The sequence below is a fragment of the Xiphophorus hellerii genome, chromosome 22, assembly GCF_003331165.1.
Source record: "Xiphophorus hellerii strain 12219 chromosome 22, Xiphophorus_hellerii-4.1, whole genome shotgun sequence".
In the NCBI taxonomy this organism is placed as follows: Eukaryota; Metazoa; Chordata; class Actinopteri; order Cyprinodontiformes; family Poeciliidae; genus Xiphophorus; species Xiphophorus hellerii.
In genome coordinates, this window is record NC_045693.1 from 27,250,760 (window position 1) to 27,354,569 (window position 103,810).

Genomic DNA, 103,810 nt, shown 5'->3' on the forward strand with positions numbered 1-103,810 from the left:
CCGGACTTAAAGTAACACGGTTAAAACAATGACAAAGATTGTCAGTCAGGTAGGGAACAATACAAATAAACAAAAAAAGACATTTTGTGTAATAACAAAAGAGAATTACAACCAGGTTACACTGGCTGGAGCAACCGTTTTCTCTAGGTGGACTTGGTGCGAGGTTACCATCAGGTTCCAGTGCGTCCCTTAGATGTACCCAAAACCGCAGTTATCACTCCTTTTGGTCTTTTTGAGTTTTACAGATGCCTTTCGATCTTAAAGGCGCAGCGCAGACTTTCCAGTGGCTTATGCAGTGTTGTAGAGACCATTTTTAGATGGTCTCAGACTCGACCGCATTTGGTCTCGGTCTTGTCTCAGTCTCGGGTGCTGAGGACTCGGGATTTTATTTCAAGACCAGTCAAGACCGCAACTGTGAAAATATCACTAAACTTACAGCATACTGTCCAGTTTATTTAACATGTTTGTTTTCACTGGATGCAAAACGCACCGATTAAAATCCAAGCAATAACGTGACTTACCAATTATGTGTTTCTGTTACCAGTTATGGCATAGTTACTTTGAAAAAGTAACTTTAATCAGATTACTGATTACTGCTTGAAAAAGTAACTCAGTTAGATTACTGACTACTTGATTTGGAAAGTAACTAAGTTACATTAAAAGTAACTTTTTTAGTTACTTTCAGCAGCTGCTAACAACAACGCTGTGCAAATTACATTGATCTTTGCCAATACTTAATTGTAAGTTGTTTTATAATGGTAACAATCAACAATGTGTCTCCACTTATAAGGTTGAACTGAAGGGGAGATTTTTTTAATGGTTACAGTACAAAAAAAAAAAAAACGTTAGTAATTTGTGCATGTTTTTGTGTGGTCCACTATTGTCTGGAAAACTCTAAGAAGGATTTTAACCCCCCCTTTTACCCTCCCCGCCTCCCCAGCCTCCAGGTTGTGCGTTACGGCCCTGCGTTTGGTGTCAGAGCGCAGCGCTCCTCCTGCGGCTCCACAATTCAGATGGCTGCTGCACAGATTTGTGATACTTATCTTAATATTAATGATTATAATGGCGTTTAGTTGCACAACTTTACTGACTCGTTCATTCGTGGCTATTTTCACATTTATTGCGCTGTTCATATTAGTCTCAATGTTTCCAATGTTCTGGATAGCTCGACGTAATGCACAGGTAATATATTAACTTGACATTAACAAAGACACAGCGGGACGAATCATCCGGGAAATGATGGACAGGGAGAGCCTGAGTAAAACTAATTGGAGGTCAGACACATTCTGGGGTTTATGTCTGCTTATTTCCAAGCCCAAATGAGCAACTTCACATTCAAAAACGAGTCCAAAAAGCGCAACCAGCGACGCATTAAATTTGCTAGCGACTTAGAAAAACAGGAAGTACTTTGAGTTTCTGTCGCCAAGTCCGATTATTATAAGCGGCTGTGGGCTTTTTTTTTACCAACAAAATGCGCATCTCCCTCTTCCCTCCATTGTTTACATTTCTGATACTGTCGCATAAAAACGGCGATCACTCGACAAGACACGTAGAGGAAATAAAATTAAATTCCGAAAGAAAATAGTAACGCACAGTAACACAAAATGATTTTGATAAGTAACTGTAGTCTGACTACTATATATGAAATAACGCGTTAGATTACTGAAAAAAGTGGTCTGACGTCAGTAACGCGTTACTAAGTAACGCTAAATACTGACATCACTGTCTGTTACCCCCCCACACCTCACACGGAGCTCCAAGACATGCGTAATGGTTTTCTTTGAGCGGCACAAGATGTCTATCTAATAGTCAGTAATAGAATTGCGCTGCATAAATCATAAGAAATCCGATGGCGACAGTTAATTCAGCAGCGCTTCGCTTTCACAGACGGTGGGGACTACGTCTAACTATTTTAGTCCGCTATCACAAACAACTTAAGGCTTGTGCTGGATCTATTAGACTATTCAGAACTAATAAGTGATAACAGCTTTATAGACATACATTCTTCTGTTTTTGAATCTGCTGTGGGTAAAATTTGTTTCTCCTCTAAACCCTCCACTAGAAACAAGAATATAAGATCCTTATTTCAGAAGAACATTGCTACGACACCTTATGTGACCCACTACTGGAGACAGTTTGCTTCTGATATTAAATGGAAAACGGTTTGGACCCCATCTTTCAAATACTTCATTACGAACAAACCTCGTGATGTGTTCTTCAAACTTCTCCACCGGTGCTACCCTGTAAAACAAAACCTGCACCAGGAATATAGACCGCAGCTGCTCTTTATGTAATTTGGACAATGAGACAACAGTCCACTTGTTCTGGAGGTGTCCCTTCACTGTCTCTTTCTGGAAAGATTTTGTTTGTTATATTCAGTCTCATATCCTCAATAGTTTTTCACTTTTATACACAGATATACTTTTTGGTTTCTGCGTCTGTCCTGCTAATAAGAATACATTTTATGTAATTAATCTATTGTTAATTCTAGTTAAATTTCATATTCATACATGCAAATTTTCTGCCAAGAAGCCTCTGTTTAATCTGTTTTTATCTGAATTACAACACTATGCAATAACTATACAGACCTCTGCCAATCCCAAAGCTGTAAAGACTCTTGAAGCCCTAAAAGTCTTTAACTGTATTCCCTGAAACATTCTTATCTCTGTTTGTGCTCCTTGTAATCCATTTTCTGTTGTTTTTACTCCTTGTAACCCCTGGCATTTTTTCATTTTCCCCCAATTTATACATTGTATTGACATTGTGATGCAGTAAAAAAAAAACAAAAGAGAGAGAGAAGGGCTTTGGCGGGGGTGAGACGTCCTGCGCCGTGCTCTCAGTTTTCAATTTTCTGTGTGTATAAGCACGCAGTTAAGAACTTTTCTACTTTGTAAGATTATCTTACTCTCAGGAAGATGCCTTAACCTGCCCAAAAAAGAACCAGTGACCAAAACAAGTTAGAAAAACCTTGTGTTGCTGCTGCTGAAAAGGACCACGACTATGTCAGTGCTGCTCTTGGCGCTCTTCATCCGGAGGCTGAAGAAGACTATTTCCCGCCACTCCCAGTTACCCCAAGTAAGACTCCTGTTGCCAAGAAGCATTTTCCAAATGTTTCGCGAACAACTAGCAACTCAAACCCTGATGATGCTATTGCTATGCTTGCTAACCTGATCAACAAAAGAAGTGATGCTTTAGAAACAAAGCTGGGAAATATGCCAGAAGAAATTAAAGATATCAAAAAGAAAATTAACTCAGTTGAAAAATGTGTGGAGCTCAATGAAAAAGATACAATGTCCTGCTTAATCTGTGTTACTGAGATGGAGAGCTATGGCCGTCGCTGAGACCGAGAGGGAGAACGTGTTGGAGGAGGTGTTGAGGGTGTGCCAGGACGTTCTTCCAACAGAAAAAGAAATGCTTCAGATCGTAATTGAGATCGCTCATCGAGTTGGAAGAAAGCTCGCAGGCAGCTCTCACCCCGTTATATCATCATTCGATTTATTGCGAGGAGATATCGTGATTACATATGGAAAGCAGCTAAGGGAAATGACTTCCTGAAAAAATGGATTTCGTTTTACTATAGACTTTTGCAAAGAAGATCATGAATCCCGGCAGAAGCTGTGGCCATACATCCAGAAGGCTCCTGAAGAGGGAAAATCAACCTACTTCGTAGGGAGTCCTGGTTTCATCTAGGGCTGTTGTAAACAAATATTTTAGTAATCGAGTAATCTATAGATTATTCTTACTATTAATCGAATAATCGGATAAAAAAAAGATAAAGTAAAACATTGGTAAATCTAACATTATTTTTCACAGTTGAGCTTCCCTGACAATAACTTTTCTGTAGTTTAGAAAATTAACTCGCAACAATAATAGCTCACTTTCCAAGGTAATCTGAAGAAAAGTTATAGAAGAAAAATCTGAAATTATATTCAATTCAATAATAAAGAGGCAGGCTCTCAAATACGGTTATAAAAAGTGTCTATACTCCAGATTTTCGTTTATGCATTCATCTTCAGTCAATTTAATAGATGAACTCTCACCTTGCCCAGACATTTATAGCTTTTGTGTTTATGTTAGCGACGGATTTAACACCTTCAATCGTCACACACAGAAACACATCTACCAGCTACATGCTGCCACGATGAGCTCCGCCACCCATTTGTTGAGACCAGGATGATATGAAATAATTTCCGGTTGTTCGTAAATAAGCCACTTACATAATGCGCAGCCGCCCGCAGTGTACAGTCTATCCTCTCACCTATATAAATACACCTGCAGCGTTCTTCCCCTCTGTTCGCTCTGAACCGCCACCAGGCAGCAGCTCCAGGAGGAGAAAAGACTGCCGTACTCCAGGCATCGCACCAGTCATTTTAAGGATGCTTATTGTTCCTCCTCAGGACTCTCAGGAAATAGTCTCTGCTGAGCTTTCTTTGTCAGTTCTGCTGTGTTTACATCCCAGGCCAGGTTATCCATGATCCGAACTCCCAGGAAACGGAGGTTTGACATCCTCTAAACCAGCTGTCTGCAGATGTTTAGTGGTTGAATGTCTCTTTTCCTTCTCCTAAAATCCACTATTTCCTCCTGGGTCTTGGCTGTGTTTAGGATCAGGTTGTTGTCTGTGCACCATGCTGTCAGTTGCTTCACCTCGTTCCTGTAGGCACACTCTTCCGCCCCTGAGATGAGGCCCACTACAGTTGTGTCATCTGCAAATTTAACGAGAGTGGTACTTTGATGGACTGAAACACCATTGTGTGCACACAGCCCTGAGGAGAGCCAGTACTGATGTTGATGTCTGAAGAGGTATGGGGGCCCATTCTGACTCTTTGCTTGCAATCTGTCAGGAAGTCCTTAATCCAGCAACAGGTGGAAGAGGGGATTCCTAGGTCTGCCAGTTTACACACTAATCTGTCAGGGAGGAAGTATGTGTGTGTATTTGCATGACCAATATAGGATGGTTGGGGGTTATACAGAAGACTATTTTGTGTGTGTGTCTGTGTGTGTGTTGCTGGTAAACAGGATAATTATCAATCTGGATGTTTGGTTTATAAATGTTCTCAAAACGTCCACCAGGGGGAGTGACGGAAGGATAAGAAGGACACCAATGAAATATTATTTGCATCCCAAAATGGCTCCGTTTCGTTTTGTCAGACCACCAAATAATTATTGTGTCCCGTCCCAATAAAGACAAAATTGAGTGAATTGTATTTTATTGCATTTTCCATAGAAAACGGGCTGAAAAATGCAAAAGGCAAAACATCAAAACAAGAATTTTAAATCAGTATAATCAGAAGAAGACAGAAGATTAAGACTGGTAAAAGAATCTCCAAACAAAGTGCCTTGTGTTGTATGAAGCATTCTGAAACCATTAAAATTTGAAATGTGGCATTTTCATATTTCCCTTTAAAAGTCATAATCCCAAACCTATCTGAAAAACTGAATAGAAAGTTCTCCATGATGTGATTTTGCAACCAGTGAGTTTAATTTATGTGGCAAAACAAGGTCAGAAGGATGTTAATATGGGAAAAGATCAGAAGTTTCTGCAGCCATATTCATGTCTGCACAGTGAAGTCTCACCTCATGATGGGAGTTCAAAATGTCCAGGTGCTTCTCACCTGCTACTGTTAATGATACTTATTAAAATAGAATACAAAATAAAATGGAACAGATTTAGATGAAATCAAACCTAAGGTAGCTCAGTCACAACCATCTATTTAATCTTTATCATTCCTTCACAGGAGTTTCAGCTACATTAAGACGTGTTTAAGTGCTTTAGGAAAAAAACAGTAACTTGACTACAACACTGTAAATATGTAAACAAACCAAAACGGGATTGCCGCTATGAAGTTTAGACAGCTGCAATGAACACAATCAGTAAAAACATGTAAAAACAGAAACATTGTTAGTTTCAAAATCAGAACAGAAGGAAACATCTGGAGCCAGATACATAAATCCCAGAGGAGTTTTACATCTAATGTGTTTGAGCACATTTTTCATAATATAAAAATATATAGTATATTTTTAAACACACTTTTCATTGTACTTTTGCTTGCAGCAATAATCAGTCCATGACATGATTATTTATTCATGTTTTAAATAATGCTGCACAAAATAAAATTCTAACTCCAAAGTTTTTGTTTTTTATATACGGTAATTACATCTCATTCAACGCCTGATTTACACAGTCAGCCCTTAAAGCTGCAGTAAATAATTATTCTAAGTATTTTTTACATTATATGTGTCATGGCAGGCTAAAATGAAACAGATAATCTGTGAAAAAAAAAAATCACATTTGTAGAAATCTGCCTCTTGATCAGAAACAACCAATTCAGAAGAAGACTGAATATAGATGTTACTTTATAACATCTAAAATCTACTGGCTTATGTCTAAGTGTTAGTAAAATATGTACACCCAGGACAGGTTGTCAGGCAACACAGAAACAGACAGGACACACAACCATGCACACACACACCTAGGGAGAATTTAGAGAAACCAATTAACCGGACAGTCATGTTTTTGGACTGTGGGAGGAAGCCGGAGTACCCGGAGAGAACCCACCATGCACAGGGAGAACATGCAAACTCCATGCAGAAAGACCCCAGCCAGGAATCAAACCCAGGACCTTCTTGCTGCAAGGCAACAGCTCTACCAACTGCACCATTGTGCAGCCCGAGTTAGTAAAATATGTATGATAAATGCAAAATAATAATTAGAAGACTTTACAACAGTTTGTTTTTGAACATGTAGCCAAATAATTGATAACCATTTAACAATACTCTTAAGAAGCGATTTAAGAAAAAAAAAAAAGACTATATATATATATATATATAAAGTAGTGCTCCCCTGGCAGATTTCTCCACTTTTAACAAGAAATAATCTGCCAGTGGAATTAATCCATTGTTTTTATTAATATTGATGAATTATCAGAACTTACTTGTGAGTCTGTATGTCTGATTTTAAATTTATTAAGTTACTAGACAAAAATACTTTGTAATATTTAGTGTTTTTGCGGTGCATGCATCAGATCTTTAACAGGAACAGAAAGATTTGTTAATCTCGAAGGCGACACTTAATCAACTCTGTGCAAAATAATTACAATTTCTTGCCAAATGTGACATTCCATCCATTCAAGAGGAGGATTTTCACCACAGTAACTTCTAAGGTGTTTTAAGACAATAAGTTCATGTTAATAAAGACTAAGCACAACCTGATGAAAATAGAAGTTCAAAACAAGCACCGCCCTGAATGTCTGGAGTCTCCAGAGTGACCTTGCAGAGGTCTAGAGGTCACAAGTGTTCATCTCTACCAGAGCAGCGTTAACATTCAGTGTCATCTGCTCTTCCTGTCCCGGCCGGTTCCATTGCTGGTGACGCCATCCAGCTTGAGGTGAGCGGCGCCAAAGCGTTTGATGAGCGCTCCGGGCAGCAGAGCCATGAGCGCAATGGCCAGCAGCTGAGTCAGCGTCCCCCACGAGAAGATGTCGTCCAAAGAGGACAATTGTGAGAGGACGGAGCCCGTACGCACACAGATGAAGTTGTACGGGATTAAACCTTGGAGGAGGAAGATAAGACGGAAACAGCAGCTGTGTCATTGGATCTGCGACACATCTGTTTGTCTATTCATTTTTATGCTTTTAGCTCACCTATTAATACAGAGAAGAAGAAAATGGATAGAGGGATGTTGAGGACAGGACAGGTGATGTTAAGGAACCAGTTAGGAGTCATGGGGAAAAAACGAAGGAAGAGGAGGAAGAAGAATAAGCTGCTACGATTCTCCTCCACCTGACAGGAAGACGACAACAAGAAAGTCCAGGAAAGAAAATATAACAAAGAAAAGGTTTTGCAGGGATTCAATGAAAAAGAAAAACAAGACGTGGTTAGGAAAGAAGTTGAGGAAAATGTTCAGTTTCAATCCACCGATTCTAAGCAAAAACGCTTTATTAGTGCAAAACTTCAGTCCAACAACTTTATTATTAGTTTAGTTTAGATTGAAAGAGATTTTCATTAAACCAAAATGTTTCTGATGGGGAATAAAGAAAATGTCAATATGCAAGCATCAGAACATATAGATTAATGTGACACTTTAAGATTTCTTTTGCATTTTATTGAGTTATTTGTAGACCGAAAAGATGAACAGAAAACTCAGAGGCATTTTGTTTCACTTTCATGTTTTCCCTTAGACCGGCTTTATCTGCCCTGCCAGGTTCATTTTTCAGTCATATTTGCACCATGTTATTCTTTCATAAGTGCCACAACTATAAACTAAACATTTATTAGCAAGCTAAAAAGTTAGCTTCAAACTAAATATTTAGCTCTGAGCAAATTATTTAGTCTGAAGCTACATATTTAGCCTCAAATTCAATATTTAGTTTGCAAACTAAATATTCTGTTTGCAAGCTAAATAATTAATATTTAGTTATTTATATTGAGTTATTTAGTTAGCAAGCCAATTATTTGGCTTGCTAACTAAATGTTTAGTTTTGAACTACATATTTAGTTTGTAATTTGAATATTTAGCTTGCTAACTAAATGTTTAGTTTTGGACTAAATATTTAGTTTGGAAACAAACTACCTGGCTTGCTAAAGAAATATTTAGCTAAGAAAATATTTAGTTTGAAGCTAAATATTTAATTGATATATGAAATATGCATCTTCCTAATGAAATATTTAGTTTGAAACTATGACATTTATAAATTCATAAGTAACATTCATTTATGACTTTAAAAAATGAGCTTCCATTTCTTTTTGCAGGTTCATCTTAGATATGAGCTGCATATATTGTACCAGATGTTAGAATGTCTGTCTTAACCTCCATGTTGGATTCATGTTTTCCAGCTTCATTTCCAGTTGGGTCAACATTTCTGACACTCGGAAAACATCCAGAATATCACCGAAAACAAGTTAAATCCTACAAAAAAATTAGCCAATTCTTGTTTACCACACAAATAAAGGATAAATGACCAATCTGGTGAAGATTGACCCGCCTACCTTCATCTGCAGCAGAGCCACTTTCTCTGGGAAGAAGTGAACCACATACTGCTTCCCAAACGCCGAGGACAACAGGAAGCAGAACGTGGAGCCGAAAGTGGCGAGCAAGCAGGTCAGCATCAGACCCACCCAGGGTCCGAAAATCGCCCCCCCCAACATGTTCTGAAACAGGGCAGATTACATGGAGGGAAGTGTTTTAGTTTCCCTGCTTTCTGTTTAGTTTCTCTCAGTGTGTGGCTCACCAGGAAGGAGGACCCAGGTATGGCGAAGGACTGCTTATAGAGGTAGGCGCTACAGAACAGTAGCAGAACGTAGCTGTAGTTCTCTGTTTTGTAAAACTTGAGCGTGTTGGCCAGTTCCTGTAGTGACTCCAGGTCTGATGGAAACGTCAGCCTGGATGGAAAATCAGAGGAACACACCATAGTACACTAATGTGAGTTTTTTAATTTGCTACTAAAATCAAGTTGTGATATGACTGATGAAACACAATAAGAATGAACCTAAAGCACAGCAAAGAAAATTTACAACAGGTTGACTGAAAAAGAGAGCAAAATGGCCCATTTAAAGGCCCAATCTTAACCTGATTCAAATGGAAAATCATATTGACTGTGCGGTAATTTCAACAACCTTTGCATTTATTTCACAAAATTTTGGGTTGGTTTGAAAATCTTCCTGCATGTTTTAGCTTAAACGTGTTATGCTAAACGTTTATGGTCAAATGTTTAGCATAATATTTTTTATTTGTTACTGAAAATCTAAATGTATTGTCACCAATTTACAGCAGGGAGACGCTGCTACAAAGCAAAGTATTGGTTTATCTTAATATACCTGATGGTCAATCTGGAAACTTTACCCGTCTCTAAATTAGTCACTTCGCTATAGTGCATTTGTAACTTGGTTGTATTTCTCTTTTGTTATAATTACACAAAATGTCTTTTTTTTGATTATTCGTATTGTTCCTTACCTGACTGAAACACCTCTAAAAACTCTGTCGTTGTTTTAAGTGTGTTACTTTAAGATTGGAAGCACCTCCTTTTTGTTTCTTCTTCTGTGGTATTGTCTTTAAATTGTCTGCACCCCTTACAGACAATTTAGGGGTCTGTAAGGACATGTTTACATGTCCTTACAGTAAACATAGACATGTTTACATAGACATGTAAACATAGACATGAATACGCCGATGCCTCATTGAGCGGGTCGGTCTGTTTGCTGTGATAGGTCACAGCGTCCGCCATATTTAATGTGACGTATCTGCCAGTAAGCTAATACAAGTGAATGAACCGAACTTCATAAAGTGCCATTCTACAATACCTGTCACTGACACATTCTCTCACACACACTAATATACAGTATGTACTAGTCAAAGAAAGCACTAAAGACAGTGTTTCTAACTTTTGATGTGATTATTTAATTGTTATGGGAAATTTAGACCCTCCCCTTTTGTCATGTTGATGGTAGAGGTGTGTGCTGTTTATTTTTCATCTAAATACATCCAGTTTATTTATAGATCTACTAAGTTAGTTTCTGTTATCACTATTGTAATATACACTGCCTGGCCAAAACAAAAGTCGCCACCAAAAAATGGTCACACTCTAATATTTTGTTGGACCGCCTTTAGCTTTGATTACAGCCCGCATTCGCTGTGGCATTGTTTCAATAAGCTTCTGCAGTGTCACAAGATTTATTTCCATCCAGTGTTGCATTAATCTTTCACCAAGATCTTGTATTCTTGTAATCTGAGATCCTTCAATGTGTGCAGCAAGATGTTGGAGACCTTCTATCACAGTGTTGTTGCCGGTGCCATCTTCTTTGCTGCTGTGTGTTGGGGAAGCAGCATCAGAGCCAGCGACTCTAATAGACTAGACAAAATCATCAGGAAAGCTGGCTCTGTACTGGGACTAAGGCTGGAGTCCCTGGAAACTGTGGTGGAGAGGAGGACACTGAAGAAGGTTCTGTCTATTATGGACAATAAACAGCACCCTCTCCACAACATAGTGGACAGACAGCGGAGCACCTTCTCACATAGACTGCTCCAGCTCCGCTGTCGTAGGGACAGATACAGGAAATCCTTCCTGCCACATGCCATCTCACTGTACAATAAAAGCTAAATCACTGTTCTGCACAAATCAGTCCAATTTCACACAACTGCACTGTGGCACACTAGCTGTACATATATTTACATATACATACTGTTTCTGCATTTTTGAATCTTGCAAGGACTGCTCTAAGCTGCTTTTTATATTGACAGAATGTTATATTTTATTTTTATTTTATCTTGTCTACAATTGCTACTCAGTGGTGGTTGTTGTGTGTCTTGTCTCTATGCTGCTGTAACTGCGAAATAATTTCCCTGCTGGGATGAATAAAGTAATTCTATTCTATTCTATTGATGATGGGAGAGTCTGACCACTGCGCAAAGCCTTCTCCAGCACATCCCAAAGATTCTCAATGGGGTTAAGGTCTGGACTCTGTGGTGGCCAATCCATGTGTGAAAAAGATGTCTCATGCTCCCTGAACCACTCTTTCACAATGTGAGCCCGATGAATCCTGGCATTGTCATCTTGGAATATGCCCGTTCCATTTGGGAAGACAAAATCCATTGATGGAATAACCTGGTCATTCAGTATATTCAGGTAGTCAGCTGACCTCATTCTTTGGGCACACAATGTTGCTGAACCTAGACCTGACCAACTGCAGCAACCCCAGATCATAGCACTGCCCCCACAGGCTTGTACAGTAGGCACTAGGCATGATGGGTGCATCACTTCACCTGCCTCTCTTCTTACCCTGATGCGCCCATCACTCTGGAACAGGGTAAATCTGGACTCATCAGACCACATGACCCTCTTCCATTCCTCCAGAGTCCAATCTCTATGCTCCCTAGCAAACTGAAGCCTTTTTTTCTGGTTAGCCTTACTGATTAGATCTTTTCTTATGGCTACACAGCTGTTCAATCCCAACCCCTTGAGTTCCCTTCACATTGTGCGTGTGGAAATGCTTTTGCGTTCACAATTAAACATACTCCTGAGTTCTGCTGTTGCTTTTCTTCGATTTGATTTGACCAAACGTTTAAGTAATCGTCGATCACAATCATTCAGGATTTGTTTCCGACCACATTTCTTCCTGGAAGACGATGGTTCCCCACCATCCTTCCGGTTTTTAATGATGCGTTGGACAGTTCTTAACCCAATTCTAGTAGTTTCTGCAATCTCCTTAGATGTTTTCTCTGCTTGATGCATGCCAATGATTTGACCCTTCTTAAACAGACTAACGTCTTTTCCACGACCACAGGATGTGTCTTTTGCCATGGTTGTTTAAGAAATGAGGAGTTACTCATTGCATCAGCTGGGGTTAAATAACTTGTTGCCAGCTGAAAGATAATTGCCTTTGCAGTACTTATCCAATAGGAGGCTTGTACCTATTTGCTTAGTTAAATCCAGGTGGCGACTTTTTTTTTGGCCAGGCAGTGTATTAATCCATTCTGTAATGTAAATATTTAAGTGAAGCTATGATCGCAAATTAGCAGGAATTAACTTTAGTTCTGTTATGTACTTTTGTGTAGGACTTGGAGTGGGATGCCATAAAACGGTTGTTTTTGTTTGTTGTCATTTTTACCTGAACCAGATCTGAGGAATCTGAGCCAGTATCAAGTGGAAGACTGCAACCAATATCTGTGGATCTCAGAGGAAGCGAGTTGTTATAATGTTACTCCGGCAAGAGCTCGTTTATTCTAACATTTTCAATTAAAGAAAAAATAAACAAAATACAATTACAGTATAATTCACATTCATTCAACATCCAGAGTCTTTACAAGGAAATTAAATAAAACAGGCATAAATAAAATAACATAACAAAAAATGAAGAAAATCTGATTCTAAGTTAATATAACCAACCTGAACACAGTAGCTCATCTACAACACACTGTAAATACCAACGTTTGGCAGTTACAGCGGTTATAAAGGAGCTTAAGCTTACCACAAAAAAATACACCTTTATGAGAAAAAAATATATACTACGCTAAGCAGTTCCTAAATACCAATATGGCAATAGTGCCCAAATACAAATATAGCAATCACTAATTAAGTAATTTAAATAAGTCCAAAATCTCAATGGCTTCAACAACAAAAGTCAAGGTATCTACTGACACAGGTCAAAGCTTAATATAAAACGGTCCAAAATTACACATGTAAGTGATACGAAACACTACAAAACTACTCTCAGTATATTTACAGAAGATTTTAAAGAAGCTATGTTTATGGGTTTATAGGAGTTGCCTTTTATCCCACCTGTGGATCACAGACGAAGCGAGTTGTTATAAAGTTATTCCGGCAAGAGCTCGTTCATTCTGAGCTGCGCATGCCCAGAGCCAGAAAACCCGTTCTCCCTGTTAGACCCACAGCCACACGAGAGCGCCCCCATTGGCAAGAAGCTGCATGCACACAACACATATATCTACTGTATATATATGGGAAATCAAAGAAGAAAAAAACGAAGACAGAAGCCAGGACTAATTCTAATTCAAAAATAGGGGGTGTATTAATTAATTTAGTTTCTCAACTCACTACATTCTCATCAGGTATGTTGTGTAAAAAATATTTATTTTGATTACTTAAAAATTGTCATGTTGTACTGCGGGAGAGGACTTGGAGCTGGCAGTAATAACACGCTTGTTTTCTGTTTGTTCTCGTCAGAAATAAATTGAGAAACCATCAATTTCAAAGAAATCCCATGTCACTGCCCTGATCATTCAATAAAACCAGCACAACGCAGAAAGGATTCGTCATAGCAGTTACTGCTGAGGATAACATTCAGTTACCTGCTAAGTAACATTAATATTGACTATCGATATTGGCCCAAATTTTGAAATCTGTGCATCCCTAATCTTAAGTAGAAAATGGCTTTCATCTCAGTTTAAATAGTTAAAATTCAAAAAGAGCAAAAATTTGAAACCAGACCGAAAAAACAGAACTGTAGAAGAAACAGTGACCATGCTGTGTCTCTGAGTCAAAGAGTAACTGGATACATCCAATTCAAAGATAGAAATAGCATCACTGCTTGTAGACTTGAGGACAGACTAGAAGACACTTCTGAAAACTCACACTGCAAAAAGAAAATCTCCCATCTGTCCGGTCCGCCTCCCCACCCTGACTTGAAACTCAAGCTGCTGACTTTTCTCTGCCACCTGCTTTCACGTCCAGCATTGCTTACTCTTACTAGTCAGAGGACAAAGATCCAGCCCTCTTACTGGTCCACTGGGTGGTTGACGTGGAAACGGCCCGACACGTGAAACTGAATGGATGTATGTACAGTATTTGAGGAGGGATACTTACTGCTGACTCTACGAAACATATTCTGCCTCAGCAGAACACTCTATACACACACACACACAGAGGAACGGATAGATGTGGGATCAACCCACCAATCACATCAGGGTTAACATCACTCACCCCAACATAAACAGTAAACCCTTCAGTTTCCTTTGGCTAAGAAAAAAACTACTAAAGGGAATTTAGTTTACAAGATGCCTGGATCATTTAGTCGTGATCGTGAGTAATATCAATTTACTGGGCACAAGCACACACAGGCACACACACATAAATGCTTTCTGCATTTGGCCTCGGAGTGTCTGGCTCAGTGTTATTCTATCATCCCTCTGCAGTGTCACATTTAACTATAAATTTAAACTCCCCAAGTGTTGGGGTTTTATTTAACGCACAAGATCTTAAAATTTAACTTAACAAAATAGCTTAAGGGATTATTTTGGTTTTCTGAGATGTGTGAAACGTCATTTCTGGTTTTTAAGTTGCTGAAATCTCCTCATAGTGACCCGTTCACTTCGATTACGGGTCACCTGGTCTCAGCTTTGGGGAATCCCCTTCGGCTTTTGAAATAGATATGAGTGGCTCATCAGAAGATTTGCTGCTTCTTATTATTTACCTTTTTATTCCACTTCAGAAGGTCTAATAGTAGTAAATGGAGTCATTAACTGTGTCTCAATTGACCATGTAGTTGCGCAATTTGACATTTTGAAAATAAATTTGATCATAACAGAAACTGCATTTTCAAAAAATCTTAGTGCTAGAATGAGGTGGGGGGTTTTGTCGTATTGAAATTGATTTATTCCTCAAAGTCCAATGGAAACACTTTTTTCACATCACATGATCAACAATCAGATGTTACCACTGGCAAAAACCATGAAGAAAAAGATGATTGGAAGTAATTAGGGGATTGTGGCATAGAATATTTTTTGATGAACAATTTTATTCACATCTGATTTTAATTGTGTTTCTTATTTAATAGAAACAACTCCGGCTCCCACCTTACCGGCCACTGTTAGTCGGCTGGCAGCAAGAAGGTTAACACTTAAAAGAATCAAAACATTTCTTGACAGTTATGGTGTGGAAACTGATCTAATCTCTGTTAAGCTAACAGAGAATAGAATTAACGAGTTTAGGGGCATTTTTTCTAAGCAGCCAACTCTTAGTTGAACCAGCTCAATTAACCAGCTAATGATGCTGGTTAATTGAACTAATTTACCAACTAATATTAGCATCTTATGATGCAGTTTGATAACTGGAACAGTAGATAAAGGTTATATCTAGAAATCTAAATGAATGAGGTGTTTTGAACAATAAGCCCTTGAAGAAAACTACCAACATTGAAAGCAGTTTAGCATTTATATTTTTAGCTTGCAAACCACAAAATAACATCACAAACATCAACTACCAGTTTTATCTTTCAGTTTATTTGTAATTATTTTTTTTAGTAGCAGCACTAAAAGCATCCCTTTGTATTATTATTGTTGTTGTTATTTACTTTGATTTCAAGTCAAAGTTGATTTGGAAATCGACTCCCAGTGGAATTCTGACCGCAACAAAATAATACATCAATTTATGACCTAACCCTAACACAACAGAGACACAATCAAAACTGTCAGATGACTTATTACCCGCGATAATAACTCAGAAATAGTCCAAATTAGGATGTATTTTTATTTCTTTCCTGCTTACGGAAAGTTTCTGTTTATATAATAGGTTTGTGGTGCCTTTCTATCCTAAAGAAAGATATAAAACTTCAGATATTTCACAAAAAGATACTAACATTCATGGAAAAACCTCACATAATCTTATATTAAAGCAGAAAGTACGGCGCCCACTGTAAGAAAGGCTTACAGTATTCAATTATGCTGAATAACTGACCAGTACAGTATTGCGAGGGAACGCAAAAGAAAAAAAATCTCCATGTCCCCTAGGGGGCTCCGTACGTTCTAATTCATTTTCTGGGTTGCAATGATATCAGTCTCTCTGCATAATAATCTAAAAATTAATCTAATATTAGTCTAAATAGTGAGTACTCTACAGTTTCTAAAGAAATAAGCCAAAGAGTGACTAATCTAATTTGTTTAGAATTAAGAAGATAAAATTTAGTCGATTGAACCTTCTGGCAGACTTGTAGAGATACATTAATCCAGAAAAAGAAAAGAAAGGAGTATCTGTGTGGCTCTAGTACCGTCAGGTTGGACTGTATTTCATTTAAAACAGTGTGTTGCCTTCTTCCTGTCTGCCTACTGTACAAAAAATACGAGCCACTAGCGCCGCAAAAACTCTTCGGAGAAAAAAAAGAAAAAAACAAAACAAAACAAAAAAAAACCCCACTGTGTTGCTACCTGTACTCTCGTACGGCCTCTCCCTCCGGTTCAGACCCCGGCTGGAGCTGCGTCGGTCCCGGGGGAAGGTGCGTCGACAGCAGGTAGAGGTAGACACTTGCAGTCGCCACGATGACAGTTAGTCCCGCTAAGGAGCGCATGCTGTCCCGTCCAGAGAAACTTTTCTGCTGACCGGCAACTTCCACCAGCAACTCAGTTTAAGCGCAGAGGTAGTACGCCCAGTGGACGACAGGTTGCCGTGTTCTGGTTCCTTTGGACTGCACCGGCTAAAAGAGGGTGTTACTTTCCGAGAGGCAAGCCGCATATGACGGTTGACATTCTGCTAGGGGTCGGTGCACGGATCGTATAGCAGCCTGGTGAGAGACAACTTTCTTAAGTACATGGAAATGTTTTTTTCTCTAATTAGCTAGCACATACTGTTATCCAAAATATATAGAAATATTTCTTAATTTCTGTGAAATATTAACATATTTTTTAATGCAATGTAAACATGCAATTTAACACAACGACCACTAGAAGGCAGGGTAAATAAATACAACTACCCGTACTTGAATTGCCGTTTTAAAGTGAAACATAGTGATATTTCTACGTCAGGCGTATTTTCATTCAGCCTGTTAACTCACTGTTAAGTGTATTTACTGTGGAATTAACATATAATTAATAAATATTAACTTAAGAATTTATAAATGAAATAAAACATATTGTCACTAACATTTAAACACATACAGTGGTTTGAAAAAGTATTTGTCCTCTAGTACGCCGTGACTTAGTTTGCTTTTTGTATTTGTAGCAGCTCCCCAGCAGTTGAATTAACCAGCCAGTCTCGACGGGTGAATTTAGCGTTTTTATTTTCTTCGGGTGATTCAGAATCACCACAGTCACCACAGTCACCGTGAAAACTAAAACATATACAAATATTAGAATACAAACATAAACTTACAATACAAACAACAAAACAAAACGTACCTCGCTGCTTTCACTGGGGAACACTAAGTGTTGATTTCTTCATGCTACTCAGCTTGACAGTTTAAGTCATTGATTGACACGACAATTCTACCAGCCTTTAAAGGGCCTGCCCTCATTAGTTACGGCAGCCCAAGAGGTACAACAAAAACCCCCAAAACATTACAAAGTGTAAATACCATTAAACAAAACAAAACAACAACAACAAAAAAATGCTAATCAAAACAGACAAACATCCATAAACAATCTGTGTCATACTTAATTTAGAAAGTTCTTAATTTACTTTAGTCTACTATCCGTTACAGTATTTATTCGGGTTATATTTGTCTAGAATAAAACATGTTTGATGATCTGAAACATTCATCAGTCTTTGTGCAGTGCAGCGAAAATATAATATCATGGTAAGTGACAGGCAGGTGCAGAGAAGGATGGGGGGGGGGGGGGGGGGGGGGGTAAAGAGGGCTTGAGCCCCTGCCCCTTTTATCCTTGATGCCCCTAGTGCACAGGTCTCAAAGTCCAGTCCTCAAGGGCCGCTGTCCTGCAGGTTTTAGATGTGCCACAGGTACAAAATGCTGGAATGAAATGGCTTAATTAGCTCCTCCTTGTGTAGATCAGTTCTCCAGAGCCTTAATGACCTAATTATTCTATTCAGGTGGTGCAGCAGAGGCACATCTAAAAGTTGCAGGACCCTGGAGGACTGGAGTTTGACACCCCTGCCCCAGTGCATCGGTAAAAACAACTCATATAATCATGTTAAGGTTGTAACTTTCAGTTTAATCGGCAGCTAACAAAATTGTAAAATAAATAAATTTGTAAACAATTGCTCTATATTTCGCAAAGTTGTAGATATTTCGGCTGTCTGAAATAATTTGTTCCCCCTCCATAAAGTGGGAACAAATTAATTTACCAGCAAGTCTTTAAATGTGTTTATTCCTCTCATCATCAGCAACAAATCCTGTGGATTTGGTGACATTTGATCATTATTTGCCAAAGTTAAAGGAGGGTGAATCATATATTTTAGCCACCTGAAAAAACCTGTTCCCCCTCCATAACATGTACATGTATAGATTATATTAATAGAATGATTTTTGATGTTGACAAGATGCAGGTTTATTGATTATCAGGTCTGTTTTACACAAGCCAGGTTCCTGTTGAAGATCTTATTCCAGATCTTGTTCTAGACCAGGAGAGAGGATCTGCTCCTGTCTGTTCCAAGCAGACCAGACTAGCGAGCTAACCACACATTGAATCAAGAGAAACGTCACATCCCTTCAACTCCTTCCAGTCTGGTGAGAGATATTCAAACCCACAGCCACACTTTCATTCTTACTCTGGACTGGACTGAATTGGATCCTTTTCCATCATCCTGATCACTTCCATCAAAGAGCTGAATTGTTAAATGTTGCCTTGGATAAAGGGGAAAAAAACATTTCTAGGATTTCATGGACTATTTGAAGTACTTCTCTGTATATATTGTTGTAAATATTCATTAATAACTTTCACTAATTTTGCACTATTCGGTTGACTGTGTGTTTTTACAAATTACCACTCCCTCCTGCAGTCGAGCAGGAATTTTCTGATCTGACCTCATTAATTAACTCATAATTCATTCTAATATCCATATAAGTAATATCTTACATAAAGAAAAAAAAATTCAGGCTGCTGCACCCTCCATCATTCAAACCTTTCCTTTCCAAGAAACAGAAGTAGATTTCTAAGATTAACATTTTATTTTCTAATGATATTTTAGTTAAGTGCAATGCAATCTTTGTAGGAACATGTTTTAAGACAATGTTTTTGCATATTTTTATCAAATTAGAGGAACATCTTTCTTAGACATAATGAGCACATGAACAGCTTTGGCAAGTAATTAGGTGCAAAAATGGAAAGACTTTCTTTACTCTCTTTTCTCCATTTCTTCACTCCTGCAACGAGAAGAAAATAAGCACAAACACATTTCAGCAAAACCATAACACATTTTCAAGTAGCTTACAGTTAGAAATTATAACCAAAATGCTTTAGTTGTTAGGTCTAGATTCATGCTTTTTCACATAGGACCAGGTTGGTGTGCACAGCTTTCACTCCATAATAAAATAATCATTATCAGGTTATCTTTAACTGCTAAGTGAAAACCTGTTTGATGATCTGAAACATTAATAAAAAAAATCACCACAAAATCTGGAAGGGAGAAACATTTTTTGTGAGTGTTTGAAATGTTTTGGAAAGAAAATGAAAGTGAAAGAAAGTGATCATTTTTACACTCACTGAGAAAACTTTTAAGATTTTGAGAAACGTTCAGTGATTGGTTCAGGGGGCGCAGCCTTCACTTCTCCCTGTTCCCCTCTCATTTCTGCAAGGGCCACGTCTTCTGGAATAACTGAGACACCGAGATCACACAAGAGTTTCAGTAATAATCCTCAAGTTTCGTTCGAATTATGGTATAAGGACTGTACCTGGTGAGTCCCCATGAGAACGGACGGACATCAACTCAACCCTGACAACAACAACAACAAGGAGCAGCAACAGAACCTGGGCTTTCATTTTCTCTGAGAGGACACGGACAATCAGTGAGACCCAACTGGTTTATGATAATCAAAAACAGAAGATTGAAATGAAAGCTCACCTGAAGTGCAGCGCATTAGCTGGAAGTTGTCAGCAGATCTGATTGTGATGGGCTCTCCGAGGTTTTGGAGTTTACACGTACTGGACAAACAGGTATGAAAATGGGCGCGTCTCTAAACTATTTTAAGAATGTCACCCGCACCTTAGCAGGTGAGACTGAATTGTTCATAAGACTTTCTCGTCATTGTACTTTTCTAGAAGCTGCAACCAAGTGTAAGTAGGTAAAATAGGTTAATCCATTTTACCTACTTACACTTCTGTCACCAAATTAAGGCTTTAGCAAAAGTGTACTTCAAAAAATCTGGTTAATAGTTAGAGATATTAGTACACCATCCAATCATAATTTATGACAGGTTATGAATATGAATATGAAAATAGGGGGAGAGGTCAGGGGAGTGAGGGAGGGGTTTCACACCTCTTCACACACCTCTCATTGTCTGTACTGTGTCTGAAAGACACCTACTCTTCTTCAGTCTAATCAACTTGCATCTAATCAAGTTGTGTCCTCTATTCTCTCTGTGTCTGAAAGACACCTACTGTTGGGAACTGGGATTTTGGCTCTTTGTGGGGATTTTCTGTTTGTCTGCTGCTTCCCTCGTCATTCACTAGATCAGTGGTTCCCAAAGATTTTCTGGGCCCCCCTATGGATTAAAATAACCCCCCCCCCCCAAAAAAAAGATTAAAAAAACCCAACTGGGCACACATCGTTCAACCAGACATAAACCTATACACATATTTTGTTTTCAAACTCCACTGAAGTTTATTTCACACTTCAGGTTGCAACAAAACAAACTACAAAACTATCTTTACAGTGAAACACTTTTATTTTTGTTTAATTTTTCATTCATCCATACCCCCTGCAGTGGTATTGCCCCCCCTGAGGGCCCCCACACTTTGGGAACCATTGCAGTAGATGGTGCCTAGAGGCTGCACTACTTGGAGGGCTTGCCTGCTGATTGGTGTCAGCGAACCTGTGTTCAATCACCTCATCATCTAGGAGTATATGAGGAGTGGGCTGCCAGCACTTCAGCGCCTGAGTGTTTGCCAGTTACGGTACTCTGCGCCCCTCTGAGGTAGCTTTCTGTGTTTTCTCTGAGATTATTTCAAGTAATATATTCCTGTTGCCTCTCCCTCAGGTGTTTCCTTGTGACGCCTTGGATTTAACCACTGTGTAGCCCGAGTTCTTAGCTTTCTGGTTTACCTTCGTGACGCCGTGGATTTTACCCACTGGTTGCCCGATTCCCTCTCCACCTCTACTGAAGTGGAATGAAGAATTGATAGTTAATTAGTGATCATACTATGGAAATGACAAGATCTGAACAAACAAGAAAGTTGACTACCCTAAGGGATTTCGCACATTGGATAATGACTTTCTTTAGCAGACTAAATTTAACCTTACCAAATTTTTGCCTTAGAGCAAACAGGTACTACATTCAAAGCATGATGAAGACCAGCAAGCAAAACATTCACTGAGTGGATGTAGTAGAATATCGGAGTACAGGAGTACAGCATAGAAGATGTGACTGAGTCAAGACATTGTCCACAAGTTCAGACTAGCAAATTGTTAGCTAAGCAGGAAAATATGTTGTATTTACTTAAATTTATGCAAACCAATTGTCTCAAAAGATTCAATTACTGCAACATATTAAAGACACGTGAAGTTAAATTGTATGGTTTAAGTATTGCAATCCTAAAATTTAATTATATCGTTCAATTTTGTTTTTGAATGCCTTTTTAAAATGTATTTAGTTGTACATAAGTTATATAGCAAAGAATATCTTGACATTAAAAGACATGTGAATAAGCTATTTGGTCAAGACTTTTCCATGGAAAACAATATTTTAAACTCATCCAAAATAGTATTCTCAGCAAAATTTCTTTTTTTTCTGCCTACAACAGCAGGAATATATTTATTACATACAGTAAAGATACATCATGTCATTATTTGACATAGTTGTACTGTTCAAAACCTTTTGGTCTGCTTGAGTAGAAATGGCATAGTGTTAAAATGCTAAACTACAGACAAACATCAGTTGTTCCTGTTAATCTGGGGGCTGCAGAGGAAGAGAGCAGCAGATCCAGTAGTGATTGATGATTAGGATTTGTGTTCAGTGTGATATTATCTACCAACAATAATGTAGCTTATTAGTATGGTGTTACATAAAACCCTAAAGATAAAATGTACTCTTCCAACTGTTGTGACTTATAAAGCAACAGTGTTACTGGTTGCAGTCCGTGTTATTCTTTCTTGTTAAAACTTTGACATAATAAAAGCTGGAGGATGGTTTTGTTTCTGATTGTGTCTTAATGTGACTTTTATTACAAGATTTTATGGAGCTTCAGTTGTGTCCAGTAATTTGGATCAAGCTCTATCTTGGTAGAATTATATTTCTACATGTCAATTTATTTACTGTCATTTCAATCTGGAGAGACTAACATAGAGAAGAAAATAGCAGTTAAAAAGATTTAATGGTACAATTTCTTTGGCGCTCGGACCCTGCAGAAGACCCTGAGCCGAGGATCGCCGTGAGCAGGCGGTCTACTTGGCGAGCTCGGGATAGTCTTCCCCCCGGGACTGAAACTGGTGGTGGAGCGGAGCTTGGAGAGGGAGAGCACAAGGGATCATGGAGGACGTCCCTCATGGTGAAGGTGGAGATGGGGAGGAGGTGGATCGAAGCACGGCTGACGAGCAGGAAGACCCAGGGTAGCTTGAACTTTTGAAGGTATCTTTGGACGACGATTGGCTGGAGCGGCGTGAAGCTCCGGTCCGGATTGGCTGCGGTCGGGCGTAGTGATTAGATGATGTGGTGAAGCCGGTCAAGTCTCCCAGTTTGAATTTTTGCCAAGGCCCCATTTGTAATAAAGTGATGCCAACACCACGGATTCAGCAGTGATGGATCATCTTAAAGATGGGAAGGGTAAATTTTGTGCTGATTCTCAGTAACTGAATGATTAACTTAATGACTTTTTTCCATTTTACAGTTCAGTCAGTGAGGTTATTCATTTTGTGGTGGTCCTAGTCTCAGAAAGAAAGTAAAAAAGAAAGAATGCAGCAAATGTAAATGTTGGTTCCACAGGCTTCCCCTGAAAATATGGATAAAATTGATCATTACAGAGTAAAAGTCATTTGAAGAGGGGGAAACATATAAACAAGTGAAGTGATGCAATCTGCATTTTTAACTCGAATAACGTTTTTTTACTGACTTAAATAATACATTTAAATTACTGTACTATTTGATAAGGAGAATGGAAATGACTTTTTTTGTAAATTGCCTTGATATTGTAAATTGTAAATTGAATTAAGGAAGGTGACTGGACTTAAGAGAAATGATGCAATGTTTTATGGGTTGATGAAAGCAAGGATTGTTTTTTTTTTGTAGCATCAAAAGTTAATTTTTGAGGCAAAACTAAGAAATTGTACAATTTATTCCAGTAATTTTCCATATATCGTAGGCCGCTTTCTGAACAGGTAAAGGTCATCAGTTGCAATTATATGAAACTGTTCTCAGAAACTGTGGTCTTACAACTAAGTAGCGATTAAGGTTTTATTTATGAAGCAATTTTCAAAGACATAAGTCACAATATCCTGTAAAACATAATTCACATTAAACAAAATCTAAAAGAATCACCATAAAGTCATGACAAAAAACATGGGAAAACAAGATTTCAGTTTGGTTATTTTTCTTGTTTTTTTTTCAGCTTGAAATCCTTTGTAATCCTTTATGTTCTGAATGAAATCAATACTCCTTAAACAATTTGATACTCTTGGTAATTGAGCTAGGTAGATTTTAAGGAAACAATAAAAACCTCCTCATAAAATGTTTAGATACAAGACCTTTAACATCCCACTGATGGAAAGTAAACAGAGGAGGGTGGAAAATGACGGTAAGTCCAACATCATGTCCTTATTCACAACTCATACTAGAATATAACTACATTACCATCATGGTGAAATAATTGTATGCATTTTCCTGCAACATAGTATTGACATAACAAGTCACAAATTATGCAAGGATTCTAGCTATAAAGCTCTCATTGTTCCTTATTGCAGCAGAGCTGGAGAAGCTTTGAAGTGAAGATTTTGTTTTGCCTATTATGTTGACAGTCTTCTGCAGCACTTTTATCTAAATAATTAAAGTGATATTCCTCAAATAAAAGTACCACAATTTAGATTTACAGGAAAGCTACATTTTCAACAATTATATAGTTTTAGAATAATTTTAAAAAATGTAGGTATAATTATTGTATTTTACCTGCTTCATGTTGTTTTTTTGGATCATTTTTTTCATAGCTTGATGTAGTAGTAGTATCATGTGGTATGATAGTGACAGAGTGCAGCATCAGTGTTTGCAATAAGTTTTGCATCTTCTACTTTTATTTGAGGAAGGTTAGGATAAAAGTGATATTACTATTAATGGTCACAACTGAAGCTCCATAAAATCGATGCTTTTGTGTCTAGAGGCAATCTAATCATTCAGTTCACAATTGAAGTTTTATTATCAGGATTCTGCAAATTAAATATTTTCTTAGTGTAACCGGGTTCTGCTTCACTCCACTGTACCAGGCCGGTCCAAGTAACTACTCGACTGCGTTGTGTAGTTTTTTAAATGAAGACAAGGAGTTTCTGGGTGATCAGGCAGTTTATTTCCTGAATGAGAACATATTGGGGTTCGAATCAGTGCAAAGGCTCAGCTTCACTCAGCACACTACAACAGAGCTTTTAACTTAGCACATGAAGTGTTTTATAATATTAACAAAACTAAAAGTACAAAAATTGGAGTCAGGCACATATCTAGTAAATATTCATTACACACTATTTGTCTAAGTTAATAAAAATGATATTTTATTATGTTGCTAACACTTTTCTACTGTGTGCTGAAGAATGCAACTCACCTCTAGTGCAGCTTTCACAGACTGGCACCGAGTACAGAGACCAGCAACATATAACCACCCACACAGAGAGGGGGCGCTATTTCCCCATTGCACTGATACAAGTGGGATTCTACAACCTAAACCTAAACACTGTTACATTAGTATATTTCAATCATTCCTTTCATACAGTTTAGGTTCCCTGAAAAGGAGAAATTAGCTGTTAGAAAAAATATTAATATTTTTGATTACTTTGAGTATGATGATATTTTACTTAATCTGACTGATATGATCTTTTTTAGTGCATACGGATGATTTGCATTGATCATTTCTAAGCTATAGTAATGGAACCCTTATGAGCAACTAGAAGTCTATTGTATTTGTTAGAGAACATTAGTGAACAGATAGCATCATTAGAACCAAGGAACAAAAGTTGTAGATAATTTTAAAGGTAACAAAACAATTCACCATAATGTGAGCAACTCTTGGAGCATGGTTGTGTAGTGTAAAAAAACTTTCAACTTTGGAGAAAATTGAATTTACTCTAAGAATAAAAAATCTTAGAGTTTGAAATTTAATTGAACCAACCTTAATTATTTTGGAGACAGTATGAAGCAGCGGGTAGATCAGTGTTGATTCAACAGCAGTAAAAAGACTGAATGAAAGTAGCATTCACAATGATGCGAGGACAAATTCTGGAAAGGGAGTATTCCACATCCAGTAAAACTGCAAGAAGTAACTCTGGTTTTATATTTTAGGGTACATCTAAAGTTAGACTCTGATGTTTGATTCTTAAGTTTAAAGTTAAATCTAAAATTACAATAAAAAAATACCCAGAGAGAATTGAAGTAACTCTGCAACTAAAACCTTGTTTTTTAGGCTGAGTACAAACAAGAGAGAGTTAAGGAGGTAACTCGATTAGAGCCAGGAAGAATAGTAGGTGTCTTTCAGACACAGTACAAAGAATGGGGGGAGAGGATGCAACTCGAATAGACCCCTAAAGAACAGTAGGTGTTTTTTCAGACACTGTATGTAGACACAGAGAGAATAGAGGATGCAACTTGATTAGAGCCAGGAAGAGTAGGAGACAGGTGTCTTTCAGACACAGTGAGACACAATGAGAGCTGTGTGAAGAGGTGTGGAATTCATTAGCATATAAACCCTCCCTAACCCCCTTCCCCATTTTCATATTCATATTCATAACCTGTCATAAATTATGATTGAAGGATGACCCTAATATCTCTATAGTTAATGTCTTTGAAGATGGCAGCAGGACCAATGATGTTGGACCTGAAGGGGAGCATCTCCGAACTGTTCCCAAAGACACAGAGTTACCCTGGAACCAAAGAGCTGAGCTCAACAACTGAAACAGCCCTGTGCCAAACCTCACACTGGCCACAGTGTAGTCCATTCAGCGTCAGCTGCTGAAACCACTGGATAACGCCAGTCTGGGAGGGAGCCCATACCTTTGGGTCTGGTTGGTATGGTTTCCCACACCACTGACCCTCTTTTCCAGGCGGATGGTTCTGGGTTCTTGGCACAGATGCTAGGAGTTTCACTGAATTAACCCCTCACATCCTAATCTTGTCCAGATTTTAATTACTCATTGATATTCCTGTGTGTTCCTGTGCATTTTCCCCAATGAGCAGCCACTCAAATTTATTAAGAATTTATTTACATTTTTCTACAAAAGAAAATCTTTACCAAAATCATTACAACACTTCCTATGAAACAACATTTTACTATTGTAGTAGTTGAAGAAAATAAAAGATGAAAATAAATGCAACATGAAGACATTTACAAACCATTTACTTACATAGAATCCAGCAGTAAATTAGAGCTCTCTTGAGAAAATAATCGTGTGAGAAAAAAACATTTTCTCTAGTTGGTTTAAGAAATATATGCAATACTGACTGGCTTTATATTTTCAATCTAACTTAAACAGTCACACAAACAGCAGCATACGTACAGTAGATTAAGGAGGTTGAGCTCCCTGATTCAGCTCTACTGCCCCCTCTGGTGATTGGTGGTGTAATTCGATTGTTTGAACTGTAAATATGATGTATATTGGTTGCTGAATTCATTAAACAGAGAAATTTGTAATCATTACTGATAAAGAAGTAAGTAATTTTTTTTGCTTTAGTCATCATAACTAAACTGAGAGAAGTAAAATGTGATTGTACCGGATCTGTTGAATTGGCATGAATAAGTTAAACAGTTAATCTGAAAGAGTTCAAATAAATTAAAACTAGAGAACAGTATTAGGGCAAAGAAAATGAATTATGACTTTTTTCTCTCAGAATCCTGACTTCAATATCAGAATCCTGACTTTTATGGACATGGAAACTTGGGAGCGGCCAGCTTCTCAATGGGCTCTTTTCACCTGCCGCGCTGACGTCACAACCGCATGTGCAAATGCGGCTCTCTTTTTTCCGCTTTGAGTTACCATGACAGCTAGAAAAGACAAAGTCTTATTTCAGATGCAAATAAAACAATACTATGAACATTGCTGTCTTCCTAATACAATGGGCTTTTAAGTTTTCATGGATTTCCAAGCGAACCTGAATTAAGAAGACGGTGGCTTGTAGTAAATATTCGTCGCTACCAGTTAAAGCTAACGCTGCACAGCAAAGTTTACAGCCTTCACTTCACTCTGGATCAACTTCTTCAGCCTAAAGAAGAAGGTAAAGGAGCCTCATGTGTTATTTCCATGGAATCACTTCTGTATTCAGCCTGAAAGAGAGTTTATGGGAATGAGAGAGCAGACCAGAGCCAGACAGCCGAGCTACTGATCCGCCTGTACACACTGCTGTAAACACCGTCCTGCTTCACAAGAAACATGCAAAACTAATAAAGTGAAATAACACGGAGACCTTAAGGAACACGGACATATTTTTCTAAAAGCAACAACTCTGAACCTGAACAGTCAGCTGAACTAGAACTCCGACACCAGAGCTGCTCTACTGTTAAGCTATGGGCTTGTTGTTCCTCAGGCTTCAGAAGCAAAAAGCCTGAACCGTAAAATCCCCGTTACTTGGTATACTTGAAAACAAGGTAAAAACATTGTCCGTTAATGAATGATGAAAAATGTTTAGATACTTAAATAGCACATTTTTACAAGAAAAATGTCTAGCATAAGCTAAAGCTAATGTTAGCCACAAAGTTTAAAGAAAGTAAAACAAACCTTCCTATCTGTGTATAACGAGGCGAACATCTTAAAACCTTTCTCCAGCTTACTTGTTGGAGCTTTGGATCGATGTTCATCATTAATTGTTACCTTGGACAAGCCCTGCAAATACTGAGTGTAAAGAGCCTTTTTCAATAGATCGGAAAAGATTGAGCCGCTTTTCCCCGAACGCGGAAGCTGAGGTGCAAAGAGCCCATTATGAAAAAACAAGAAACAAAAACAGAATTCAGAAAACAAAAGTCTGAATTTGTTTTTGTTTTGTGGCCCTAATCATCTTCTGTACAAAAATGTCCTGGGAAGTTAGGTGTATTTTTTTTCTTAGTAGTTTAGCTTGATTTTCTTCCCCACAAAACACTTTTAAAAAGAATTAGTTGAATAAAATTAAAACAGCACTAATCAACCAGCTCACAAGGTGGGAGGAAGCCTTCACACCTTTACACATTAAATGTCAACGAAAATTTTCCAAGTGAAAACATGAAGGCTAAACACACAAAGAAAACTATTTTAAAAGTTACAAACATTTATAAAGTTAAGAAAGCGCCGTCCTGCTTCAATAAGTGATGAAATGAGTCTACAGGTCAGTGTCTCCAGGAAAATTAGTTTTTTACTCCACACTCTGCTACACACAAACACTGTCTCTTTCTTTTTGTACATGTACAAAGGAATATTTTAACAATAAAAATGGATTTAATCTGACAAATGGCTGAGAATCAAAATATTTAAAGTCCCAAATTTTTAGAGTGCAACAAGAAAACTTCTTGTACTTGCCACAGAATAAAAGAAATGTTAAAATTCTTTTGAAACTGAGCATATTTATTAGAATATTCCTCTTTTACCTTTGTCAACTCTTTTTATTTTTCTTCATCAGATTCTATTTAAAGTATTGGATAGTGACAACCTTATATTTCCTTTCTGCTGCACACTGAGTCTGGGCTGTGGTTTTGATCCTCACTGGCTACACCCTACAAAATGCTAAAAAACTGTAAAAAAAAAAAAATAAAATAGAAGGATAAAATGTACTAATTGTTTCTTGCTCTTTTTTTAACCTGAATTCTGATCCAAGTGCTAATTATTTTTATAACTCAAGTTTAACTTTTTTTTTTATTTATAGCAAAAGCATTTCTGGTGTATTAAAAAGTAATTTTTAATTTGGCTGATTGGCAGAATGATCCAGAGGTGAGTTTAACCACTATTTTCTTTTTAATCTTGTTCTGATCAGAAATGAAGAATTACTATTGAAATGTGTTTCATATTTGGAGCCTTTGATGATTTTTCCACACTTTTACAGATTATAAACTCATACATCAAAGAGTTAGATTTAGTATTTCATGTGATGATTGTGAAGGTAGAGCACACTTGTTTCTCAATTTTTCTGTATTGAATTGAGTGCTAGCAGTCCATAGCTTCTCGAAGCTAGCTTTGTTGGGTATATGACTATCAGCTTTGCTCATGTTTTACTATATTTCTATGAAAAGTAACTCAGGCTAAGTCAGACCAGATGAGGCTAACTCTGAACATCAACTATCAATAGATTCTGTTCAATAGATTCTCAATTGGACCTTGATTTGAACTTTAACTAGGCCCTTTTAGCACATGAATATATACTCTAAGCTAGTGGTTCTCAAATGGGGGTACGCGTACCCCTGGGGGTACGCGGAGGTACTGCAGGGGGTACGTGAAACTTTTCAAAATATCTTTAAAAAATCAGTAGGCTCCTCATAATAAGTCTTGAGAAAAATTATTTTGTAAAAAGTTCGATAAAATATAAATGTGTGTTTATGCACTGAATTATTATTTATGTATATATTTAATTTTGTACCATTACAAAGACCAATATAAATTACCAGTGTTTTGCATATTTCAGTTTTGACTGGTTTTATACCTTCCTGGTGGTCACCGTCTTCTGTTTTTCTTTTTTGTTTAACCATGCAATGTTTGCAATATGGATGTATTTGTCAGGTTCACTGATATAAGTTGTTTGGCTTTAATAAATCAGACAGTGATTTTACAGCACTGTACCTCTTTTTTATTCCAAAAATGTTTTGCCCGTGTCAGGGGGTACTTGACTAAAAATATATTTTTAAGGGGGTACATCACTGAAAAAAGTTTGAGAACCACTGCTCTAAGCTATTCAATTTAACAAATTAATAGCTTATGTCTTAAGGCTAAATACATAAGCACACCACACTTTTCAGATTTGTATAAGACTAAAAACCCACCTGAATGAGTTGTTTTTGAATTGTAATGAATTAAATATTGACCAACATATTTTATGTGTATGATTTTGGTGAAAACATAATGTCTGTTCAGTTGTTGACAGTTTTCTTTAGAACTTTGTAATTTTGTTTCTTGCTGCCGAAATGTGCTTTACAAATAAACTGATTGATTGATTATAAAACTCCAACCCGTAATTTCAGTTGTGCTTCACAGCTGTTTCCTTCATGGAGCAGAACTCTATTTGTGGAGCAGCAGTGAGCAGTGAGTCTACAGGTTAGTGTGTTAAAGTCTTGTTGCATCAGTCCAGCCTCAGGGAGGGAAGGCTCCAAGCTACATGTTGTTGCTTGGCTCCAGTTCTAGCACGATATTAAAACCAGAGCCCTTTATCGGAAGAATTATGACAAAACAGATGGAGCTGAGTCTCTCCACACTTTCAGGCTGGAATTAATTAGCATTAAAAATAATTTCAGACCATCATCATTCTGCTGTGCTGAAAGCTTTAATAACCTCCACAGAAAGAATGGCGATTTATTAGTTCTCCCCTCATGTCCAGGTAGACTACTGGTTAGTTCAGCCTATTTTACTACAAAGCCACGCAGGAAGTTAGCAGGTTTTAATATGGTTGGTATGGCTCACTGACCAGGTCAGCCATTTTGAAGCTAAATCTTTAGTTGCAAACTAAAATATTTAGTTTGTAACTAAATATTTAGCTTCAAAATTACAAACTAAATATTTAGCTACAAACTCAATATTTAGTTAAGAATCTAAATATTTACTTAGCAAGTTAGCAAGCCAAATACTTAGTGTGGACTTAAATATTTAGCTAGTTTACTAAATATTTAATTAGGAGCTAAATGTGTATTCTCTTAAGCTAAATATTTAATTCTCAATTAAAATAATAGTGTACAACACTTTGGTCATCTGTGTTGTTTTTATAGTGCTTTATAATTAAAGCTGGAATGGATTGGAATATTTAGCTTATATTTAGTTATTGCTGTTAATTTTTGACTGTGTATTTTAATAAATGACACCCCATAACTAATATATGGGTAAATATTTACTTTGTTAGTGAATGTGATTGTATGAGGGATGAGCAGAGAAAGGGGGCTCATCCAGGACTCCATCATGACAGAACTGCCATTGGTGAACAGCACTCTGCTCTAATGTCTAGACTCCTGTGTTGGTTTTGAACATAATACATAATATTAGAGCAAATTTAAAGAAATCTGAGACCATCTCAACTAGATGGTAGACAAACACCATCTATAATAACCATCTATAATAACAATAATAACCTTAAAAATATAAAGAAAAAACAGAGCTGTGTACCTTAACAGGTTGTTGTTCAGCGAAGCATCATTTCGGATGAACCACCTGTTTATTACAAAAAGATTTCCTCTTGCTTTAAAATGGCTATAGTGTCTTAGCAACTGTATGGAAGATATTCAGACATTGTTGCTTTCTACTGCTTGGTGCCCAGCTGCTTACTAAGTGTTAGCTTAAATAACCAGGAGACAGCTGAGAGCTCAGCTGAGTAAACCAAATTAATGGTCTTAGGAGATGTGGTTGGCTGGGAGTTGCTGGGAGTTTGCATCATAGTCCCTGTCTGAGTGTTTGTTAAGGTTACATGGCATGAGAGGTAGGGGCTGTCCCTGCTCTCCCAGCACCGCATCATAAGGAGGCGCTGCCTCCATTGGGAAGGAAATACATGTAATGTGTTGCTGCTCCTGCTCATGTAGTCCCAGGGAACAGTGGGAGGAAGCGGAGGAGGACGATGAGGACCAGGCAGTGCTGGCGGACGTCTCTCCACAGTACTGTGAAGCATCTGGTGGACCCGAGTGTGGAGGCTGCTCCTCTGGGCCTGCCGGGCACCAGCACGGGTCCAGCAGGGAGTATGGGGGCGGGTCATCAGTCGGTATGTAGATCTGAGTCAAATCTGGTCCCACACACTCATCGTAGCTGGAGAGATGAAGGCAGAAAGAACATTAATACAAATGTGGGAATTGCAGTATTTTCCGGATTATAGAGCGCACCTCACTGTCAACCGCACCCACAAAATAAAAATGAGGGGGGATGAGTTTGAAAACATTTCTCTGTCGTGCCTGCTGCTAGAATGTGCTTGCTTTAAATTAAAATTAGAATTTTCTTCTTTGATTTCCAATATTGACTTACAATGATTCACTTCCTGCTAAAGAGCCCCGTGGTGGTTGAAGAAAAATCCACAGAAAAGCCGCATAGTTCAAAGTAGGGGTGGGTAAAATAATTGAAGAATCGATGCATCGCAATAATTTCACGCAAAATTCATAATCGATTAGGTGGCTCCTCAGAATCGATTCACCTACTGACACGTTGGGGGCGTTGCGAGTTTGGCTACTGTTCTGAGCACCTGAGCGCATAACAACAGTCATGGCGAGCAGCTGTAGAAAGCTAACTCCGTCAACTTTTAAGTCAGATGTTTGGGCTCATTTTGCTTTCCCGTCTAAATCTGGAACTCAAGAAGTCGACAAAAGCAAGGTGGTATGTAAGCTGTGCCAGAGAGAATTAAAGTACTGCAGTAACACGACAAACCTGCGCAACCACTTAACCAGATACCACGCAGATGCGCTACAAAAACCCGAAGCACAACCTGTTGACTCCAAACAGACACAAATCGACAAATCATTCATCTCTAAACTTCTGCCAAGCTCTGCCCGCTCACAAAAAAATCACAAAGTCTGTAGCCGTGTTTATTTGCAAGGACCTACGACCGTACAGTGTTGTTGAAAACAAGGGTTTTAAGAATATGCTAAAGATACTCGAACCACGCTACGTAATACCAACACGTAAATACATGACAGAAGTCGCTGTGCCGTCACTGTATACAGAGGTGAAGACAGCCGTTTTGGAGTTGTTAAAGTCGGCCGAAAGAGTTGCTCTGACGTGTGATGGCTGGACCTCGAGAGCGACCGACCCCTACGTAACCATCACTTCTCATTTCATATCGAACGAGTGGGAATTGGTGTCAAATGTGCTTCAGACCATGCCCCTTCATGGAAGTCATACAGGTAGCAATATAGCAAACTTGTTGACAGAGGCAATAAATGAATGGGGCATAACCGGAAAAGTGCCTGCTGTTGTTACAGACAACGCGGCTAACATGCTAGCTGCTGTCGGTCTCACTGATCTATTGCATGTTGGCTGCTTTGCCCATGTGCTAAACTTGGCTTCGCAGGCTGCTCTTAAAACCCCTGCAGTCACACGGCTTCTGGGCAGAGTGAGGCGCATCTCTGCTTTTTTTCATCGAAGCACTTTGGCCTGTCATGCACTCAAGAAGAATCAAAAGTTGTTGGACCTCCCACAACACAAGTTAGTGACTGATATCTCTACGAGATGGAATAGCGCTTTAGATATGCTGGAGAGATTTTTGGAACAACAACCAGCTGTCTCTGCTGCATTACTTGCACCTGAAGTGCGAAAGCAGGAAAAAGATCTATGCTCCCTTACAGAGACAGACATTACAGCAGCAGAGGATATTGCACAGGCTCTGAAGCCACTAAAGAAAGCCACCTTGGTGATGTCTCAGGAAAGCACCCCAACTCTGTCTGTCATTGCACCTCTAAAAGAAAGACTTCTAGAGGAGATGCAACCATCATCCAGTGACTCTGCAGTGGTGAAGGAAATGAATTGCTATGTGCAGGGATCTCCAAAAAAGGTATTAATATATATATATATAACTTTTTTGCAACACAATGAAATAATTTGTCATTAATATTTATAAAAACAATGATTATGGTGTACACAAAGTCACGTAAATTTTTTTTAAGGTACCTGGGTCTGAAGGATGAGCTCTCCATTGCTGCTGCCCTGGACCCAAGGTTTAAGGCCCTACCTTTTCTGTCAGATGATGATGAGCGAGAAGAAGTGTTCACGCATCTTATAGCTCTCACTAAAGAATTGGCCACTGTTAAAAGCTCAGTAAGTACTAAAGTATAAATAAAAAATGCATTCTGTCACATACACACCGAATAGTTTTGTTTTGTTGTCTTATGGAATGCTATCGGTCTGCAATTATTTGAACACTGGCAAATTAATATACTTTTTATTTTAATGATTTAGCCCTACAATGCATGTTAAATGAGCTATTTGAAATGATAAAGCTCTTCTTATCAATGCAATGATTTTCTTATTTTTTTGCAGCAACAGAGTGGGCTGATGGATGAAGACCGTGAGGCAATCGAACAGCAGGGAGAGCCGGTTGATGACCTTTCTGGACCATCACCAAAGAAAGCAAGGGACTCTTGTGCTCTGGCTGATCTTTTTGGAAGCGCATATACAACTCCAGTAGCAGTGTCCAGAACCACAGATACCAAGGCATTGGATGAGGTGGTGCGTTACAAAGAGGTACAACCACTGCCACTCTCCACAAATCCACTCAACTGGTGGAGAGAGCATGAGGGGGAATACCCTTTGTTGTCATGCCAAGCTAAAAGGTACCTTTGCATCCCAGGCAGTAGTGTACCTGCTGAAAGGATCTTTTCCACAGCAGGTGACATAGTCACAGCCCAGAGAAGTGCATTGAAGCCTGAGCATGTGGATCAGCTGCTTTTTCTGAACAAGAATCTCCACGTGCCCACTTAGTCTGTAACCAGAAATGAAGAACTGTACTGTTACAGTACAGTTCTTCATTTCTGGCTACAGTACTATAGTTCAGTTCAAGATATGTTCAAAAATTAGAGGTTAATCACTACATGTTCAAAAGCTAAGAATGTTTACAAGCACTAAACTTTTTCAGTGCAATTCAGTTGAATACAACCCTATGATTTGTGTTTAAATCTGCACTAATATGCACAGATGTTATTGAAATGCATTTTTATTTATATTAGACTTTCAAGAGATAAGCTATGCCTAATTTTATTTTACATGCACTTTATTTTTTATTGTTTATTAAGAACAGTTTTCTACTTTAAGCACATTGCAGAAAGAAGTTTGTTTCTTTGCTCAGAAATGTGATGTTACAGAAGTTTGTATGAAAATAAATATTTTAAAAATGTCAACATTATCTTAAAGCATTTGTGTCTTCACAACTTTAAATCAATATCGAATCGAATCGAATCGCAACAGCAATAATCGAAATCGAATCGAATCGTGAGGTTCCTAACAATACCCAGCCCTAGTTCAAAGAGTGGGAAAAAAGTAGCAGCTTATACATAGTCTGAAAAATACAGTAGGTTACAGTGCCATTAAAGGTATTCATAACTTTTCCACATTTTTGTCACAATTAAGCACAAACTATAAGGATTTGATAGACCAATATTCCCCGTTACATTGGGACCAAAATTGAACTTTGTGATGTGCAAAACTAACAGCACATTGTCCTGAACATGTCGTCCTGAACACATCGTCCCTACAGTGAAACATGGTGGTGGCAATGTCAAGCTGTGGAGTTGCCTTTCTTCAAGGAGAACAGTAAACTTGGTCAGGGTTGATGGGAAATATTAGGTGAGTTAAATCTTAGAAGAAAACCTGTTAGACTGCAGTGGAAGTTGGGCAGTGACTTTTTAGGTGCCATGTCAACTAGTCACAATCACATGGCAGAGAAGATTTCTCCAAGAAGATGGGTTTAAATTGTATGAAAATATGAAGCATTTTACCAAAGGGTACTCCAAACTCTGGCACAGACAACTGGGACAATGTGCAACAATATGTCAGGTTCTTTTTCATCCATCCAGCTGACCACATCAGTGTGTATGAAGAATGTGTGGGGTCTGCACAGATAGTTGCCCTTTTCCTGATCCTAGATCTGTACAAGTCCTGGATCCAGGGACTTGTACAGTCCCTGTACTGTACAATTTTGAGTATGAGCCAAACCACCCATGGTGTCTGCCTTTGTGAGACCCTTGTCAGAACCGGGAGGAGTTATCAAGAAGCTTTCTATGATTACTCAGGCTACTTGGAAGCTGAACTTGTGCAGACATGCCACATTGAGGTGAGGATAAAAGATGATGGACAGTGTGCGGCGGCTAACACGAGGTGTAAACATGCGCAGTGGACTCTAAGGATCACAATAATTTTGCCTGGGCCGGTAAAAACCCAATCACCACATTGGACCTGATGCTCTTACATATTTGCATATCAATGCCTGACGTTTGACTGGTGGAATGCAGTGAGAGTTACACAAATGAAGCAATGCCTGGAAGCTTCTGTGAGAAAAACTACCACAACATTAAGATGCAACCAAAAAGTATTTTTACTTAGTTTTTCTTTCATTTAATTCAAAGTCACAGTGTGTGGCCAACATACCCAGAAACTGTTTATGCATTAAATTTGTTTTAATCAACAGCAGAGATTACGCTTACAAAGCCCGAGCTTATTAGCTTTAGAGAAAACATTAAATAACAAATAAAAGTTTAAACATTTTAATACCCTTGTCATGAAGTGTATTTTTGTTCCTTTAGAGTTACTCTTGTGAGGTGGATTTGTATTTCTTTTTGGTTGTTTTTTTCATCCCCACCGGGGCGTAATTACTCACGGCTGTTTTTGGTTTGCTTGATGACGTTTCCCTGTGTATTTTAGTTCCGCGGTTATCCCCAGTTGTTGTGGGATCCTAAACGTGTTCAGCTGCATTGTCAGTACGTTGTCGACCCGGTGGTTATCTGTAAGGTGCCCAGCAAGAGCATTAAAGACTTTTTATTGCTTTAACCTGCCTATCCTGGACTTTCCTTCCTTTAAAGATGACCAAACCTGACAACCCTCTACAGTTGTACTATAAACACATTTCTACATATAGAACAATGGCAGCAATGAAAACCATGCAAACAATATCTATGCAGCAGATAATGTTGTGTGGGAGGTTGTTGTATTGTTCTTCTGGTTTTGATGCAACCCTAGAATGGCTCAAAGAAAAAACAATTTACTTGATGTCTAAAATGTTACCTGTGTGTCAGAACCATTTTCACATGAGAGTTGATGGAAGAAGATGTTGTTTTAGTTGAATTTCACTCTAAGGAAATGAAGACATTTTAACGATAGTTGCCGGCAGCTTGCCTTGTGCAAAGGATGAGTCTAAACTTTGACACTGTGAAGCTGCGTTTCCATTACAAATATGAGCAAAATTTTGTCGATATTCTGCTAAATGTCAGAAAAACTATTTCACAATTGCAGTGTTTCCATAAAATAAGAAGCAATTAAAATCACGTGAATAAGTCTGTTCACAGAAAAAGTCATTAAAAAAGCATGTGTCATCATCCTCCCAACTTTGTGTTTTTCAGCAGTAACAACATCTGCCTGTTGATCTTATGATTTGTGATGTGAAAAAATATTTCTATTTCAGGTTTGCAAAATGCAGTAATTTTGAAGCAACCGAAAAACCTCCTCATACAAAAACGTTTTTCAATCATTTCTGTCGTGTTCTGTGTTTTCTGTGTGTTAATTTCGAGTTTTCGGTGTCTCTGAGTCTCTTCGTTGTCCTGTCCTCCCCTTGATTGTTCCCAGGTGTGTCTCGTTTCTGTGATTACCCTCCCGTGTATTTAATGCCACCTGTGTGTCTGCGTCTCTGTCAGGTCCTTGTCGCGTCATTTCTGTCTGCATGTTTGTTTGCGAAGGATCATTTCTGTTGCTACCGGTGTGAGCCCTGGCTTCTGCTCAGCCGTACCGCCAGAACTTTTGTGGACTTATTCATCATTAAAATCATTTATTTATCACATCCTGGGTCTACAGCGTCTGCCTCACCACCACACCCCGCAATTCGTGACAATTTCATTAAGCACATTTATTTTCGTAATTCCAATTTGAACATTTATACGGCCAATGGAAACGTAGCTTATATGATCGTTTCATGGAGCTACAGAGCTTTTTAACTAGGGCTGTGGATCATTCTGAATGAAATCGATTCCTTTCAACACAATGGTCGGCTGCATCCATTCTGTGTCGCTGCTGCTCTGCAACCACATTCACCAGAGTGTAGAAACAGAAACCGTCTGGCACGTTTTCGTGCAACACTTGTGACGCTTCAGAGCTGAGCTGCCGACGAGTCCACACAGCATGTGGTCGGGCTGTGTCAGTGTGTGTGGGTGTGTGCGTGTGTCTACGAGTGTGCAACACTGTCTGGTGTATCCCTACTCTTTACTGCCGCACAGTGGTTTCAAATAGGTGGAAGAAGAGGAGAACAATAAACAGGTTATTACTGTAAGTGTGTGTTTTAGCATTTTTCATCTTGTAGTGCCCATTTTTCCAACAAATATGACATTGTGAGGACCCACTACTGGTAAGGCATGTTCTGGTAACAGTTAGTTTAGGGTGAGGCTAGAAAAATAAACAAAAAAATCAATGGAAGTCAATGCAAAGTCACTGTGAAGATAGAAAGACATACCAATGTGTGTGTGTGTCTGTGTGAGATGCCTGATTTGATTTATCAGCATGAAGCAGCAGCAGGAAGAAGTAATTATCACTTTTATGCAACATTTATGCAGAACAATCACTGTAGCTTTGAAGTACAATTGTATTTTATTGTCAGGATTTGTGTTTTTCTGTGTTTATTTTGAGTTTTCTGTGTCTCTGTGTCTCCATGTTGTCCTGTCTCCCCTTGATTAGTTCCCAGGTGTGTCTCATTCCTTGATTACCTCCTGTGTATTTAGTGTCACCTGTGTCTCTGTGTCTTTGTCAGGTCATCGTCTCATTTTGGCGTCTGTCCTGTGTGCGCGCGTTTGTTTCCGTCTTCTATGTACCAGTTGCTACCGATGTTGAGCCCTGGCTTCTGCTCTGTCGTGCTGCCTGGTTTTGTGGACTAATTTTGGACCATCATTCACACGTCTATCTGGATTCTCAGTGTCTGCCTCACCACTACACTCCACCACCTCATAACATTTATGGCTTTTCTCATCAGCACTATAAAAGGCTGCACAGTGGCGCAGTTGGTACCTTGCAGCAAGAAGGTCCAGGGTTCAATTCCTCCCACAGTAGAAAAACATGACTGTCAGGTTAATTGGTCTCTCTAAATTCTCCTTAGGTGCTTGTGTGTGTGTGTTTGTGTGTGCATGGTTGTTTGTCCTGTCTGTCTCTGTGTTGCCTTGCGACAGACTGGCGACCTGTCCAGGGTGAACCCCGCCTCTCGCCCGGAACGTTAGCTGGAGAGGCACCAGGACTCCTCCTGATATATGTGAAACAAGCACAACATCAGTGCTAGCCAATGCAAACGCACCGAAGGGTGGATAAACCCTATAAAAGGTGAGTGCAAAAGAGGAATCTTTAGTTGGATCCTCCAGGCAGCTTCGAGCCAAGATCGAGATGGACAAAGAACTCTGCAGCTGAAGAAGAGCCGGGGCCAGGGAGCCGAATACTGTCCTGTGCATGGGGACCAACCCGTCAGCAACATGTGGCTTCCAATCGCACTTCTCTCATCAGCTGGGTTCAGACCCCAAAGACAAAGATGAACATAAAGGCAAAGAAGAACTGGTGTCTTCCTTCCTGCCAGCAACCAAGTCCTGTGTGACCTCACCATCCATGCGGAGAAGAAGCTCATCAGACCTACAGAGATCCCTGCCTTCATTGATCAACTTCCTCCTCCTGCTGCAACACCTTCTTCATCATCAGGCCAGGTCTGGGGCTCGAAACGCCACACTCCGTCCGTCTCTCTCAAAGGTTCCCTTTTCAGTTCTCAGTGTCAGCATTGATGAAAAATAGACTAGGTGATTGATTTTACTTATTTGATTATTTCTGCTACTGAATTAAGCTGTACTGACCCTTGCAAAAATGCCGTACTAATAAAATATTTAGCATTAAGAAAATCTAAAAAATGTTGTGGATATTCAATTAATGAGTCACCTTAAAGTTCTTTGATGGTTGTAAAATAGCTCTGATGTTTGATTCTGGAGAGGAAGAGGTGGAAAATGTTTTATAGGTTGCTGGTAGCCCATATGTAAAACAACATCCTTGGGACTCGCCGAGTCACTAAAACCAACCTGGTTCAATAACAAATGCACGTTGTAATTTACAGGTGTGCTCTGTGAAACTAGTTGGCTCCAGGCTGCTCAGTCTGTCTAATTCACAGCGGGAAGAAGGTTGGGACACCTGGATGTAGGTCGTCAGGAACCAGGCGAGTCTTTCTCAACACCAGCTTTAAACAGAGTTTACTTCAGTTCTGGACAGGGTGAATCCCAGCAGAGGGGGCCATTGCCCTCCACCACTTTACAGCCCTACCCTGCTGGTCCGCTGGTCCCACCAGACATTTACACAGGCTACACACAACTCTGGCAATCTGGGACTGACATCTCTCTGTGTTTGTATGCAGACAGAGGTACAGATAAAACCTCCAGCACTGAGATCTGGACCAAATCTAAGGCTCCAGATCATAACAGTCAACCAACAGTTTACACACATATCCTCACATACATATGGAGCTGCACAAACCATTCAAAGGGCACCAGATGAGGAAGACAGCTCAAACCAAGGAAACTGACACCACAGCTGGCCTTTACCTTTGGCATAATCTCAGTTGTCTTATCGGGTCAGATTAATGGTCAACCAAACACACAAATGTTCCCTCAAAATGTATTTGAACCGTGCGGATGTTAGAGCAAGAGTCCTAATGTGATTTATAAACAGTTTTTTACGTTATAAAGAGTACATTTCACTCCGCCGCTCGCTCTCGGTAGTGCACGCTAGTGGGTTATTTTGCCCTTTTCGAAGTCTGACAGGTTTGACAGGCTTGCCCTCGAAGCATGTGTTGGTTTCCCCTACACATGCAGAAATTTGTGAAGCTATGTTATATATTTTATTCAGTGTGATAACTAATTGTTAAGAAATATGTGTTAAGGAAAAGTATTTCAAAATCATGTTAATTTGTCTAAGATTAATTGTTGAAGTTAAGGTTTTCAGATTATTTTGTTTGTGCCCAGAGTGAAAGTCAAAACAAGATTTAAGTGCTGAAGTCCTTAAACATTACAATTTAGTAAATTGTTAATAAGTACAATCTGAGTCTACTTATCAGAATGTATCAGATTGCTGACAGTGTAATTTACAATAGTCTAATTTCTTATATATTCATTGTTTGATATTAAAGCTCTATTAGAGAGAATGTGGTACAAGATACTACAGCAAATCTCAATCTCGTAATCTGTTGATGACAATGACAAATAAATCTTATCTATCTTATCTTATCTTACAGATTTGGATGTTATGAATAGGATTATTTGAAGAAACTGGAATGGGACATTTTAAAGCACTCATGTTTCAGTTATTAGAGACTGAAGTATAGAAATTGGAGCGCAGGGAGCTGAGAAGAAGCGGGGGAAGGGCGGCGGAAAGGTGGTTCACCCAGGGCGCCCAACAGGCTAGGACCGACTCTGACAACGACAAAACAAGATTTTAACATCAATCAAGAGCTTAACAATAACCCTCAGGTAAAAATCTATCTATCTAGAAAAAAATAACAGACACTTTTCTATTTCAACATTTAACCAGGAAAGTTTCTGTCCTATTTTTGTGTTACTATGCTTTTTGGGAGCTAGAGAGCTAGACCTCAAAATTTGGTGCTTGTTTGCATTTATTCGCCACTGCTTTGGAATAAGACATCTTTTCTGTCAATCATTTTAAAGGACCACACCAAAGGAAACATATTGCTGATTGAGTGATGGCAACAGTAGATCCACATCTGTATGGGTTTTGTCACAGATCTTCAGTGAGAAGTTTGGTACATACATATTCATGTTACTCACCGTGGTGGAGAGTCAGGATACAGGCTGGTAATCTGTGGAAGACTCTCTCTGAAGGAGTCAAAGTCTAAGGCAGGAGGAAAGTCCTCTATGCAGCTAGACCTCAGTTCCCCTGCTGAACCCCCAAAGGAAAATCCATCTTGTCCTGCAGACAAACCTCGTGTTACTCTGGAAATAAACGCTAATGTGGCTGTATAGTTTTATGCTTTCACCTCACACTCAGTGCTGCTTCACAGTTAAAACATTCTGAGACTTTACCAGACACGTCTGGTAAAGAGACTGACCATAGCTGGCGCCAAAGTGTGGGTTTCTGAGTCGACTGTCTTTCCGCAGGCTGCCGATGATGATGGTGATGCAGGAGAGGAAGAGGACCAGTCCTATAACAATCCCAGCCACCACCAGCGGAGACACCAGGAGAGATGCCTCCCCTCCGGACTCCTTCTCGCTGCGGCAGTCTGGGTATTCCCCATGGCTCTGGTTGGAGCTCACTACAGGGACGCACACAGCGACGGGAAGCTCAGACGACCCAGACAGGTCATCTCTACACTGACAGACTGTTAGCATGCAAAGGGACTTTAAGAATGTTCGTAGATGTAAACAGGATTTGACATTTTTCCTGTTTGGCACCCTCACTCCATATCAGAATAACCAAATGAGAAGAACAGAAATTGATTTTGTTCTTCACAATTAATGCTTGTTCACTTATGTTATTACCTTAAAATGTTATGTTACTTGTCATTTTTATCAAAAACTATATGGTTCCTGGGAAAATTTACCTTTGAATTCATTGCAACTAATAACATTTCAGCAGAGTCTGCAGAACAGCGAGTCCGCTGTTCTGCTCTACCTCACAGATTTTTCACCCTACATTTCTCAATCCAACACCATGCAATCCTAAGGGTTGGATATTTATGTACATTTGTCTGGTAAAGGCTTTCATCACTTAACAAAACCTGTAAACGTAAGAAAATGTCCAAAATTCCGTAAAAAAGGATTCTTACATGACTAGCTCTCTACAGTTAGAATGGTCAGCCCAAAAGTCTTTTTTTATTAATGGTGGGGGGGGGGTGGGGAATAACAAAATTATTTTATTTCAGCAACCTTGAAGGTATTGTTCTCCAAATACACTGTGTACTTTCCTCAAAATGTATGAATATTAAGCACATTTTGTCATGTCATCAAGTCAGTCAGATCTTTTTTTCCCAAGATGGCGGCGCACGCAGTTGCAGCGGCTCATTGCTCTCTCGGTCGGTGCAATGTTTGGCTGCTTGTGTACGTGTTGATTTGTGTTCCGTACTCGTCATGTCGGACAAACAAAATATACAGTCGGGACGATCTCCTGACGATCGGTGCCCGCTACGAACTAGATGTTACAGCTGATTTTCAACGCTTGTTCAACATTCCGGGGGACATAGCGAGGAGCCCCGGCGCGCAGTGGATTACCATCACAGCAGGGAGGAAGCGGCGGCGGCGTAGAGAGAGAAGGCAGAAGCGGGGCTGCAGGGCCGGCGTGCTAGCTAGGCTACGGAGGCAACCACACAAACCACCGCTCCCCAGCCTGTTTCTCTCAAATGCCAGATCCCTTGCAAACAAGATGGATGAACTGAGACTACAGGCTGCATTTCACAGCGCAGTGAAGGACAGCTGTATTCTTCTGATCACGGAGACCTGGCTGCATCCAGACGTAGCGGACTCTGCCATCGAGCTAGCAGGCTACACAGTACAGTGAGACGACAGAACGAAAGACTCTGGTAAGAGCAGAGGAGGAGGGCTCTGTATGTACATGAACAACACCTGGTGTACTAACACAGCGACTGTCATCAGCCATTGCTCCCCAGACCTGGAGTATGTGACTGTTAGATGTAGACCAATATACCTCCCCAGAGAGTTCACCGTAGTCATGGTAACCGCTGTTTACATACCACCAGATGCTAATGCTAAAACAGCTATTGGACTTTTGCATGGCAGCATTAGCCATCTGCAGAGCATCTATCCAGATGCTGTGCACATCATAGCGGGGGACTTCAACCATGCAGACCTGAAGACAGCGCTCCCCAAATTCCACCAGCATGTAAAGTGTGCTACAAGAGAGGCTAACACTCTGGACAAAGTCTACTCCAACATCAAGCTAGGCTACAGGGCTAGGGCACTTCCTCACCTGGGTCAGTCCGATCACCTGTCCCTGCATTTAATTCCTGCTTATGCCCCCCTCAGGAAAACTGCTCCAACCATCACCAAAACCATCAAATCCTGGCCCAAGGATGCGACACAGCAGCTGCAGGACTGTTTCGACAGGACAAACTGGGATGTTTTTGAACATCAGGACCTGGAGGTTTTTACAGACAGTGTACTGTGCTACATCAAGAACTGTATTGACACTGTAGCTGTGGATAAACGCATCCGGGTCTTCCCAAACCAGAAGCCCTGGATGACTCAGGAGGTCCAGCGACTGCTAAAGCACAGGAATACCTCCTTCAGGTCTTGGGACAGGACCGTCTACAGTACAGCCCCGAGCTAACTTGAAGAGCGGCATCAGAATGGCTAAATCTGACTACAGGAGGAGGATAGAGGGCTACCTTGACAGCAACAACAGCAGGCAGGTGTGGCAGGGAATCCAGCATCTCACCAACTACAGGACCAACCTCGCAGCTGCAGAAGGTGATGCCACGCTGGCAGAGGAGCTGAACCTCTTCTTTGCACACTTTGAGGTGAAGCCAACAGAGGCAGCCACACTAAACCAAGCGACCCACAACACCACACTCCTCGTTGTAGAGGAGCACGAGGTGAGGCACACATTGCGGGCTGTCAACCCAAGGAAGGCTGCTGGACCTGATGGCGTCCCTGGACGTGTCCTGAAAGACTGCGCCGATCAGCTGGCTGGAGTCTTCACCAGGATCTTCAACCAGTCCCTAGCCCTGTCTACAGTCCCATCCTGCCTGAAATCTTCCACCATAGTCCCCATACCCAAGAAACCTCACATCTCTTGCCTCAACGACTACTGGCCAGTGGCACTAACCCCTGTGGTGACGAAGTGTTTTGAAAAACTGGTCCGGGGTCACATCACAGCACTTCTCCCTCCTGGCTTTGACCACCACCAGTTCGCCTACAGAGCCAACAGATCCACAGAGGACGCTGTGATCACGGCCCTCCATGCTGCTCTGTCACATCTGGAGCAGCAGGGGAGCTATGTGCGGATGCTCTTTGTAGACTACAGCTCTGCTTTTAATACCATCCTCCCTCACAGACTGGTGGACAAACTGGGGGACCTGGGTCTCCCTCACTCCACCTGCATGTGGATTCTGAGCTTACTGACCAACCGACAGCAGAGAGTTAGGGTGGGAAAACATACATCCACTGCCCTCAGCCTTAGTACTGGCTCTCCACAGGGCTGTGTGCTGAGCCCCCTGCTCTATTGTCTGTACACATACGACAGCAACACCATCATCAAGTTTGCTGATGACACCACAGTGGTGGGGCTCATCTCAGGAGGCGACGAGTCCGCCTACAGGGGTGAGGTGGAGCGGCTGTTGCAGTGGTGCAGGGAGAACAATCTGCTCCTCAACAACTCAAAGACAAAAGAACTCATAATAGATTACAGGAGGAATAAAACGGACATTACACCACTAACCATTGGGGGAAAATGTGTGGAGAGGGTAGCTGATTTCCGTTTCCTGGGGGTCCACATTGAGCAGGGCCTCACATGGAACATGAACACCTTCGAGCTGATAAAAAAGGCCCAGCAAAGACTGTACTTCCTGAGGGTTCTCAGGAGGAACAACATCAAGGAGAAGCTGCTGGTGTCCTTCTACAAGTGCTCCATAGAGAGCATACTGACCTACTGTATCTGCATATGGTATAACAGCAGCACTACGGCTCAAAGGAAAGCTCTCCAAAGGGTTGTGAATACAGCCCAAAAAATCATTGGCTGCCCTCTCCCCTCACTGGAGGACCTGCACAGCGACCGCTGTCTAAGAAAAGCACAACACATCACAAAGGACACTTCTCACCCCGGACATTCTCTGTTCACACTGCTGCCTTCAGGCAGAAGATACAGAGCAATCAGAACAAGAACCAACCGTCTCAGAGACAGTTTCTACCCGATAGCAATAACAAAACTAAATGCAATCAAAAACAACCATTAATCATCATGAATGATGTATGTGAGAATGTGGCTGTTCTTATTTATTAGTTTTTTTTTTGTTGTTGTTTTTTTTACCAGTTTTTTGTTAATTCTTACATTGTGTGTGAATTGTGAGACAGTTATTTTTTGTTTCTTAAGCATATGCACTGACTGATGGCACCTTTTAAATTTCGTTGTCCTTGTGACAATGACAATAAAGATTTATCTCTATCTCTATCTTTAAAGTGGTGAGATGCTTCTGGTAAAATCTTCATTTTGTACAGTCATGCTGAAATTCAGGCCTTTGAATGCATTAGATGGAGAATGTTACTTTTTTATAACTGTTTTTGTCATGATGGGTTCTATTTGTCTTGCCCACATGCAGAACACTACACTGGAGAAACGGAATCAGTGAAAGAAGGTTTATTAATATATATATACAAAATAACTGCAGTTGTTGGTCCGGGTTGGAAGGGGAAAAGTCTCTTTGAGCAGCCAAAACTCTATGAGAGATAGAGATGGAAAAGGGATGAGTTCACAGATGGTGGGAAATAGGAGTGACAACAGAAACAATGGATCGATCTTACTGGGGGGATGAGAAAACTCAGTCCAGAGGGAGTAGTCCGTGGAGGCGCGGCGGAGGGAACTACTAGCTATAAAGTTGGCCCTGGAGGAGTGGAGACACTGGCTGGAGGGGGCAGAACTTCCAGTCTTGGTTTGGACCGACCACAAGAATTTGTCCTACCTACGTTCCGCGAGACGGCTAAATCCACAACAATCACGCTCATTATTCTTCTCACGGTTCAACCTCTCCATTTCATATCGCCCAGGATCTCACAACATAAAACCTGATGCCCTTTCCCGTCTCTACTCACCTGACGACTTTGAGAAGGTTCCAGCCACCATCCTCCCTCCCAGCTGCACCAGTTGCAGCAATAACCTGGGAAATAGAAGACATTATAAAACAAGCACAACTGTCCGATCCAGCTCCTGACTCCTGTCCACTCAATAAGATCTTTGTTCCTTCCTCCGTCCGGGCCCGTTTTCTTCAGTGGATCCACGCATCGAAGTTTTCTGGTCATCCCGGCATCAGTCGCACCGTCGCCCTAGTCAACCGAAGGTTCTGGTGGCCGTCCGTCCACAAAGATGTCCGGGATTATGTTCGAGCCTGCACCGTCTGTTCCCGTAATAAAACATCCCATCAACCTCCGGCTGGTCTCCTTCAGCCACTTCCTATTCCAAAACGCCCATGCTCCCACATATCGATAGACTTCGTCACCGGGTTGCCACCCTCCAAAGGCATGACCACCATCCTCTCCATTGTTGACCGCTTCTCCAAAGCCTGCCATTTCATTCCCCTCCGTAAATTACCCACGGCCTTCCAAACAGCACAACTTCTGGTTAAACACGTTTTCCGGCTTCATGGCATCCCGCAGATCGAGGACCACAATTCATCTCCCAGGTTTGGAAGAATTTTTGTTCAGCATTACATGCCAATGTTTCACTCACATCTGGTTTTCATCCGCAGTCCAATGGCCAAACAGAACGTCTCAATCAGGATCTTGAAACCACCCTTCGTTGTTTCTCATCCTCCAACCCCTCCGACTGGTCCCAATATCTCCCTTGGGTGGAGTATGCCCATAACAGCCATGTGTCCGCTGCTACAGGTCTGTCCCCATTCGAAGCATCCCTCGGCTATCAACCACCTCTACTCTCAGCCGAGGAAGAGAATATTTCTGTCACCTCCATCCATCACCACATCCGTCGCTGTCAGAAGGTTTGGAAGACTACTATACACAATCTCAACCGCACTGCCGAACAGATTAAACGCCAGGCTGACCGCAGGAGGATTCCTGCTCCCACCTACACCCCCGGTCAACAGGTTTGGTTGTCCTCCCGAGACATTCCCCTCAAATCTATGTCTAAGAAATTAGCTCCCCGTTATATTGGTCCATTTACTATAGAAGCCGTCATCAATCCATCCGCTGTCCGTCTCCGTTTGCCCACCTCCCTCCGCGTCCATCCCACCTTCCATGTGTCCCACATTAAACCCGCCCGCTCTGCCCTCCAGCCGACGCCCCTCCTCCCCCCCGTGACGTTGATGGCCACCCTGCATATTCCGTCCACTGGATCGTGGACTCCCGTCGGCGAGGTCGCGGCTGGCAGTACCTCGTTGACTGGGAGGGTTACGGTCCGGAGGAGCGTTCTTGGGTCCCGGGTTCTTTTATATTGGATCCATCCCTCATCACTGACTACCGTTCCTCGCTGCCATCCGGTTCTTCGAGGCCGCCAAGTGGCAGCCGTTGAGGGGGGGGTACTGTTGTGGTTCGGGGTCCTTTGGTTCTTCTTTGTGGGTTTTTCTGTGCATACACTCACCTTTTACGACAGATGGCGCCATACTTACCCGACTGGAGTGTGTGTGTAGACCGTCATCAAGCACACCTGAACCCGATCAACTCATCAGCGGTGTGTACTAAAGGAGGCTTCTGCCAGTCCTTCAGCACCCGAGTGTTAGCCAGAAACGGTACCTCTGAGCCTCCTAGAGCTAGCCTCTGATCCTTCCTTGTTGATCTGAATCCTCGTTGATCTGAATCCTCTAGTGACTTTTCCTGTTGTTTTTTGCCTTCAGGTTTTTCCCCGGAGAAGCCCTTACAGATCCTGTCTGCTTCTCTGATCGAGATTCCCCTCGTGACGCCGTGGGTCCTACCCACTGGTTGCCCGAGTTCCCAGACTCACCTCCTCAGTCTGACTACAAGTTCCCCCCCAGATTCCACGACTGGCAGTTGCACCGCTCCTTTGTCCCCGCCGAGCCCGAGCCTACCTGTCCGCCCTCCGACGCAATCCTCTGTTTTCCTCCTGGACACTAGCCATCAAGCATCGGACCACCTGGACCACTTAAGAGACAAAGACTCCGAACCTTCCAGTAAACTCTCCTAGATCTCGTACCATCGAACCACAAGTAAGCTCCGTTTACTCTGTGACTTTCCTGTTTCCGACAGCCCTGAACTCACCATTCTGCTCTGCCTCTTTAGAGAGCCGATCGCTCCATGAACCCCTTTTCCTCCCTGGACCAGACCAGAGCTTCCACAACCTCTGCTTGCCGTTTTACAATAAACCAATTACCGTATATACCTCTCCTGAATTGTGTTGTGGGTCTGAAAATAGTAATCCATCATGACATATGGAGCCTCTGACTTAATTTGGATTAAACAGAAGTGAAAATAATTGATATTCATTTTAATTGTGGTTTTTGATTTGTTTTTAAGATTCTACAGTTGTGGGTTTAAATAGTGTTTCACTGGCAATGTTTTCCGTAACATCTAATTATCCAGTAATATTTTTACTTTCTCTGTCTACTTAACATCTTTTAATACAAAAACACGGTGGACCGCCTCATATCCTGAATTCCATTTCCACTCATTTAATGTTACTTTACAAAGGAAAGTAAATAGTAAACATTTTTCTTTTATTTGAATAAAAATCAGGTTCGACAACAATCTAAGAAATGTGATTGCATGAAATTAAAATCAACAGTGTCTTCCTTTCTAGTTTTTTTCTGTTCCTCTCCATCTCTGCACTAAAGATCAACTAGCCAGAGCAAGTTAAACCTCCCAGTGTTATACACTAAGATAACTGTTTTCGATCTCCATTTCGCTGTTTTTTTTTGTCTCTGTCTCCCCTGGAAGGCACTCTGTGTAATTGTGTTGTCTGTAATGATTTGGTTTCACACAGATTCCTCAGAAAAGTAAAATGTTCTCTCACCCGAATGATTCCCACCAGACATCTTTACTCTCTAATGCACCTCCTTTCCTCACTCGGTTTCTTCAATCCTAACATGGTTTTCTCTTCATCTCTTCTTCACTAAACTTCATCTTCCCCCATACTCCCCAGAGAGAACTCCAATGGAAATGTCTAATCATGTTGTACTCTTTTTCTGCCAGAATCTACAGATATGTTGGAAAATGTAATTTTCCAACACATCTGTATATATATCTATATATATAGAGATCTATATATATATATATATATATATATATATATATACTGTATATATATAGTGTTGTGTTTGAACCCCTTGACTTTGACATTCCTAAATAAATTCAGTGAGAGTATTTGCCTTCAAATGTTTGTGTCATGAAGCGGTGTGTTGAGGTGGTGAGGCAGATGCAGATGGAACCATGTTAGATGAATAATGATGATTTTTAATGGTGAAACTCAGTCCAAACAACGAACAGCAGGCACGTGGAAACACTGACGACAACTAGACTCGACATTGACGAAACATTGACGAGGACCCGACGAGGAACAAAGAACACAGGTGGAGTTAAATACACGGGAGGGTAATCACAGAGACGAGATACACCTGGGAACAATCAAGGGGAGGACAGGACAACGAAGAGACTTAAGGACACAGAAAACTCTAAATAAACACAGATCCTGACAGTACCCCCCCCCCTCAAGGGCGGCTACCAGACGCCCACAAAACAAAAACACAACAAGGGTGGGCGGAGGGGCGCTGGACGGGGTTCCAGAGTCCAGAAAAAACAAAAAACAACCCACCATTGTGGGCGGAAACACAGGAAGGGCCAAGAGTCCAAAAACAACAAAAAACTACCCACAGGGTGGGCGGAGGCAAAGGAAACACTAATAGTCCAAAACAACAAAAAACAACCAGCCCAACCAGGGCGGGCGGGAATGCAGGAGGCAGAAACCACGGAGGTGGTCTGGCGGCCGTCCGCAACGTTGGAGGCGAGAACCACGGAGTTGGTCCGGCGGTCGTCCGCGGTGCTGGAGGCGAGAACCACGGAGGTGGTCCGGCGGTGGTCCGGCGGTCGTCCGCGGCGCTGGAGGCGAGAACCACGGAGGCGGTCCGGCGGTCGTCCGCGGCGCTGGAGGCGAGAACCACGGAGGCAGTCCGGCGGTCGTCCGCGGCGCTGGAGGCGAGAACTACGGAGGCGGTCCGGCGGCCGTCCGCGGCGCAGGAGACGGGAACCCTGGAGGCGGTCCGGCGGCCGTCCGCGGCACTGGAGGCGGGAACCACGGAGGCGGTCCGGCGGCCGTCCGCGGCGCAGGAGGTGGCAATGGGGAGTCCCGGGGGCCGCCCTCAGACGGCGATGACGAGCCCCCCGAGGCAGGGTCTCTGGTGGAGCACAGGGGGTCTCAGTGGGAACGCCGGGAGTCTGAGTCGGAACACTGGGAGTCTTATGAGGAACGCAGGGGGTCTTGGTCGTCGGGGTCTCGAAAGGAACGCAGAGGGTCTCGGGAGTCGGGGTCTCGGAGGGAACGCAGAGGGTCTCGGGAGTCGGGGTCTCGGAGGGAAGGGTCTCGGGAGTCGGGGTCTCGGAGGGAACGTAGAGGGTCTCGGGAGTCGGGGTCTCGGAGGGAACGCAGAGGGTCTCGGGAGTCGGGGTCTCGGAGGGAACGTAGAGGGTCTCGGGAGTCGGGGTCTCGGAAGGAACGTAGAGGGTCTCGGAAGTAACGCAGAGGGTCTTGGGAGTCGGGGTCTTGGAAGGAACGCAGGGAGTCTCGGAAGGAACACTGGGAGTCTCGGAAGGAACACCGGCTGGAACGCCGGCTGATTCGGCCTTGGGTGCGCCGGCTGGAACGCCGGCTGATTCGGCCTCGGGTGCGCCGGCTGGAACGCCGGCTGATTCGGCCTCGGGTGCGCCGGCTGGAGGTGAGCCGGAGCGGAGCCTGGGAACCGGCTGCGGGGGCGAGCCGGAGCGGAGCCTGGGAACCGGCTGCGGGGGCGAGCCGGAGCGGAGACTGGGAACCGGCTGCGGAGGCGAGCCGCAGCGAAGCCTGGGAACCGGCTGCGGAGGCGAGCCACAGCGAAGCCTTGGAACCGGCTGCGGGGGCGAGCCGCAGCGAAGCCTTGGAACCGGCTGCGGAGGCTAGCCGCAGCGAAGCCTTGGAACCGGCTGCGGGGGCGAGCCGCAGCGAAGCCTTGGAACCGGCTGCGGGGGCGAGCCGCAGCGAAGCCTGGGAACCGGCTGCGGAGGCGAACCGCAGCGAAGCCTGGGGACCGGCTGCGGAGGTGAGCCGGAGCAAAGCCTTGGGACCGGCTGCGGCTCCGGAAGGCGACGAGGGGCCGGGTGCACCGGCGGCTCACGTCGCTGTCTCCGAGCGGGCAGCGGAGGTGGCGGCTCCGGAAAGCGACGAGGGGCCGGGTCTGCCGGCGGCTCACGTCGCTGTCTCCGAGCTGGCAGCGGAGGTAGCGGCTCCGGAAAGCGACGAGGGGCCGGGTCTGTCGGCGGCTCACGTCGCTGTCTCCGGGCAGACAGCGGAGGAGGTGTTTCTGGAAAGTGACGAGGGGCCGGATCTGCCGGCGGCTCACGTCGCCGTCTGTGAGCTGGTAGCGGAGGTGGCGGCTCAGGAAAGTGACGAGGGGCCGGATCTGCCGGCGGCACACGTCGCCGTCTGTGAGCTGGTCGCGGAGGTGGCGGTTCAGGAAAGCGACGAGGGGCCGGATCTGCCGGCGGCTCACGTCGCTGACCTCCCGGACGGAGGAATCGACGGGGGCCGTATCCGGGGGGTGCCAACACCAGTCTCGTCCCCCGGAAAAGCTCCCGCTGCAAGTCGGCGAGAGCCTCCGCCAGCTCCCTGTCCTCCCTGCCGGACCTCCGCCACGGGCCGCTCTGCCCTTTAGGCGGTAACCTCACTCCAGCTGGGTCCATCATAGCAGCCTCATCTTTCGGTCTGGTCGGGTCCTACTGTCATGAAGCGGTGTGTTGAGGTGGTGAGGCAGACGCAGATGGAACCAGGTTAGATGAATAATGATGATTTTTAATGGTGAAACTCAGTCCAAACAACGAACAGCAGGCACATGGAAACACTGACGACAACTAGACTCGACATTGACGAAACATTGACGAGGACCCGACGAGGAACAAAGAACACAGGTGGAGTTAAATACACGGGAGGGTAATCACAGAGACGAGACACACCTGGGAACAATCAAGGGGAGGACAGGACAACGAAGAGACTTAAGGACACAGAAAACTCTAAATAAACACAGATCCTGACAGTTTGCTGTAGTGAATAATCCAACTGTGTGTAATTTAATCCAGTTATTGTGATGCTAATGCAACATCTTTGCAACAAAATATAGAAAGAGTTGCATAACTTCAATTTATGAAATAAAACCTGTGTAATTTGTTAAAATCAGAACATCTTTCTGTTTTTTTCATATAAAAATACAGAAATATTCTCTACATATGATTTAATTGTAATCACAAATCAAGCATTGTAGATAGTTCCATTAAATTTAGAGTCAACGTGTGCATTCTCTGTGAGTGTTATTGAAATGCACCATTCTTTACTGTGGCCTCTGCTGAAAGTTATAATTTTCTCATATTTATAAGCAAAGTCATACTAACAGGGAGACCACAGTCATTTTGTGAAAAGTTAATTATTCTGGTGAGATACATAATCATTTACTAGATACTCTTCAATTTCAAGTTTATCCAACACTTGGACTGATATACACCTTATTTACTGGAACATTTAGCTGTTAGTCACTACTGTATATACTGTGCACTGTTTATACCTGTGCCTGTATATACATATACTTACAGATTTACAAATGTACATTAATAAAACTTTAATGCAAACAGCAATTGGTTGCTTTGTACTTGTGACATGTGCAATGACAGTAAAGTTGAATTCTATTCTGTTCTAGTTTTAAAAATGCGTCTTAATAAAAATGTACATGTAAAAACATGTGACCATAGCCAGGAGGCTAATTTGTTTTTTTATTGTGGGACAAAATTAATTGTACAATTAAATTTGTTGCAAAAATCTGTTGTCTACAGAGCAATTCAGAAATGGAATAAAGTTAAAAAAGCATTGAATTCTCATTTATTAAATCCAGGTTTATGTATGTAATTTGATTAATACTGTCCATATTTCATGATAGCGTTATGCTTTGTATTAATAATTTTGTATTTCATCAACTGGACCCTGTGAATATTAGTAACCACTTTGGTGAAAAATTATAAAAAATAAAAGTTTGTAAAAAAAATGTAATGTTAATGATGCATAGTTTGTATATGAATACTTCATTGGAGCCACAGTGTGTCTGTTAAATGATGGTGTATGATAAATTAGCATCTGGTCAGTTTCTCTACTTTTTCACTAAGCTTATGCTTACTACATGTACACATAAATTACAGCAAATAAATTTTTAATTGTTTCACATTAGCATCTACCAGCAGATACTGTATTTATATTTCTTTGCAGCTTTTATGCACAACAATCTTTCTTCTGGCTTCAGACAGATTCATGCCTATGCTTAGTAGCTAATGCTCTAGACAAACATCCTATGGCTTTTTATTTTCTGTTACAGTTGAGACACTCAATTAAAAAGTTTGTTAAAAAATATTGTGCCAATTTTCAAACATCAATCTAGTAGTATTTATTATATTCATTGAAGAAACATATTCATATTCATGGAGAAACAATTCATTTTTGTGCTCCAGAAATTGGAAGCAGACTTCTGTAAAATTGCAAAAATTAAAAAACTGATTTCCTTTACAAAAATACTCAAACTTACAGTTGTTTTTGATTCATAATAATTTGAATATTGATCTATATCTTTGCTGTATATCTGCTTGGTGATTTTGATGATGGCATTTGACAAAATGACGTTTTATGCATCTGTTTTTTTTAAGTGTAATAGTCCATTATTCTGAAGGCAGGACTGTAACGCAGTTTTTAGCCTCACCACTGGGCAGTTGTTTTATGAGCAATATTTTGTTTTCAATGTAAAGCATCTTATGAGTATGTATGAGTATATGTAAAACATACTCATAAGAGCACAATCCACCTTCGAGTACAGTGGTGGTGGTAATGCCACCACCACCATATTATTCTGCCAAATGGCAATAAAATCAAAAGAAGAAGAAATGTAGATCAGCAGAAGTAAATGTTTGGGAGAGAACTAAAACATGCAGGATGCCGGCCCTCAAGGATCCACTTTGGGACCCCTGATCTTAAGAGTGATAAATGTGGTGGGATGGTGTTCCACCCTCCCCACTCTGCGCACCAGGTGCAACCAGAAGCGCATCGTTGATTGGTGGGGTGTGTGTGCCTTCGTTTCCCCTCTCGGCTGCCTGAGTGACTTGTGTGCTTGATCGGCTCATCTGAGATAGTAAGTGCCATTTATACTGTAACGATTCTGTGTTTTAGTTCTGCTGGGGTTCATGTGGTTATTTGTATTTGCTATAAGTTGCAATGTGATCCTTTTTGTTATATGTAGTGTTATGGGCTTCCCCTGTCTGACTCTACTGGCTCCCGCTCACATGTGATAGGCCTGTCATGTGGGCGGAGGATCGGTGGAGCGGGAGTACCAGGACCGGAAGTGGGGTGAGTTCAGAGGGGAGTTAGCAGTGAAGCTAACAGTTGTGTTAGAGCCATAAATAGGAAATATTTAAGTTATTTGTATGATGGTTTGTTTTTTATTTTATTATATTTAGTAAGAAGACTGATATTTGTTCAGGCCATTTTTATCGTGAAATTTAGATTTATTTTGAAAGGCTTGCTTCCTGTCGGGCCATATGTTGTATTAGAAAAACTATTGACGGATTACCAAGACACGCAGCAATACAGTTTTTGACCGTGTAAGCTGTGTATGTTTTGGAAAAGGAAAAAGAGGAATTGTAAAACTGATGTATCGTCATTTTTGTATTTGCATTTTTCGCTATTTTTTACAGATAAAGAATTTTTTTGTTAAAATTCACGGTTTGCACGCGTCCTTTACTTCCAGTGTCTAAGGAATGACACAGATATTGGATCTGTTGCCATATCAAGTTGAGTGTGCCCGTTTGTTAGAGGCGTGAGCTGCAGCCTCAGAAATAGCAGCTTGTACTTATTTCTAATAAACCCTGTTGGCGGGACTACATCTGCGGTGTTGGCGTCATTACAATACCATCTGTCCCTGGGACTGTGGTTGGGTTTTGGGTGCTATACCAGCCGTGCATTTCTGCAGCGTTGCTCTGCTGGCGTTAGCGGCTGCAGCTGGAGGTTGTTGCGGCGTGCGGCTTCCATCTAATCTTTGCCTGCTGATCAGCTTTCTCCCTAGGTAGGCTGTGTTTCCACTCCTGGGTAAGCTACCTGCTATTTAGATTTTAATTTAATCTACCTGAATCCACAGTTAATGAGTTTTCTGTTTTAGGGTCATGATTGTTTTGGAGCTGCAGCGCTTTGGACGCTCAGCTGTCTTGTCTTGCCGGTGTTTGTTTGGGCCGATCTCGACTAAACCTGTTACTGCTTGGGCAGGTTGAGTGGGCGGGGCATGACTCCTCTGGCCCTGTTGAAAGGCATTTGAAACTGTGAATAAGACTGTCATGACACCGTCATAAACATAACACAACACCTGTCATGAACATGACGTCTTCATGAATATTTATGAACAAATTTATGTCAGATCATGATTTCTTGGTTAATGTCAAGTTGTCATAACAAAGACATTTTGAATAATGTCAACTTTGTATTAAAAGTGTCATGATTTACCGAATGACACTTTATGACAACAGTCATAAATATTCATGTAGACTTACTCATGTTCATGACAGGTGTTATGTCATGTTTATGACGGTGTCATCACAGTCTTATTCACAACCCATCAAATAAAGTGTTACCTTGATATCATATTGGAAGTGAAAAAGTTGTATGGTGATGGCCCTCATCTAAAATCACCCATTCATCCATCGTCTACATCTGTTTATTCCTGCATTGTTCAAAGTGCTGTCACTGGGCGAGGTTCACCCAGCTCAAGCTCAAGCCACAAATCATATCAGGCTCATAAACAAAATATAATATTTCTCAGTTTGTAAAATCGACGTGAAGACGTCAATATGCTAAAATGCTTCCTTCATAGGAGATTAAATAAACCATGAAACACTTTATCTGCCCAAAACCAATAAATGATTTATTAGTAAACACACTAATATACTTCCATGAATAATTGAATCAATAAACGAGATATAAACAAAGATGAAATCTAACCCTGAAAGGAATTTAGATCAAATATCCAGATTTTCCATCTAAAGTATTTATCAAAGAAAGATGAGCTCAAGGTTCTCATGCATGATTTGGATGGATCTGACTCAAGTCTGAGAGAAGAGTGTGTGAGAAGAGTGTGTGAATCTAATCCTCACACACCAGGCCTTAGAGGTGCAACATGGAGAAGAACGCAGCGTGTTTTTGGAAACGATTAAAAAAATGTGCACCCATATGACAAGATGCATTATCATAGAAAATGGTGTTGTATATGCCAGGCCAATCGGCGGTACGAGCAAACCTCCTTGTTTTGCCATTCCAGACCCTGAATTTTCCCTGTGAATAAGCTCCTTTTAAAGAATGCCAGTTTGAGTGGAGAGCTTATGAGCATAAGCCATTAAACTTTTCAAACACACCATGTGATAAGTAATTGTGTTTAGCACTATCTTGTTTCCTGCTGGGCAGTAACAGTTTTCATTAAAACATATTTACTTCCTACTACTGCTGCTTCTTTCGGTCTCAGTAATAAAGTTTTGGAGCATGTGGATTTATCATATTTTACAAACGCTAAGAAAACCTCTCCCAAGCATAGTGTTCTGTGAATTCAGACACAGACACCTGTGTCTGTCTTTGTCGGGTCCTCGTCTCATTTGGTTTCTAATCTGTCGTCTGTGTACCCAGTCCGCCGTCTCGTCCGTTGTGTAAACGGTTGCTACCGGCGTCGAGCCCTGGCTTCCGCTCGGCCGTGCTGCCCGTTGTTTGGACCATGTTGGACTGTTATGCTGGACATTCATTATTAAAATCATTTATTTATCGCATCCTGGGTCTACAGCGTCTGCCTCACCACCTCTACACCGCACTTCTTGACAAAATGAGGTTGAATGTGGGTCACAGAACATCCCAGCGTGTGTGAATATGGGTCAGAATACATCATAGTTGGGCTTAATCTCCCTTCCTCTCTCCCAAGTGGGATACCGGGGAGAGAGACAGATTATCACACCCTGCTGGCCCATATTCTTGCCTTCCTCCTGTTTAATCATTTGCCCGTTTTCAATGTATTCATCTCCCAAGGCCCACAGCTTTTGTTGTGATCACTTCTTCTGACTGTTTATCTCCACAACTAACTGCTTTCACTCCAACAAATCTGTTTTTAAGGACAACCTGAGCTGCGTTTCCACCATAAATGCACACAGAACATTGTCAATAATCCGCTCATGTTGAAAACACACAATCACAATCAGTGTTACCATTAAATAGGACATTTAATTAAAATCACATGTGAATAAGTTTGTTCACATAACTTAAAAAAAATGGCATTATCCTCCAACTATCTGGTTATCGCCAGTAGTAACAAAAGGCTGGGATTCATGTGATGCAAAAAAGGTGTTTCTATCGAAGTTTTGCAAAATAAACAAATTTTTATATGCCCAAAAAAAACACCTCATCCTAGCACCAAAGCTCTTTATTACAAAACAAGTTTTTTTTTCTAAACTGTTTTTTTTTCATGAAGCAAATACTTTTAAATATTAAATTGTGCAATTATACAGTCAATGGAAACAGCTACTGTTGAATTCCAGGATTACAATTTGTGTATACTTGTGTATATTTACTAACCTTAACTGGTTGTGTTTTTATGAATGTATAATTATTGCCATTGTCTATGTCCATAGTTTCTGTGTCTCATGACAAAACAGAAATAAATGCCACAGCCATATCCTATCTCATTACCTTCTATGATGTTTTTGTGAACTCCTGGAAAAGAATTTTACTTTGTTTTTATATGTTTGCCAGAAAAGCAGATGAGAAATGTCTTTGTGACGGGAATTATTCCTATGAGCAGGTGCAGAAGGCCTTGGAGATTTCCAAGATGTCCTGTGGTCTGGTTGTGTCAATGCTTGGAGAACAGAAAGAAAATCTGTTTAAATAATTGATGATAAATCATAGTTTGATATATCTATAAAGTCTTTATTCTCTTCATGAAAACAAAAAGGCAACAACAATCAACAGAATTAAGATTTTTAAAAATGGGTCTATCAAACTGGGACTGCAGTAAAACACTGATTAATTTGACTTTTAATGTAATGAGGAGAAACAAGAATGGATATTTTCAGTTTTTCATCTATCATCTTCCCTTTGTTTATAATTTTGCCCATAAATCTGCATAACTTTCCATACTTTGGGACAACAATTGATATTTCTAATTAATTCTAAAATCATTATAGAACTACACCATATTTAAGCTAGCGTCGATATATCCATTTACTGAAAGAATTTTCCCTCTTGATTTGACATCTAAACACGTTAGCTCCATGAAACCAACGGAGCTTGGTAAATATCCCAACAAGGTGACTGTTTGAAATGAGCAGGTATCAAACCCAAAGAACCTTACAGTGTTTAAACCAGGCCAAATGTGGGTAAAAGTATGAAGTGGCGTGTAAATTGGAGCAACACACCGCCACAGTGCCGGGTTGACAATTTGAACAGGAAAAAGAAAAAAAAAAGCTGCATTCAGTTTGAACTTCTATCCACAGGAGGACTGTGTAACCCGGGTGTAAATTTTAACCTTTATTTCCTCCAATTTTCCAGTCTTTTAACCTTTTTATATCTCAAACCTCGCGATGCTTTTAATAGAATGATTGGCGATTCTCGCGAGACTATTAATTAGCCAATTGCGATTGAGTATTGGGGTCACATGTACCGCTGCAGTGTTACCTGCTAGGTATATTAGCTGGAGCGGGGAGGCATGAAGGTTAGAACACGTTGGAAGGAGCAGAGCTGCAGGAGCCAACTGGTGTGAGCCAGAAGGGAGATGAAAAAAACCCCGGTAGGGTGAGATAAAACTGCGGAACTGGCCAGGTTGATGGCGAGCTAGAAGTGAATTCTTTCTTTGGCATAGAGCCAAAGAAAGAATTCACTTTTTTGGGGTGATTAAAGACTTCAGTTTCCCACCAGGATTTGAACCAAGCAAAGTATAATTATCTTGTTGAGAGCCCTAATTGATCCCAATTTGGGATGAATGGACTAACAGGTGTGGCCTCTCAATTGTGGAACTTTGGGAACAACTGATTGATTTAGTTTCCTTTGTTGTGTTTTTTAAATTTTTTTCCCTTATGTTGTTAATGGCCATTTGGTTGTTCCCAATGCTATTGTAAATATGTATATATATTATTCACATTGCAAATATAAACAACTCGCAACTACAATTTCCAGCCTACCTGCTCTTTTTGAGTCGTACTTATCTTCTGAGGAAAAAAACTAGCCATTTACCTTATTGGTCAAAATCCAATTATATTGAATAACAATATAGAATATTGTTATTCTTATAAATATGCTACAACTGTCCGTCTGGAGTCCAGACTGATGCATTTACTGTCCATATCTGTCCATAGAGTTAATAAATTATATTAACTCTAATTTTTATTGACCGCGACAGCCCATTGGTTGATTTTTTGACGGACTTATCCAATGAAATCCCTCAGTCCTCTTTGGCCCGCCCCTCCCCTCTAAGGTTATAAATAGCGCCATTTCAGTCAACGGTTGCTGCTAACTGGAGTCCGAGAAAATGAGCGGATACGAGACGGGACGGGTTAGAAAAACTACGACAAAAGCTCAAAAGCACATAAGCCCATTCAGAAAAATGTGTCAAACTAACCGATATGTTAATTACCACACTAACTTTGACCGTTGGAGGAGATTCAGTAGCGGACAAGGAGAGGGAATGAGCGATTCAGGGGCTTTATTATCGTCAGAGGAGGAGGATAATGAGAGAGACGTGACCAGAGACAGATTGAGGAAGTGTTCAGATTAGCTGCTGCTGCCCGGTAAAAGGAGTGAAAATGTTCATAAAGAAAAAGTTTCATGCAGACAGGAAGGCAGTTGTGTGTGAGGGGGAAGCTAACACTAAGCTCCAGGTAGTCAGAAAAACTCTGGAGTAACACAAGAATGATGATGATGATGGCCCATGGAATTAATAATGAACACATTCTGAGATAATCTAGTAATAATTGTTAATTTCAACAGAAAACATAATAAGTAAGGGAAAGCAAATGAAACAGTCAGAAAACAGCTTAAAAATGACTTAGACACATCTATAAGAAATACTGTCAGGGAGAGTTGTTGCCAAACTTTGGAAATGTTCAACATATGATTGCAAGAATGTTAGGGTTTTGTAGTTAAAGTTTGCCGTTAGTAATTACTTCAAATGAACTTGTTGCACTACAACCCTGTTAAGGTGTCCATGCTTTATGTTAAATTATTCTGTATATGTACATCTATATGGTAAACTTATTGTCAGTTAATCAGTTTTCATAGAGTTAAGAATAAATTATACATTTTCTATAGTTTGCTTGTACTTGTGGGGTTTGTAATCAGAAGAAAAAAAAAAAACAGTGGCTGGTGAAATGTCTGAGTGGCCGGTAAAAAATTTTCTCTACCAGCCACTGTGGCTGGTGGAGAAAATTTTTAATTTCCACCCCTGACTTTAACTTCCTATTCCAGGCCATCTGTGAGACAATCTGCTCAGAAGATCTTTCTATTTCTCAGTGAAGCTACCAAAGAATCCGCTCAATGTGGAACATCCACACAAATAAAAGTCAGAGCAGTCATAATGACATATCAGAGAAATCCTTTTGAGTATAAAGTCTTACTTAATTCTCATAAATATGACTTTAATCTTGAGATATTATGACTCTATTCTTGTAATGTTATTTTTGACCCTAACAATCTGCTGTAAAATGGTTTTGTTCAAACACTCAACCTCTCTGGAACTTCTCCTCTTGCTCCAGTAGAGCTAATCATCCTTCAACAGGCAGACCATGGCTTTAAAACCAGTTTCCTTTCACTGTCACACACCTGTGGCATGTATTAATTGTTTGCGGGGCCCTGATGGAGACCCAGTGAGCTGGAACAGCCTTGGTATTAGCTAAGGCAGCAGGCCATGAAATCTGCCCGTTACTCTCACACACACATGCTTCCTATCCATTTAAATAAATCTAAATAAACGACCTCACACTGAGATTGGATGAGAGTGCAGGCATGCGACTGGTTGGGTAGTCAGAGATAGGCAGACAGACGGATAGATGGGCCGGCACTTTACCTCCTAAGGTAACGTGCCGGCGAATGTAGTTTTTCCTCTTCTATTTCCATAAGCATGGGAATGTTATGATGGACATCTTAGTGTGGGGAAGGAAGGGCTTTGTGCATTTCTGATGGATGATGTGAGCAGTGAGGTGGAACAGGACCAGGTTCCATTTCAGTTCTTTCCTCGTGATGTGAAAGCGTGCCGGTGCTCTGATATGTAGACGGCGCTTAGATCTGATACGAGAGGGCGGGGCATCAACACACATCCTCAGGTATTCATCAGCATATCTAGTCACATTATGTTTACTGTAATTATAGGACTTTTATTAGATAGACAAAAACAAAGTGCCAAGGTTTGCAGTACAGGTGGGCATTTATCATATGTTTTCGAAAAATTAGCTGTCTTACAACTGACCATATAAATGCAAACTTTGAAAAAAAGTATTCGCTGAATGGAAAAACACCAGTTTCGAAAAAACAAGTTTTTTGATAAATGTTTTCCTGCCAGGTTGTTTTTTTTCAGTATCAAGACTGGTTTCTGTCATGAAACTCTGATGGAAACACTTTTTATGCATCACAGGAGTCACATGATCAACAACCGAATATTGCAGCTAGCGCAAACCACAAAGAAAAAGACAACAGGAAGTGGTTGGAGGATGATGGCACGGATTGGTTTTTAATGGTTTTTCATTGCGTTTCTTACTTAATATAAAAACTGCAATGCAAAATAGTTTTTTTCTACATAGACATTAGCAACTATATATTTACATAATATTACAATGTCACCAGGTGACGCTGAATTATCCAATCACTGAACAGATGCTGAGAACAGATAAATGTGTGGTTGTCTCAAAACTTTCTGAACAGAAACAAAACTGAAGTTATTGTCTTTGGACCTAAAGGTAGAATTAAAGATCTAGAGCTATAAATCTAGAGTCAACGCACACCTTCAGTTATTCCAGCTGGAAAATAGAGATCAGTCTGACCTCTGACTGCATAAAGACGGTTTCAAAGTCGGCCTTCTATCGCCAGAAGAACATTTCCAGGATCAGAGGATAATGTCTCAGCATTAGAGAAACTCATCCTGGCATTTATCTTTAGTCACATTGATTACTGCAGCAGTATGGGGAATTTTTCTGCCATAATCCAAGAGCATACGTTCAGTCTGAGAGCAGGACTTTATGTCTTTCTTCACAAAACTTGTAACGCTTGTACTCAAAACTTCTAATCACGCTCACACTTAGTCTCTGCTCAGACGTTCTGCTCGCTTACAAAACATGGAACTGCCATTTTGGTAGAGTCGCCTAGCAACCTCTCAACCAGTAGAATAAAAGTGTTGTCCTGGGTGGGTTTGTTTTCTTAGAGGGTGTGCCTGTGTGGCTACTATCGATTGTAGTGCACTGTCAGATACTTTTGTTCATATCGACGGACTAATGATGAGATCTCGGGAATAACGTTTATATAAGTAAGATGGGTTATTTTTGGACTGGTTTTAGACAGAGGAAGTCTGATTTTACCTGTCTGAGACAGTGGTGGGACTATGGGAAAGTTCAAATAAAACTGCTGAGTCAGCAGCACACTCTCAATGTCACCCGTGACATTAGCAGATTTATCAGAGATCTGGAGATTAATATCGTGGAATTAGAACAGCTTAGTGAATCCACAGGAAATCGAGAGCACATTGAAGCTCTCAAATCTAAAAGGCTAGTTTTAGCAAACCTGATGGAAAATAAAGTCCAAGGTGCATTGGTCAGGTCCCGGATCCAAAACATCACAGAGATGGATGCTCCCTCTAGCTTTTTTTTCAGCTTGGAGAGGAAGCACGGCCAGAGGAAGCTGATCCACTCTCTGCTGTCGGACACAGGGTAGCAAATGAGTGAACCAGATCAGATCAGGAGGAGGGCTGTGGAGTTTTACAGTTCTCTGTTCCACAGTGAGTACAAAGAGAATGGGGAACTGTTCCAGGAGTTCTGCAATGAACTACCCCAGGTCTCCGAGGAGACCAACACCGAACTGGATCGCCCCCTGGGGCTTCAGGAACTCCACACAGCCTTCCTCAGCATGCAGGGCCAGAAGTCCCCAGGCATTGACGGGCTCACGGTGGAGTTCTACAAGGCCTACTGGGACATTCTGGCCAAAAACCTGCTCAATGTATACAAAGAGAGCCTGCTCAGTGGTTCACTCCCTTTGTCCTGCCGCAGGGCAGTTATCATCTTGCTGCCCAAAAAGGGGAACCTGCAAAACATTAAGAACTGGCGTCCTGTGTCCCCTCTCTGCACCGATTACAAGATCCTCTCCAAGGCCCTGGCCACGAGGCTGGGAAAGACTATGAGCAGGTCATCCACCGGGATCAGACCTATTGCATCCCCAGCAAGTCCATGGTAGATAACATCTACCTAATTTGGGACGTTTTGGAGGTCTCTGGGTTCATTGGGTTTACAAACTGGCTTGATTTCACTAAATCAAGAAAAGGCTTTTGACCGCATTGAACACGGCTTCCTCTGGAAAACCATGAGGGGTTTGGGTTCAGCGAGGGTCTTATTGCCAAGATCCAGGTTCTGTACAGTGACATTGAGAGTGTGGTGAAGATCAACGGTAGTCTGTGTGCTCCTTTTAGGGTGTGTAGAGGTGTTCGACGGGGCTGCGCGCTCTCGGGGATGCTCTACGCACTCTCCCTGGAACTTCTCCTTCAGAAAATACGCTCGAGTGTTTATGGTCTGGTTTTAGCTGGTTTTAATAACAATATGGTTTTATCTGCATACGTTGACGATGTTATTGTTTTTATAAAAGTTCAGCAAGATGTCAGTGTTTTAACCATGATCACAGAAAAGTTTTCTGTCTTGTCTGCTGCGAAGGTGAACTGGGGAAAGAGCAAAGCCCTGGCTGTTGGCGAGTGGGCTGCTGGGCTCCCAGTTCTCCCTCAAGGTCTTGTATGGAAGAAAGATGGTTTTAAATATCTTGGTGTTTTTTTAGGCAGTAAATATATTGTAAGTAAAAACTGGGAAAACATTGAGCAAAAAGTGAAAAACAAGTTGTCAAAGTGGAGGAGGCTGCACTCCCAAATGTCCTACAATGTCAGGGTGCTAGTTTTAAACAGCCTTGTTGCATCACAGCTGTGGCACAAGCTCTCCGTTTTAGACCCACCATCTGGTTTACTTGTGAAAATACAGTCAGAGATGGTAAACGTCTTCTGGAATGGTCTACATTGGTTGCCACAGTCTGTCTTGTTTTTACCAAGAGAGGAGGGGGGTCAGGGCCTTGTCCACCTGGCCAGTAGAACAGCTACTTTTCGTTTACAGTTCCTTCAGAAGTTCTTGACAGGATCCACTGTGTGGAGGGATGTGGCCAGCTGCATTCTCAGACGTGTTACTCTTTTGGGGCTGGATGGTGCTCTGTTTTTAACTGATTTTAGTCTTTTAAAGTTAAAAGGGTTGCCTCAGTTTTATCAGTGTTTTTAAAACGTGTGCTTTTTTAAACTGCACAGATCGAAAAAGCATAATTCTCTGCATTGGCTTTTAGAAGAACCGCTAGTGTGTGGAGCAAGACTGGACGTCCATGACAGCACCGTACTGGACCTTTCTGAGGCTTTGTCCAGGTCCAGGACGGTGACCCTTCTGCGGCTGGTGCAGGTGGCTAGACTGGATTTTTCTAACGTCCAGGAAGTTGGCTCGCTGCTTAGGGTCCGGTCTGCCAGACTAGCAAGGGGCTTCCTGGAGCGGGTGAAGGAGCAGATGACAGCTGGGGAGAGGCAGCTCCAGCTACACGTCACAGAAAAGTGCCTGCCTGACCCAACTGACCCATTCCTGGACATGTTCCTGGATCCTATTTTTGAGGAGGACAGCGGTCCCCTGCAGCAAGTATGGTCCCAGGGATGGACTTATGTAAAACAGACCCAAAAATACTGTACAAATGGTGTACAAAAATCCTGAAGAGTTCTCCACAACAGAGCAATCAGTGTGTGGAGTGACAAACTTGGAGGACAAAACCTCAGTGGAGGACTCTATATAAAATAACTCCAATAAAAAAAGGGACTGATTACCTTCAGTGGAGGATTCTGCACGGCGCCATTGCAACAAACTTGTTTTTATGGGTCATCAGTCCTGGGGTTTTAAATGAGTGTCCTTTTTCCAAATTGTCTGAGAGTGTGTTTCATATTTTTATGGGTTGTGTACGTCTCACTGGTTTTTACATTTTTTTTAATGAGCATTTTTAGCCTTTTTGGAGTGATTTTTACCAATTCCGTTTTTATCAACGGTGTGCATTATAGTTGAGCCGCCACATTCAAATACTGGATTTTAAATTTTTTAAATGCAGAAGCAAAAATGGCTATTTATTTAACTCGAAGGGACAAAATGCAGGCTGAACCTCAACTTGATGCCGTGGCTCTGTGGAAGTGTAATATCAAGACCAGGTTGAGGTTGGAGTTTTGCTTCCACAGAGCCACTGAGGATTTGAAGGGTTTTTTACAACTGTGGGGCTTTAAGAGTGTTTTGTGCACCATTTTTGATCAGGAAGAACTAAAATATAACAAACTGCTAATGTAAATATTTATTGTCTTTTTTTTTTTTTTGACCTGATTATGTAACAGTTTATTGTTAAATTATTGTACAATAAATGTTTTGTTAAAAAAAAAAAAAAAAAATCTTCCTTCTTCTCTCTTGCTTTTCTTTTCTCAGTCGCTTATATTTACTCTGATCTCCCAAAACAAAAAAGATTTTTCCTAAACAATAGATAGATAGATATCGAGTGACTATGTTGTCTTTGGTTGGGTGAATAAAATCCTGCCTAAGATCATTAGCTGTCAGCAGTCAGTAGCATAGAAAGAATAGACGCCTCATTGACCGCTCTTGTCTATTGTCATTGATGATATTTAGGGTGGCCATCTTAGAGCGGTTGACTGCTCCACTCAGAGTTAAATGTTTGACAGGCGGACTGAAGTATCAGTGCATTTAATCAATCATAACTCGCTAAATACTAAGCAGATTTGTACTTTTTTTTGCTGTAAACCTTATTCAAACAACCATCATACCAAGGAAATTTATTTTTTAAAGTATTTTTGAATTTTATTGTTATGAAGCCTAGGCGCAAATTCAAACTGGAAGACTCTTTTATCCCCACCGGGACCCGTTAATTGAAGCGACCTGCCCACAATCGTCGACCTATCAACGCCGGACCAAGCCACGTCACGTCCAATCATCGACCAAGTCCCAGCTGATAAGGACCTTCATTCATGGCGTCCTTCGCTCTCCAGCCGAGCTCAACCCACCACCACCCCTTCTCCTCCATTCGCCCGGTCCTGAGGCCCGCACCCTTCTTCAACCTCCACCACCAGTGCCGGGCCCTGGGGGATGATGTTCCTAACAGCATCGGGGATGCTCATCCGAAGCCTATCGCTAACGCTGCGATAACCGTTATCCCCAGCCAGGGCCCGAGCGCCAAAGACTTTAAATTCTGTTTGTCAATAAACTCTTCTAATTGTCTTCTCATCTCCGTCTGAGTCTCTCCAGATTGAAACATTGTTCGGCATATTTAAATATTCTTAATGGGGAAAACAGAATAGATTTGAAATAGAATGTTTTGATGATGCATTTTACAAAGCACACAACCAGTCATAGTTTTTAAATTTATTATTTAGCAATATTAATGCATATTTATATAAATAAACAAACACAAATTAATACAATCATAGAGAAACAAAGATGATTAAATAATGATTAATACTGAATAATATGTATTAAACTACATAATACATAGTTTAATACTATGTACTATAGTATTAAACTATAGTACATAGTTTAATATGCATATATACACATATATGCATGTGTATATATGCACATGCATATATACATATTATTTATATAGATATTATTCATGTTTTCCATCCAAGGAGTTGTAGCCCAGGATTCTGCTACAATCGATAGCAGCCACACAGGCAACCTTCTAGAAGGAAAAAAAAACACACGCAGCACAACACTTTCATTCTATTGACTGAGAGGTTGCTTGGAGACTCTGCCAAAAAAGGCAGTACCATGTTTTGTAAGCGAGCAGAGAGTCAGAGCAGAGACTAATTATGAGCGCGAGGAGATGTTTTGAGTACAAGCGTTACAAGTTTTGTGAAAAAAGACAAAGTCCTGCTTTCAAAATCAATATGTAAGCAAAAGTATTAGAAGTTTTGAGAACAAAAGACATGAAATCCTGCTCTCAGGCTGAAAATGTGTGCTCTTGGATTATGGTTGGAAAATTCCACCAAGTGAGCAGAGTTTTGCAAGAGAGTTCTGCTCTGAGCAGGGACTAAGTGTGAGCACGTGAAGAAGATTTGAGTACCATCATTACAAGTTTTGAGAAGAAAGACATGAAGTTCTGCTCTCAAAATAAAAATGTAAGCAGAAGTATAAAACATTTTGAGAATAAAATACATGAAATCCTGCTCTCAGACTGAAGATGTGCTCTTGGATTATGACAGAAAAATTCCCCCATACAGCAGCACCTTCACAGGTCTCACTAACAAATCAATGGTCCAGCTTCAACTGGACCATTGATTTGTTATTTATTCCAATATAATATTTTTATATTGGAAATATCTTTATATTTCCAATATAAAAATATTGGAAATAATGTATAAAACATTGAACAAAAAGTCTTCCTTCTGGTATTCAGAAATCATTTAAGCTAAGAGAGAATAAATATAATTTGCGAGGTTTTTTTATATTTGAATGTGCAAAAGAGAAGAGCCAGATAAAGTCTAGATGTGTTTCAGTTATTGGTGTGAAACTGCTGTTGTTGCGCAATAGCCAGCCCCGCCCTAAACCTCACAATTCCCATAAACTGACTAAATGTGCGGCAAACTAGCGGTATTGTAGAGGGCCGCACTGGGTTAACGCGGTGAATTTCTAACTGTCTGACTCGTGCTTCATTATACTCCAAGTCGCTTCAGTTGTTGCAATCATCAATTTATTCCACTGCGACAGCCATACTTCAGACTTTACAAGGACTGACACATACTGACCAGGCTAAACCATACAATGTGGCTAACAATAAACGACATTACAGCACGGTCAACAGAAATTATGACCACCACCGGCGCACCCGCTTCCTCATACATACAAATCAGCGCGCCAGTATGGCTCCCATTCATACCGTAGTGACAGTCACGCCCACCTAAACACACCCACCACCCAAGTGTCAAAGCCGTGTGCTCCTGCCACATCAGTAATTGCTCATTTCAATCATAAGGCTCTTACACTGACTACTGACCAGCTCTCCGTCTAACGGGTCCAGAGAATCTCTAAAACCCTCGAGTCTTACCCTGAGACAGCTCTAGGAGAGATAATCTATCTAAGCTGGTGTCGAGAGACTCATCTAGCCTTTAACTACCTATATTCCAAAAGTTGACCTTTTTCAGTTAAGAAGCAATCAGCTGAGTAGCCCTCGCAACTGCATAACTTCAATAACCACTCTTGTTAACGGTAGCTCTTTCCCTATCAACAACGTGCACTTGTTACAGGCTAGATAGCTTTTAGTGGCTCAACATAAGCCCCAAGGTCATTATTTTACCAACACTAAAGGAATGTCTGAAGCCACCACATTTTCTAGAAACATGTTCATAGGCTTTACACCAATTTAGAAGAACCAAAAACAATAGATGACTCTATTAATTTCACTGTCCACAAATCTCATTAGAATTTTAATGCATCTTTATTAAGCAAGTGTTTAGCAGGGATAAGTGACAGACAGATTAATTATCAATGATAACAAATTCAGAATAAAAATCAAAATGATTAAGAACCACCTTCATCCTTCCCTAACTTCTTTCCCTAAACTGTGTCACTAATTTACTGAGTGAGGCTTTGGGGTGCAGTTCAACTCATACCCAGATGGTGGATGATCGTGGCAACAGAAAACTTCGATGTCCTTGGTTAGAGTCTTGTCTTTGTACGGCAAAATCCTCTTCTGAATAGAAGCAAAGCAGAACTGGTTGTTGTCTTCCAAACTCTCAGATCTTCATCACTTAGTGACCTTTGTCAATTCACCAAGTCTGCTGCAGACTTGGTGAATTGCAGCACCAAGTCTGCAAACAAAACAGACTTGGTGTCTGAGAGTCGGAGAGTAATGTGAATAATCTCAAAGCCCTGAGATCTTTGGGTTGAGCGCAGAGCAGCAGGGGTCGAATCAGGAACCAGTTTGAGGGTCAATGGGTTTTGTCCTTTCTAGCAGTGCGGAGTCTTCACCTCCCCGTGGCTCCAGGGTGCGGTCCTCTGCTTATCTTCTGTCTGCATCTTCTTGTTGGCTTGACTTCAGCACTGGAGACTAAGAACACTTGTTCCTCTTTTCATGGGTTTTTATACTTTATCACCCCATAGTTGAGTATGGGGTGATGGCTTACTTGACTTCTTGAACGTTCAATGGCTTTGTGGAAAGTATCAAACCTCCCCACAGCAGTCAACGACTTGCTCACTTCTCCTTTTTTGGTTGTTTGTCTCACTTCCCTAATTTGGTTTAGAGGAAACTTTCCCATTCCTGTTTGGAGTTCCCCTGCTTCCTGCTCAGCTCAGACCCTTGACTGGCCCTGAGCTCTACTCTATTTATAACACAGCATGAGAACAGCATGTCACTATTCTTCACACAATATATGATTACTTCAGTTACAATTCTATATATGCTCTATGATCATCATAAATCATTAACCATAATAATCTTTCTGATTTAATTCTTCAAACATGACTTCTTTTAATAATCATCTGAGTTTAATTCTATTCACCATTTTATTCATCATGTTATTCATTTCTTGATCTGCTTTTTGTTACATCAACTCTTTGTATAATCATTAATAAATGAAAATACAAGAAAATTTATTTTATAATCATCAGTAAATCAAGATTACTTATGTCTCTCAGGCTTTTATGATCTGTTTTCTGCGTTAACCTGGAAAGATCTCACCACTCTACCAGTTTTCACGACACTGTGGAATGAATTGAATGATGATTGTAAGTTATCTCCTTTCTTGATGAACTTTAAAAGAGCTTCAAAATGTAAAATGATAAAATCTTACGATGTTATGTAAATGTATATATGTATTGTGAAGATATCTTGGTAGATATACTGTATGTACCAAGCTATATCTACCAAGATATATAGGTATAAAAATAGGGTAGGCAAGAATAAGCTTAGCTTCAGCCAATTCCTTTTTTGGTAAATTATGGGTTTGTTTATTGTTGTTTTATTTTATTTTTTTCTTTTATTGTTGTCTGTGTTTAATGTGGACAATTTACCAAAATAAAGTGATTGATGATGATGATGAACTTCTGACAACCCCATTTAGCATTGTCACGGCTCAGAATGATTGACAGGTGTCTAGCCACACCCCCTCGGTTTGCGGCTCATTGGGGCTAATTTTGGTCGACCCAGGGCCAGCCCAGGGCCACAGGATTCATCCAATCAGGATGGACTGTCCTCGAGCTTGAGTGTGTGTGGGCATGGTTTGGCGTAGACTGAGTGGGTGCAATGGCGAGCAATATTAGCATAAACAAATTGGATTATTTAGCCTTTTTGCGTCCTAGAAAAGTCGTTGGAGTGAGCTAAGGTAGGCCTCATTTAAAAACATATTGTATCTTGTTTCATTTTATCAGGATGATTGTATCCAGGAGTGTTGGAGAATTAATACAGGGGAATTAATTTGGACAACTTCAGTGGCTATATAGCCACTGAAGTTGGCAACCACAGAAACATACCAAGGACCAGCGTGGTCCTTGGTATGTTTCTGTGGTTGTTTTTTTATGGATGACTATATCAGGATTTATTCTTATTTTGCAAATTTTATTTGGAATTTTAAAAAAGAATATATATATGGAATTATATCATTGAATTCAATGAGAAAGTGTGTCCAAACCTTTGGTCTGTATTGAGTACAGACCAAAAGTTTGGACACACAGTTGCGTCCAAACCTTTGGTCTGTACTGTATATATATACAGTATAGACAGTATATATATTAGCCCATCCTTCAAATATCACCACCAGCCGCCACTGATTAGCACCACAATACATTAAAGATCTGCTACAGTTAGATCAGCCTTCCGGAACCTCTCAGGTCTTCTGGTTCTAGTTCCAGTTCTGGTCTGCTCTGCATCCCCAGAACCAGAACCAAACAACGAGAATGCATAGAAGCATTCAGCTTCTATGCACCAGAAACCTGGAACAAACTTCCAGAAAACTGTAAAACCACCAAAACACTGACTTCCTTTAATTCCAGGATAAAAACCCATCTGGTTAGAGTTGCTTTTGAAACATTACTAATGCAAAATTGATCAGTAATCTTATGTGTAACAATGATTTTAACAACAGCACTTGACAAAATGTAAAATCTGTCATTGGTTATCACAGCTGTTGACTCAATGATGTGTTTATGATGTTTGCTTTTTAAATTTTCACAATGAACTGAACTGCCGAGTTGCTGAAATGTGCTATGCAAACAAAAGTAATTGATTCATTGATTAATTGATTTTGCCCTTGAATTACTTTTTTCATTGTAATATTGTGACTTTTTCTAAAATTGGAAAAAAGTTAAATAAAATTCTTAGTCGTACAGGACGGGTGACATATATTGAACATGAAAGTGTTGCATTATCTCTGTGTTCCTAACAGTTCAAACAGAAAGCAGCTGTTGAGAGGAAGAGTCAGAGAGTAATGTGAATAGTAGATCAGACAGTGGGAAGAGAACAAGTAAAGAGTCTTTAAGGGAGCCTGGAGAGACATTAAAAAGGCAGCAAAGTCCACTAGATAAGTAGCAGAAGTGATATGTACGACAAAGTAAGGGGAAGGTCATTTACATGAAAGACAATCATATCATGAAAATACGACATCCATCCATCCATCCATCCATACATACATACATACAGTACATACATCAAAATTTAATCGGTGGGGTGATTTATGACCCTAATCATTAATTGCTTTTAATTTCCGGTGTCCGTATATGCCCCCCTTAAATAAACATTCCATTCCATAAAATAAACATTCCATCCCCCTAAGTAAACATTCCTTTGACATCTGTTAATCCGATCATTGCAACACATTGTTTTCGGTAAACTCCTTCTGACCTCTGAGTTTTAAAAAGAATACAATTAATGTTGAAAAAACATTAAGTGATAATCACTAACCAGAATAATAAATAATATACAATATAGTGGAGTTGGGCACATTCCAACTCCAAGGAGCAGTTGGGCACATTGAAAGACATTAAAGCTACGATGGTGGTCAAACCTGAGATGCCGCTCAAATTTTGTAAACACAGCCCTCTTCCATTCGCGATGAAGAAAAAGGTAGAAAAAGAACTTGAAAGACTGTAAAAGTGTAACATTATTACACCTGTGAGACACAGATAATGCCGGTGCTAAAGAGGGACACTTCTATTTGCTTATGTGGGGATTACAAAGTGTCATTGAACCAAGCCCTTGAAGCCCATACCATGTTTGGAGGAACTACTAGCAACACGTAGGGGGGGAAAGTACTTCTCAAAGATAGATCTGGTAGCAGCCTATCAACAAGTACTGTTGAATGAGGATTCCAAGAAGTACACAACTATCAATACTCATAAAGGACTGTTCGTTAACAACAGGCTTCCTTTTGGAATCGGCACAGCTCCATTGGTTTTTCAGTGCATTATGGAAAACATAATGAAAGGGTTACCAGTGGTGGTCTACCTGGATGACTTGCTCATCGCTGGACGCTCAAAAGCAGTACATCTGAGCAACCTGGAGAAGGTCCTGCAATGCCTTCAGAAAAATGGCCTGCGAGTAAAACATTCCAAGTGTGAGTTTAACAAGCCACAAATTGAATATCTGGGACACGTCCTGGATGAACATGGAGTCCACCCTTCAGAAGAAAAGGTGAGGGTAATACAGGATGCTCCTGCTCCTACTAATGTGAAAGAACTTCAAGCATTCCTGGAACTTGTTAACTATTATGGGAGATTTGTGCCAATGTAAAACACGGCAGTAGCTCCACTTTACAAGTTACTGAAAGACAGTTTGACTTGGAGATGGACTGAACCAGAGCAGGCAGCATTTGATAGGTGCAAAGGTCTGCTGACAAGTGATAGTGTGCTAGTGCACTATGACTCCAACCTACCACTTACCTTAGTGTGTGATGCTTCTGCATCTGTGATGCCAAGTGGGGAGGACACCATATGGCATCGGTGAAGTTATACACCGATGTCACTTGGCATTGTGTGCCAAATGGGGAACGCTTCCCGAACGCTGTTCCAAGCAGGAAAAAAGTACTCTCAAATAGAAAAAGAGGCTCTTGGACTGATTTATCGAGTAAAAACGTTTCCCCAGTACCTATGGGGCAGGCATTTCACCTTAGCAACAGACCATCATTCCCCACAGCAGATCCTGATGAACATGTTTCAGAGTTCGGTTATAAAACAATTTAGAAAGCTTTAAATATCTAACAGAGTCCCGTTCAATCTTAGGCTTTTCGGATTTTTGTGATTTCAAGATCACAGAATTCACTCAAAATCAACAGATACCTGTATTTTTTCACAGCAATGCAAAATTGTGAGTTTTTATAACTCACAATTAAATTTTCTTACTACAATGGTCAATAACATTGGGCTTAAGTGACAGCTAAAGCTCACCTGCAGGTGGCAGTATTTCTTACTCTTGGCCATTGCTTTCCTACACAATTTATCTTGATTCTCTTTTCCCTTCACTGTGGCGTCTGAGATTTCTCCCATGGAAATGGAGCGTCTCCGGTAGATTTTCCACCAGGCCAATCAGCGAACAGAAGAAGAAGTTGTGAATGAAGGAGAAGATGTTCTGCAGCATTATAGTCTGTCTGCCTGGGAGCGGAGGAAGTGAATAAAGCAGTTTACACACAATTTCTGCTAAGTTTTGTAGCATAAAGCTTGCGCATTACATACGGCAAACATGACTGGGTACAATTTTAAACCTCAACAGAGACAACACTTCCAGGAAGCAATTGTTTCTGAGAGTAGCTGAGAGTCCAGACTCTCTGTACAAAGCGATAGAGATATCTGTTAGATATAGAAAGCTTTCTACAGCGTTGATTTTTACCAGACTAGCTCACTGCTGCGTTAGCCTTATATGATGCCAAGTTTTAGTTTGTGATCAAGATGGCAAGTAACAAAAATCAAGCTGTTTCAGCTCATTAAAGAACAGAAACGTTTGTGTGTCCAATCTGTCTGCTTATTAGTTTTCTCATCTTTCTCATGTAGATTTTGGGAAGTGGTTTAATGAGGAAAAAATTTCAGAAAAATTCCTTGCTAATATTTCTAAAGTACACCACTTTCTAAAGTACACCACTTTGATTACAAAAAGATCAAATTTTGATTGCAAAAGAAAAAAATACAAAAACAACCATAAAATCGATTGACTTTTGGAAGAGAAACATGGTGGTGGTAGCATCATATCATAAAATGTTTTTCATCAGCAGGGACAGGAGAGATGTTGATGGCAAAATGCTGTAAAAAATACTCTAGCTCGTATGAGCTAGAGTATTTTACAAAGAATGCACAAAGTAATACACGGTTGAAACATTGTGGATTCTTTTTTGTTAAAAAGCAAAACAGGGCGTGCCGTGGTGGCGTAGGGGTTAGCGCGACCCATATTTGGAGGCCTTGAGTCCTCGACGCGGCCGTCGCTGGGTTAGGGTCGACGATATTTGCCGCATGTCTTCCCTCCTCTCCTTCCCCATTCCTGTCAGCCTACTTTCGTAAAAGGGACACTAGAGCCCACAAAAAGACCCCCTGGAGGGGTAAAAAAAAAAAGCAAAACAGAAAATAAAGGGTATTATTTTCCTTCTAATTATTCATCATAAATTTCTGTTTTTTGTTGGTCTCACACATAAAATCCTCATGACATAAAGTGAAGCTTGTCGTTTTAATGTGACATATAAAAAAATCTAGCTAAATACTGTACTTTTGCAGGGTTTTATATATTATTGTTCATATTTTTATGCTTGTGTACTGGATAAAGCAATCTGTGTTTGTCCTTTTTTTCTTTACTTTAATTTTATTTCTAGTTTTAACACAATAAAAATCTTCATTTATTTTCTGATTTGACCTTTTTAAAGCTGGTGCTTGGAAAGATCCAAAACTACTTTGTTTTATCCCATTAGGATCTGCTACATTTTCTATCAAACTGCTTTAAAATGCGACCCTTTGCTGTCTCCTCTTCTTTCTATTTCCCAGACGAGGCTGTCTGTCACCTTCCTCCTCCAACATTAAATGAATCACAGTATATGTGTGTTTTTTCCTGGAAAAAACACACACATACACTCCTCTCAGTATCCGAAGTGGAAATCATACTTCCTGTAACTTCAGGGGACAAACTAACAAAAACAAACAAAAAAAACCCTGAGAAATTTATGCCTTACCTGAGCAGATCAATTTTATCAGCATGAACCCCTTCACTGTGTTTCCATTTGCTGCATCTCAACAGGCAGGAGCCAACTTGAGCGGGGCTGCAGTGGGGACAGAAAGAAAAAAGGGAAGGAAATCAGAAGCACATTGGGAGCAAAACAAAGAAAATTGAGTGTAGGCTGAGTCAGCACCCCAAGACAACAAACAGCAGCTGGATGGACAGCGAATGACAAAAATGAATGAAAGTGAGAGATGAGAAGCTGTGCTGTCTGACACAGAGGGAGGGAAGCTGCAGAAACTGATGCCAGAGTCACAACATCCAAGCCAAGCTGTTTATAAAGCCCCAGGCTGCGTGTGTGTGTCCAGGTGTGTGACAGAGGCAGTCCAGTGGCCGCCTACATCCTCTCTGTATGTGTGTCTGTGTGTGTTCATTGCTCTTTCCAGAACATGGCCAAAGGGTTGAAATGTTCCGATCGATGGCTCAAACACATTCGCACATCTGATGCTGTTTTACTACTGAGGAGAAACGCTTCAGGTTATTAATGTTACAAGTAAAAAATTATTACTTTTTATATAAAATCTCAAAGTACTATTATAGATTTGAAACTAATGATATCCACGTAGGCTTTTTTTGTCTCTGTGTTAAGCAGGATATTTAAGGTTTTTTTCTTCCAAGCTCAGTTTATTTCTTCCTTTTTGTTGACTCATCTTTTCTTTACCCTTTGGATAAACGAAATTACGTGTTGCCACATTTAAACTAATACATGTAGATATAGGCTTCATCATCTTCGATTTTTTTGGTAACGATGTATAAAGAAAAGACAACATAAACTGCTGTTGGGTAATCACACTAGAAATATATATATTTTAAATCTAGTGTTTACTTTGAGAACATTTATTTTATGCGTAAAAAAAATCTGTTAAGAAATATCATAGACTTTTTACAAAGATTGCCAGAGCTACACCGTGTTGACTCCAGTCCTGGTATCGTGACCGTTCGGGACCACAGCCGCCCACAAACAGATCAAATCTGCTAACTCTTTTAACCTCCTTGAGGAATGCTTGCAGCTGCATATTTTAACATTTTAAACCCCTTGACATGCATTAAGACGCACAGTGGGAACCATCTTAGTGGTATGCAGAAGCTAGCATCCAGTCTTCCTCATCTCCACCCTTGAGAGTAGCAGCCAATCAGAGCAAAGAAAAATGGATGTTTTGCAAAAGCCTTTCAATAGCTGTAAGCATTGAACCTACTTTAGCTTCCCAAGCTCAATTTTCTTTTGAATTTATTAGCTATGCTCAATGACAAAAATCTGTGAAAAGGCGGGCTTTCCGTAAATAAACTGGAATCACGTTCCACAGAAAAATCCAGGAACAGGTGAAAGAAATGAAACTGATATCCAATTTTTGTTATGGAGAGTCATAGTGAAACACAGTCATTGTGTTCCAATTGTGAACTAAATCTGTTGGCTGCACTTCAACACTCAGCCAACAACAGTCCTGAACGCCACAGCGCTTAACAGGGCAGAAAAAAGTAATAATGGGAAAAATCCTCCCCGCTGTAACAGGACACTCCCATCGTTGACATGTCTCATTTCTGAGTAGTCAATCATTTCACACTAATATTTCTTTAAGATCAAATAAGTACATTCAACATAGACACATCTTAAGACAACTTGTTGCCCTTTTAATTAAATTTTTAGCCTATCATACAGTACAATTTTTCCACATCGCTCATGCTGTGGAGAGTTTATACTCTCTACAGCAAAGTTGTTAAGCAGTTTTCCATTTCTGTGACTCCTCCATCTTTTTACACCCTGTCCTCCCACTAAACTCCAGTCAGACTTTAGCACATATTTCATGCATTAAAAGGCTTTTCTTTGCTTTACTCAGTTCTTTTGCTTTTTCTCACTCCTTGCAACTTCTAATATTAAAACCTCAGTCAGCTTAGAGATCTTCTTCATCGTCGTCATTTGTGTCCACAGCTCAGGAATGTGACGCAGGATTTTTACAGGCTTGAGCTGCACAAACACGTTCCCTGTTGACAAAGACAACTTGTCAACTTAGTCACTGTTGAGTCAATGCAAGATGATATCACACACTGTGAAAAATTATAAAGAGGATTATAATATACCCACTCACTCTCATAGGATATTCTGTGTGTGTGTGGGGACCATGTACCTGGTGGGGACCATTTTCCTGACACATATTTCATTGTGGGTACTCACCGAACCCTGGGCCTCATAAGGGGAAGTGCTGTTTAAGGGTTAGGGGTCAGGTGTCAGACTAAGGGGTGAATTGAGTTTTGGTTACAGTTAGGCTATAGAAATGAATGGAAGTCAATGGAAAGTCCTCACAAAGATAGCGTGGCAAACAAGTGTGGGGGTGTACCTGTGTGTGTATTTATAACTCAAAACTACAATCCATTCGGCACCTTTAACCATCCCAGCCTCAAAGGCACTCAGCTGAACCATCTTCCCTTTCTGCCCTGCTCTACTTCACACACACACACACACACACCCCTGCACACGCACGGGTGCACCCCCATACACACACTTGTCCAGTGGGATGTTGTCACCCCAGTTCTCTTACAGCTCAGTGTTTGTGTATCATTGTAAGAGGCAGAACAGAACAGGCAGGATCAGTGTAATTGCTGTACCTCACAAAGAAAAGCTGGAAGAAACAGTCAGGCAAAGCACAAGAAATACATTCACTTAAGTGGTAAATGAACTATGAGCCTTCTATTTACAGGAAACTGATTATGTGCTATTTGCAGTTTGTTTTGTTTTACACTTTTTCGTGTTCTTTAAATGATTAAAGCTGGACCATTTTAGAAGAAATTTGTAGTACCTTATTCTTGCCTTTAGGTTTACTTGATAGATTAAAATTCTAAAAAATCTGATCTGCTCAGTAAGAAACAAAAACTTGGAATTTTATTGAACTGTCTGCAATGGAGATTCTCACTTTTTGAATGAACACAAAGTAATGTTGAGCCCCAGAATCACCTTTTTCTCTCATGTAAGCAGGAAAATACAAACAAGAAATTAAACAAATGTCTGTGTGGGAAGCAAAACAAATTGATTACATTTTGACCCTCTGAAGCTCTTAAAGTAATAAAACGTAGTGCAAGCTGATAAGTTCTTTGGGAAAAAAACAGAAATCAGTCGACAAAGGTGGTTTTTGCAAAATATAAGACAGAAGTTATGTGTCTTGTTCAAACATTTATAGTGATGGAAGGTCTGTTGGATTGATACAGTAATAAGGAGAAAACTCCAGAGCTCTACTAGCAACGAGCAATTCTCAGCAGCAACATGAGGTCAAGCTAAATATGTTGCAATGCTTCATTTAGGTTTTCCCATGGAGCGTATAGGATTTCAAAATGGCTTCAATCTGTTGGGTGACCCTGACCCAAGACAGGATTATCTACCATTAAACTTTGGTCCCTGTACCACTGGTGGCCTGCAGGCGCCCCCTAGTGGTCTGCAAGGTACTGCGGACCCCACCCCACTTCTGGAGTGCGGAGTGGGAAGAGCTCTAAAATCCAATTTACAGATTAGCAGACAATAGTGGAACACACAAAGACCCACAAAAATTACTAATGCTTTTTTTGGGGGGACTGGTGAATCCATTAAACAATCTCCCCATCAGTTCAACACGAGTTACGTAGATGATGTTACCATTATAAAATAACTTGCATTGGCAAAGCTCAATGTCATTTTTACAGGTGGCGGAGGATTGTTGTCAGCAACTGCTGAAAGTAACTAAAAAAGTAACTTATATCAATCAATCAATCAAATTTTATTTGTATAGCACATTTCAGCAGCAAGGCATTTCAAAGTGCTTTACATCATTACAAACACAGAAACACAATGCAATATAGAATCAACAATCAAAACACAACATTAAGTAAAGTTAAATCAATAAATTGGTAATTGATTACGTTTCAAATACAATCCTAAACAGGTGGGGTTTTAGTCGAGATTTAAAGGAAGTCAGTGTTTCAGCTGTTTTACAGTTTTCTGGAAGTTTGTTCCAAATTTGTGGTGCATAGATGCTGAATGCTGCTTCTCCTCGTTTGGTTCTGGGGATGCAGAGCAGACCAGAACCGGAAGACCTGAGAGGTCTAGAAGGTTGATACAACAACAGCAGATCTTTAATGTATTGTGGTGCTGTGCCGTTCAGTGATTTGTGAACTAACAACAGTATTTTAAAGTCTATTCTCTGAGCTACAGGGAGCCAGTGTAGGGACTTTAAAACTAGTGTTATGTGCTCTATCTTCCTGGTTTTAGTGAGAACGCGAGCAGCAGCATTCTGGATCAGCTGCAGCTGTTTGATTGATTTGTTGGACAGATCTGTGAAGACGCTGTTGCAGTAATCAATGCGACTGAAGATGAACGCATGGATGATTTTCTCTAGATCTGGCTGAGACATTAGTCCTTTAATCCTGGAAATGTTCTTCAGGTGATAGAAGGCCGACTTTGTAACTGTCTTTATGTGGCTCTGGAGGTTCAGGTCAGAGTCCATCACTACTCCCAGGTTTCGGGCCTGATTGCTGGTTTTTAGTTGTAATAACTGAGCTGTGTGTCATCTGGATAGTTATGGTAGCTATTATTATTTCCTGTTATAACCTGAGCTAGTGAGAGCATATACATATTGAATAAGAGGGGTCCTAGGATTGAACCTTGGAGTACCCCACATGTGACCTTTGACCTCTTTGATGAGAAGTTTCCAATTGAAACAAAGAAATCCCTGTTTTTTATGTAGGATTCAAACCAGTTAAGGACTGGACCAGAGAGTCTGACCCAACTCTCCAGTCGATTCAGTAATATGTCATGGTCAACAGTGTCAAAAGTTGCACTGAGGTCCAACAGAACCAGCACTGTGGTTCTCCCACAGTCTGTATTTATATGGATGTCATTGAACACTTTTACGAGGGCGGTCTCTGTGCTGTGGTGAGCACGAAAACCAGACTGGAAGGAGTCAAAGCGGTTGGTTATCATTAGGAAGCTTTTCAACTGTTCAAACAGCTTTTTCAATAACTTTGCTGATGAATGGGAGTTTTGAGATCAGCCTGTAATTCCAGATTGTTCTTTTTTATCAGTGGTTTGATTACTGCTGTTTTCAGAGCCTGGGGGAAAACGCCTGATGAGAGCCATGAGTTACTATTTGGATCAGATCAGTAGCAACGACAGGCAGGACTTTCTTAAAGAAATGTTCTAGAGTTATAGATCTATTACATCCAGACAGCAGGAACTTGAGCTTAGTTGACTTATAATTTCCTGTAGGGTTTTATAATTAAGTAGTTGAAATTGGGTCATTTTTCCTGTATTTGTTTTGTTTAGCCACAGCATTGGTACTGACTTTATAGTGGATGTGCAGATTAATCCTCTGATTTTTTAAATTTTCTTTGAAAAGAAGCTGGAAAACTGGTTGCAGGCGGCAATACAATGGAATTCAGGCAGTAACGTCACAGGAGGGTTTGTGATTCTGTCAACTGTTGCAAATAAAGCTTGAGCATTGTTAATGTTTTTGTTTATGACATCTGCAAAGAAAGCCTCTCTTGCATGTTTTAGTGTTAAGTGATAGTTACGTAGTCTTTCTTTATAGATGTCACACTGAACGTGGAGTTGAGTTTTACGCCATTTTCGTTCTGCCCTACGGCAGAGTTGTCTTGCAGATCTACCTGCTTGTGCATTTCTCCATGGAGATTTCTTCCTACCAGACACAACCTTCATTTTAATTGGAGCAACGGAATCAATGATATCTGAAACTTTAGACTGAAAATCATTTACCAACTTATCTATGTCATTACAGCTTAAGGGTGAGGAAGAAGAGTAGATTTGATTAAATGTTTCTGCTGTGTTTTCTGTGAGAGAACGTTTTGTGATGGTTGCTGTTTGTATAAGTGGGTTAAAAGACAAATAACTTTCAAAGATAATAGCAAAGTGATCCTAGTCAGACATCCTTGAGCCTGTTCTTCTGAAGCGATGATCACGTTGCTGTCCTTGTTGATAAAATGAAAAAGATTTGCAGTGAGTAGCTTTGTCCCATGTTTATTAAGATTGCATCCGCCTCTTCCAAATAGGTGAAAGCGCTGCCAATAGATCCAGAGGTTATCGATGAAGGTCACTGAGCTGGCAGAGCAGGTTTTAATCAGCCATTTGTTTATCATGTCCAGCCTGGAGTGTTTTTCATCTCTCCATTGAGGTGATGGAATTGGACCACTGAGAAATAACTTAATTTTTAATTTTCCCATAGTGTTCAGTAGAATATTAAAGTCCTTTTTCAGAATCTCAGATTTCTGCTTTGCCAGATCGTTGGCTCCAACATGCACAACTAAAGACTCAATATCAGTGGTTAGAGAGAGAACTTTGAATGTTAAATCAGATACAGTGTCACCAGGAATAGAAATCACTCTTGTTTTCTTGGGATTGCAAACGTGACTGATTCCATTTAATGCCTCATCTCCAACAATAAGCACTTTCATTTTCCTGGTGGTCGCTTTGTCCTTTGGGACTTTGGGGGGTGGATGTGTTGGTCTTGCCTCATTGTTGATGTTTGAAGGCGAGGTTTCACTCAGAGGCTCAGGCTGAAGTACAGAAAATCTGGTTTTCAGTGGGATTCCCACAGAGTCAGAATGTTTTGAGGCTCGTTCTAGTTGCTTTGTCCTTGGGAGCGGGGTCGGTGGAACCGTTTTGGTTGCAGCTGCTTGTTTATTTTTCTTTGGTGGAGCAGGTGTTGAAGTTGAAGGTGGGTTTCGGCTCAGAGCCGGCCACGCTGATTCGTCCAGGTGAGGGGTTCTCCCTGTCAGTCGCCTCATCAGATCTGCAGTGTGAGACTTTTGTTTCGGCTTGGCACCCAGAGCGTTCCAGGGTGAGCTGCTTGATGCAGGGCGCATGAGCTCTCCATTGAATTGAGGAAGAGTTGTCTCATTTCCACTGGTAGCGTTGATCTCAAAGTTCACCTCCAGCAGTTTAATCTTCATTTCTATAGACTGAAGTCGTTGTATAATTCTGCTAATGTCCCTGGGGTTGGCCGGAGCCATTTTGCCCTGGTTCAAAGGCAAAGTTATCAGTAAGGACGAGAGAGAGCAGGATAAGCTGTTCCTCCTTCAGCTGCCACAGAGAAGATAAAAAGTTATAATCTAACTTAGCTACTTTCCAAATCAAGTAATCAGCAATCTAAGTTGCTTTTTCAAAGTAACCATGCCATCACTGCAACCAGCACAGTTCAGCTCTAATTAAAGCATTTTAAAATAAGTTTGTTGATCAAATAACTTCAGCTTGGAAAAAGTTTTCAATAACTTTTGAAATAACAACATATGTGATCTTTACAAGAATAACTGAATTAATTCACATCCAGTTATATAGAATTGCAATTACAATTTAAAAAACTATTCCACTTTAGATGTTCAGCTGCATAGTTCACATTCAGACAATTTCAAATAACGATGGCAATGAAAACCGGAAGGAATTGAGAGACAGTGGCAGTTAGAGAAAGAAAAACTGAAGAAATGGGGTTTTGAGTGAAGCCATTGCGCCGCTCCATCATTCCTTCAACTCTCTTCTTGGTATTCTCTCTTTCCGAGGACACTCTCTCCCTCCTCTCATCCATCTCGGCCTCGCTCTCTCTGACAGACAATTAGGCCCACACAGCCCCATCATCCATTCAAGCTGTCAGTCCAGAGCGCAGCACAGATGTCAGGGTGGCTCTCCATTTGAAAAGTCCAGGTTCAGTTTTCCTAACGGCTGGATTAAAAGGTTAAACCCCACAGTTAGATGATCACAGCTCTAGTCCTTGTGGAACAGGACTATCAATGATTCACACAATTCCTGTATGCTAAACCAACCATTTCTTAGGATGATAGTCACTGAAATCTTTCCAGGTGGAAACTATGATAATAAGGTTGATGTGCACTGGATGAGTGGAGAACAAAGGGGTTGTGTAACCTAAAAAAATAATGTACTGGAGCACCTGAAAGTCATACATAGAAAATTCAGGAAGAGAAATCCAGAAAAGACCTAAAGTACCAGTACATGAGAGGAACATCTTCATGTTGAGCTGCCAATCAATCAGTGTCTAAGGGTGTTGTCACAACTGATAGTCCAGTAGATTCGGTTCAAATGGAGAACAAAATTCCAACATTTGTTACATTTTCAGCTGTTATGGTTCTCTTCCTTCTGCACTGCATCAAACCAAACAAACCCTTTGAGAAACATCTCCCCCACCTCGCCTGTGGTGGCGCTGCACCAAGAACCAGCTGACTCAAAAACTACCAAAGAAAACATGAGCGCAACTGCCTTCTTCACAAAATATAAACAAAAATGAAGTAGCGTCAGATTTGAGCAGCTATAGGATTTCTCTTTTGTGTCTAGTAAAAGACCATGAGCCATTTACAGTATCTCATCATTGCTAAGCTCACAAGTTTGTTTTGGTTGTATTGACCCAGAATGACCTGAGCTGTAGTCCGCTTCCTGCTTTTGGAGCAGTCTCCGGTGTGCTTGCATATGTATATACATATGCATTTGGATGGCACCAGTGTTCGCTTCAACCGAACTGAGACTGACTTTTGTAGGCGGACCAGAGTTTGTTTTATTTGTCTACATAGGTTTGCCCAACCCATGTAGCCAGATTACCCTCTTCCCCCAATCTGAACTCGAGTGGTGTTCTGTTTTGGACTTCTGTGCTCGTCATGGATTGTCCATAGCGAACACCATGTTCAAGCATAAGGGTATCCATATGTGCACTTGGCACCAGGACACCCTAGGCCTCAGTTCGATGATTGACTTTGTCATTGTTTCATCAGATCTGCAACCACATGTCACAAATCTGAACAGAAGTGCAGAGCTGTTGGCTCCGGTAGTGGGGCAGGACCTGGCAGGCCCAAACATGTTGTGAACGTCTGGCAGAGTCTCCTGTGAGACGGAGCTTTAACTTCCACCTCTGCGGAAACTTTGAACACATTCTGGGGGAGATGGGTGACATTGAGTCTGAGTGGACCATGTTCCGTGGCTCCATTGTCAAGGCGGCTTATCGGAGATGTGGCCATAAGGTGCCTGTCATGGTGGCAAACCTGTTAGTAAACACCTTCGGTGAGGGATGCTGTCAGGCTGAAGAAGGAGTCCTTGTCTGGCCTTTTTGGCCTGTGGGATCCCAGAAGCAGCTGATAGATACCAGCAGTCCAAGTGGCATGCGGTTGCTGAGGCAAAAACTCAGGTGTGGGAGGAGTTCAGAGAGGCCATGGAGAAAGACTTCGGCATGGTCCACCATCTGGCGTCTCAGGATGGGGGAAGAGGTACAGCACTAACACTGTTTATAGTGGGGATGATGTGCTGCTGACCTCGAATCGGGATGTTGTGAGCCGGTGGGCAGAATACTTCAAAGACCTCCTCAGTTCAACCAACATGCCTTCCATTAAGGAAGTGGAGCTTGGGGACTCTGGGTCGGGTTCTCCCATCTCAGGAGATAAGGTCGCTGAGTTGGTTAAAGATCTCCTTGTGGCAAGGCCCCAGGGGTTAATGAGATTCGCCTGGAGTTCTTTAAGGCTCTGGATGTTTTAGGGTTGTGTTGGTTAACGTGACTCTGCAATATTAAATGGACATTGGGGGAAGTCCCTCTGGATTGGAAGACTGGAGTGGTGGTCCCCTGTTCAAAAAGGGGGACTGGAGAGTGTGTTTCAATTACAAAGGGGTCACACTCTTAAGCCTCCCTGACAAGGTCTATTCAGGGGTCCTGGGGCCTCATGCATAAAAGAGTTCGCAGTTTTCACACTAAAACTTGGCATGCGGACAAATTTAGAAAAGTATGATGCACAAAAAAATTTGGATGTATAAAGCCGTGCGCAATCACTTTGCTGCGCACCTTTGCTTTATAAATCCCAATTTGAGGGAAATTGAGTGCAGCTGCTGGTCCGCCCCTTTCGCCACCCATAAGTACATATGTAAATTGGTATAAATACACGGAAGTCTGCCACCACGTGAAGCAATAACCATGGCAACGTCCTTGTTTGTAGCAGTATAAGTATTTATAATAATAATAATTATTTATTTTATTTAAAAGCTGCTTTCAAGGCACATGAGGTCATCTCACAAAAATAAAAATAATACATTTTAAAGAAAAAATATATAAATACAAAAATAAGAAAATAAAGAGATCATGCAAATGCCTATTTGAACAGCAGAGAGTTCAGCCAGGATTTAAAGACAGACAGCGTCTCAGAGAGTCCTTTGAGTGGGAATGTGGACATTTATTCTAAATAGTGTAATCATGTGCATGAGTTGTACATTTACAGAATAGAGATGCTTTCTGTCCATAAGGAGCATTCACAAAGCGGGCGGCTTGACGAAGGATGACTGCAGTTGCACCGGTACCGGTACCGCACGGTTCCTTCTTTAAGTTTTGCCCAGAGCTCCAGGATGATCAGTCTGGGCAATCTAAACGATAATAAATCATCATCAACATTTTCCAGCAGATCAACACACTCTGAACACACACTCCATCTGTATCCTTCCATTGGCGATGTTCTCCATCAGAGCCAAAGCTCTCCTTAATTACGCAGCTCACCTTTGTGCAGCTACTCATGTACATATGATTGTATACACACCTGACTGCTAAATAAGTTACAAATTGGCTTAAAAGCAAAAAAGGTCAATGTTTTACAGGTGGCCATCACAAACTCCATGGGAAACTTATAGGTAAAATTGATAAGATGTGACCTACAAACCAGACTCAAATACACCGGTTCTGTCAGGGGGCACGAGCCAAACCAGGAAACTATCTTGAGAAGCTCGTGGAAGGGCTCCAGCCCAGATATATTGGAGGTGAACTCAAAGCTGACATTCACCATTCAATGTGTCTTATGTGGTTAGATTCTAAAAACACAGAATAAATAACCTGCATTGAAGTATCTCATATTTATCTCATATTAAACTAAGGGATCATTGCTGTCTTGGTTTATTGAATTTTCTTGGGCTGGTTCAGTGTCAGACTAAAGTCAAGGGGCTTTTTGATGCATCGACCTTCACAACTGACTGGACAGACACCTCTTAGATAACCTGTGGCCAGGCTTTAATACTCTTTAGAGCTCAGCACTGAGAGCTGCATGCAGTCTTTCAGATGTGAGAATGTAAGAATCACTTAAATGTCACTGATAAAACAAATCTGGCTGTTTTGTTTGTGATTTCCACTGCTGTTTGTGATTTGATTTTTTTTATTAAAATTTATTAAAAATGTCTTCTTGCTTCTTTTTTTAAATTTATGAAACAATATGTTGTTTCCTGTTACTGTATTATGATTGTATTGTAACCTGGATGATGGAGTTTCTGCTTGTCTTGTATGTTGTGCCTGGTTGTGAGGCTACTGTACTTTTCTGCTGTAACAACTGAGCCAACCTAAGTGGGAGGAAAGCACAGTGAGAGGAGAGATGAGATGATCGAAAACAAATTTTAAAAAATCACTATAACTTGCCTAAACATGCCTTTAGGGAGATCCGTTGTCTTTGTGTTCGTCAACAGTGCATTTGCCTTAAAGTCTACTTGCTTTTACCACGGTGAAATAAAATATAAAAATTGTGGGTGGATTTCTGATAAGCCATGATTTAATACTCATAACATTAGCCTATGTCGTGCTAGAATATGCATCTTATTTTATAATTTTATGCTAAAGATCAACACAAAAGAGTGCAAAAAGGAAAGTATAGTGACTATTTGTCCAAAACTCAAATCCAAAAATAAAAAAACTTAAGACTTAAAGGTGATCAAAGCAAAAGGTGAATTCAACTCAAATAGTCACTTGATGCACCGTGGGTTTCTGGCTTACGCAGTTTCAAAAATACCAAAAGTCAAAAATGCAGTACTTTGTTGCTTTATTCCATATTCAGGCAAACAAGTCACAAGCTTCACAGAATTCTGCTACTTCTGCTCTGATTCCTGCACCTGTTCTTTGTTGACTGACAGACTGATTACTGGTAAAAAAAAAAAAAACCCATATGAGCTACCTAAAACGTATGTATTTAAAACAGTGTTTCCCAACCCTGGTCCTCAAGGCACACTGCCTTGCATGTTTTAGGTATTTCCTTGCTTCAGTCCAGCTGATTTCAATTGATGACTGATTAACAGGCGTTTGTTGAACTGCAATCAATTGAATCAGGCACATTAAAGCAGGGAAACCTCTAAAACATGTAGGACAGTGTGTCTTGAGGACTAGGGTTGGGAAACACTGCTGTAAAACACCCACGTCCCAAACTGAACTTAATTAACTAATTAAGTGAATTACTGACCAAAAACGTTTTCTAAATAATTAAAATTAATCAAACATTCTAATAATAAATCAACCAGAAAATAAGCAACTAAAAATGAACAAAATAATCTAAATTCTAAGATTTAACTGAAAATAGAGAAATAGCTCCTACAGGAAGAATGGCTTGGATTTAGAAACACAAATGTGAAGGAAGTGCCATGCATTGCAGTTAAAGTCACTAGGGCACAGCCAAAGTCTACATCAAATTCAATTGAGACGGAAAATGTATGCTTTCCAATGAAAACTTAGTAAATTTGAATTCTCCAGATATTCAAGAGTAAAAGAGACATTCCTTAATAGACCTGGAGCAAAAAGTGTTCGATAAAAGTTCCAGTCAGATTACAGATAAACACTTTTTACAGCGAACTGTGCATTTACAAACAGCTGCAATATGAGTAAAATGAGTTCATCACTTGGCCACTACAAACTAATCTTTCGCGCCTAACACAAAATAATTCAGCGCATGTTTTCTCATAAAGTCTGGCAAAGGGAATATTGCATAATATGTTTTGTTCCGTGGGAGGGAAATGCAGCAAAAACTAACTCAGAACCTCGACTGTAGCGACGCCACGTATTGAAACACTGCAGCACATTTCCCAGCAAAATCAGCAGAGAGACTGAGAAAAGCCCCAAACGATAAGCTTACCTTCAGAGGAACTGCAGCGCTGTGAGCCGACTGGGAGTCCTGGAGCTCCTCACATCACCACCATGATCCATTACTCGCTGCTGTAACAACTGAGCCAACCCCCTTCCTTTCCTATCCCGGGACTTGGCCCACCTTCTCAGAACATAAACTCTGGGTGATTTATGAACCAGCGAGCAAAGCAAACAGCGGTAGGATCCACCTCACATCCCACAGTCACTCCTTCCGGTCCCTTCCTCACAAGCCAGCATCCCCGCCTTCCCTCCTGTCCTGCAGGGCTTCGTGTCTCCTTATCCCGTGGTCACTGCTCAGGTCCGATCAGAAGCGCAACTCCTCCGCATCCTGGTCCAGCTCAGAACCGCTGCCCGGCTCGGTTCGGTTCGGTTCTGCAACCCCAGTTAAGTGTGTCATTCGAGGGGAAACGGAGCGATCCAGGCCAGGCAAAACGCCGACAAGGAGCGCGGAGATATGCAGCCAGGAAATCCCTCTCCTGTACAAAACCACACACTGCACTGCAGGCAGTCCGCCACAGTTAAATATTCATATGCATGATTAACGACGCAAAGGAAAACCATTGATGCTGTGAGGTATATTAAGCAAGTATGAGGTACGTAAGTTAGCAAAAAATATAGAAAATAAGGGGTTTTTTTGTTCTGAAGTTTTCCAAATGTCACTTAACACATCCTAAGTGCTTAATTAACATTTTGTACGGAAGAGAATTAGGGCCACTGGAAGAAAAACAATTCTCATAATGTTGAGATTATAGTAAGATTTTTTTTTTTCAGTGGCCCTAATCGTCATCCGTACTTTTGACCAAAGAATTGGTCATAACATCAATGAAAACAGCAATAATTGTTATACACTATTGTATAAAGTTTAAATTTGGTATAACAAGGGCCTAACATTAGCCTATCACCTGTTGAGTACATACAGTACATCACCCCAGTTCTGAAGTCCTCTCATCTCTGCTTAGAGAACAGACCTAAAACACTGTTGGCTCATAAATCTCTGAACGGTCTAGCACCTCAACCATAGGCGCCGGAACAGGGGGAAAGGGGATAATTGTGACTGACATCTCTCTGTGTTTGTATGCAGACAGAGGTACAGATAAAACCTCCAGCACTGAGATTGGACCAAATCTAAGACTCCAGATCATAACAGTCACCCAAAGGTTTACACACATGCAGCAGCTTCGGGTCGGGTTGGGATCATGAACCGGTCTGACATCTGAAAAAAGGCTTGGACTCTGATCTGGTCCAGGTCTGAACCAATTCTGAATAAAAATGAAATGAGATTTCTGTATTTGTCACCATTTATAGAACTGCGACAATGTTTTCTTTCTAATAGCGTTGGGGTGAAAAAAAAAAAAAAGAACATCGGGCCCATGTCCGTTTACGGGTCTGGACCAAATGCTCACCCACACTTTGCCCAGGGCAGATCATTTTTGCTCAGGTCGAAAAATGAATCTGTTTTTTTTTTGTTGTTTGTTTTTTTCCCTCTTTGCTCTTTCAAAAGCCAATCAGCCATAAATATCGATGGCTGCTGATGGTTTTCAGGTCTCTGTTGGCTGTTGAAATTCATTTTTGTCTGCTAAATAACAAGCACATTAAATATCATCGATGGTGTTTCTCATTTTGTTTTTAATGCAGAAATATTGTCAGCAGTCTGGCTGGTTATCTGTCCCACTCAGACATGTCTTTCCAGCACAATTTGTGGAACATGCAGCAAATATAATCTTCGCTGCCTTTTGGTTTTAGACCCACAGCATCCAGATAGCGCTGCTGTTCCCCACACAGAGCTGCTGCTGCTGCTGCTGCTGCGCCGTAACGTGATGATGCGATGGAACTATTAGGTTGTCCTGCTGCTCTAAACTGGTATTGCTGGAGGATATTTGACATATATTTTATCTATTATTTTTTAATGTTCCACATATTTGACCAGTAGTAATTTTTGTCATATCTATCTATCTGTATTGTGCGTATTTTGGACTTGTAATAAGTAGCTGAACACAGGGCGCACTGTGTGTACCTTGAGATTTTCCTTTAAGTAAAACAGAAAATGATATATATACACTGCCTGGCCAAAAAAAAAGTCGCCACCAAAAAATGGTCACACTCTAATATTTTGTTGGACCGCCTTTAGCTTTGATTACAGCCTGCATTCGCTGTGGCATTGTTTCAATAAGCTTCTGCAGTGTCACAAGATTTATTTCCATCTAGTGTTGCATTAATCTTTCACCAAGATCTTGTATTGATGATGGGAGAGTCTGACCACTGCGCAAAGCCTTCTCCAGCACATCCCAAAGATTCTCAATGGGGTTAAGGTCTGGACTCTGTGGTGGCCAATCCATGTGTGAAAAAGATGTCTCATGCTCCCTGAACCACTCTTTCACAATGTGAGCCCGATGAATCCTGGCATTGTCATCTTGGAATATGCCCGTTCCATTTGGGAAGACAAAATCCATTGATGGAATAACCTGGTCATTCAGTATATTCAGGTAGTCAGCTGACCTCATTCTTTGGGCACACAATGTTGCTGAACCTAGACCTGATTTATATATAAAATATTTTCTCATATTTTATAGCTAGTGCAGTAGAACATTTATGAAGTTATGGTGAGCAAAGAGGACAAACCTGTTAGCTTATAATGTAACAGCAGACACAGATGGAATTTTAATGTTTTAATGGAAGTTTTTTTTTTTTTTAAATGTGGGATTCACTTTATCCTTCTTTCCATTTTACCTTTTTGAAATTATGGTAAAGAACAGTCTTTTCCCTGACTGTTCCAACTCTATGTCCATTGCATTTGACACAAATGTCTAAAAAATAAACAAAGATGTACTGCTCCACTAGTGAAAGTAAACCTTGGCATTCAGACAATTCTGAGCGCTACACAGCTGAACAGGACATGTAAAAACAGAGGTATTTTTGTTCTATTGATCTTTGTCTCATTAACATTTGAAACAGAAACATTTAAATTTGACAAACAGAAGAAATCTGTAAGAGGCTAAATGTTTTCAGAGAATAGATTCACAACATTTTGTCATCAATATAATTGTACAATTGTAATTGTATAATTAGTAAGCCTGCTGTTAATATCAGCTGGAAATAATCAGTTTTGTAAAAAATGATTGTTTTTTATTTTGTTTTCTGGGATACCGTTGTTACGGCCCAAGGCCTTTCCTCTGGGTCTTTAACATCCCTATTCTTGGTGCTGTTTGGAAGTGAAGGCAGCTGGCCAGTGTCTCCAGAATGACATCCCATCCAGCTTAAGTGTTTTCTCACTCACCAGCCCATTCTTTTCTGTCTGCCACCCTCTCTCCTTTCTCCCTCTCCTCTCCAAAGAGTTATGATTTTTTTGTTAAATAAATCCCATTTTAAGTTATCCCATGCATTGCTTCCCTTTGATTTGTTATGGTTCTAGAGCCAGACCATAACGCCGTCCAGTCTGTATTTTCTTAATTTATCTGTCTTCAATAACTAAACACATTGCTCAATAAGAGAACAACAGCTCTTGTAGTTCATATTTTAAACCACAGGGTGGAGACAAAGCTCTGCCAGGTTTTTTGTGCCTGTGGATCGACACTTTATGCTCATTTTCTGTCATTTAGTATTTCAGATTTAGTTTCTCCATACAAATTAGGAATATCACAATGACTGCAGTAATACAACAGGCAAAACCACAACAATTAATAACATGGGTCAAAGTTTGCTTCCACCTTGAGTAAATGTGTTGCAAAATATACCATTTTTTTATTGATCCTAGACTTGATTATAATGATCAAACATAAAGACAGTATTTTAATTTTAAACCATAGACGTAGCACACATTGTCTGTGTCCATGAGAAGCCGACATGCTTTCCGGTTTATGGAGGTAAAAACTGAATGGGCTTCCTTCTTCTTGTCAGCTGCTGATTAATAGCAGGATACTGGGCAAAAGCTCCAGAGTCAGGCTTTGTTCAAAGTTAACCTTTTGTGAGCACTCTGGATTTCTTCAGGGAAAGCCATCAGTCTTCCAGAGGAAAACATTTCCCTTGGGATTATTTGCCACAACATTTCTTGCTTTTTTCTTTCTGTTTTTATTGGTTTTTGTTGCCAAACCACAGCCTGTCTGCGGTTCCCCTCAAACGCTCAGTGACATGTTGGCCGTCTATATCTGAGGCAGCTCTGGATCTTTTAGTGGCTGTTTTGAACTAAGCTATGTGTGTGTGTGATGCTGTCTTATTTTTGTGATTGTTGACCGTAGTGCTGCTCTGAAGAGGAATGAGGAGTTTCCAGTGATTATTCGTATGTAAGGCTAGCCGGTGTGTGTGAGCGGTCGTGCTTGAGGCAAGGAAATAAAATCCTAAAATCTGCCAATGTCAGTCTATCCACTTTTCTGCTGTGTTTGTCATTTTCCTTATGACAAACACAGAAACACATCTGCTAAAAAGACCCAACTGAGGGACATGAAGCAAAGCAAACCTTGTGAAAACACACACATTTCACATTTATGTTCATGTTTAATGTGTTTAGTGTGTCTTAGAAACAATATCTAGTTGCTTTTGACACTAGAACGCAGAACCTGGGAACTTCAGGGAGTGTTTGTTTTGTGTGGAGTAGTTGTGTAAAATAAGTATCCAAGAAGCTGTAGATTAGAGTTTAGATTCGCTCTGCTCCACTCCTATCAATCACACATCCTAGGGAATTTGCAACTGACTCAACCTGCAATTATAGCAAGTGACAAGATGGAGCTGGAAGATGTTAAAAGTTAAAAACATAGGAAGTTACACTGGTTTTTCAAATTATGGTACAAAGGCAGTAAAGGCTTAATTAAAGTAATACAGTATGTTGGGTTTACTTCAGGCTCAGGCCTTTAATTAAAGTTAATTGGTATGGTCAGGTTGGGCTCTGACACAATGCCTGAAGATTTGGGATTGACAGCAGTTAGAATGATTGCTGTTTAGAGAAACAGAATTTTTTTCAAAAGAAATTAAGCTAACAACTAATCAGAGCAGGATTAACGGCTACCATCTTAAATCCCTCAAACTTAACTCTTCATTCACAGTTCTATCAAACATGCTAATTTTATTGAAGGGCTGTAGATAGCACTGAAGATGAACAAACTGTCAAGCCTCTACTCCTGCCTTATTTCATACAGGAGATCACAAGTTTTATAACCTCTACCCAGCGCCAACAGAAGATCAGACTCTGTGGTGTTGTGGTTGTCATGTTTCCTTAACATGTAAAAGGTCTCTGGTTCCAAACCAGACAACCCATCCCCCTAAACCCAAGGGGTCAAGTTTATCACAGGATGTTGTAGGTGATCACACTGATCTGGTACGTGGAGTGTCCCGTGGTGTAATGGTCACCACTCTGGCCTTTGATTCCAGAGATATGAGTTCAACTCTGTGTAGGACCTTCTGCCATTGCCAAACATTTTCTACAAAGCAACACTTTCTATACAGTAGCTGTTCTCAGGCTTAATGAAGTTTCTGTGTTAGAAAATGAGGAATTTAATTTTGATTCCAGCTTTCACTAGGTCCAATCCAAAGATAGGTGAATCAATCTGAGCTTCTTAACAGTTATTGACCAGGAGCAGCACATTTTATCTGCAGTTGCTGCTGATTCTAATTTATTATTTCTAACATTAGTAAGAAAGCTATTATTTTTGTTTCTGCATACAAAACCATTTCATCAAAAATTATCTTAAAATCTGATTATAATTTAATTTATTCTAAATATACTAAATAATCCAAAATACTATGCTATTTTGGATAGTATACTGTTTTATAGATGTTTACAGATTTTTTACATTTTGGAATTAGCTTTTACAGAACAATATACCAAGATCTGCTAACAAGCTTTGCTGAATAGTTGTAATGAACTTTTTTAGAGCATTCCACGTGGCCCTTTTATTCCTTTTCCATATTTACCTTCAAAGTTTCCCATAAATAGCTTTACACTGACACCGTTTTGGATGCATCACTGGTTCCATTTCTAATGCTGCAGCTTCGCGTTAAGCAGCAAATTCAACAGGATTTGTAGCTAATTTTCCACACATTTTCCTGCAGTCATTTGAACTCCTGAGATTTGTTTGGGAATCAGTTTTGTCAGGGTTTGAACATTGCTTTGGTGCTCAACCATCATCTGTAATGAATCACCAAAGGGGCTTTTGGGCTTGAAATGATAACAGTGCATGAATAGATTTCTTTCCTCTCTTTGATAGCATCTGCCTGTTTTACCCTCTGGGTTTATTTTGGTTGAGCTACATCTGCTGGGTTCAGTGATTCAAAGCTAAAAGGTTGATGTTGCTTCAAACACTGACTGGATTCAAGGGACAGTTGCCAGATTTTTGTAATAATTTGGATATCATTTTGACATAGGCAATTTAGCAGAACTTTAAAATGATACAATTTTAAAAGCACTTTGCACATGATGAATCCTTGCATGCAAAAATAATGTATGAGGTCCATTTAACAAAGCAGCTTTTGGCACAGCTGTAGTATACACAGGAAGTGGCAGCTTCCTGCTAACCTTATCTACTCATGTAGTCAAAGCTACATATACATTCTATATCCTGACAGGATTGCATGCTGCCGTCATGTAAAAAACTGCGGATATCAACTTTTTCTGTTTGTGCAAACAGAACCCACGTTGAATTTTAGACTTTCTTTGATCCAGCTTCAGAGGATTATCCTCTCATATTCTCCATGTAATCACATTTAGAGAAACCACAGTGTGATGGAGCCTATCACACTGTCCTGCTGCAGTCCTCTCTGCTGATTCACCATCTTTCCCTCCTTCTTAATGACATATGTCCTGTTTCCCAGCTGTCCTCCTCACCTGAATAACTGATGACTCTGAATTTGCACAGTAAACGCATCTTTCTGTCTCACATAGCTGTTTTGGACTGTGTCACTGCAAAGGACACCTGAGGGTCAAGATAATCAAAAACTTAGAATTTGTGGAAATGCTGTCCAGGCAGACAATAGAAGATAGAAACAGAGACATGCAGAAAGCTAAATAGCCAAGGACACAGCCTCAGCTCTACTCAAACATGGAAAAGTTGACCTGGTGAAGTTTTGTAGGGAAGACTTCGGTTGTTGATGGCTGGTCAAAAACTGCTGACACAATGAGATTAAATCATGTTTTAGTTTTATGGTGAATGACCCCCAAAAAGAGTAACAGCAAATATCCAGTGAGCAAAATCTGTTTGAATTTGACACCTTATTGATGTCTGAACTTTCAACATCAAGATGGTACAAAGGCAACAGTAGTTCAAATAGCAGCTCATCACAATCAATTTATGCAGAAAATAATCTTTGAATTTCCCGTCAACTGAGGACACAAAACTAAAGGCTTGATTCACACAGATTGGTTGGTCTTGATTTAATAGCAACGTTCAAATAGTAGAGCCAGAATTTGGTGTGAGCAACATGCTTTATCCTGCCTTTAATCAGCTGTTCTTGTGGTGGGGGTGTCATGGTGGGAGGACATTTTCTTTGCACCTTTAGTACGAATTGATTATTAATTCTGACCATGCCTTTATGACCACAGTGTGTATAATATGCATAGAGGATAAGTCACCGTGTTACCAAGCTCTAATAATCTCACTGGTTTCTTGTAATCATAAGACTCATAGTGAACAATAGCTCCAGTTTCACAAGATCTAAACTAGCAGAATGAATCTAGTATGTGGTTGTGGGAAACTGGCTTCATGATTGTCTTATTTCTAATCCTGACCTGTTTTATTCCTCCTACCTGCTTCCTGTCTGTCCTGTTAGTAATTCTGATTCTAGGTCTGAACTCTCTTCCTGTACCTGAACATGATTATTGCCTCATGGATTCTGGACCAGTTATGCCGTCTCTGCCTACCTTGTTATTGACCTGGACAGTTGTTCCTGACTGGATTGTGAACACTGTAACCTGTGTCTGTCCATTGGTGAACCTGGTAAAGCAGATTGCAGTGTGTGCTTCAGTTTCCTCAGTGTGTGACCTCTTTGTTCCTGGTTTCCAGTTTGTGACAGCTGTCCCGACTGTCACACGCAGACACTATTGGTAATGGTTTTTTGTTTTCCCTTAATATTACTTTATAGATTGATTAGTGAGTAGTTTAGAATTTAATCTTTAAATTTGTTTTTATTAGTCTGACTGTTTAGTTAACTATTTGTTGTGCACTCATTTAGTTAACTTTATGTGTCAGTTCTTTGTATATTTTGTTAAATATAACAAATTAATTTCTTTCTTTTGAGTTACCAGTTTCCTCTGGACCTGTTCCTGAAAATCATACAGATGAGCTCCAGCTGATTGGTGTCCATATATGGGTGTCAAACTTCCTCAGCGGGCCATTCCATTTGTTCACCAGGGGAGGGGGAAATTTGGTCTTTAGTTTAATTTTACCATTTATTTAATGTTTCTTCTTTTGGAAAGTTAGTTAAATTCTGATATTTATTTCATTTATAGATTTAGTAACATTCTGACCAATATTTGTTAGGTTTTGGTGTGTTTAATTACCCCTTAGTGTGTGTTAATGGTCTGATCAGCCACTATTTAAGTTCCCCTCATGTCTTGTTTGTTAGGTCAGTTTGTGCTTGAGTTTGTTCTGTTACCACTTGAGTTGTACTTTGTTATGTTGACCTCAGTTTGGGCCCAATTTATCATTTTTGGATTTTTTTTTTGTTAATAAATTAAGATTATATTTTGAATTTTCTTCAACGTCTCTCTGACTGGTTTATGCAAAACCTTCACACAGTTGATAGAATCACCTCCTCTATACTGTCCTGTGGGTGAAACAAACCCTGGTAAATGAATCTCTACTTCTTTGCAGTGAAACCACATCTATCAGGTAACACTTTAGTTTAGATCTTTCTCATATAACACCACGACAAAATGCTTCATATCCTGAAACAGAATCTTATCTAAATGTTATCAAACCTTCTTGATGTAGAAGACATCTAGATGCTGCATATCTATACTTTTTCAGAAGTGCAGATAATGGTTTAGTGGTTGCATGAATCATTTTCTGACTCCAATGAAAAACTTTATTGTTTAGGTTTCCACACTTTCAAACATTAACAGATTGACAATGAAGAATTAGAAAGTTACAGCAGAGTGAAAATAAAACTGAACGTAAATCTGGTGCTTTAAAGTCATTTTGTGCACAAACCCCTCATCTTAATTTCTGTGCATGTTGTGTTTCCAAGTCCTCAACACGTCTTTGCTAAAATGTCTCTTTGATCTCTTCCTTCTCAAAGTGGGTCTGCTTCCCACTGTTGGTTTTTGCCCCCTTTCCCTCTTGGACAATCAGTCAAATCTCTCACAAACACGATCACACGTAAAGAGGACTGACCCTGAAATCCACAAGCTCTCCCCAGATGATAAGAGATCAGCCCCAACCTGTGGTTCATTTACACTTGTAGAAAAACACAGGATTTCCTCCAGGTCACATTTGATCCCATTTGATTAAGTTGAAAGAGATCAGGGGGGATTTCTTACAGCCAGAATGTTTGACACAAAGAAACTGATCTCAACCAGTATATGTGTAGCTGAGTTAATTTTATTTATTTATTTATTTTTCTTATGAACCTTCTCAAAACACCTTTTTGTTGAATTGACATGTCTGTTATTGCCTTTGCATTACAGCAGGGCTATTTCTGTTTTATACTGCTTTTATTTTTGGTTCCTAAATATTGTTCTGGGAGGACGGTTATTGGTGTTGCACAAAGAAAAGTTCTGTGACGTAGCTGCAGGAGCCAGGCAGAAGCTGCCTAACTGAGCTGCTGGGATCTGACTGACTGTGTATCGTACCCGATGAGTGAATGTGTCCCACACTGTCTTATATGAATAAACTCACGCAGATCCTGATTCCAGTGTCACATTATTGATCCATTTTGCAACTGTTACATATGGAAGTCGCTTTTAATCAGAACCAGGTTCACATGTAGATCCATGGACACTCTTCCACTGACCTGGTTAAAATATGGCACTAATCATGTAATCCGCAAATGCTTTGGGATTATATAAACCGATTTCAGATTCTACTTCAATATCTCGCATATGCGTAATTCTTTTTGCCTCATTTTTCTAAACAAAATGTGGACGTAGTTCTGGATTTTGACTAGCAAATTTCAACTAAACATATTACTTAATATTAGGCATGAAATGGCAGGAGTAATTACAAGAGTGGTTTGGTAACCTTGGTTAAAAAGGAACAATGATTTTAAGGTGTTTCCATAAAAATTTGAAACAAAATATTTTAACATTTTCATTAGGTAATGTCTAAAATAAAATGCATATATGTTTCTCTTGTTTGGACTCGAGTTGAGTCCAAACTCGAGCAGAACAGTATGAGAGATGTGTGGAAAGGAATGAAGAACATCGCTGGAATGAAGGGGAAGGACACACAGATGTCTGGGGGCCGGGATAGAGCAAACCAGTTCAACCAGTTTTTCAACAGGTTCAGCTCACCTCCTGCTACTCCCATACCACCACCATCCCCCCACACATCCACACTGCCCCAAGTCGTTCAATCCAACTACTGGCATTCTCCAGCACACCACCTCTCCTTCAGCCCCCATCCCTCCTCCTCCCCTATCTCCACTTCAGACAACAACACCCACCCCCAGCTAACGGTGACTACAGGCCAGGTTGAGAGACATTTGGAGCGATTACACCAGGGGAAGGCTGCAGGACCTGATGGCATTACACCACAGATCTTGAAGACCTGCTCCATCCAGCTGGCCCCGGTACTGGCACACATGTACAACCTCAGTTTGAGGCTGGAGAGAGTCCCGCTGCGGTTGTGGTTCCTGTTCCCAAGAAGCCAAGGCCAGCCGACCCAGAGGACTACAGACCAGTCGCTCTCACATCTCATGTGATGAAGGTCATCGAGAGACTGGTCCTGGCCCTGCTGAGGCCTCAGGTGAGGACGTTTCTAGACCCCCTGCAATTTGCCTACCAGCCCCACTTAGGAGTTGACGATGCCGTCATCTTCCTGCTGCAACGAGCACTGTCGCACCTGGATGGTGGAGGAGACACTGTGAGAATCACATTCTTTGATTTCTCCAGTGCCTTCAACACCATCCAGCCTCTGCTGCTGGGTGAGAAGCTGCGGAGGATGGGTGTCAACGACTCAGTGATCTCCTGGGTGACTGACTACTTGACAGGCAGGCCACAGTTTGTCCGTCTGGGCAGTGTCCTGTCTGATGTGGTGGTCAGTGACGTAGGAGCTCCATAGGGAACTGTGCTTTCTCCCTTTCTCTTCACCTTGTACACCACTGATTTCCAGTACAACTCTGAATCATGTCACCTACAGAAGTTTTCTGATGACTCAGCGGTTGTCGGGTGTATGGGGGATGGAGGGGAGGGGGAGTACAGGACACTGGTGGACAGCTTTGTGGAGTGGTCTGACCAGAATCACGCTCAACATTAGTAAGACCAGAGAGATGGTGATTGACTTCAGAAGGAAGAAGATACTTTCATGGCCACTATAGATCAAAGGGGAAGTGGTGGAGGAGGTGGAGGATTACAAATACCTGGGAGTTGTAATCGGCAACAGACTGGACTGGGCATCTAACACTGACGCTGTGTGCAGGAAGGGGATGAGCAGACTCTATTTTTTAAGGAAGCTGAGATCCTTCAATGTGTGCAGCAAGATGCTGGAGACCTTCTATCACAGTGTTGTTGCCGGTGCCATCTTCTTTGCTGCTGTGTGTTGGGGAAGCAGCATCAGAGCCGGCGACTCTAATAGACTAGACAAAATCATCAGGAAAGCTGGCTCTGTACTGGGACTAAGGCTGGAGTCCCTGGAAACTGTGGTGGAGAGGAGGACATTGAAGAAGGTTCTGTCTATTATGGACAATAAACAGCACCCTCTCCACCACATAGTGGACAGACAGCGGCGCACCTTCTCACATAGGCTGCTCCAGCTCCGCTGTCGTAGGGACAGATACAGGAAATCCTTCCTGCCACATGCCATCTCACTGTACAATAAAAGCTAAATCACTGTTCTGCACTAATCAGTCCAATTTTGCACAACTGCACTGTGGCACACTGCTGTACATATATACATTCTGTTCTGCATTTTGAATCCTTGCAAGGTCTGCTCTAAGCTGCTTTTTATATTGACAGCATGTCATATTTTATTCTTATTTTATCTTGTCTACATTGCTACTCAGTGGTGGATGTTGTGTGTCTTGTCTCTATGCTGCTGTAACTGCGAAATAATTTCCCTGCTGGGATGAATAAAGTAATTCTATTCTATTCTATCCTATTCTATTCTATTCTATTCTATTCTATTTACTGCTAGGGGGCCTCATAAGACAAGGGGCCGATGGAACTCTGTGAAGTTCAAGGTGTTGAGGGCATCAGAGGGTGGCTCTATTTACACCATTGTACCTCTGGATGACCAGACTAAAGTAAGACAGGTGCACTGTACCATGCTAAAACTTGTGGTTGGTGTTGTTCCTCCTGATCACCTTCCTCCAAATAACTTGCCTCCTGTACAAAAGGGAACCCCTGGTGGTTGCTTCTGCCTTAACTTCTAGTAGGTCATTGCCTCAAACTGCATCCCAGGAAAATGGGTCACCTTCTGAGCCCGTTGTATCCGTCTCGTGGGTTCTGCCGGTAAACGGCAACAAATCGTTAAGTGTGGTGCATGCTGCTTTGATTTCCTGGTGGTAGGTGTCCTCTCTCCCTGTATTATAGCTGATCTTTGTCAGAAAATCTAAATTGAAGTGTGATCGTAGGTAAAACGCCACTCTGTTGCTCTCCTCCTCTTCCTCGTTCTGCGAATGTGTGTACGTTTGTATGGATTGGCAGGTAAGGAATTAATGCTCATTGTAAGCTCCAGTTTGTTGCAGTTTTGTTTGAAACGGTGACTAATTAACTTTTATAGGTCTCCCCATATTTTACCGTAGCTGCTCTTTTGTCTCCCGGATTTCTGCACATTTACCAATCAAAGTCACAGCTACACATCTGCCACAGTGGTGGCAGCTACACACCCAAATTAAAGTGATGTTTGGGGTGCGGCATCGACGCGCCCAGTTCGCCTCCTGCTGCAGCATGGCCAGGGGGCCATACCTGGTTCTGATTATATTTTAACTTGTATTTTCTGTTTTGTTTTTTTTAATTTTGTTTCCAGCCCTTTCGGTTTTTTATATAACTATTTATTTGGGCTGACATTGTTTTTCTTTTGTTGTATTAGGTTCAAGGTTGTTGCTTTTATTAACCGTCTTTTCTGTTTGCAGTTGCTGAGGTCCGGTGGCGGTGTAGTTGTGGTGACGGTATCTTCCTCTTCTGTGTGCCGTGATTCCTGAGTTTGGGTTGTCTCACTGCATCTGGTGCTTTAAAAGGTTTTTGTTTGCTGTGTTTGGTGGATGCCGTTCCTATAGTGGCCCCTTCTGCCGGTAACCTCAGCTACTGTAGTTTATTCTGTTTTTCTTAATTTTTTGTTATAAAGAAGGGTATTTTTAAAACAATTTAATAAATAGCTTTTTGTAAATTTGAAACTGTCTCAGATGTCTCGTTTCCATAACTGAACCTATGTGACTTAAAAAGAAGGTAATATTCCCTGGGTGAAATTCCCAGGGTCGCGTTGTAGAGCAACTTATTTGGGTCCAAAAATTTAAATTGCACAACATTCCTGAGTTTCAGCTATTGTTGTGACAATTTATTTTATTGAATAATTGAAATTGTCTTCACACCCTTTCTTTTCAGGGACTGAGTAGTAGGCCTGAAGCCATGTTTTTAAAATAAAAATGTTTTAGAAATTGTTAACAGATTGTGTAGAATTCAATTTGTGTTCCGGTGCATTTTCTATATAACCTTTTAAAAGTATCCTTGTGTTTCAGTCACAAGTGCAAGACTGAAGCAAAATATGTAATAAACCTCTGCTGGATTTAGTTGAGGTTTGTCGGTAAACATGGTTTTTGTGAGGAATATTAACTTACCAATAACCTGTGAATGCTCATGTCAATGGCTTAAAGGTTTTTAAATAATGTTTGCATTAGGACACTTTTTACACTGTAGTCTCCTTTAGTCTTCTTTAATTAGCCATTAGCTTCCTCCAAGTCCAACTAATTTGGTTTTATACTAACATTAATAAGATG

At 40.7% G+C, this 103,810-nt stretch overlaps 2 protein-coding genes and 4 long non-coding RNA genes across 8 annotated transcripts; 3 read left to right on the forward strand and 3 right to left on the reverse strand.

The window, feature by feature from the left end:
- Positions 1–6,951: 6,951 nt before the first annotated feature.
- LOC116713737 (transmembrane protein 41A-A-like) lies at positions 6,952–16,856 on the reverse strand. The gene is made up of 5 exons (XM_032553978.1): positions 16,652–16,856; positions 9,228–9,378; positions 8,986–9,147; positions 7,641–7,779; positions 6,952–7,548 (listed from the first exon to the last, which is right to left on the reverse strand). The coding sequence occupies exons 1-5, from the start codon at positions 16,789–16,791 to the stop codon at positions 7,328–7,330; spliced, it is 813 nt and encodes a 270-aa protein (XP_032409869.1). The 5' UTR covers positions 16,792–16,856; the 3' UTR covers positions 6,952–7,327.
- A 40-nt stretch (positions 16,857–16,896) lies between these two features.
- Positions 16,897–18,691, forward strand: LOC116713741 (uncharacterized). Its single transcript, XR_004337910.1, has 2 exons — positions 16,897–17,007; positions 18,267–18,691. It is a non-coding gene; the product is annotated as an uncharacterized LOC116713741 (long non-coding RNA).
- Positions 18,692–19,325: 634 nt separating this feature from the next.
- Positions 19,326–20,362, reverse strand: LOC116713738 (uncharacterized). The gene is made up of 4 exons (XR_004337908.1): positions 20,238–20,362; positions 20,068–20,160; positions 19,880–19,991; positions 19,326–19,539 (listed from the first exon to the last, which is right to left on the reverse strand). It is a non-coding gene; the product is annotated as an uncharacterized LOC116713738 (long non-coding RNA).
- Positions 20,218–22,533, forward strand: LOC116713739 (uncharacterized). Its single transcript, XR_004337909.1, has 3 exons — positions 20,218–20,329; positions 21,100–21,289; positions 21,373–22,533. It is a non-coding gene; the product is annotated as an uncharacterized LOC116713739 (long non-coding RNA).
- A 6,229-nt stretch (positions 22,534–28,762) lies between these two features.
- On the reverse strand, positions 28,763–90,266 carry bean1 (brain expressed, associated with NEDD4, 1). Of its 3 annotated transcripts, XM_032553673.1 has the most exons (5): positions 89,724–90,266; positions 76,795–76,881; positions 42,481–42,684; positions 42,200–42,341; positions 28,763–32,468 (listed from the first exon to the last, which is right to left on the reverse strand). In XM_032553673.1, the coding sequence occupies exons 2-5, from the start codon at positions 76,817–76,819 to the stop codon at positions 32,063–32,065; spliced, it is 777 nt and encodes a 258-aa protein (XP_032409564.1). In that variant the 5' UTR covers positions 76,820–76,881; positions 89,724–90,266; the 3' UTR covers positions 28,763–32,062. The 3 variants fall into 3 exon arrangements, with proteins under 3 accessions (XP_032409564.1, XP_032409563.1, XP_032409562.1); XM_032553672.1 differs by lacking the exons at positions 76,795–76,881; positions 89,724–90,266 and having other exon boundaries at positions 28,763–31,971; positions 32,051–32,468; positions 42,481–44,673; XM_032553671.1 differs by lacking the exons at positions 76,795–76,881; positions 89,724–90,266 and having other exon boundaries at positions 42,481–44,673.
- LOC116713498 (uncharacterized) lies at positions 55,401–56,217 on the forward strand. The gene is made up of 2 exons (XR_004337879.1): positions 55,401–55,722; positions 56,127–56,217. It is a non-coding gene; the product is annotated as an uncharacterized LOC116713498 (long non-coding RNA).
- Positions 90,267–103,810: the final 13,544 nt, after the last annotated feature.

Bases quoted from the DNA above. Each gene is read 5' to 3' on its own strand.
- LOC116713737 (XM_032553978.1), bottom strand. From the start codon at position 16,791: ATGCGCTCCTTAGCGGGACTAACTGTCATCGTGGCGACTGCAAGTGTC. The intron at 9,148-9,227 runs GTGAGCCACACA...GCCCTGTTTCAG, and splicing joins TACCTGGGTCCTCCTTCCTG to AACATGTTGGGGGGGGCGAT. The intron at 7,549-7,640 runs GTGAGCTAAAAG...TCCTCCTCCAAG, and splicing joins CTTCTTCTCTGTATTAATAG to GTTTAATCCCGTACAACTTC.
- bean1 (XM_032553672.1), bottom strand. From the start codon at position 42,760: ATGCTAACAGTCTGTCAGTGTAGAGATGACCTGTCTGGGTCGTCTGAG. The intron at 42,342-42,480 runs GTCAGTCTCTTT...GTTTGTCTGCAG, and splicing joins ACACTTTGGCGCCAGCTATG to GACAAGATGGATTTTCCTTT. The intron at 32,469-42,199 runs GTGAGTAACATG...TCATCTCTCCAG, and splicing joins TATCCTGACTCTCCACCACG to CTACGATGAGTGTGTGGGAC.